Raw genomic sequence first — 117,945 nt, forward strand, 5'->3', positions numbered from 1 at the left:
ATATGTATTACAGGACCCTGAGAAGAAGACATAGGGAAAAAGGCAGAAAGAATATTTGAAGAAATAATGGTTGAAACTTCCCAAATTTGAGAAACTCAATCAACTCCAAGTAGCACACCCAAAGAAATCCACACTTAGACACTTATAATCAAACTGTTAAAAGACAAAGAGAGAATCTTGAAATTAGCAGGAGAGAAGTGATGCATCATATACATCAGATCCGTAATAAGCTTAACAACTGATTTCAGAAAACATGCAGGCCAGAGGACAGTGGGATGACAGATTTAAGGGCTGAAAGAAAAAAACTGTCAACCATGAATTCTATATCCAACAAAACTGTCCTTCAAAAGTGGTGGGGACGGGCTTTCCTGGTGGCGCAGTGGTTGAGAGTCTGCCTACCGATGCAGGGGACACAGGTTCGTGCCCCGGTGCGGGAAGATCCCACATGCTGCGGAGCGGCTGGGCTGGTGAGCCATGGCCGCTGAGCCTGCACATCTGGAGCCTGTGCTCTGCAACGGGAGAGGCCACAGCAGTGAGAGGCCCACGTACTGCAAAATAAATAAATAAATAAATAAAATAAAAATAAATAAATTTTTAAAAAGTGGTGGGGAAATCAAGACGCTACCAGATTAACAACAATGAAGGAGTTCATTACTAGTAGATCTAACCTACAAGAAACACTAAAGAGAATCCTTCAGGTAGAAATGAAAAGACTCTAAACAGTAATTCAAAGCCATATAAAAAAAAATTAAAATCTCTAGTAAAGGTAAATACATGGGTAAATGTAAAAGCAAATATTATTGTAGTTTTATCAAGTTGTATTATATTGAAATTTATAACTACAATTTTTATTTCATACAGGATTAAAGGTAAGTGCTTTAAAATATATAAACTTATGTTACTGGACACACAATGCATAAAGATGTAATTTGTGACAACAACAACATAAGAAGAGGACGGATGGAACTGTATAGAAGCAGTTTGTGTATGCTACTGAAGTTAAGTTCCTATCAATTCAAATTAGATTGTTATAAATTTAGGATGTTAGATGTAATCCCCATGGTAACCTCAAAGAAAATATCTTAAATAAACACACAGAAGGAAATGAGAAGAGAATCAAAACAATCCACTGCAAAAAAGTAAATAAATAAACACAAATGAAGGCAGTAATGGAGGAAATGAAGAACAAAAATGCTATAAGATATACAGAAAACAAAATGACAGAAGTCCTTCCTTATCAGCAATTACTTGAAACATAAATGGATTAAACTCTCTATGCAAAAGGCAGAGTTAGCATAATGAATGAAAAACTGTGATCCATCTATATGCTGACTACAGAAGAATCACTTTAAATCCAATGGTACAAATAGATTAAAAACAAATGCATGGAAAAAAACACTCCATGCAAATAGTGACCAAAAGAGAGCTCAGAGCCTATACTAAGATCAGACAAAATAGACTTTAAGTCTGCTAAAAAGAAACAAGGAAGGATATTATATATTGATTAAAAGGGTTACTTCATCAAGAAGATATAACAGCTATAAACATAAATGCAATATACAGTCCCAAATATATGAAGCAAATATTGACAAAATTGAAGGGGAAAATAGACAATTCTAAAATAACAGTTGGAGACTTTAATATACTTTCAATAATGGGTAGAACATCTAGACAGAAGATCAATAAGGAAATAGAGGATTTGAACAATGCTATAAACCAAGTAGATTTAACAGACATGTATACAACACTCCACCTAACAACAGCAGAATACACATTCTTCTTAAGTGTACATGGAACTTTGCAGAATATCTCTCCAGGCTACAGCATGTGATAAGCCACAAAACAAGTTTCAATAAAGTTTTTAATGGAAATCATATAAAATATCTTTTCTGATTACAATACTGGAATGAAGCTAGAAATCAATACAAAAGGAAAACTGAAAATTTCACAAATATGTGGAAATTAAACAATGCATTCTTAAATAACCAATGGAACAAAGAAAAAAATCACAAAGGCAATTAGAAAATACTTGTAGACAGATGAAAATGAAACAAAACATACCAAAACTTATGGAATGCAGTGAAGGCAGTGCTTAGTGGGGAATTTCTAGCTGTAGAGAATTACATTAGAAAAGAAAAGATATGTCTAGTCAATAACCTAAATTTATACCTTGAGGAACCAGAAAAAGAAGAATAAACTAAACTCAAAGCTAGCAGAGGGAAAGAAATAATAAAAATTAGAGTGGAGAAAAAAGTATAGAAAGATAATAGAGAAAATCAACAAAATCCAAAGTTGGCTCTTTGAAAAGATCAACAAAATTGACAAAACTTTAGCTAGACTGACAAAGAAAAAAGAGATGACATAAATAACTAAGATGGAAATGAATGCACAAGATCAACACACAAAAATCAGTATGTTTCTCAAAATCAACAATCCAAAAAGTAAATCAAGAAAGAATTCCACTTACAATAGCATCCAAAAGAATAAAATACTTAGGAGGCAAAATAAATCTAACCAAGGAGGTGAAAGACTTGTACACTGACAACTACAGAACATTGCTGAAAGAAATTAAAGACCTAAATAAATGAGAAGACATCCCAGGTTCATGGGTAGGAAGACTTAAAATTGTTAAGATGTCAATACTACCTAAATCAAACCATGGATTAATGCAATCCCTATCAAATTCCAATGGCCTTTTTTGCAGAAATGGAAAAGTCAATCCTCAAATTCATATGAAATTTCAGTGGACTCCAAGTAGCCAAAAAAAGTTTTGAAAAAGAAGAACAAAGTTGGAGCACCCACAAGCCCCAATTTCAAAACTTACTACAAAGGTACAGTAATTAAAACAGTGTGGTACTGGCCTAAGGGTAGAATACAGATCAATGGAATAGCATTGGGAGTCCAGAAATAAACCTATACATGTATGGCCAATAGATTCAAAAATCTATGAAGGAGTGTCATATCAACGGGGAAAGAACAAGCTTTTCAACAAATGGTGCTGGATCAACTGGATTTCCACAGGCAAAAAAAATGAAGTTGGACCCGTACCTCACAACATATATAAAAATTAATTTAAAATGGATCAATGATCTAAACATAAGAGCTGAAACTACAAAATTCTTAGAAGAAAACATAGTGGTAAATCTTCATGACCTTGAAATTAGCAACAAAGTTTTAGATATTATACCAAAATTAAAATCATAAGCAGCAAAAGATAAAAACCAATATTAAAAACTTTTGTGTATACCTGAAACTAACACAATTTTGTAAATCAACTATATTTCAAAAAAAAAAACTTTTGTGCATCAAAGGACATTATCACGAAAGTAAAAAGGAAAATTACAGCATGGGATAAAATATTTGCCAGTCACAAAATATTTGCCAGTCACATGTATGTAAGGTTTTAATAACCAGAATATATAAGGAACTCCTAAAAGTCAATAAAAGAAAGACAAACAACCCAATTTTTAAATGGAAAAAGTACTTGAATAGACATTTCTCCAGAGAAGTATACAAATGGCCAAGAAGCACATGAAAATATGTTCAACATCCTCAGTCATTAGGGAAATACAAATTAAAACCACAATGTGATACCACTTCACATCTACTAGGATGTCTATAAACAATGGAAAATATAAAAAATGGAAAATAACTGTTGGTGAGGATGGGAGAAATTAGAACTCTCAAACATTGCTGGTGGGGATATGAAACAGTATAACTGCTGTGGAAAAGATTTTGGTAGTTCCTTTAAAAAGCTAAATATAGAATGACCATATGACCCAGCATTCCTTTCCCAAGTATAATACCCAAAAGAATTTAAAATAAGGACTCGGGCTTCCCTGGTGGCGCAGTGGTTGAGAGTCCGCCTGCCGATGCAGGGGACATGGGTTCGTGCCCCGGTCCGGGAAGATCCCACATGCCACGGAGCGGCTGGGCCCGTGAGCCATGGCCGCTGAGCCTGCGCGTCCGGAGCCTGTGCTCCGCAACGGGAGAGGCCGCAACAGTGAGAGGCCCACGTACCGCCAAAAAAACCAAAAACAAATAAAATAAAATAAGGACTCAAATGGATACTTGTATGGCAACATATACTACAGCACTATTCACAATAGTCAAAAGATGGAAACAATACAAGTGTCCATCCATCAACAGATGAATGAAAAAACAAAATGTAGTATATCCATACAATGGAATGGTACTCATCCATTAAACAGAATGAAGTTCTCACACATGCTACAACATAGATGAACCTTGAAAACACTATGCTAAGTGAAGTAAGACAAACACAAAGGACAAATATTTATTATTTCACATAAGAAATATTAGAATAAGCAAACTCAAAGAGACAGAAAGTAAATTAGAGGTTATGAGGGGCTAGGAGAGGAGGGGAATCAGGAATTACTTTCTAATGATTACAGACTTTCTACTTAGGGTGATGAAAACATTTTGGAAACAGATAGTAATAATGGTTGCACAACAGTATGAATATAATTAATGCCACTGAATTATACATATAAAAATGTTTAGGGACTTCCTGGGTGGTCCAGTGGGTAAGACTGCACTCCCAGTGCAGGGGGCCCGTATTCAATCCCTGGTCGGGGAACTAGATCCCTCACGCATGCCGCAACTTAAGAGTCTGCATGCCACAACTAAGAAGCCCAAATGCTGCAACTAAGAAGTCCACATGCTGGAACTAAAAAAAAAACAAAAACAAAATAAAACAGAAACCTGCATGCCACAACTAAAGATCCTGCATGCCGCAAGGAAGATCCCGCGTGCTGCAACTAAGACCTGCACAGCCTAAATAGATAAATAAATATTTAAAAAAAAAAAAAAGATCAAGATTCAGATGACTAACTGCAATCCAGACTTAAGGTGGATCCTCATTCCAAGAAAATTCAAATAAATAAATATTTTTTAAAAAATAAAAAGTAAATAAATAAAAATGGTTAAAATGGTAAATTCTATGTTTTATGTATTTTAACACAGCTTAAAAATATATATAAATAAACACATGTATACTAACGAATGTGACCAGACATATATCCTGGGAGTATGTGCCTTTTAGTAGAGAACTATATTTATTGAACTAACATTTCCTCCTGGTCCAGACTCTGTGCTAATGCTCTGGTCAACAAACATTAAGACAAGGTCCTTGACCTCAAGGAACTTACAATCCAGTAGAAGAGGCAGATATACCTAATGCCAACCATGATAAATTTAGGGATAGATGTAAACTTGGGAAGCCAAGCCACACACAAATAAGTACCTAATCCAGACCAGGACAGGTAAAGAAATAAGACTAAAAAGGATCAAAGTATTCTGGGCAAGAACAACAGCTTTTACACGGCTGGAGGTGAGACAAACACTGTACATTACGGAGGAACTGCCAGTGGTTGAGCAAGGTTGGAGCAGAGTTGGGGAGGGAGTGGTGGTTATAGAGGGGCAGTGAGGTGGTAATATAATTATGGGCCACTCTATAAAGATGGATTTAAGGGTGGAAAAACTAAAGTTTAAAGGAGAAATCTTCAGCAAACAGAAGACCTATCAATAATGCCCTAAAATCACAAACTTTTGATAAATTCTCTGTTGGTGAGGCTTTGGGTAAACAGGCATTCTCACACGTTACTGACATAGGGCAGTTATCCTATCAGGGTAATTTGACAATATTTATGAAAACTTACGTACATATTCAGCAGTTCTTCTGGGAATTCATCCAACAGATAAGTATGTTCATATATAAAATGACATACATATAATGTTATTTATCACTGCACTGTCTATAATCATAAGAGATTGGAAATAGTCTAAATATTCATTAGTTGCAACCTTGTCAAATAAATAATGGTACAGCCAAACACTGGAATACTATTTGATAATTAAAAAATAAGTGATAAAGGTCTCATGTATACATAGAGAATAATTGCCACGATAAATTTTTAAGTAATAACAATAATGAAAACAGAACTCCTCCCAAAAAGACTGTAAAATATGACACTCTTTATGTAAAAAAAAAAAGAAGAGGGAGGATCTAAATTTAAAGAGAAAATGTTATTATCAAAATAAAATTTTAAACAATAACAACAAAAAATAAACAAAGGAAAAATAAGTTACTATCTGTGTAAAAACAAAAGAAAAAAGTCTTGGATTTAAGAAGAAAAATGCTACAAAGGACATTAGTAAGACAATTGGGGAACTAGCATGATAACAATGTTAAATTTCCTGAATGTCTTTTTTTTTTTTTTTTAGATGTTGGGGGTAGGAGTTTATTAATTAATTTATTTATTTTTGCTGTGTTGGGTTTTTGTTTCTGTGAGAGGGCTTTCTCCAGTTGCTGGGAGCGGGGGCCACTCTTCATCGCGGTGCGCGGGCCTCTCACTATCGCGGCCTCTCTTGTTGCAGAGCACAGGCTCCAGATGCGCAGGCTCAGTAGCTGTGGCTCACGGGCCTAGCTGCTCGCGGCATGTGGGATCTTCCCAGACCAGGGCTCAAACCCGTGTCCCCTGCATTAACAGGCAGACTCCCAACCACTGCGCCACCAGGGAAGCCCCCTGAATGTCTTGATTGTGTTGTGATTATATAGAAGAATGTCCTTCTCTTCTATAAATTCACTATTTGCTTTATAATTCATTCCATAATTTTGGCAATGATTTCTGTAAAGCCCATTTACCTATAGTTTCTGCAATTCAACTCACTATATTCTTCTTTGGAAAATAAGGACATTTGCGGCCATCAAATTTATGCCTATTGGAGAGATAATAATGCCTATTGTGCAACTGACTCCTAGCAATATTAGTCATTCAACATCCAGTTCTAAATTTCCTCCTGACCATCTGTCTGACATATTGATTAGAGTCCTATGGGTTTCTCATCTTCTCTGTGTTTTAGGAACATCCATAAGAATTAATTTTAAAAGTGGGCTCCAGACACAGACCTTATACCCTTCACAAAAATTAACTCAAAATGGATCATAGACCTAAATGTAAAATGCAAAACAATAAAATGCCTAGAAGATAACATAGGAGAAAACCTGGAGGACCTTGGGTATGGTGATGCCTTTTTAGATACAACACCAAAGACACAATCCATGAAAAAAAAAATGATAAGCTGGACTTCAATAAAACTAAAAACTTCTGCTCTGTCAAATACAATGTCAAGAGAATAAGAAGACAATCCACAGACTGGGAGAAATATCAATATTTCCAAGAGACATACATGATAAAAAGAAAAAGATGTTATGCAGAATATACAAAGAACTCTTAAAATTCAACAATAAGAAAACAAACAGGGGCTTCCCTGGTGGCACAGTGGTTAAGAATCCACCTGCTAATGCAGGGGACACAGGTTCGAGCCCTAGTCGGGGAGGATCCCACGTGCCGTGGAGCAACTAAGCCTGTGTGCCACAACTACTGAGTCTGTGAGCCACAACTACTGAAGCCCACGCCTAGAGCCCGTGCTCTGCAACAAGAGAAGACACTGCAACGAGAAGCTGGCACACCACAACAAAGAGTAGCCCCCGCTCGCCACAACAAGAAAAGCCCACGTGCAGCAACAAAGACTCAACACAGCCAAAAATAAATAAATAAATTTATAAAAAAGAAAACAAAACAAACAACTCAATTTAAAAAATGGGCCAGGGCTTCCCTGGTGGCGCAGTGGGTGGGAGTCCGCCTGCCGATTCAGGGGACACGGGTTCGTGCCCCGGTCCGGGAAGATCCCACGTGCCGCGAAGCGGCTGTGCCCGTGAGCCATGGCCGCTGAGCCTGCGCTTCCGGAGCCTGTGCTCCGCAACGGGAGAGGCCACAGCAGTGAGAGGCCCGCGTACCGCAAAAAAGAAAAAAAAAAAAAAAAAAAAAAAATGGGCCAAAGACCATAACAGACACTTCAGCAGCGAAGATGTACAGATAGATGGCAAATAAGCACATGACAAGATGCTCCACATATTCAGAGAAATGCAAATTAAAACGAGATACCATGACTCGCCTATTACAATGGCCAAAATCCAAAACTCTGACAACACCAAACACTAAGAATGTGGAGCAACAGGAACTCACATTCATTGCTGGTGGAAATGCAAACCAGTGCAACCACTTTGGAAGACACTTTGGTAGTTTCTTACAAAACCGAACATACTCTTACCATACAATCCAGTAATCATGCTTCCTGATATTAACACAAAGGAATTAGAAACTATGTCCACACGAAAACCTGCACACAAATATTTACAGCAGCTTTATTTATAATTGCCAAAACTTGAAAGCAATGAAGATATGCTTCAGTAGGTGAATGGATAAATAAACTATGGCACAACCAGACAACAGAATATTCTTCAGTGCTAAAAAGAAATGAGCTACCAAGCCATGAAAAGACATGGAGGAACCTTAAATGCATATTACTAAGTGAAAGAAGCCAATCTGAAAAGGCTAAATACTGTATTATTCTAATTACATGACATTCTGGAAAAGGTAAAATTATGGAAACGGTAGAAAGATCAGTGGTTAACAGTGGTTGTTGGGGAAGGAGTGATGATTAGGTAAAGGACAGAGGATTTTTAAGGCAGTGTTACTGCTGTACAATACTCTGTATGACACCATAACCATGGATACGTGTCATTATACGATTGTAAAAAACTACAGAATGTACCATACCAAGAGTGAACGCTAATGTGGACTTTGGATGATTACAGTGTGTCAATACAGGTTCATCAATTATAACAAATGTATTCTCTGGCAGAAGATGTTGGTAATGGGGAAAATTATGCATGTGTGGGGTCAGGTGATATAGGAAAAAACTATTTTCCTCTTAATGTTGCTGTGAACCTAAAACTGCTCTAAAGAAATAAAGTCTTAAAAAAGGGTAGGGGGGCTTCCCCGGTGGCGCAGTGATTGAGAGTCCGCCTGCCGATGCAGGGCACACGGGTTCGTGCCCCGGTCCGGGAAGATCCCACGTGCCGCGGAGTGGCTGGGCCCGTGAGCCATGGCCGCTGAGCCTGCGCGTCCAGAGCCTGTGCTCCGCAACGGGAGAGGCCACAACAGTGAGAGGCCCGCGTACCGCAAAAAAAAAAAAAAGTGGGAAGGGGCACTTCCCTGGCAGTCCAGTGGTTAAGTCTGCACTTCCACTGCAGGGGCTGTGGGTTCGATCCCTGGTCAGGGAACTAGGCTCCCGCACGTCGCACAGCACGGCCAAGAAAAAATCACTGGCGTTCAGACTAAAAAATAAATTCTAAAGAGCACTTAGGAATCTTTGAGTTCAAGGTTAAACATTTAATGGCATTTTTCCTCATTTATAATGAAATATATTCCTTAATTTGTAAGGCTGGATCACAATGCATAACCTCCCTCATCACACCCTTCAAAGAAATTTCAAATAGAAAAAACTTCCTTATCTTTAAAGTGTAGAACTAAGACCAAATGATTTACTATAAAATTTTTCCAGTTCTGGATTTTTAAATTTTTACTTTTACTTTTTGTGATTGTGTGAACTGTGAACAGATACATCTTTCAGGCACAAAATTTCTAGATCAGCAAGTAAACTATTATGTCTTACATTCTCTTTTATGCTCTAATTTGACCCATGGTAGATAATTGAAAATGAAATTTTAAAGATAATGAAGTTAAATTTCAGAGAAGGAAAGAAGGCAAGAACTTAACATTTATTAAATGAATAATATGACTAGCATTTTCTGTATATTACCTCTTGACATCTGCATAATGATTTTGCTTGGTAGCCAATAGTATCCTCATTTTAGAGATGAGGAAACAGGCTCAGAGAGGTTAAGTGACTTGCCTGAAGTCATTCAGCTAGTTTGTAGCCAATCCAGGACTAAAAATTCAGCTCTCCCTGAAAATTAATGTCTTTTTCTCTATGCCATAATTTGTAAAACATACTGCCTTCTGTTAGTAAAAGGGGAAGTCAGAATGTCTTGTACTATTTTGACTTTTTCTGAGAATGTCTGGCTCTATTTGAAATTTCTGAGGATGTCTAAAGTGACGATGTCTTAAGAAATCTATATTTAAAATGTTCTGTATTTCTGAATCATAGGGAATGATTCTAGCGATGATATAAACTGACATTTTGTACCTCTTGATATAAATGATATAAACAAGCATTTCAAAAATGGTCAGTTGTATATAAATCACAAACAAACAAATCTTTATATAAGTCCTTGTATTTCCTTGATTTGTAGTGTCAAGCCCCTGTTTGGGAAGCAATTATTTGACTTCAGAATCCAAATAATATTGATCATACCTCAGTGACACCCACAACTAGCCAGAAGTAATCCTGTTTTCCTGAAATCTGAAAGATCATTGTATGCCTATTTTAGAACTACTCATTATATATATATATATATACAATGCAACTTGTATATATAATTTAATGTATGTATAACATATACATTAAGTATATATAGAGAGAATACATAATAAGAAATATACATTTGGTCTCCCTCCCCTTTTCCTGGCTCACAGTTCCTAAAACCCTTGTAACCTCAGAAGTGATGTCTTTTTTGTATGCTAATGAGATGACTAACAGCTGGGGGATCCTGGAAAGCCTCAGGATGACAGCTGTTTAACCAGGGAAACAAGCCTCCCCACCTCTGGGAGGAAGGAGGGACTGGAGGTTGAGTTAATCACCTATAACCAATGATTTAATCAATCATGCCTGTGTAATGAAGCCTCTGTAGGAAAACCTAAGGGAAAGGATTTGGGGAACTTCTGGGTTGGTGAATACATGGAAGCACTGGGAGGGCAGCACACTCAGAGAGCTGGGGACTCTTCCAGTCCTTTCCGCCACACCTTGCCCTATGCAGCTCTGTCAAACTAGTAAACATTTTCCTAAGTTCTGTGAGCCACGTTAGCAAATTATCAAGCTCAAGAGGGGTCAGGGGTCATGGGTATATCTGAATCATAACCACCCAGGTGCACAGGTGACAACCTGGGCTTGTAATTGGCATATGAAGAGTGGCCAGAGGCAGTCTTGTAGGACCGAGCCCTTAACCTGTGGTATCTAGCCCTAACCCCAGGTAGAGAGTATCAGAATTTAACTGAATTATAGGACACCCGGTTGCCCTCCGGAGAGTTGGAGAATTGCTTGGTGGGGAAACCCACACATTGGTGTCTGAGCGTGAACAGTAAAGGAAACGAAGGTTTTCCTTCTCAGCCTCCACTGAGGCCTATCCCAAGTTTTGCTAACATAAGGCGGTCCATAAGACCAAGCGGTTGAAATCGACTCACTGAAACGGCACTTGCCTGGTGGCTGGTGCGATGCCCGCGCTGGACGTGGAGGCCTGGGCTCCAGTTCCCCAGGGCGAAGGGCCGGCAGCCTGGGGACTCGCCCTCGGAAATGTGGCAGCAGCAGGGGTGCTCGCTGCCCCGGTGGCAGAGGGCGCAGCGGAGCACGCGACAAAGGTCGCGGGGAGGCTGTGTTAGAAGTGCTAAAGCGACAGAGGCAACGCCCACACGGTACTTCACGTGGTGGTATGAGATCTCCTAGTCCAGATCTCGCGAGATGACCCGGCGCAGGCTTGGGGGCGGAGACCAGCACGGCGAGCGCGGGGCAGCGGGTGCTGCAGAGCCCCGGGCGCTCCGGTCCAAGTAGTTGTGCTTCTGCCTGCGGGTCCCTTCCCCGGCGGGTAGACGGCATTGGCCAGCGCGGACCCCATGCTAGTCCGGAGGGGTGAGCCCTGCGTGGAGACCCTCTGGACCGGCTGCTGAATGCTTGCGGAAAATCGCGGATTTAGAGGTACAGCTTGGTTATCACTCAGGTGGTAGCAGAGATCCGTGCACCTGGGCCTTGGGTGTGTTGCCAAAGAAATGTAGATTTCCAAAGTAAATGGAAAAGTATTCGAAGGACAGGTAAGGAAATCATGGGCGCAAGAAAAGGTCCATGCAGCCGTGGGAGGTTAGAATTCAAGCACCTGTTCCATTTCTGCTGCTTCACCCCCCTGGTGAAGACGGAAATAGGCGGAAATCTGATATGCTTTCCGTTTAAAAAAAAAAAGAAAAGAAGAGAAAAAAAACAAACACTTACTAAACGTGTACATAAATGTTTATGGCTTTTCAAAATTGCCAAAAACTGGAAACAACCCAAATGTTCAGCAACAAACTGTTACATTCATGAAGTGGAATATTGCCTAGCAATTTTTAAAAAAGGAACTGTTGATACATGCAACAAATTTGGATAATCTCAAAGGCATTATGCTGAGTGAAAGAAGTTTGTCTCAAAAGATTATATATACTGTATGACTCCATTTACATGACATCCTGGAAAAGACAAAACAGGGATGGAGACCAGATCAGGAATTGACAGTAGATGGAGTGATTGGGGTGGAGTAGGGGGGAAGGGTGTGACTAAAAAGAGATAGCACATAAAGTTATCTGGGGTGACGGAACTGTTCTGTATCCTGATTATGGTGGTTATACAAATATATACACGTGTTGAAATTCATAGAACTCTACATAGAAAAGGGGAAAAAATCAATTTTACAGTATAACTTTTTTTTTAAAGCACACTTACTCTATGCCAGGCGCTATGTTATCTGAGGCAAAAACAATGAGCTCAATGAGATAAGGAGTGACTATAAACACAAAGTAACTATGGCACAAAAATATTTGATATATGATAACTGAAAAGTAAAAACAGCAAATGTTACAGGAAATTAAAGGAGAAAGAGATAATTTCCAGCTTAACTGAACAGAAAATGCTTCAGAGCAGAGGTTGCCTTGGATTTCAGTTTCAAGAGCAAGAGAGGACAGAGGATCATTCCCTATGGAAAATAGTCAATTAAATAATTATGTCAATAGTGTGCAGGAAGGAACGGAACAGAAAGTGCCTGAGTGCAGAAAGTGAGTCTGGTTAAATGGCAAGGAATTTGGGGAGAGCCTGAGCTGGGAAAGTGCCTGAGTGCAGAAAGTATGCCTGGTTAGATGGTAAGGCATTTGGGGAGGGCCTGAGCTGGGGTGCTGGCCATATAGCACAGCAAGCCTTTCTAGGCAGCTAGACCCACACCTGCAAGGTACCCTGGAGACCATGTATAAGGTTCGCCTGGTCCACATCTTAATTTTATTCCCACCAGTTGAGTTTTTTGCCTCATTTACAAATGTGGGGCACATCTTCATCTTCCTTGCTGCAACTTTGGCTCTTCCTAATTATACTGTCTCTTAACTGCAGTTTGTCCTCAAATCCCCAAGGACATCCCTTTCCAGCTTATTTTATTTACCAGCAACCTCTACTCAGATGCTACCCCCAAAACAGGGTCACAAACTCCTCCTTGAGAATCCAGGCAGTAGTAGTGGAAATGGAAAGGAAAGCACAGATTGAGAGACATCATGTTGGAGTTAGGATTGACAAGGGTTGTAAATTGGATGTAAGGGATAAAGGAACAGGGAAGAAAGAACAAATACAGGTTTTAAAGTTCTAAAAGGAGGAAATGTAGATAGTGATAATTTTATTATTATCCAACAATTGCATTTAAATATTAGTTTGCTTTAATCAATATTTTAAAATGAAACCAATTTTTCTTCATTAAAAAAATACATGCAGGGCAATAAAAACATGTTCGAGAACAGGCCATTCCGACTTCAAATTAAAACCTTAAAAGTATTTTAAGCAACAGCATGATGTAATCCAATTTTTTTAAAAATCAAATAATAGACAATTCCTCAGATCACAATTAAAAACTCCTTACTGGTGTGGAGATGAGAGAATTTTCATGGATTTTATAAAATACAGAACAAGTAAATAGTATATAATCAAAGTATTCTTTAAAAATAAGTATTGGTGACTTTTCTCACAATAAAGAAATTATGTTGAAAGAGAAATAAAAATGACATATAGAGAATAAAGTTTGTTACAAAACTTGCAGTAAAAAGGAAAATTTGATAGTACTGGATGTATATTGTTACGGTTTTAGTACTAAACCACAATTGTATGCAGCAGAAGGGATCCACAAACTAATTTGAACACAATGAGATTTTTCCTATTGGTATGAAGTTATGTGAAATCATTACTAACACAACAATAAAAAATACAGGCAGGCCATTAAAATAAGCAAGGCACATCAGTGAAAACTGAGGAAGTGAAACTGGCCTTTTATTCTTACTCACTTGAAGTCATTACAAAGTTTACTGGGCTCTTGGTTCAAAGGAAACATAATAGACACAAATATTTACCTTTTTACCATGGTTTCATTCTTAGGATTCCTAGGTGGGTCTAATGACTGCTGTTAGACAAGTACTAAGTAAAACCATTCAACATATTTAGTTATTCTTCAGCTTAAAAAGGAATTCCTTAAATGCAGAAGTGTTATCAATATTTGCTGAATATTCAGCAATATTCATTGCTGATAGATGAAACAGAGAGAAAACACAATGAACACTGATATTCTGTGATTGGACATACTCTATGGAATTGAGTCATCTTATTGTAGTAACTCAATAAGTAAAATTAGGACACAAGAGTTTCAACTCCTTTTCATCTAGGATAGGTAATAGGGGCCAGCCACAAAACACAGATGATAAATTCAATCCTTTCAGATTTCACTTTGGCTAGCATTTCCATTTCTTCCCATACTAACCTTTTATCAGGAGATAAAATTAAAAAAAAAAATTGATTCAATTAGGCCCTTCCCATTCCCCCCTGTGTGTGGCTAAAATGTAGTTAGAGAAAAAGAAAAGAGGACGGAGAGTCAGAGCTGAAGATAAAGAACTTGGAAAATCCTCTAGAGGAAAAAAACGCCTGAAGTAGGAAAACAGTCTCTCACACAGCAACATGATTTAGAAAGAAACACCCATGGCAGCTATTTCGAATCCTCTGCATCTGATTCCTCCTTGGTGATCAGCTCTGCCATTCATTTACTGTTTCTAATTAAGACGTCACTTCTGGGCCTCAAGCTCCAGCTATTAAAAAGTGGAGAGGGGCCAGAAATTAGAATGTATAAATAACATCTGAGGAATGTTCAAGGATGCAATTTAAGAACAATTCTCGTACAAAAAGTTTTCTTGCTGAAATTTCCCAGTGGGGAATAAATGCTAAATAATCAGATGTAGTGGTAGTAACTGAATTCACATAACAGTACAGAAGAAACCATCACTAACTAAAAATGAAAAATGGAGAGAGAGAGAAGGCAGAGTTTCCATTTTGAAGAGGGAGAAGAAAGGCATTCACAAATTTGATACAGTATCTGTAAGTAGTGACCAAGTGGTTAAAAACGTGGAAATCGACGCAAGAGGGAGGAGATATGGGAATATATGCATATGTATAGCTGATTCACTTTGTTATACAGCAGAAACTAACACACCATTGTAAAGCAATTATATACTCCAATAAAGATGTTAAAAAAAAAACAGAACGTGGAAACCACATGACTCATAGAAAAGCAGTATCCCCAGCACTGATGAATGCAGACCTAAAGATAAGCAAAAACCTCCCACTACACCACAGCACACTCATACTCAGCTGGGTTGAAGACCTCCAAGTGCCCTTTCATCCTGAGATCCACCATCTGAACCCCAGTTCTGAGATTAAGTGCAGGGGTTCTTCATGTGTCCTGCTGCAGGTCAGGGGGTATCACATGATGGAAAACTGACACAGCAACCACAGTGACTTATGCTGTAATCTGAGATTCTCAAAAATCAGATCCTTGATCGAGGTCCTCTAAAAACTTGCAACAATGACACTGGGCATTCACACAAGGAGCCAATGTCACCTGATCCTCATTACAGGGGCATCAAGGGGCCTGGCTAGTGTCACAGCGCTCAGAAATGACAGGGCAAGGGCGACAGGCCAGGTTTCCCTGAGTCCTGGTGTCATGGTGACAAATCCTCTCTACCTGAGAGCTTTTCGGAGCTGTGGACTTCTCTGCAGCTATTTCTAGTTTCAGTCAATGACTGGCTTTGGCTGATTCTCCACACCACCCAGTACCCAAACAGGGCTCACTTCTACATCTGAAACTTCCTCTTGGAATAAGAAGGCATTTTCCTGGTGGCCCCAACAGTTCCCCTCCTGGAGTGGCAAATGATGAAATACCCAATTTAGTTCTTATACTATCGCCTTCTTGTTCAAAGTTAGTGAGGATTCTATGATACTTTACTTCCAGGTGTCTTAGATTCTCTACTGTATGTCATTGACACTGGGAGACCAAATTCTTGAAGCTTAGACCTTCTGGGGGAAACATACAAAGCTGAAAAGCTTATCCATTTAAATAGACACATTGTTCCCATTTTGAAGGCGTATGTAAGAGCAAGATGCTAACACCAAATTAGAAATCATCCAATTCCAATTAGAAATCACCACATACCAAACATTGGACCTATGGTCTTTCTAAGCCCATCAAACCACTCCAAAGCAACAATATAAAGCTGAAGCGGTGTTAGAGACATTCTCCTCACTTGACGTTTGAATTATTTTAATAATAACAACAGTAATAACCAGGTCTTTTCAAGTTACACATCTCTTCCTGTAACTCACAGAAAGTATATTTATCTTGAAAAATGCTACTATCACAAGTAAACACATCTACATGACTGTAAGGAAATATCATTGTCCTCCACCCATTTTAAAAGCATTTTAGGGAATCCCACTCTTCACAATAATGGTGCCTTTGAAAAACATTGTTAATACATTCTTCATCTGTACACATCTATTTGTTTTTCATGAAAACTTCCTCATTCAAGCTTATGAGTATAGCCAACATTTATTTAGCAGTTACTCTGCCAGGTACTCTCCTAAGTCATTTACATAGATCATTTTATTTAATCCTCTTAACTTTAAGCAGTAGGTACTATTACATCCCCCATTTTACAGTTAAGGAGTCTGAGTGTTCTAGGTAACCTGTCCAGGTCACTCAGCAACAGGCAACAGAACCAGACTTGAATCCAGAGAATTCTACTCCAAAGGCCATACGCTTCGCCACTTCTTGAAGCATTCTTATGATTTCATATCAGAACTATGGGTAATTTAGGAAAGGTCACCATTCCTCCTTTGCTGTTTAGCCTCTTTCCTCCTTGTCTCTTCTTCCATCTTCCTTCCTGCTTCCTCTCAGTCTCTCTAACTCGCACCTTTAGATTCCTCAGTTTTCTTTTCCAGCCACAGCCAGGAACCTGGCCTCACTCCAGCTCCTAGCTGGCAACAGTGCAAGTTCAGGTGGGAGCCTGTTGGGAACGATGAGCAGATGGCCATTGGCAGAAGACACAGCGGAACTGCCTCGGAAGCGTGAGGTTACCTGCATGTCCATGATGACCTCCCATGCTTGGGTAAGAAACATTCTCCGACCCTTCCCAGGGACGCATTTATTTTCATGGTGAGGTGGAAATATGTGAGGAGCCCTCAGACTCTCAGGGAAATGTTGAATTTAGCAATGCAAACTCAGAGCAAGATGAACAGCTGCTATTCTAGACTTTCCTTCTTTCATACTCTGTCTGCTATGCATTGAGTTGGAAATTTTGGAAACTTCGGGGTACGACCTGCTTCATTAAATCATTTCTTCAGGGTTACTGGGAACCAAAAAGTTTTGCCAAAATTTTTCTGGGGGAAAAAAAAGGAGATCCTTTATTAAAAAAAAAAATGTTTTTTTAGAGGGTTGGTTTAAATAACACATTCAATTACATTAGCTCAATTTATTAGATACTACATCCAAAGCTTGAGTTGGAAAAGGAGCTGGTCTCTGTCTACATATTTTTCTGGCAGCATGTGAATGGCGTCACCTGTCAGTTGCAGTAGGCAGCAGATGCATGAGCTCAGGAGTCGGCCAGACCTGCATTTCCACCTTCCAGCAGTGTAACCTTGAGCCACTTACGTAACTTCTTCAAACCTCAGCTTCTCTGTAAAAAGGTAGGGGCGTTAATGTTTGCCGCCCCAGGGTTGCTGTAAGGATCAAGTGACATCAAGTCTATGAAAGTACCTAGCACAGAACTAGCAGAGTAGGCATTTAATAAATGGTTGTTTTATTTAATTTTATGTCATTTTACGGGAGAAGATGTACAGACTTGTTATTAAGAAATAAGGAGACAGAAACCGTAAATTTGTGGTCTGTAATTTTTCCTTCATTTAAGAAAACTGTTCACCAAAGCTATATTTTCAGTTAAAAAGAGAGAGCAAAATCTTTTGCAATACCTCTCCCACCAAAACCTCAACTTTTAGTAATCAGACACTTCGAAGTTTGACTGCACAATGTATGGCTATCTGTGTATTACTGCTACACACATATTTACAACATAAAATTCACGAGAACAAACACAAAAAAGTCAACAGGGAAATGCTGATGGTCAGATGTAAATGTTAGGCTCTTGTGGCCTATCAGAAATCATCATTTACAAAGAAAAGATGAAAAATACGTGATTCACAAAAGAAAAAATATCAGTAAATCAGAAATTCTACACAATAAAGAACAGTTATGAGGAAAGTTTATATGGAAACATTATGTTTTCAACTCTGCCTAAAATTATCTCAGATTTCAGTTTTAGCATTATTTCCAGTTTGATTTTTAAGATTAAAAAAACACGGTCACCACTGCTTTGCTCAACATTTCCCTTTGGGTAACAACATACCCAATCCTATTTTAAAAAGCAGCCAATGGGGGTGCTCACTGAAAAAACAGAAACTGACAACTGTAATGCATGCCAATCTAGCAACAAATAATTTGCAAGACACCAGTCCCAGAAAGAAACTAAAATGGGAAACTATGATTAAAAACTGTTCTTTGCATGAGGTTACTGGGCCTATAGCTGGACAAGTCTCCCACTGCCCAAGGGGCTGAAAGGCATTTTCTATGTAAAGGATGCAGTGTCTGGGAAGGAGTTCAGGCCACAGTGACTGTCAGAAAGCTCGGGTTACAGCAAAACCTTCAAAGTCATTTCTAGAATATAATCAAAGCTCTCCTCTGCACAGAGTCAGAGTGGTGGCAAGTTCCTGGAACTGAATTTTTTTGCTGAGTTCAGCATTAAACAATCTCTGCAAAAGCTCAGATAAGCTAGACTGAATAAACAAGCAGCAAAGTAAATTTTCCTATGGAGTTTCAACCACAGCCAAATGCATTGTGCTGTTTCAACCAAAAAAACTGTGCATATACCTAAGTCTACCCTCCACTGCCAAAAAAACTATACATAGTTGGCCAACTTTCTAGAATTCTCTTAGTTTTGATAATGTTAAAAGCAATGACAGTGAGGCTTCTTTTCCTCAAATACATTATAAGTCTACAACAAGCATGTAGTATTTTCATAAAAATTATCTATATTCCTACAAACTGTGTTCTCTCTACTGATGTTAAAAAAAATTGAGTGGGGCTTCCCTGGTGGCGCAGTGGTTGAGAGTCCGCCTGCCGATGCAGGGGGCACGGGTTCGTGCCCCGGTCCGGGAAGATCCCCCATGCCGCGAAGTGGCTGGGCCCGTGAGCCATGGCCGCTGAGCCTGCGCGTCCGGAGCCTGTGCTCCGCAACGGGAGAGGCCGCAACAGTGAGAGGCCCACGTACCGCAAAAAAAAAAAAAAATTGAGTGCTTAGTTGGCATCTATCCTGATTACCCCCGGTCCAAAGTATACAAGAGTAAAAAGTTAGAGATTTCCAAAAGCTTTTTGTTAAGGCACAAGCCCTATTTTAAAAAACAAATCCTTAAAAGGTTCTGTGGGAACAGAATTTCAATGAGAATTTCATATATTCGAGTTTATGCTTATGAAGCAATAAAAATGTTTAATTAAAATTTACACATTTGTTTTGAAAATAAAATACTAATTTTAGATTTTGTGCTCATCTTTCGCTGTTATTACTTGTACAGATGTCTTTCTACTAAAATGTATTTGGGGTATTTGATAGACCTCTACCAGGCTTCTCAGGGTATCCTTTCTCAAAGCACCCACAGAGAGAAAAGCCAAAGTCACAGACAGAGGAAACTCCTCTAAAGGCAGTTATTCATTTCCTGAGCTAACCCACTTCCTTCTTCAGACATTTTCTTCTCTTCATCAATGTGTGTTTTTGAAATTAGCATCAAAGGCTTCTTGCAAAATATACTTCTGGGTCTGGGGCCTGGAATCCGGGCAAATGCCAATGGCTGTGTCATTTCTAATATCATCACTGCAATGATAAAAGATTAGAATCTCAAATGAAGTGTCACTTCAGTAGTACAGAAGGCTCCCTGCAATGTTAAACTGATGTTTTAGCAAAAGAATCCAGATCATTACAAGGTAGAGCCATGTTTAGAGAAAATAATTGTCACCAAAGTGAAAAACTGAACGCTACTCCATTATGAAAAATTATAGCAGCTTCCATAATAAGGAAATCAAGTTTTTAATCTTTTAAACCTTAAGCAAACTTTAATGAGTTGCTGGGTTTCTTCATATTAAGGCCAACATTGGAGAGAAAATTGAAAGTCTCATAATTATTAAAGTTTATATATTTTATTAGAAATGTATCTCCTCAATGACTGTTGTCTTCACTTTAATTAAAGCAGATATAGAAGGCTGAACAGAAGTTTGGCTACTATGCCAACGGGATCCCCCAAGACACTGAGAATCTCCCGACCTCCACACGATTTCCATCCCAGACCCCCTAAAGAAGGGGAGGGGCTTAGGGAGCCCTACTTTGTCATGTACCATCAATAAAATACACTGTATCCAGAAAAAAAAAAAGAAAGAAAGAAAATTTGGCTACTATGATTCTTCTGTGCTAATAATACAAAATGTTATTTAAAAAATCAAATCAGTCTTTACCTAAACATAAATATAAAAAGCTTTATTTATTTACCAGCAAAGAGTGATACCACAAAACAAAGGAAATAAAGTCTCTTAAAATGTTTATTTTTGTCAGAATAGCTGACGATTTTCTATTAAGTCTTTCAGTTTATTATTATAATAAGCATTCCCCCCTTGAAAACTCCATTCAAACTATCTCAATCCTTGAGGTAAAGAACTTTAAAAAAAAAAAATCCCGATTTTTTTAAAGAAAAAATTTCTTTAAATTCTTTTAAGCTTGATAAATAGAAATAATCTCTTCTTGTTCTACTCTGGTGAACAAAAATGTACTTTATACAGCAAAATATCCAGTCACTTATTGGCAAACTGAAGGTGAGACCTATTCATTTACATGTTTTATTCAAACAGTGCAAAACTGCCACGTTCATATAGACTTTTTGTTTTCTTTTTCTACAGTTACCAACACTCTTCTGGCAAAGACAAGGTTTTGAAATGGCAAAAGCAACACAAGTTTTAGATCTCAAAGCTCTGGAAAGGAATTAATCTGAGTCTTCATCATCAAGATAGTCCTCGGCATTGCTTAATGTTCGGACTGCATCTAAAAGGAATGGGGGAAAAGCAAAACAGAGAAATTACAAATGGCTCAGATTTTGTTTTCACTTTCAAAGCTCCTGACAATTCAAAACACTGTAATCTTCCCTCAGACCTACGGGTTGTATTTTCTCCAAGGATATTTTTCTACTTTTGCTTTTCAGTCTAACTGATTAGTTTCTGTTGCCACAGAGGCTGACAAATACATTTGTCTGCATGTTACCTAGACATGCAGAAAAGTAAAGCACATGGTGCTGCGGTACCATTAGTCTATCTTAAACAAAATACGACAGCCACATGCACCATGACCAATGTGGAACACACCAGAAGCCCGTCCACCCTGACAACTGTGCATCCAACCTCCTTTCCCAATGACAAGTGCACAGGTGGCTTCAGTCAGTCGACAACCTGTGGCCTTACCTGAGGGCAAGGTCACTGGGTAGAAAGATAACTAATGAGGGGGGGAAAAGGAAAAGAAAAAGAAAGAGAATGAAAACACAAAAGCTTCAGTTTCATTTTAGAAAACATTGATAAAGTATACTCAGAAGCAAAAGAAACTGAATTGAAAAATAAAAGTTTTAAAATAGAAAGAGCTGAACCCCATCAAATGTTAAGTCAACCTTAAACAGAGTTCAAAAGGAAGACATCTGATCTTTAACTGTTCACCTGTCCAGTCAAATTCAAACTGTCTAGTCAAATTCCTATAGCAACAGGTTACACGAGGTATAGTTTTAAGGGGAAAACTGAAATGCAAGTATAAGCACATTGTTAGAGCTCAATAAATGTATGTTATATATAGCACCCAGAACATGGTCTCTAAATACTATAAGCCCATGCTCATTGGAGATATGACTGATTCCAAGTCTGGGGAAGAAACTGTAAAAGAGAGACCTGAAACCTCTTGTTATGCCATAAAACAAGGATCCTAGCAAAGACAGCATCATTTTAAAAGGGCTCAGGATCCAACCAGAAGAGACCTCCACTAGCCAAAGATAGGCTACCAGTAAGGAAACTATGCTGGATTAAAACACAGCAAATATTTCAACACACACCAAAGAGAATTCATTGGCCCCCTTCGAAAAATAACAGGGAACCAGCAGGTTATTTTGAAAACTCTTAAAAGGTAAATAAAAATCAAGGCTTTATTCTGCCCCTGATATACAAACTATTGCTCGAGTAACCAAAGAGTTGATAAGGGGAAATTTTTCTTTATAGAATGTTCCAACTAATAACCAAGAAAGGAGTGACAAAATTAGAATATCACCATTTTGCAACCATTAGTGAAATAATGAATCTAGACAATGATCATCTATGGATGCTAACATTGCAGGACAAGTGACAAACAGATACTATGCGCCTCTGATAGAAGAACACAATTTATGAAGTATTCTTCCCTCTATCCCTAAGGTAGATAGATAGATAGATAGGTAGATAGATAGGTAGATAGATGATAGACAGAATCCAAATCTAATCAAACCTCTAGCTGTAACACCAATTGACAAAAATACAGAGGACAGAGGAGCATGACAACACCATGGGAATGCATGCATGCAATGTCTACACTGGGAAATTCAGGGAAATTGGTCCAGTTTCTTTAACAAATAAACTGCAAGGCTAAACAAAGAGGAAAAGGAGAGGGAAAGGAAACATTAATTGAAAAACAAAGAAACAAGAGACATAGCTATCAGTTTGGACCCTACTTAAAAAAACATAAATAAATAAGCAAAGAATAAAAAACATGTAAGAGAAAATGGTAAATTTAGACCATCACAAGACGTTTGATGATACTGTAGTTTTTTTTAAGTCTTCATAGGTTTAGAAAAATGATTATTGAAAAAAAAAGGAAGGGGCAGGGGAGAGGGCAGGGATATAGAAACCGATTTATCTTATACAAGAGAGAAAGAAAGGTAAAAGAACAAGTGGCTTTACGCAGAACAGAGGTGGCCTTCAACGACTTCAGCTTCCAAACTATTAGAAGTCTCCGGGTTGACTGTACTCTTCTCCATTCTCCTTAAGAGGAGTTCTGGAGACCTGGGAGGAAGGTATTTTGTTCTGTTCCATACACACCCACAAACTTCAGGACTGGCCATGAACTTGGTAAAAGTAGCCTTTTAAGCTAAAGACAAAAAGACAAATAGCAAAGCTCTTCCCCTTTCTACTTTGCTACTACAAACCTGTGTTTTTCAATATTGGAGATATTCCTTGTCCTTCAATGGTTACTTTGGCACTTTGCTTTAAGCGAGAGGAAGATGACTGGCCACGGTGCAAATTCTGACCAAATAGAAAGTGAGAGCCAGGCAAATAAACTTCTCCTTCCTTCCTTCTGTGGACTGCTCTGAGGCACAGTTTCTCTGGAAAGTTCTCATATGGCCAAGTGCTGATAATGAGCGGTATCTTCTTAGCCCATCTTGGGGCATGACTATCATGGTAATGTATCCCCTAGTAGTGCTTCTCAGCCTCCCCTACCTCACTTCCATATTTTTTCTCAATCTCACTGCCCTGGATTTACATGTTCCAAAGCACCAGAACTTAGATAGACAAACAAACAAATAAATAAACGGTGGAGGGATAAACACAATAACATGTAAAATCTCATAGACGTGTTACGTGAAAGAAGTTAGACACCAAAAAGCACACACTGTTTGATTCCATTTATATCAAGTTTGAAAACAGGCAAAACTAATCTATGGTGAGAGAAGGAGAGGATTCTGAGGGAGGCTTCTGTTGTGTGGGAAATGTCCTCTATCATCTGGGTTATGGTTAATAAGTTTAAGCACAGTGGGAATCCCCTGGCGGTCTAGTGGTTAGGACCCTGCACTTCCACTGCAGGGGGCCCAGGTTCAATCCCTGGTTGGGGAACTAAGATCCTGCATGCCGTGTGGCACGGCCGGGGAAAAAAAAAAAAAAAAAAAGGTTAATTTCATTGTGGATTAAATCAGGTTAATGAATTTAAAAAAAAGTGTAAGCACAGTAAAAAAAAAATCATCAAGATGTACACTTAAGATTTATGTACTTTACTTAATGTAAATTATACCCTAGTTTTTAAAAATTGGAAAAAGAACTGAAAGGTTCAATCCTCAAGTATGCCTTGACCCCACCCTATATCCTAAAGTTACCCTTCATGGTAACTGTAACATGTAAATTATTTTGTCCCTATAAGAAATTCAAGATGTGGTGGTTTTTTTTGTTTTTTTTGTTGTTGTTGTTTGTTTTTTTTTTTTTTTGCTGTACGCGGGCCTCTCACCGTTGTGGCCTCTCCGGCTGCGGAGCACAGGCTCCGGACGCGCAGGCTCAGCGGCCATGGCTCACGGGCCCAGCCGCTCCGCGGTATGTGGGATCTTCCCGGACCGGGGCACGAACCCACGTCCCCTGCATCGGCAGGCGGACCCTCAACCACTGCGCCACCAGGGAAGCCCTCAAGATGTGCTTTTAAAAGTGGACCACGATGTCAGAATATACCTCCTCTGGCTTAGAGCTCATGCTGGCAATTTGCTATATGGCCAAATATTCAAACTCTCATTCCAACGAGGATCAAAATACAAATTAAAATTTTTTAAACTGGATAACTGGGCAAATGAAGAAAAAGAAAACAGAGAAAAAGGTAACATGACAAATGAAATACGAAGATTCATTTCTTGGCTCTGTGTGCCAGGCCCCAAGATTAATTACCTCATTACTGAAATCAGTAGAGCACAAATTTAGGAAGGTAAACTAAAGAAACTTGGAGTAAACAGAGAAACAGAACACCAACGTCCCTGCCCTTTTCTACAAAGACTACAGAAAAATGAGGAGAAAAAGAGAAAAGTTTGCCACCTGCCTCTTCCAGCTCCAGTTGTTCATGTGGAGGCTTCTGGGTGTAGCTCTCTGGGGTCTGAGCAGGTGTGATAGTTTCATTGTCTGTCACCATCAAACTCATAGTGTGCATGAGACCCTGATAACCGTTAGCTCATAAGAAACCTTACTCCTCAGTCAGGATGTTTTGGAGGTGCCCATATAGCGGCAGGAAGTCAGTGGCAGAGAAAGGAAATTAGGTCATAGTCCTTCTTCCTGACCCAACCAAGGCAGCAGGGCGTGAGAGGTCCACCTCAAGTAAAAGTGTTTCAACCACATGGCTGCAAATACGGCTTCTCAGTCAAAATGTAGCTAGGGAGCACCACTCAGCTGGTAAACACTTTCTCACTCATTTGGTAGACCCTATACACATCTATGCATGAGTAATTACTTTAAAGAAAGACTTGCTCTGCCAGCAAACATTCATGGCTTAAATAATTAAGAAGTCCCTAACTGCTTAATAGTTTACATTATACCTGAACTGAGGTTAAATAAGAATCTGGAACAAACACTTATCTGAAATAAGGGACAAACGGAACAATGGATTTGTGAGAATTATGATGGGAATTTGATGATAGGTAAGGAAGATGATTCTGGGAAGTTCCCTTGGTAAGCCACAAAGAGAGGGGGGCTGTTTGCTTTCTTTAATTGACTAAAGCAGGAAACCAGGGGACTGATATACTTTGCTGCTTATGCTAGAAATGGAATATGGGACAGCATAATATTGACTCTTCTCATAAATCAAGGGATACCTGAGGGAGAAATAAGTTTTCCAAGGGTTCAAACATTAATGGGAATTTGATTCAAATGATAGAAACAGAAATGAGCATCTCATTACCCAAGTTGGAGAACTCTGAAAATGATAATACCCTAAGGATAAAATGAAAACACATGCACTTAGCCTCTATAATGGAAATTTCTAAAAAGGTGTCTTGGTGATTCTCCACCAACATGAACCAGTCTAAACTTCAGACTCTAAAGCGATACTAAAAGAGTCCAGAATGATGAGTAGCAATGCAAAGACTTGCAAAAGGTGAATCCTCCATTATACTAGTTCCTTTCTAGAAAACGGCAGTAAAAATGTATCCATTACAGGCTTATACTTCAAAGTGGAATTAAAGTGCCAAACAGGAGATAATTAAGTAGAATAAGGCTTGAGAAGTGAGAAAAAAGAGATCAAATGTTCCCTCCAACCAAGCATCTTCCACCTTTCTTTTTTTCTACCTCTCTGGGTTTCTCATGGGCCAGGAGACTGATGATAAATGAAAGAGGGACAGAGGAGAGGTGGCAGAGGAGAGGTGGCAGAGTTCACACCCTGCCACTCCCAGTACTCCTTTCTGGAATCACCATGTTAGAATGAATCTAGGGGAGCACATTCAGCAGGCTATATACTGAGAAGTCTAATCAACAGCCAATCTCTGAATAGTAATCACGAACAGTGCAAATGTGTTTAACACCTCTATTTCCTTTAACACCTTTTCAAAACCACCACACAAACTCTTCATTTTTATAGAATTGCATGTGAACTTTTCAAACCTCTTCTCCTACATCAATAGATATTATCTTTAAGAATATACACTCTATCTTCAGACTTCCCTGGTGGCGCAGTGGTTAAGAATCCACCTGCCAATGCAGGGGACACGGGTTCGATCCCCGGTCTGGGAAGATCCCACATGCCGCGGAGCGACGAAGCCCGTGCGCCACAACTACTGAGCCTGCGCTCTACAGCCCGCGAGCCACCAACTACTGAGCCTGTGTACCACAACTACTGAAGCCCACGCATCTAGAGCCCGTGCTCCACAACAAGAGAAGCCACGGCAATGAGAAGCCCGTGCACCGCAACGAAGAGCAGCCCCCACTCGCCGCAACTAGAGAAAGCTTGTGCGCAGCAACAAAGACCCAACACAGCCAAAAATAAATTAATTTTTAAAAAAAGAATATACAGTCTTATCTTTAAAAAACCACGCATAGAACCGTGAAGAGATACCGATACATTTACAAAGTCTAGAATAATTTTGATCACAAAATTTTGATACAAATAATTTTGATACCCTCATTTAAAATAGAAACAAAATATAATCATAAAGCTCTTGAATGCATAATTAAAAAATATTTAGTGATAACCACTCATAAAAACAAATCTGAAATGAGAATATGGAAACAATGGTTCTCTGATAAGGACTGTAATGGAAAGCAAAGTAATTAGAACTTGATTGCAAGGAATAAAAGAAACATACTAATCATAGCAAAAAATCGATGTCTCTTCAAATTTGTTTGCATAAAGGTATTCTTCAGTGTTGAAGTTCTGATTCAGACCAAGGATGTAAAATCTAACTTTAGAATCACCTGAAGAATTTACCAAGAAAAAATCTTCCCTAATATTAAATCGGTAACTCTTAGTCATGATGGCATCAGGAGGAAGAAGGATTAAAATCAAGTACCTGTTCCCTGTTTCTTTTTCAGGAGAGACGCACAGGCAGCATTAGTAGCCATGTCCAGGGCCAGCTTCTTCTCATTGTTTCTTAAGTCTGTTCTAGCACCTTCCCCAACACAAGAAAGTAAATTAGGTGTTTTGAAGACTCTATAGTAGCAGCCAAACCTTTTTTTTTTAGTTTCTTTTTTCTTTTCTTTCTTCCAGTTATATTGAGATATAATTGACACACAACACTGTATAAGTTTAAGGTGTACAGATAATGATTTGACTTACAAACATCATGAAATGATTATCACAGTAAGTTTAGTAAACATCCATCATCCCATATAGATACAAAATTAAAAGAATATAAAATTTTTTTTCCCTTGTAATGAGAACGCTTAGGATTTACTCTCTTAACAACTTTCTTATATAACAAACAGTAGTGTTAATTATATAGCAGCCAATCCTCTTTCCATCAAAACTAATCACTTTTGGCAGAACTAACTAGAGAACCATTCTGGCCCCGAACTAGACTCTTTCCAAACAGTAAAACTTTCTCAAAACAGTAATAACATATTTGGCAGCTTTAATCAGGGAGCTTATTGCTGCACCTGTAATAATTATACACAATTAAAATATAGCCTTCCTTTCGAGTCCCTATAGAATTGCATGTGAACTTTTCAGTGAGGAGTTGACTGTCCCTGTGGACAGTGAATCAGTTAGACTCAACGTGCCTTGGCACGAGTTTTTGGAGACTAAATTCAATACACCCTTTGCCTCTTCTTTTCAAGAAGGTCTTTAGAAAAGACCATGTAAGTTGAGCTTGAGGAGATTAATATTTATCTTAAGTATACTCTCATGCTTATTAGCAGAATTAGTAACACTAAAATCTAGAGGCAATCCATTGTTCCCACAGCCCATCTTCTACTCCCTTTTTTCCTTGTCTTTATTATGTGATAAATTACATCAGAATTCATAAATCTTTCTCATTGTCAAAGATTCAAAAATACAGATGTATGCTGAACAAAAGCTTATGTCTCATTTCAGCCTTCAACTAACCCCTTCCTTCCCCATCTTCTACCTTCCCCAGAGGTGACCATTCCCAACAAGGGGGCATCAGTTCCCATCTCCCTTATGTGCAAGAATGCATTCACAGACATATGTGGACATATACACAAAATCATACTCCATGTATTAGTCTGTAATTTGATTTTTTTTTTGCCAATGATATTTTCCTTTGTTTTTAGTTGATGTACAATATAAGTTTCAGGTGTATAACATAGGGGTTCACAATTTTTAAAGGTTATATTTCATTTATAATTGTCACAAAATATTGGCTATATTCCCTGTGTTGTACCATGTATCCTTGTAGCTTGTTTATTTTATACACAGTAGTTTGTACCTCTTAATCCCCTACCCCTATCTTACCCCTTTCCCTCCCTCTCCTCCCTGGTAACCACTAGTTTTGATTTTTTTAACTTAATAATATATCATCGTATTCATTCCTTAGTAGTACACATACTTATAACCCAATCTATTTAAATATTTATAATTATTCCATTTTGTGGGTATTCCAAAATTTATTTAACCACTCCTCTATTGAGGGGTGTTTAGGCTTTTCCTAATTTTCATTATTACAAACAATGCTGCCGTGAACCTCCTTGAACAACATCTTTGTTTATATGCATTTCTGAAGGACAGTTTCCTAGAAGTCGTGCTGAAATGTAAGGATATGTATGTTTTCATTCAGCTAGCTACTGTTAGACTGCCTGCCAAGAAGGCTTACCAATTTACACTTTCTGCCACAGTGTTTGAGAGTGCCATTTTCTCTACAACCACATCCTCGTCAGTAATCAAAATATAAATGTCCTAAAACTCAAAGGCACAAAAATACTGTCAAGAAAAAAATAGTATGTTTAATTAGGAATACGGTGACCATGTGTGAAAATCTCTCATGAACAGATTTAGATATCCACAGCTGGGGTTATAGGGAAAACCTCATTCTCTCACTGTACTACAGGTCAAAAATCCTGCAGGTTCATAGTTCTGTGACTGATCATACCTCACTTTACACTTGAGAACTCACATACATGATTTCTGTCAGGATGGGAAATGTTCAGAGACAGGATGCTAGAGAAGAAACTCAACCATTTCCTGTGTCCCTCTCAACCAGCGCTGCCCAGAAGAAAATTATGTGAGCCATAGACGTAATTTAAATTTTTCTAGTGGCTACATTTTCAAAATGTGAAATTCATTTTAAGAATATATTTCATTTCACCCAGTATATCCAAAGTGTTATCACTTCATCATGTAACCAATATGAAAATTACTGTGCTACTTCACTCTTTTTGTTTCTACTAAGTATTCAAAATCTGATATTCATCTTACACTTACAGCACATCTCAATTCAGACTAGCCTCCTTTCAAGGGCTCAGTAGCACGTGTTGTTAGTGGCTGCCATTGCAGACAGTGCAGATGTTGGCATACCTCTGGGGGGCACTACAGTGGTCCTCAAGGTGTCTGATCTTTTGCACCTGGAGTTTACATCATCAACATCCTTTAAATCAAAACATTTCCTCTCATATAACCCACAACATTGCTCCAAGGATCCCTAATGATACTGCATCCATGTGACATGTAGGCTGGGGATTCAAGCATCCTATATTACAGCCTTCTAGACCAGGGTGCAGTACGGGGTGATATCCCTGGCCTTCTATAAGGGTTAACTAATATTTGTGGGACAAACAGATGAACGGATGGTGAGTCCATAATTTCACTGCTGCTTCTGACTTGTGTAAAAACAGGGAATCAACGTATCTTCTTGTTTTCTGTACATCTAGCATCTGCTCAGCTCAAAGCAGGACATCGCAGCCACAGCATTCCTTCTTATCTATCAAGCTTTCCTGTGAGAACAGGGGCCTCAGCAACTTTACCCATACAGCTTTCTTAGAGAGATCTCCTCTGTGTGTGTGCATGCACATGTGTGCGCACGCACACACACACACACACACACACACACACACCCCTTCTTTCTGAGGCCCTTTAATCCTGCAGAAATGTACAATAAATTCTTACTGAGGGTAATATATGTGATTTTAAAGCTTACCAAGCTTTTGAGTTAAAATTAAAAACTTACACAAATCACCTCAATTTTATCTTATGGTAACAACTCTGTGATGCAGACAGAGTAGAGACCACAATTCCAGTTTTAAAATAAGAATCCTGTTGTTTTCCCTACTATTTCAAGTGGTAAAAGTGGACGTAGCCTATTTTTCAGGGTAAGCAAAGACCAGAAAAACTAAGCACACTTTACCTTTTGCCAGAAGCAACTGGACAATATCTGCATAACCCTTCCAGGCAGCAGCATGCAAAGCTGTGTCTCCCAGCTTGTTCTATGGTGATATAACAAGAGAAAGCAGCATTTTAAAAAGAGAGTGTGGATTGAAACCATGCATGAATTTAGGTTTACTCTAACCTAAGTAAATCTAAAATGAGAATGAAGTTATAAAATCATATAAAATTCCAAAGAGGGAAAGGAGACTCAAAAGATGAGAGGTGAGTCATTTGGGGAAAGGGAATGGGATGGAAGAGGAGAAACTGACTCGGCAGATCACAAGTGGAAGTGCAGATGCCTGCAGAGGGAGACACCAGGAGGAAACAAGCAGATTTGTCTCCGCAGAAACCAGCATGAATTAGGAACTGGAGATGCCTGGAGACACGGGAGCAGGAATGAGGCATGGGAGTGAAACCAAGAGTACTGGGTGAAAGTGTTTCTCAGGAGTAATTAGAACCCCAGAACCCCAGATCACCTTCCTTTCTCCCTGCTGCCAGATGACCCAGTACACATGGTAGAATTACCCTGTTGAGAAATTAACCAGATAGCTTCCAAGCTCATGGAACTTGCAGGCACAAGAGAAGGTGGCAATTAGGCTAGGAACTAAAAGCAGGGGGCTAGCTGAAAAACCTGCAAACTGAGCAGTAAGACCCCTCTCCCAGCTGCCTTTACCTACCCCAGTGCCCCAGTGTGTACAGTCTAGCATCTACGCCCAGGGAGGAGGCTGGAGAATACTTTTCTGGGAGAGCTGAACAGTCCCAATGCGGGGGAGGAAGGGAATATTTTAACTGGCATCTGGGTATAAGCCAGCAGAACATCCAGGACCTCACCACTTCACCCTACGGAGGAAACCACCAGTCAATAAGCCCCACAAGCACACAGAGCTTTCAGTCACACTCAAACATGAATGGACAGACAAAGGTACTGTATATTTGAGGACAGCCTCCAATATCCAAAGAAAGATCAAAACAAAGCTAATGGATCTCAGAGGAAAAAGACACAGTGTAGTGAATAGCAGAAAATGTTTTAAAATATGTATATAATTAATATATCAGAGATATAATATGACATTATGTTAGGAAATGAGAAAAAGATGCTATGTAAAAGTAAAAATAAGAGTAAAAGGAGGAGCTTGTGGTAGAAAGAATTCTAAGACAGCCCTCAAGCTCCCTGCCCCCTGGGATACACCTGCCTGTATAATTTCCTCCCCTTGAGAGTGGGTGAGACCGGTGAATATAACAGGATATCATGCCCATATTTTCTAATCAGTTGATGTTTACCCTGGGTGGACCTGACCTAGTCAGGTAGACCTTATAAGGAAAGGCATAGCACCAGCAACACAATCTCCTGCTGGCCTTGAGGAAGAAAGCAAACAGCCATGTTGTGAACTGTCCATCAGGAGGGGTGGTCTCTAAAAGTTGAGGGCCTCAGTACCATAGGTGCAAGGAACACAATTCTCCCAGCAACATGAATGAACTTGGAATAGGACTCGAGATCCAGATGAGAACCCCACTCCAGCCAATACCTTGATTCCCACCTGTGAGACCCTGAGCAGGAAACCCAGCTATGCCACCCAGAATTCTCACCTACAGAAAGCATAAGGTAAATGGGTATATTTTAAGTTGCTAAATACGTGGCAATTTGTCACACAGCAACAGAGATCTAATACAGTGCTCTGGGGAATTAAAAAGGCGACCAAAATAAAACACAAAGATGAGAAAACCTCTGAGGAAAACTAAGAAAATTAGAGGCTCAATCTGAGAGGTCCCACATAGCTACTAATGGGCATTCCAGAACCAAAGAGCAAAGGAAACAGATAAAAATATATAAGAAATAATACAAGATATTTTTCCAGGCTGAAAGAGTTCACTACCATTTTCAGGCAAAGACCCATTCTAAAAGCACATCATTGTGAAAGTTTGGAATACCACGGATAGAGTAAAATTCTTATCATGAGAAAACGCAGGGAATTTCCTGGCCGCCCAGTGGTTAGGACTCTGCACTTTCACTGCTGAGGGCCCAGGGGCCTGGGTTCAATCCCTGGTCAGGGAACCAAGATCCTATAAGCCTCGCAGCACGGCCAAATAAAAAAGGGAAAAAGCAGTTAATACACAAAGAATGGGACTCAAAAAGGCATCAAACCTCTCAAAAGCAACCCTGGAAACTAGAATACCATGGAGCCATGCCTGTAAAATTCTGAGGGAAGTCATTTTCAACCCAGAATTCTATCAGCCAAATAGTCAAGCCCAAGCTCCCCTTTCTCAGGAATTCACTTGAAGGTATTCACAACAAATGGAAGACAGAGGATCCAGAAAAGTGAGGACACAACACAGGAGAGAGGTGAAGCGTTTCCCAGGAAGACAGCAAAGGGCAGTAGAGACCAAGTTGCTCTGATCAGAGAATGAAGATGGAAGGCTTCAGTATGATTCCAGGAAGAAAAGAAAGAAAGCAATTACCTTATACAATTTAGAAAAGTATATCAAGAGAGTATAAAACAGTGTAGAGGTCTTCGTGAAATACAAAAAAAAAAAAAGCACTAAATAAAAGTCAATAAATACAGAAACAAAAAAGTTACACAAGCAGTGAATGATATTTAAATAGCCATAATACCATAAGCATTATATAGTAATATAACCAAAAACTATGCTATGTATGATACATTAGGAGGACCGGAGGAGGAAAGATTGGGCGCTGGGTGCTGGAAGATGACAGCTGGGCGGTTGACAAGCGTAAACCTTCACCTACCAGAAAGGATAGCAAAATACTTTATGAAGATGATGAATTATGAGACAGCTCCACAAGCATATTCCTTAGTAACATGAAGGTAAGAGGAAAGCACTAAAAGCTGAAAGTGATATACGAGGAGGAGTATGGCAGGAATTTGGGGCTTTATGCAATTTGGACTTTAATGTAATCATAATTTTTTAACTATGTGCTTGTTGTATTTTGATTAAAAGTTTTATGAAAAATAATAAATGGGAAAAGGTGAGTTCCAAGACACCAAGATAGGATTTTACACACACATAAGCTGTACCAGGAGAGCAAGGTAGGTGGGTTAAATGGCTTCTGCATAAGCAATCTCACCTGTTGGTTCAGTTCAATGTTTGGTTGAGTAAATAGCACTTCCACTATATCTGAAATTCAAATAGAAAAGATTTTTTAAAGAATGAGACTAAAAGTCTGACAAGACGCAGCATAATAATTTTAAAAGAGAGGATTCTTTTTAGAAGAATCATCAAGAAAATCGTTATAACAAAGTTTTCAACATTTATGTAAACAGAAGACCTAAGACTATAAAAGGTAGAATTACTTAGGGAAAATTTTTTTCAAATATTTTGGCTTTTGTATTTTCACATGACATCTATGATAGGAATATTTTTACATTTGCTGGGGCACTTAATATTCATACTGCTAATTTGTGTTTAAATTTTCCTTTGGTCACGCTATTTAATTTGTTGGATTCTTTGTTTCTCATTACTGTTGGGATCATTTTCTGTGTGTTGTAGAGAGAGGGAGAAAGAGAGTGGGTGTGGTAGATTCTCAGCCAGGCTGAAATACATCCAGAAATTCCATTTCTCATTATTATTGATTATAACAGAGGAAGTTATCAACTGAATCACCAACTCAAGCAAATGCTGTCTCTTTCCTAAATCTTAAGCTTAGAATGTAAATCATAAAAGCTTCCTGGGAGGGCTTCCCTGGTGGCGCAGTGGTTGAGAGTCCACCTGCTGATGCAGGGGACACAGGTTCGTGCCCCAGTCTGGGAGGATCCCACATGCCACGGAGTGGCTGCGCCTGTGAGCCATGGCCGCTGAGCCTGCGTGCCATGGCCGCTGAGCCTGCGTGCCATGGCCGCTGAGCCTGCGTGTCTGGAGCCTGTGCTCCGCAATGGGAGAGGCCACAACAGTGAGAGGCCCGCGTACCGAAAAAAAAAAAAAAAAGCTTCCTGGGAAAAACTAAGTCAGAGGAATCAATTCTGGTCCTTTCTTCTGTGAGATTAGACAGTGGGGTTTGTTTTTATATTACTGTTGTTTTCCTGTAACCTTTGCAAGTCTGAGAGAGGAAAGGAAGCTTCCACTCCTTCAAGTGAAAAGGTCTGTGTAGTGAGGCTGGCCAATCACATTCTACCTACTGTTTTACAGAGCTTCCAGGGACTGGGCTTTTGGCTGACATTCTGAAAAATTTAAAAAGAATAACCAATTTTTTTTTCATTTGTGTAACTCTGGCTCCCCTAGATGAAGCACATTTTCAGTAGCACAGATATTTATGATAACAAACAAAATGTAATACCTTTGTGACCCCCGTGACAAGCCCAGTACAAGGCGGTGCTTCCAGCTTTGTCCAAGCCATTAACACCTACTCGGTTGTCCAAACACTCTCTCAACCAACTCAAGTTGCCTGAAAACATTTTACATTTATAAAAACACATGAAAAAGGGTTTTAGTTTTTTTTGTTTTGCTTTCCAATCAATTTCATCCTGCATAAATTCGCATTTGCAAAGGATTAATCAGTAAGTCTGAAATTAAAACCTGCCCCATAACGCAGTCTCTATGGTACATTTTGACTTCCAGTTTATTAATGGAAAGGATTAACATCAATTTTTAATGGTAGGTTAATGGGAAGAGTTGCCTAAATGGGTCCATTTAAGGTATTTTTACTCTGTAAAAAAAGCTTTTTTTTCCTTTGTGAAATCCTGGAACTTCGGGAAAAAATTTCAAACCTAAGAACAAGCAGACACTACTCATATTCATATTTAAAATGTATTTTCAGTTCCTATAAGAAAAGAAAAACTAAATAACCTACTCAAAGCTGCTGCTCTTATATGTTAAAGTATAACTATTCATTTAATATCCTCTGGCTAATGCCCTAAATAGTTTACAAATAATTTTTTAAATGTCAATTTAGTAGTTCTACTTATGCACAATCCTAAACCAATAATTTCCTTTTGCACATTCAGATCTCAGAAATATCTACAATTAAATGAAAGAGAGCTTACTGTGGCCTTATAAAAAATTCCCCACGATCTACAGCAGGGTTTCTCAACAGTGGCCCTACTGACATCTGGCGCTGGAGGGTTCTTTGTTATGGGGGCTGTACTGCACGATGTTTAGCAACATCCCCAGCCTCTACGCAAAAGGTGCCAGCATCCCCCCAGTTATGACAGTCGAAATGCCTCCAGAGGGCTTCCCTGGTGGCGCAGTGGTTGAGAGTCCGCCTGCCGATGCAGGGGACACGGGTTCGTGCCCCGGTCCGGGAGGATCCCACATGCCGCGGAGCGGCTGGGCCCGTGAGCCATGGCCGCTGAGCCTGTGCGTCCGGAGCGTGTGCTCCGCAACCGGAGAGGCCACAACAGTGAGAGGCCCGCGTACCGCAAAAAAACAAACAAACAAAAAAATGCCTCCAGATACTGCCAAATGTCCCAGGGTTTGCAGAGAGGAATTACCCTCTGTGGAGAGCCACTGATCTACGGGACAAAGCCCCACGTACAAGCCCCATCCCTGGTGCTTCCTTCCTCCCCAACTCCATCCTCACCATTCATACTTGCAATATACCAAAACTCTCCCAGGTGCTGGACCCCTGAGAAGCCCCCACCCTCTGCCCTCCTGTTACTCATTCTGGCCTCTATAGCCTGTTTAACTGAAACACACTTCAACCGCTATACTTATCACACCATCTTGTAATGATCTGCTACACACATCTCTCCCCTGCCAGACTTTGAGCTCTGCGAGTCACAGAGCATGACTTTCCACTTGCAACTAAGCACAGGGCAGGTAAGACTCAAAAGTTATTTGTTGACTGACATTTTAAAAATTAAAATCACACATTTCTATAGAGTGAAAGAAGGCCAGAACAGAGATTGCCTCTGGGGGAAGCAAGGATTTAACTGGGAAGGGAACTTTCTGGGATGATAGAAATGTTCTGGATCTTGATCTGGGTGTTGGTTACACAGGTAAATGCATTTGTTAAAAGGCATCAAACTACATAATTAATATGTCTGTGTTTTACTGTACTGTTTATCTCAATCAAAAAGAATCAGACCTACCTCTTTTTGCAGCTTCATGCAATGGATTGTCAATGGATTCTGCCTGCTCAGCCACTAGATGGAAAAAAAAAGGTGCAAATCAATGTTGAGAGGGCCACCCAAAGGATTCCCTGAAGCCAGTTCAGTGTCCCAGCTTCAGAAGTGCCAGGACCTTCCACCATACAGCTTCCCTTACTTAATGTGAGTTTTAAAAAATGGCAGAAAATCAAAAGTGATGTTTTGTGCTTTGAAAGAAGCTGAATTATGTGTCAAAAGAAGCCAAGCTAAGACAATAACACAGCAATTAACTGGGAGTATAAACAGAAACCAACATAGCAATTAACTGGAAGTATAAATAGAAACAAACAGATCCAAGGTCTGCCTACCAGTTTGCTCAAATATTTCACCAACAAATTTAGTCAGGAAACTGCAAAAGAAAGCATTTGAGGTTCATTTTTACATTCTATAAAAACACCCTAGGGCTTCCCTGGTGGCGCAGTGGTTGAGAGCCCGCCTGACGATGCAGGGGACACGGGTTCGTGCCCCGGTCTGGGAGGATCCCACATGCCGCGGAGCGGCTGGGCCCGTGAGCCATGGCTGCTGAGCCTGCACGTCCGGAGCCTGTGCTCCGCAACCGGAGAGGCCACAACAGTGAGAGGCCTGCGTACCACACACAAAAACAAACAAACAAACAAAACACCCTGCTTTGAAGATGGCTAAAAATAATTGTCTCCCTTGTGTGTGTGGATATGAAGGGTGAGGTAAAGGAGAAATATTTTGCTTTCTATATTCAGAACGGGCAATCAGCATACCTACCTGCCCCTAAGGAAGGTGTATTCACTGCTGTCCTAGAATCAGTAGAAGTGACCACATGAAGACTGTTGTTCAAATGAGACTTCACACCCACCCCTCCCACCACAAAGGGCTGTAACTAGATACTCCCTTGGCTACCAGGGATCTAGCAACTGAGAAACATTTTGCACCCTCAGTCTATGACCAGCTGGAGAAATTGTTTATTTGGGATTTCAAAGGTTAGAGGAGTGTAGAAATGCTTAAAGTCTTTTAAAATCCAGAATGATATGGCCCTTAGACCAGGTAAGTGGGGCCCATGTGTTGAGCCCCAGGTCTCACTCATTTCCCTCCCCCCACTTTCTCTCCTCCCCTCCACCTCCTCCCCTCCCCTCCCCTAGGAGCTTTGAATTGCCTTCCTTGAAATTTCTAAGTCCCCTTCCAGTGTTTGGAACTGGTGCCTGATGTCAGCCCTATTGGTCTAAGGAAGTATCTAATGCTAAAGTCCAAAGGAACCTTAGAAGTGATTTAAATCAAACCCTCTTGTTATACAGATGGAGAAACGGTCCCAGGGGCAGCAGTTAAGTACCCTAACTAAGGTCCCTTGCTGTTAGAAGTGGAAGAAGGATTAAAACCCAGGACCCTTGTTTATCAATCCTGTGCGCTTTTTACTTTACTCTGCTGATTTCTACGAAAGTCTGCTTTGTCCCCCTTCCAACTAGAAGTGCGTCTCACTGCTCAAGTGCCTCAAACTGCCCTAATATTCATTTAATGAACATCACTGCCCCAAACATTAATTAACATAATAAGGCAAGGTTACTTCATCACAAAAGAAAGGGGGGCTAGTCTAAAAAAAAACAAAGAAGAAAGAAAAGAAAAAGAAAAATGTTCTAAGCGTTGAATAAAGTAAAACCATAAGTATTTCCCTGGAAACCTTAGGTTCTTTCAAGAATGTTACAGTGCATTTTCTTAAGCCAAGCAGTCAAGTTCAAGTACATCCAGCATCCATGACCACTCTATTAAGAGGAGGCTCAGAGTAGAACATGCCCTAGGCTGGCAATGACTCCATTGATTTCTCAGCCACAGCAGGAAGCAGAAAGGCCTCAGGAACCAGATAACTGAAAATACACAAAGTACAGCCCAAGTAAAGCCACCGCTGCCATACTTACCATAGTTGCTTGGGATTAGTCCCGTCCTGCCTTTGGAGGTGCCTTTCCACCAATTGGTATCACTCTGGTGAAAGAAGAGTTAAATTAAGTGGGACCGCATCCAGTTTACATTCAGTCATTTTTAAAACCATGTGGTGCATATTGGCCTCATTTTGGCCTTTTCAAAGGGTAGAGCAGTTGACACTTTTTGTTTTATTTTAGATAAAATACAACATACTTCCAATTCAAACGCAGAGTTACTGCTTTACCAAATGTCCATCAGCCCTGGTCACACTGATCAAGCTTCCTCACTCCCTAGTTATGGATGTCCATTCCCCTTATCATTAAATTACAAATATACACACATCTGCCTGCAAAAAATCAAAGACACTTCATCATAGAGACTCCACATTCAAACAAATCAAACAGAGATAGTATGAAAGAGAAGGGGAAAAATTATGTTTAGTTTAGACTATCTGTAGGATTTTTTGGTCCAGAGTCTAATTTCTCTTAGTCTCAAGATATGCATATATTTGGTTTTCTAAAGATCTCTTTATTTCACCTTTGCTTTTTTGGTAACTTTTTATCATAGAAAAATTCAAACCTATACCAAAGTAGAAGGAACCGTATAAGGAACCTACACATACCCATTTCCTAACTGCATGAACTATTTACTCATGGCCAATACTGTTTCATGCATATCCTCACCTACAACCTCCCTCCCCTTCAGATTATCCTGAAATAAATTCTAGACATCATATTCTTTTATCTGTAAATATTTTAATACGAATCTCTGAAAGATAAGGACTTTTCCACAATAATAACACCATTATCATGTGTTATTTTGTTTGCTAGCTTAAAATTTTTTCAACAATAATTCCTTAATATCATCAAATATCTACAATACTCAGAATTTCCAGTATGTCTTCTAATAAAGTCCATACAGTACGATTGATTGATTTGCCTCTTAAGTCTCTTTCAGTGTATAGTTTCCCCCTTCATTTTTTTTTCACTCCTTCACAATAGACTTTTCATAGAAACTAGTTTGTTCCGAAGAGTTTGGAAGAGTCTGGATTTTCCTTGTTGTATCCCTTGTTATAAAAAATGTGTTCCTCTGCTCCTTGTATTGCCTATAAATAGGTCATTAGTTCTAGAGGCTTAATTAGATTCAGATTCAATTTTTTAGCAAGACTATTTTATGTGTAGCATTGATTCTTCCATCAGGAGACACACAATGTCTCTCTTTTTGTAACATTAGTAACCACTGATGAGCATTATTTGGATCCATTATTTCATAAGGGTTGCAAATGGTGACAGTCTAATTCTATCATTCCTTCTTCATTTAAATAACTAGAATATTACTTTAAAGACGAACTTTCCCTCATCAACTCTCAGGTTACCCAGAGATAAAGTTCATGGAGAAAGGCAGAATAAATACTGAGTCTTTTCCTTTAGAGTTGTCAGAATAAATACTGATTCTTTTCCTTAAGAGTCATCAGAATAAAAAGTTGGTTCCCTAGCATTCTCTCAGTTTGACCAATGATTTTTGTTTTTAAGTATCATTAGGAGCTCATGAATTTAAACAGAGTAGATTTGTTTCAATCCTTGGGATTGTTGCCCTAACTGATTGCTCAAATTGTCCTATCTTTGACCAGTGGCAGCCTCTTCAATTTAGTTCTGTGTCTTTCCAGTGTGACCCTAGTAGTCTTTGGGAGTTTCCTTGCTTTCTAAGAACGAGATGTCCTGGGATTATCTTGTACCTTTCCTGCCCCCAACCTGGTACCAGACATTTCTCAAAGGAACTTTGTTCCTTTTAATGGGAAATAACATATTATTATTAGGTTGGTCTTTTTTTTTTTTTTGGCCTTTTCAAAGGACAGAGCAGAAATCTTTTTGTTTATTTTATTTTAGATAATATACAACATACTTCCAATTCAAATGCAGAGCTACTTAACTTCATTGATCTTACATCTATCTGTACATCCTTTCTTGCAGGCTGAAACTGCCAGTTTTCTACATCATTGACTTAATGACTCATTTGCTCTAAACTGCAACACACATGCATCAATCTCAGAATAACAATACCAACACTTCTCCAACATCATGATTAAAAACTGTTTATAATTTGGGGGTAGAAGTTCTTTTTGTTCTTCCTATTATTCTACTAGAGATATTCAGTTGAAATGCTGAGTTTTAAAGTCACTTGGAATAGTTCCTCTCTGTGTGTCATGCCAAATACCTGGGGTACAACTAAGTTCATTTGATTCATTCTGCTTTTAATTTTTAGGGATTGCTTTTTATCATTTAATTTAATTTTATAACTATGCAAAAGTTTACATGATTCCAAAGACAGATCTCCAAAACAAGGTGTAATTTTTAAAAAGTCTATATTCCATCTATGTTTCCTCTACCCTTTTCCCTTTCCTTTCAGAGAAGAAACTACTTTTTAAAAATTTATGACTCCTCCTTTGACTTTTTATTTTAAATTGAGGAAAATATGTATATCCTCTCACCCTTTCTTACTTACATAAGTAAAGGCACACTATCCACATTTTTTTCACCTTGCTTTTGTTCACTTAAATTACTCCATAATATCATATAGAGATATTCCTTACTCCTTTTTATAGCTGCATAATACTGTTTGTAGATACAGCAAAGTTTATTGAACTATTTTCCTATTGATGGAGTAAGGGCTACTTCCAATCTTACGTTATTACAAATTATGCTCAGTGAGTGAACTTGGGTATATGTATTTCTATACAGATATACATGTAAATAATGTACAATATTACAGCTATACAAAATAGTCTTATACATCTTTAGTTCATGCGTGGTATGACAAAATATTGGCTGGGCTTACCATGTCAGTAATGTAGATAATATCACCTTCTTCAAAGTACAATTCATCTGGCTAAAAAAAAAAAAAAAAATTAAGTTTTACTCCATGTGATTTTTTCATGAATTAGAATACAATGATGATGATAATTATACAAATTCCACATTCTAAAATCCTTATAGACAGCGTAGTTTTTATATACTTAAATCTGCACATAAACCATATAACATTATTGACAAGCTAACACATGCACAGAAATGTGAATTTTCCCATGATAAACTTTAAAGAATATAAGAAATAAGAATTCCTCCCCACACACCCACACACCTTATTTTCTTCCCCAGTGAAAGCAAGGCATTTTTATACCAAAATAGAATATTAATAAAACTTTTTCATTGTAAAAATTTCAAAAGGTGATATATATTTTTTCATAAAAGGATAAATGTCTAGAACTAAAACCATGAAAAATAGCTAGAAGCTTGGCTCTCTCCTAAACGATTAGCCTTCAGTCCTTAAACACTTTCATATCAACATCGCTCTCTACTTATTTTGAGAAAACCATTATCTTAACTCTTCATGTTCAGAGAGAATGAATATCTTATATATGAGAACAGTTAATACATAATTCAATCATTAATAAGACTAAAGAGGGCTTCCCTGGTGGCACAGTGGTTGAGAATCCGCCTGCCGATGCAGGGGACACGGGTTTGTGCCCCGGTCCGGGAAGATCCCAAATGCCGCAGAGCGGCTGGGCCCGTGAGCCATGGCCGCTGAGCCTGTGCGTCTGGAGCCTGCACTCCGCAATGGGAGAGGCCACAGCAGTGAGAGGCCCGAGTGCCACAAACAAACAAAAAAAAAAGACTAAAGAGCCGAAAGATATGAAGCAGTAACTCGTTCTAGATCTTAAGCAAGCTCTAAGGGGTTAATTAATTACACAGACAATACATGCTCTTATACCAGCCAAATGTCCTACAAACTCCCTGAATAAAGCCAGGCACTTTAATTAAATATCTTTTTCCCATCAGTAGATAACACTTATCAGCATGACTGTATGAGTAAATAAAATGTCTAGGGAGTTCCCTGGTGGTCCACTGGTTAGGACTCAGCACTTACAGTGCTGTGGCCCAGGTTCAATCCCTGGTCAGAGAACTAAGATCCTGTAAGACGCCCGGCGTGGCCGGAATATATATATATGTATATTTATGTCTACTGATGAGCAAGTTTCAGATATTGGGAAATGTTTCCATTGTCATGCTAAGTGAAGAATGTAGGGCACAAAATTTTACATAGGATAAGATCATGAGCACATATTAGTTTCATAATGCTGGTTGGAAAAAAAATTTTTTTAAAGGCTTTGATATTTGATTCCAGTTACCGCTCCACACAAATAAAAATTATGCTAGTGAAACAAATTATTTCATTCTTTCATTTTCCTTTTGTTTATCTCTCTCAGCTGCAAACTACGGCAGTAAATGTGACTCTGCAACAGTCATTTACTGAGTTTCAAAGATGATCTCTATTATTTTTATAACTATTTCCCCGTGAATATAGATGAAGACTCTATCAGCTATATCATTCTTTAAGCAACCACAATTCATAAATATTTAGATGCAATATGCATTCAAATATAAAAATTAGCAAATGATGATTAATGAAACTAAAAAATGTGAGTTCCTCTAAAAAGCACTTTCTGAAGCACTTCTTAATTTACACTTCGATCTACAGAGACTAGACTTACACATAGCATATCTATACAAAATTAGTTGAGCCTGTGTAGATCAATGACATACATTTTAATATTATTGGAAATAGGCATTTGGAAGAAAAAAAGTAAAGCCTTCTAAGACTTTTCTCAATTTTTCCCTAAAATGTCCTGATGATCTATGATCAATATTACTACCAATATGTGATGGATATAGAAAGTGATTAGGGAAACAAATTGTTTACTTTAGCACTTCCCTGCCGTTAACTGGCTCACTTCTCAGAGGCCAGAAAGGTGACTCACTGCCACCATAGCATCCCAGCTGGTGGGATAGAGTAGCCATCCTTACAACAGTAAGGAATGGGTGGGGAGAATGAAGCAGGATGCAAGAAAGTAAAGAAAATAGAATATATGTGAAATCTTAGCATTTTTTTGGAGTGACTGAGTTTCTTGGAGTTTTGAAAGAGTTCAATGTCTTGAAGAGAAGCTAACCTTGCCCACTTACGTCTAACAATCAATCCTCCTCAATCAGTGCTTACGTTGAAGTGAAGGAGTCATGTCTAAAACCACAAAAGTCAAGTTTGCCTGAATTTCCACACTTAATAAGATCATTCACCCTTGAAACAAAAGGCACATTTCGAGAAAGTGCCAAACACATAACTTAAAAAACAAAGAACATACACAAGTCTCTGTAATTAGTCTTCCTCATAAAAAGGAATAAAGCCTGAAAGAATGGGAAGTCAGTGTTTAATGGGTACAGAGTTTTCTTTGGGGACAGTGAAAATATTTTGGAACTAGACAGAGGTAATAGCTGTACAACATTGTGATTGTACTAAATGCTTCACTGTTCACTTTAAATACAAAAAATTGTTAATGTTGTGTTATGTGAATTTTACCTCAATTTTTAAAATCATATGGTATTTGTAAATAATTCTTTTCTTTTGTGGTTTGGTAAAATGCATGATTTGGAAACTGTCACCAAGTACAGTCATTTCAAAACTTCTTGCGCTGTTTCGGATTTTAAATTAATGGCTGCTCTTCCACAGCGGTGCCTGCCTCAGCTACCCATTAGATCAGACTTGTTTTTCAACTAAGGGAGCAACAAAAGGAAGTCGATTTCAGTCAGGTAAAAAAAGGTCTCGCTAAGTTTTCATCCTGAGAAAAGAGAGTGGAACGTTTATTTTCTTTTTAATCAATAGCTCCCAGACACACAATGCTACCCCCGCTAAAATATCTTCTTCCAAAGAAGCTAGGGGCGGTTTTTCCTAATGTAGTTGAGGAGGTCGTTTACCAAATTCTTCAGACTGCTGGTGGCAATATAAACGACAAGGTAATTTCATGATTTTAAAACTCAGATAGATTTGTACCTCCGATATTCACACTTTCCATTAAGAAACCACTTGCAGGACACAATGTAAATGTTCAGTGAGGATCGACTTTTAAATTCCTGGCATCGTATTCATGGACTATGATGGGAAAAGAGTGACACAATCAAGTAAGCACTTGTCTATTTCTAGTCTGTTCTTTGGTTTTTAACCACATTCTTCTTTTCCTCTCTCCTTGAACAACCACAAGGTATCAGAACAAGTAAATTGTTGGCCACTGGGATGTTATAGGGATGAGTACCCACTTGGTAATGTATATCCTGTTCCATATATTCTTGGTAACATATAATTCTCAAGGCATTAATTTTGGTTGCTTTATGCAAATATGTATTTTATGAAAAATTTTGGAAAGACCGTGACGTCCTTTTGAAATTTTCCACATTTGTCAACCTGGAGCCCTGAGAATTAATAAAAAGAAAAAAAAAATCAAATTCTCCACAGATGTTTTCATTTAGCACTTTACAGTATTATCATGTGCCTGGCACTGGTCTGGACCCTTAGAATCTCACAGCAACACTGTGAGGTGGGTGCTATTCTTACCATCACATTACAGATGAGAAACTTGTCCAAGGCCATACAGCAGGTCCATGGTAGACCCTAAACTTGAACCGTGACATTCAGATTCTGGAGTCCCTGCCCTTCATCACCACCTCTGCTTTCTCTCATACAGAAGGGTCACGCATAGCCATTACTGGCTGCCATGGTGTCATGATCAGGATAAAAGGCAATGGCTGTGGAAAATATCTGCTGTTTCTCTCTTCCCCACCCCAACATAATGCAATACAACAAAATCAACAGCAGTGCCTTATACTCGCAAAGCATACTTAACGTCATTTGATCCTACAACAGTCCATTAAGGCAGGGCTGGGTCATGGGTATAATCTCCATCTCACAGCCAGCCTCAGAGAGGTTGAAGAACTTGCCACAAATCACACAGTTAGTGAGTGGTAGGGCTGGGCTCCTACTTCAGCTTTTGGAATCCCATCCTAGGGCTCCTTCCCCTACATATAGTGCTATAAACCTAGAGGAGTCCAGCAAATGTTACATGATAGAGAGGAGGATCCTGCTGGTTTCCTTGCAGAAATCAATATACCTCCAGCACACAGGAAATGCTCTTCTCTCTCCATCAGTGCAACACTGGTCTATCCAGTCTTACCAGGCCTCTATATGACACTTTATTGGATTGGGGGTTGGGTAAGAAATAAGAACCAAACAGGGCTGGGTGATGTCAGGACTACCTTGCCTTCATGCACGACAGAGGAGAGAAATGCATTGACAGGAAGAACCAAGAGTGACAAGCTTCCCAGTGGATCACCGAGATGAGTTGGGTATTGCTGTCCCTATCTCCTGAGAGTAGTACAGTAGCTCAGAACTGGACCCAGGTATTTCTGGGGTGCTGTACATGTCAGCGATGGTCTCACAGAGTCCAGCTCAGCCCTTCCAACTTCTTTGTCTCAATGACTTTTAGGTGAGTTTAGGATATCCTGGGGTACACCCATCCCACTAGAGAAGATGGCCACTGGGCCCAGGGGAGAAAGACCAAACCGAGCTTGTCCAAAATAAATTCTCATTCAGAAAAGAATGTTAAGATGAACCAAGTTCTAGGGTGACATTCAAAATACTGAACAACTGGTACAGCATGGGCACTTAAGCAGTCAGGAAGACCCCTGGGACCTGATCAGCCAGGCACCTCCCCTTCAACGTCTGTATTGAGGGGAGATGGAGAGGAGCAGAGTGTGGGAGCAGCAGGGCATGAGGTAGCCATTACTGACCGTCCAGCACACACAGGATGAATTAGCGGCACTGCTCTACAGCCTAGGATGCTTGGGACCATGGATATTAAAAATAGCATTTTAAATGTGGAATATTCAAAAAACCTAGTGAATTAAATGTCTGTTTTCTCCTGTGCATTCAATAATAACCAAGACTTTTAAAAAGCTGTAGAGGGACCTCCCTGGTGGTGCAGTGGTTAAGAATCTGCCTGCCAATGCAGGGGACATGGGTTTGATCCCTGGTCCAGGAAGATCCCACATGCCACGGAGCAACTAAGCCCGTGTGCCACAACTACTGGGCCTGTGCTCTAGAGCCCACGAGCCACAACTACTGAGCCCATGTGCCACAACTACTGAAGCCTGCGTGCCTAGAGCCCGTGCTCCCAAACAAGAGAAGCCATCGTGATGAAAAGCCCGCGCACCACAACGAAGAGTAGCCCCAGCTCGCCGCAACTAGAGAAAGCCCTCACGCAGCAACGAAGACCTGATGCAGCCAAAAATAAATAAATAACAGTAGAGAGACTCCATCCTGGAAAAGAACTGGAGGTGAATTAAAGTAATCAATACATCAACCACTCAAAAGTATGTGTTAAGAGTCTATGAATATAGCAACCACTACTCCTTCTAATAGTAACAATGACTCCTTAACAGTAACAGCAGCTTTACACAATCTCACTTAATTCTCACTGAAACCCTATGAGATTATTATTATTTTCACTTTACAGATGAGTACACTGAGGCACAGAGGTTAGGTAATTTCTGAATTTACCAGGTCACACAGCTGCTACAAGAGGCAGAGCGGGTCCTAAAAGCTACTGTAAGTTCTAAACCCCTGTGTTCTGCACCCTAGACACTGTGCTGGTGAGCAAGACTGCAATGCCAAGTGCAGAAATTCAGAGGCGGGAGAGACATCCCACTCCTCCATGGGGTGATCAGAAAGTCTTTATGGAAGAGGAAGTGTGTGATCAAAGCTTAGACAGGTGCAGAGCCATGAGTCTACAAAGAGTTCAGACATGAGTTGTACTGTGCACCAGATCCAGACTGGAACGGTCCACGAAGGGGAAGGAGTGGAGGATGGCAGGACTAGAAAGGGGGCTGGACCACAGAGGACTCTGTCCTTAGTCAAATGAAGGGTTGAAGCAGCTGATGACCATTTAGGACAGAGGAAGTATCTAAATGAAACCACTTTTGGTTTTTATGTCAATTTGAAAGTGAAAAACTGAATACTTACAGTTCTGGGTTCAAACGTATAAAGAGCTCTGAACACTTTAACTTGCCCTGAAAGAAAGGAAAGAAAAAACACATGATCAATTCTTTCATTTCTAAATTTGCTGTAAACAGTATTTTCCTTTATATTCTTCAGAATTCCTTAACTAAAAGCCCCTATGAGAAATTTATTTTGGAATTAAGTGTTTTTTCTGCATAGGAGGTATTTTTAAAATATCTGTTAAATGAAAGTATGAATAAACACATACCTTCCCCCTCTCAAACAACAGGAGCTACCTAATTATTTGTACTTAGCTTCTGTCCTATGTAGAACCTCTCCAACCCTAAGATCTAAGTTTAAAAACAGAAAGGTGAGAGTTTAACATAAAGAGATACTTAATGGGACAATCAACAGTAGTTGAATATTCTTAAATTAATGGCTTAGGATTTTATATTTTCCAAGAGAAAAGAAAATATCAGGGAGAAAAATTGTACCTGTTGGAGAAATCTGTGATTCCATTAAGTCCCACAACAGAGTTCAATAACTATCCAAAAATGAGTCATGTTCATGAGAGCTGTCCATTCTGCCAAACCATCTCTCTCTTTCTATGTCCCTTTGCTGCATTTCCATAACACCTGGTATCAGAATAACTGATTTGCTGGCCTGTCTCATTTGAGGGCAGGAACCCTGACTTGTTCAATCTCCTGGCATCTACCTGACATATAGTACGAACTTAATAAATGCTTGCTAAATAAATATATAAGTATAAGAACAAATTAAAACAGTGTCGGAAAAAGCCTACACATATCAAAATATGTGATAACAGTTAAAATGTGATAACAGTTCAGTTTCAGTACTGGAAGAACCTTTAGAGATGACCACCTAGTCCAAGGGCATTATTCAGAACAGTGGTCCCCAAGGTGGGACACAGGAAGACTACTTCAGAAATTATGTACATTTTTATCTTATTCATTTTCATTCCTATTTTAACATGTTTTAAAATATAACAGCATGATTGGGACTTCCCTGGTTGTCCAGTGGTTAAGAATCCACCTTCTAATTCAGGGGATGCAGGTTCTATCTCTGGTCGGGGAACTAAGATCCCACATATTGCGCGGCAACTATGCCCGCATGCCACAACTACTGAGCCCATGAGCTCTGGGGCCCGTGCGCCACAACTACTGAGCCCATGAGCTCTGGGGCCCGTGCGCCACAACTAGAGAGAAGCCCACGCACCGCAACGAAGAGCCTGAGTGCTGCAATGAAAAAAACCTTAGTTGCGTGCCGCAACTAAGACCTGATGCAACCATAAATAAATAAATATTTAATACATAAGTAAATAAAATATAACAGCATGATAGAATACATATACAACTTATAAATACATTTACTGGGAGTAGTCAAAACCTTTTGCTGATAGAATGTTAAGCATTATGAGGGTAGGTGTTTTGTTTTATGAATGATATATCCAAGTACCTAGCACAGTGCCTGACACACAGGAAGCACTTAATTATTTATCGAATGAATGAAGAATGGATGAATTAAGGAATGGAAACATGTACTCAAAGAAAAAGTCTGAAAACCAGCAGTTTAGAACAGCACTGTCCAATACAACTTTATGCAATGATGGAAAAGCTCTACATCTGTGCTACTCACATATAGCTACTGAGCACTTGAAATATGGCTACTGACGAACTGATTTTTACACATTATTTAATTTGAACAAGGTTAAATTGCCACAAGTGGCTGGTGGCTAGCATACTGAATGACACAAATTTAGAACATCAGAAAATGAGAAATGACATGATGTCCATTAAGAAGGGACTATGTAAATCAACTCTGATTCAACCTTATGATAAAGTCATTTAAAAAGAATGCTGCAGACAGATCCACAGACACTGATGTAGCAAAAAGCCTGCAAAATATTCAGTGGAAAAAAAAAAAACACGTTATAGAACAGTATGCCAAGTACCATCTATTTATGTTGACAGCACACAAACATCTTGAGTGGAAACACCAATTATGGGAATCTTCACATTCTACTTTACACGCATTGTTTAAATTTATTACATTGAGCGTGTATTACTTTTATTATCAATGAAAACAATAAAGATACTTTCACTGCGGGTATAGCGGGGTGGGAATCATTCTTTCTTCTAAATGCCTTAATATAGAAGAGCCGTTCAAATCCCCTGTTACTTAGTGTGGCTGCAAGAAAACATTATTTTTGCGATCTGAATTCTAGTGCCACTTCTAGAAGCAAAAGTGAAAACTCTTTTTTGTTTGGAGTTTGTTTTTTACCCCACACCCTTAGGCCTAAGAAAGGAAACATTAAATGGAAGGAGGAGCTGCCAGGAGAAATATTTTCTGCTGACCTGTCTCTCCGAGAGGAGAGATTAACTATCTTGATTACTTCAAACTTTCCAAAGAGAAGTTACACAAGGAAGCATCCACTCGTGACCAAACTCAATAATGACAGAATTTTCTTGCTCCTTTGAGGGAAGGGCAGGGATGAGACAGGCTAGGTATGATTTTGGAAACAAGATCCAATGTCAACTTAACGAGCTTAGAGAAAATTCAGTATAAATTTTAAAACCTGGAAAAAGAAAACTTGGAGTGTGACTAAGCTGCTGAATTTTGTAACTGTATCTTTTGCGATTGTCTTACTTAAAATGTTCACAACTTAAGAGGAAGTTGGAGATTTATTTGCATCTTGATTTATACTAAACAGAGGATATCAGGCAACCCTCTAGGCCATTATACGAGGGAACGCTCTCTCTATATAATGCTGTAGAAAACACTTTCACATACACGATCCTTTTTCTCAATTAATATTGAGACATTAGCCCCTTGTGGGTCCCTTTTAACTCATATATTATAAAAGTTTTAGGCCTTAATTTATTCCATTCCCAAAGCTGAGTCAAGTAGAAATGAAAGAATACAAAGAAGCAGGCAGAGGTTATGAAAGAATAGCATAAAGAAGCAAAACAGATGACTTTCAACCCTGGATATAGCCTCTCAAGAGAACAGCAATTAATAATACTTAACTCACTGATCATTTTTACATCATATTTAATTCAACTGTGTGCAAGATTCTATAGCACAGGTTTACACAGAGTACTAAAGGGAAAAAAATCAGGGTACTCTGTGTTTCTATAGTATTGTCCTTGCAGACATCCAAAACACAAACAAACAAAAAAACAATCTTAATAAGTCATCAAGAGCAGGCGCTGATCAATTCCAAACATATTTAATGAAGGCAGATTCACAACGTAAAATAGTTGTGTTCTTGTATGTGCAGAGAGGCTAAATTAGATGCCTTCTTCAGATACCCGCCATCTCGACCATTTTCTCACAGAAGTCTGGTTACATACAACGAAGGGAGAAAGTGGAACTGAGAAGATGGCACGAATTACCTGAAGTCACCCTGGAATTCACCCTGAATTAAGACTGGAAACAGGCCCAATCTTTTGCCTGATGCTTTACGTGACTCTCATAAACATGAACTAGCATGTGAATGGTGTTAAGGATTTCAGCAGGGCTGGCCTCCTAACATAAGCAAGATAAGCAAATTCCTATGACACCAGCAGCAGCTGGCTCCTCACCTTGCCAGGCACACCCTTCTCTTTTCTTTGCAACCCCACCTAGACCCTGTAGTGAAAGGCTGAGTCCACTAGTCATCAGCCAAACACTATTTTCCTCTGGAGTCAGGCTGACGGCTTCCCCTACTACCACCTCCCAACCTCCCCTCACCCCCGACTTCAATAAACTAATCCTTGTCCATAGCAGTTGAGGCTGATAGAGGGAAGGGGATCTGGGATGGGGTCTCGAACAGGCAACGAGTAAGAGAATTTGCTGTTTCTGAGGTCTGCAAAAAGAATATGTATTGTTGCAGCACTAAGGCCCTGAAGTAGCACATAGAAGGACTTGGGGCTTCCAAACTCAAACATACAACTTCTAATCTACTTTATTCTCTGTTGGTGGAAGAGTGGAGGAAAAGCTTCTAGAGTGAGCCACTAGGACAGCATTAAAAGCAGACTGCTCACCACAATGGATAGACATACCATAAATGGCAAGAAGAATGACTATTCAAAACATCAGAACTTAGTCATCTGTAACAGACCGACTATTTCATTTACAATCTGCTGAAAAATATTGGGAGGCATGAGACATTTTAGATGGACTTCATTTAAAATGGCTATGATAACTACTACACACCCACTATGATAGTTAAACCCCGAAACACTGACAACGCTAAGTGTTAAGAAGGATATGGAACAACTGGAATTCTCAGACATTACCAGTAGGTGTGTAAACTGGTACAACCACTATAGAAAATTACTTGGCAGTAGCATTAATTCATTTTTTATGTCTTAACATGTCTTTGAGATCTTAAATGCATTTCTGAGGAAGAAAACCATCCTTATTTTGCATACAAAAATGACCCCTCCCAGACAATGTCACTATCCGCAGAGTACAGTGAGTCTCAACATTTTTAAACTCTAGATCATGACATATTAGTAGATGGTAAAACTAATTTAGTGGCTTTTAAAAATATTAAATAAAACAGAAAAGACCAGAGTACTGTAAATAATAGAAATAATTATGGCTTTGTGAAACTTTTGTTTCACTAGGAGGACTGGACAGATGGATGCAGAAATGAATGCTTATTTTAGAAATTTACCAAATACACACTTTGGCATAATGCCAAATGGCCAAATATTAAAATCAACATTTGCCAAAGCTAAATGTTGCCTTTACAGAATGAACTACTGGGAAAGAAGAATAAATCTGAAATTTTATTCAAAAATTAATTATGATTACAATTTTATTATTAAAAATCCTGGCAGACCCATATTTAAAGTTTGATATAAAAGGGCAGGAACCATAATTCCTCAGCACTGTCAACTGCAGCCTGATAAAACTTCTGCAAAACTAAATAAATGTTCTCTTTAAAATGAGGTCTGTGTAAAAGCAAGATATTATGGTGCTACTTCTGCCAGTGTAGCTGTTTCTGATGATGATTTTGCCACCAAGTTAGTAAGCTGTCCTTCCTCCCTAATAGAAACTGACTGAAGTCAAGACTTACCTCCTCTTCATCTCCCGGGCTTGAAGATTTGCTCAATGCTGGTGATGCAATTTCATTGAAAGCAATCCCACAAAGGAGACAACTGTTTCCCCCAAATTATTAGGGACTGTATTCTCTCAACACTGTCAATCCACACCTATGATTTTTACTATTTATATAATAACATTTGGACATATAAAATTCATAGCCTCACAATCATCATTAATTATCACAATATTTTATTCTCCAATAAAAAATGTACATTTATACTTTCAGTTGACTGAGATAATTTTCATATATAAAGTACCAAGAGGCCATTTGAATTAAGTTACATTTAGAGTATGTACCTATCTTTCAAAGTGAATATTAAGAGAACAGTAAATCCAAATGGCATGCCGTTTGCATCACTGGCATGGCATAAGGGATACCTATGCAATCTACAATCCTTGATCAAGTACAAGTCTTGGTGTGCCAAAACTGACACTGAAGTAGGCATTCCATCATTTGGTCAGTCATCCAAAGCTGAATGGCAGACTTTGGAAGAAATATGAGGGGAAGGTAAACTTCTGTGTACCCCTATGCTCGTGTGTGTGTGTGTGTGTGTGTGTGTGTGTGTGTGTGTGTGTGTGTGTATTTTTGAATGTACCAGGTCATGAAGTAAAACATATATATTTCTTATTGGAGGTCAAGGTCAAAAAAAGTTTGAAAGCCACTGCTCTAGACGATCTGATCAAGTTAGAAATTTGCTACAGGACTCTAAAGAATGGGTAATATTCTTCTACTTTATGAATCTCAAAATTCAGCCAGCATATAAAATATAATATTCTCCTATCACCCCCAAAAGAAGATATTATAACCAATTTTAGATAATTATAACCAATCAAAAAGAAAGATGAGGAAGGGAATTATTTGAACAAGGAAAAATTATAGAAAAATAAGAATTTACTATGTACATATATTTCTCACATTTATCTAAGCAAATGCAGGGAGTATTAATCTTAATTTATATCCTGTGGGTATAAAAAAATGTGTCTCAGGGTAAGTAAAAGTATTAATGTTATTTCTACGAGGCATATTTAAATTATTCTATTAAACAAGCATGATGAAACAGGATGTTTTCTGCTCAAAAACAAAAAAGAAGGAGTCTATGTGATAGTATCCAAGAGTCAAGGTCATCATTTCTATTGCTGGGGTGAAAGGAAACAGCTGTGCTGTTAGGCCAACACGGGGCTCCCCTGGGCTTTGTGGATTCCAACGCCCATAAATGAGGTGGTCAGTTCAGAACAGGCTTCAGGGTGACGACTTCTATTTGTCAGTCCACAAAAGCCCAGTGCTCTTGAAAAATAAATGTTTTTCTTGCAAAGAAAATCATTATGTAAGTAGAGCAATGTCCAAGAGTTTCCAATGTAAAGAATAAGTTTCTTCCCTCATACTTATATTCTTGGATGAATTAAATCAAATCCAACGAACTCTATTTGCATATACCTTTAAAGGCTATAACTAACAAAAAAGACTATGAACTTCATGTTTTCATCTCTCCTTACTCCACTACCACCTCTCCCCTGCTTCCACCCTATGCAATCCAAAGGGGGAAAAAAAAAACACTAAAGAATTTGAAACGTGTCTTGACTGCAGCTGCAGGAATGGCAGACTCATTAAAAACAGTAGGCAGTGTGTTTTCTGACAAGAGGGTTCTGTTTATTAACAGTGTGCCTTTCTTATCCATTTTTTCCTTTGCTTTATACTTTGCAGTGCCTTTCGGCAAAGCTGGTTACTTTCACATCTTGAGGGGCCATATCTGCTGGTTATTTTTATTTCTTCTCTGCGGTATAACACAGAAGTCCGTAAGAGCAGGGTTCAAAATTTCAAAAGACAAGCTCACTGCCAACCATGTCTTGACTGGTTAAAAATTAGACAAAAGAGCAATGGCCTGTAAAACCCTTCATCTCTAGACACCGTGCTTCCAGCGTCAGTTTGACAAGGAGACCGGGGAGGAAGAATGGAAGAAAACTATTTATTTCAGTCCTTGGAATTTAAAGAAAAAAGGCCACAGCACCTTCTGCAAAAGGGCAAGATGAGTCTGAGGGCTGACTCATGACAGCAACGCCTGTTTCTGTACAACCTGTGAGCTAAGAATTAAGAATGGGGACATGTGTATGCATATGGCTGATTCACTTTGTTGTACAACAGAAACTAACACAGTATTTTGAAGCCATTATACTCCAATAAAGATTAAAAAAAAAAAGAATGGCTTTACATTTTTAAATGGTTGGGAGGGAGCGGGGGAGGGAGGATCGAAAAAATATTTCATGACATATGAAAATTATCTGAAATTCAAACTGCTGTGTCCATAAATAAAGGTTTTCTGGAATGGAGCCAATATTTGTGTATCCTCTACGGCTGCTTCCCCATCCCAATGGCAGGGTTGAGTGGTTATAACAGAGACCATCTGTGGCCCACAAAGCCTAAAATATTTACTATCAGTACCTTTACAGAAAAAGTCTGCTGCCCTCTATCCCATGGTCCCCCTTTTCCTGTGAAGGACAAGTCAGACCAAAGCAGCATATGTCACAGGCTGAGGAGCTGTTGGGCCTGCCTCTCACTGGCCCTGCAAGCAGTCTGGGGCTCGGCCTCGTCCTATGGGAAATGAGTGCATACATCCAAGATTGAACTAGAAAATTCCCTAACACTGGAACCTCTAATCTAAAAGGGAATGACCCATTTAAGCTCACATTTATGGGACACTTACCACGAACCAGACACCATGCAAAGTGCTGACTTGCAGCAACTCTTTTAATCCTCAAAACAATCCTGGGACATAAATACTTTATTAAGACTATGTTACAGCTGAGGAAACGGAGGTTAGAAGGGGTAACTAGTCCAGGTCTACACAGCTAGGAAGCGGCAGAGATGAGGTTTAAACCCATGCCGTCTGGCTCCAGGGCTCATGCTCTAAACACTCTGGATGTGGCCCAAAAGGTCTGAGCTGTTAATGTTGGCACACTGGGATTAAAGGGGTTTAAACAAATGTATACATGTAAAGTACTGAGAGCAGTTCCTGAGGTATTGCATGTGCCCATAAGTGTTAGCTTTTATTAATTACTATACGTTTTTACCTTATTCCTTATTCCTTGAGTTTTTATCTTCACTGGCAAGATGGCCTTATCAAAACTCTATATATTACATATATCCTGTATATTAGATATATATATCCTATATTATATATATACCCTAGGTATCCTGTATATTAGATAATTTATCATTCACAAGACCCCCACAGAGAAACTGAAATGCTTCTGTTAAGCAAACAAAGCATAATATCTAATGTTATATCCCTTAGTGGCTATTAAAAAATTCAATGGGGGGCCTCCCTGGTGGCGCAGTGGTTGAGAGTCCGCCTGCCGATGCAGGGCACACGGGTTCATGCCCGGGTCCGGGAGGATCCCACATGCCGCGGAGCGGCTGGGCCCATGAGCCATGGCCGCTGAGCCTGCGCGTCCGGAGCCTGTGCTCCGCAACGGGAGAGGCCACAACAGTGAGAGGCCCGCGTACAGCAAAAAAAAAAAAAAAAACAATTCAATGAGAGTTTTAAGTTGTCATTTTTGAAACCTATAGTCATTGTCCTCAGTCAGCTCAGGCTTCCTCAACAAAATACTATAGACTGGGTGCTTACGCAGCAAACATTTACTTCTCACAGTTCTAGAGGCTAGGAAGTCCAGGATCAAGGTGCTGGTCAATTTGGGTACTGGTGAGAGCACTCTTCCTGGCTGGCAGATGGCTGTCTTCTCACTGTGTGCTCACATGGCCTTTCCTCTGTACAGGCACAGATAAAGAGATCTCTCTTCCTCATCTTACAAAAACACTAATCCCATCATGTGGGCCCCACCCTCATGACCCAATCTAACCTTAATTACTTCCCCAAGGCCCCATCCCCATCACACTGGGGGTTAGGACTTCAATACATGAATTTTGGGGGAACATAAACGTTCAGTCCATAACAGCAATGAATACAGAATTACAGATATGAATGAACATGTAAATGTATACATATGTTGTTATACAGGTTACCACAATAATAATAAAAAAAGGATTTATGGGGGCTTCCCTGGTGGCGCATTGGTTGAGAGTCCACCTGCCGATGCAGGGGACGCGGGTTCGTGCCCCGGTCCGGGAAGATCCCACATGCCGCGGAGCGGCTGGGCCCGTGAACCATGGCCGCTGAGCCTGCGCGTCCGGAGCCTGTGCTCCGCAGCGGGAGTGGCCGCAGCAGTGAGAGGCCCGCGTACCGCAAAAAAAAAAAAAAAAGGATTTATCATGATCTTTAAAAAAATTAGCTTTGGGGGATATGCTTATGTTATGTAAATATAATATCACTGGTGGTAATTTATACATACAATCAGCTATGTAATATAAAGATATTCACAGAAGAAAAACTGGGAGGAAACAACACAATGTAATCTCTGGGTGGTAGAACTATGAGTCATGTTTATTCTCTATTTTCTTAATTGTCTACAAAGAATACAAATCCCATACATAACCAGGAAAACATGGTCTTTTTTAATGCCCTATTGAAGGACAACCTAAAAATTACGTGTACTTTATTTATCGGCAGAATATTTATTAACATGAGTCCTTTTCTTTTTTTTGGCCACACCGCACGGCTTGTGGGATTTTAGTTCCCCAACCAGGGATCGAACCTGGGCCCTCAGCAAGCAGAGCATGGAGTCCTAACCACCGGACCACCAGGGAATTCCCCTCCTTTGTCCTCTTTCACTCTCTGATCTCACTACTAAGAAAAAGAATTGGTGGAAAGACAAGCAACTGTAATGCCAAGTATGCTCACAAAAATGAGAATACAGGGATCATGTAAGCAACACAGACAGTGGGTAAACTCTTAGGTCAGTGCTGGCTGTATGGGAGAGGGCACACACTTTGTTTTTGGAAAAATGACAGGAGTGGCAAAGAGAGGCAGGCGACAGGGTAGGGCAGACCTGGGAAACAGAGCAGTATACAGACAGAGGGGCTGGAGGCCAGAAAGGGTGGCCCAGGAATGTCACGTAGATCAATGTGCCTGAAGCCTGGCAGGAGAAATGGTGAGAGATTAGGCTGGGGACCAGAACACAGATGCGCTAGAGATTTCTCAAATTTTTCTGATACCCACATTAAGAAATATTTTGCACATCAGGATCAAGGAAACACACACACACACACACACACACACAAAACGAAAAATTTTTCACCAAAAATACTTATTCTTACATTTACTGTATGAATGTGTGTAACCAGTGTTTAGAGACCAAATGGAAAATTTTCAGGTTTAGATATCTGGTACTCCTTGCAATAATAAAATATTCTCAGAATATATTAAAAAATGGCCTTGGAAATTATTTTATTTCAAGAGATTTTTTTTTTAATTTGAGCAAATAATAAATGGACAAGCTTAAACTTCAGACATCATGAATGACTAATTCCTTGGGAATTAGTACATGGGAAATAAAAATTTGCAAAGACAGCAACAAAAATGGTTTTAGCCCTCTATAAAGATACACGCTAGCAAGAGAACATGATGATAAAAATGTTTCCTTTATTTCAAGCAGAACCCCTTTAAAACCTGATATAGGGACAAAGATATACACTGTATCTAAAAGAAGAATAAGAGAATCTCTAGAGATATAGAACAGAGCTTAAGTAAAGTACTCACTTCATGCTTACCGGATGGACACACAGGGGTCAAATCTGTAGCGAGAGCATTTTACTATTTCTAGTTAATCCTAGAACTCTTGTATAATAATACAAACTCTGGATGTGTGAAAAATATTATCAAACACAACAGGAAAAAGTAATTAGATGGCAAAGAATAAGCAATAACCTTGAAACTGAGCCCCTCTCAGTTCAGAAAAAGAATTAAAATTTTCTTCTGCAGCACATATGAGAGACTCTGAAAAAGTCCCTATCCACCACAAACAATAAATGCTGGAGTGGGTGTGGAGGGAAGGGAACCGTCTTGCACTGTTGGTGGGAATGTAAATTGATACAGCCACTATGGAGAACAGTATGGAGGTTCCTTAAAAAACTAAAAATAGAACTACCATACAACCCAGCAATCCCACTACTGGGCATATACCCTGAGAAAACCATAATTCAAAAAGAGTCATGTACCACAATGTCCATTGCAGCACTATTTATAATAGCGAGGACGTGGAAGCAACCAAAGTGTCCATCGACAGATGAATGGATAAAGAAGATGTGACACATATATACAGTGGAATATTACTCAGCCATAAAAAGAAACTAAATTGAGTTATTTGCAGTGAGGTGGATGGTTACCTAGAGTCTGTCAGACAGAGTGAAGTAAGTCAGAAAGAGAAAAACAAATACCATATGTTAACACATATATATGGAATCTAAAAAAAAATGGTTCTTAAGAACCTAGGGGCAGGACAGGAATAAAGACAGACGCAGATGTAGAGAATGGACTTGAGGATAAGGGGAGGGGAAAGGGTAAGCTGGGATGAAGTGAGAGAGTGGCATGGACTTATATACACTAGCAAATGTAAAATAGATAGCTAGTGGGAAGCAGCCGCATAGCACAGGGAGATCAGCTCGGTGCTTTGTGACCACCTAGAGGGGTGGGATAGGAAGGATGGGAGGGAGACCCAAGAAGGAGGAGATATGAGGATATATGTATAGCTGATTCACTTTGTTTTAAAGCAGAAACTAACACACCATTGTAAAGCAGTTATATTCCAATAAAGATGTTAAAAAAAAAAAGTCCCTATCCAAAATTATAACAGAACCAAAACCAGGAAAGTGAATTCAGAGAGGCCATCTATAGGAAACCAACAAGATGTCTAAGACATTCATTCCTTCTAAGATCATCTACTCACTAAGACAACAGCTTTTAAACTGGAAATTGTTTCCCTAATTGCATCCTTTCTCAAGTCACACAACAGTGCTCCTTCAAAAGGTTTATGAAGTATTCCAAAGGGTCACGTTCCTGGCATGAAAGTGGTGAGCCTTGCCCGGTGGCCCCAGAAACGTTGGACATGACACCTCTAGTGGAAGCTACGCCCATCGGCCATTCCAGGGCCAGACCTGGCATTGTTGAAGACTCAGCCCTGGCAAGGGGATGCCCTAGGTGATGAGTTCCTCTGCCCAACTCACCTGGTCCTGAAAGTCAAGATTGTCTATGGAAAGGAGGGGCTACAGCTGGAAGGTCTGGGAAGACCCAAAGAGACCAAGTGACTCCTGGAAAAGGTCAGGGGAGAATCTTAACCCCAAGAAATGTTCAGGTATTTTCCCAAACCAGATCAGCCGTTGGGAGGAGGAACAGAGGAAGAGAGAAGGGAGTCCTTAGGATTTCCCCTAGAGAAGGACAAGGCTACAGAGAGACAAACAAAAAGCTCTAGTTTTCTGGGGTTATAATTAACATAGGGTAATAATTGCAGGACCATTCTTATGAAAATCTCCTTTCTACTCAAGGCCTTGGGCAGGAGCTGGGATAACATCCCTGAGGGTTCTACACTTACTTTCAGTGACTAACCTTAGCCACTAGAAGGCCCAAGGCACCTTTCACACCTACTCCTGAGACTGCAAATTGCTCTGGACTTTTTCTTAACTCTTTTTCATTAATGGATGCCCAGAAGATCACGTCTCTTTTTTATTAACACACGGTCATGGGGGAAGGCAAAGTATTGAAACATTGGAATTTGTTCTTAAACTTCTAGGAGTACTGCTGGTCCCTTCCCTTGAGCTTGCAGAACTATTCGTTGTTTACAATGTGGATTGGTAGACAGTGAAAATAACCTCTCTGCCCACAGGGACAGAAGAGGGAAAACTCCACGCTCTCTAGGGCAGTGGCTTTCCACCAATATGCAACGGTCATCCAAATTGCAGGCTTTCATAATAATTACTAGGAATTTGCCCTCCTTCAGTACCCACCGTCCAGATGCAGAAGTACCCCGCCTTCTCTTGTCATCTGTCCTGACAAATTGAAGTTCTTTACCTATAGTCTTAAAGATGTTTAGTGGAAAATTAACACTCAAGAGCACTATAATAATTTTTAACTATGAAACAAATTTTTTGTGTGTGAGTTCTAAAGTTATAGCAATAAAACTTATTCCCGTCAGTACAATTCTATGTTCTTAACACTGTCATTATATCAGAAGCCCTGTAAGCATGTAAATGTTATTTTCTTTAAAAAGTTGGTTTCTTGTGTCAGATCTACATAACTGACAGAGCGATGGGTGGGCTGAGAACCACTCTCTTAGAGGAAGACTGTCAATCCTCTTTTAGAGAGAAGCACTGAAAACCCTCCTTCCTGGAATGAAATGTGAGAATTTCTATACGGCGAGGTCTGAACTTGAATTCATGGCTTAAAACTATCACCTCCAATAAAGACAGGAAAAAAAAAACAAGGAGAAAAGGGGATTCTGAACAGTATTTTACACAGAGAATTAATTTCTAAAAACTAGCCAAAGGGCTTCCCTGGTGGCGCAGCGGTTAAGAATCGGCCTGCCAATGCAGGAGACATGGGTTCAAGCCCTGGTCCAGGAAGATCTCACATGCCGCAGAGCAACTAAGTCTATGTGCCACAACTACTGAGCCTGCATGCCACAACTACTGAAGCCCGTGCACCTAGAGCCCGTGCTCTGCAACAAGAGAAGCCACCACAAGAAGCCCATGCACCACAGCGAAGAGTAGGCTCCCCTCACCACAACTAGACAAAGCCTGTGCGCAGCAATGAAGACCCAACGCAGCCCAAAAAAACAAAAAACAAAACTAGCCGAAGATATATTCTTAGATCTCAAATCTATGGAGCTGATATTATTGAGTTATAATTAATGTTATACATTTTCCAAACACAAACGTCCACATGATGGCTACATTTTGCGAGGGTCTTACTGGAATCCGTGCATGCAGACCCCAGACACATTTCTGCAGAGCCATCCCAATGTTGCCTTCTAGGCAGCTGCAAAAAAAAAACAAACCCAAAACTCCACTGCCCTGTGTAGCCAGAGACCTGAATGAAATCAGATCAGACCTAATTAAGAATACATTATGTCCCCACCCTAACCCACTTCCCATCCTTCTCTCTCTTTTCTCTCTCTCTCATAGAAATCTGGATTTATGAACTGCCTTTAAAAAGTATTTAATTCCTCCATGTTTGCATTCACGTGGCACTGAACACTGATAGTAGCAGGAAGATGGGTAGGGCTTATCGAAACTGTCCAGGGCCTCTATAAAAAGCACAGGATGAAATCATGTAGAAACTTGGGGAATTATCTGAAAAGTCAGCCTAAGGCAATAAAAATTCAGAATCAGATTTAGAATCAAATGAAAAACTGAGGCCCAGAGTAGTCTAGGGACTGCTTATCAAAGTGACCTAGCAAGTTAATAAAAAAAAAAAAACTGGGACCAGAACTTCACCCCAAAACTAATGTCCATTTCCCATTACTATATACTGCATCCCTCTCCTCCAGATCACAGCTTGGTTCTAGAATATCTGCCCTAATTAGCCCATCTTTATGCTTAAATTCCTATTACTAAAGACTACTTCATTTGAAAAGCGTATTTCTGTCTCAGGAATCTTACTTATAGCTTATTTTTTAATATAAGCACATTGGGGAAGGGGATTTTGATAAATCAATGATTGATTTAATACTGCAGGTGAATTTACTCATCAGATGTGAAGCAGTGAGTTTATTCTCAGAGGCCCGTGGAACTAAGACAAGAGGAAACCAAGTTCCAGGTGATGTCAGCAACGAAAACCAGAATGGTCCTGAGCGGGATATTATAAGGCTCTCTGGGCATGTGGCCCTGGTCCCAGAGGTACCAAAATCAGAGCTCCAACAACAACTGGCTACGGCACTCAGGTGTGCCAAAGGTTAGGTCTGAAGGATGGGTGCCCCAGGGGAAATCCATCTAAGAGCAGACACAGACCGAAGCCAATCTTAAGGTCACAGCATATTGGAAAGGCACGGGTGCGTTAGCCAAAGGGCCGTACAACATGGAGCACGTGTCCAAGCAAGCTAATGACAAGGGTTCAGGGCAGCAGATATCCCAGGGCCAGTTAATAAGAGAGTGCCTGGCTAGAAGTCAAAACATCAGAGAGACCCAGTACCAACCACGAATCAGGAAATGGGCAGGAACCCATTATGGAGAACAGAGCTCCTACTAAACCAGTGTCAAGTCCTAGGGACCATTTAGAGACCCAATATTTAGGTATAGAATTGGCCCTCAAGAGTGGCAAGGTGTTAGGCAAGAACTAGAAGCAGCCCTATGGATGGGACAGACTCCCTGAAAGGGGAAGTGGGCAGTCGCCCTAAGCAGTTGACTCCCACTTCACGGCTCTGCTTAACGTAGGCCCAGGCTGTGGTTAGCAGCTGCTTGGGTGTCTTAGATTTAGTACCTGAGTACAGACGAATAACAGAGAATGATTTACTCCTCAACAGAAAAACAACGTTGAAAACTATCTCCGGTTCAGAAACGAACTTTGGAGGGAATGGTGTCTGTTGCTATGTTTCCCAGCCAGTTTCTTCGCCTGAAAAACCAGTTTAGGTCCTCCCAGGGCTACTGTCAACAAACTTGCACTGACTCATCAAAACAACGGGCCCCAAAAGCAGCCCCCAAACCCTGTAAACATGGATAGGCAACATTTTAGAGATAGTCCTAAGAGTCTGGTTTCCAAGAAAGGAAATATGAGACTCTGGAATCTTCCAAATCGGGAGCCTTGAGATACCTGCCAACGGTGCCAAAAGCCTGGAGGCGCTCCTCTCAGCCTCTAGCTGCCCTCATCTAGGCTCAGAGAGCTGGAATTGGAGGGGTCCTCCCCCTAAGCATGGATTGGGTCAAGCAGTTCCAAGAAGGTAACAGCCACTCCAGAACACCCTCCAGGTGGAAGTAATTTCCTTGTCTCATACAAGTGAGTTGAATCAAGCCTTTCCTCACAGATGAGAGAATCCTGAAATAGAACCCATGAGTTTCTCAGAACCTACCAAAATCCCTGGAGTGAGGGGATGCCAGAAAGACTCTCTAGGGCTGCTTTCAGATCATTGTAAGAGGCTGGAGGCAGACCCTCCAGCAAGAGAATCAACTTGGTCTAGAGACCCTAGATCCATCTCTAGGGTCTTCCTGAATTTGAATTTACATTGCTTTTAGGTTCCCTGGGAAACAGGAGCACCAGACTGGGAAGGAACCCTCAGATCCCTCCCCCCAACCCCGGGACCCCCGGCCTCTCGCCATCCCACTGTCCCCTCTGTGGCTTGCCCTCTTGCTACAGCCACCATCTCCACCTTTTGCCCGTCTTACCCAAGTGCCCTTCCCAAAACCCTGAGTGGCACCGCCCTCCCTCCCAAGCTTGTCTCTCAGTGGCTGAAGACCCCTGGGGTGGGGCGCTTCCTCACTGTCCTGCCCACCTAGCTGCAACTGGAGCCAGGCACCTACATTCTCCACACCCTCTCGAAGCTGCTGCTCTGCCGTCGGCCCTGACACTTGGAGGGTGAAGAACAGCCTGTCTGCTCGCCTGCTGACTCAGTGCTCTACTGGCTGTGCCCCCTCCGGCCTCCTGTCTTCTTGGCTTCAGGCTGGCAGGGCTGCCCATGCCCCCTGCCCCTTCCTCTCAACCTGCAACTTGTACCCACTCTGACCTGGCTCCTCTAATAAATTCATGTCCACAAGGGGGTACAAAAAAAAGAAAAGAATGAGTACATTCTTTCGTTCCAAGAATATAAAACCAAGGTAATTTATCAAATTCTAAGGAATGCTAACAAGTCGAACATGCTAATCAAAATGCACAAATACAAAACTCTCCCCTAACTCTTACCCTGAGAGTAAGTTGAGGGATTTGCTTGTAACTTTCTAAAAATTCTACAGATACTCAAACAGTGAGTGGGAAACAACTGGCAAGAACTAATAAAAAGGAGGTGGCCTCAGCAGTCCCACCAGTAACTTGTGTAAGTGAGCTGAAGCTGTGGCCCTCTTTAACTCATTTCTGCAAACTACCACCCACAGCTCTTGTTAACACTCTAACAAACAGAGAAGCACATGAGTAGATGGCTCACGTGTGGACGTTCCAATGCTTGCTTTCTGTGTGCAGCGATACTGTTTTCCACAACCTGCTACACTAGGCAAACAGCTTTCTCTTTAATTCAGAACAAATTTCTCTGGTTCACAGTTCCACACCAAATCCCCCTGGCTTCTGTGAGAGAAGCTCAGCTCCTACGCAGTCAATCAAACGTGGGCAGGACGTCATGCCAAGTTATTTCATTTCTGTCCACGTCAAACGACTTTTCCCTCTTTTCTGCCTACCAAATTCTTACTCAGCATTCAAGACCCTGCTTAATTTTCCCCTCTTCTGTGACACCTTTTCGGCTTCCTCAAGCTCCTTGCCTTGTACTTCCTAGACCTCTGACCACACTTTGATAATATCTCCTATCACATGCGTTGTAATTTTTCCATGTAAGGCATGCTCACACATTTTTGGTAGGAAAGTATATTAGTACAACCTCTTTGGAGAGCATTTTGGAAATGTCTGTGAATATGGCAACGCACATACCCTCTGACACAACAATGCCACTGCCAGGACTTTGTCCTGTGGATATACTCACACAGGTAAGCAACAAGGTTGTTGTAACACTATTTGTTATAACAAAAGAGTGGAAACAATCGAAGCACATTTTAATACGGGTCTGGTTTAAATAAATACAATAGAGTACCATGCAGTAAGAATCAGAAATCTCTTTCCATACTGGTGTCTGAAACTCTTTTCCCAAAGTCCCTTAATTTATCTGATAGAGAATCTTTTTTCCCCAGCTTTATTGAAATATGAATGACAAGTCAATAGAGAATTTTGACTTAATAGTTCACATCAGCCCACTAAAAGGGTGTGTCTGCCCCCTCTCTCTCTTCCTCTCCTCACTCCCATGTATTTTGCTTCCCCCGGCCATTAAGCAAGTGAGGACAAATTTGGCGATGGTCTTCATTGGACGTGAAGTATGAGGTGAAGGGGATCAGAAAATATCAACCCAAAATATGCCACTTTGGCATAAGGATTATTTTGAGTTGAAGGCAATTGAGAAAAAGCAGACACAGGAAGAACTCTGAGCCCTCCCCCATCTGCCTGAAAGCAAGGCATAAATTCCCCATGAAGGTATCCTCCTCCTGTAGGTCCCCCATTAAAGACAGAGGAGAAGAACTCTTATCACCAGGGATAGATAGAGATGGCACAGAGATGAGTGTGCATAAGCAAACCTTACTAAAATAACTCTTATTTTCCATTAGTTTCCCCATATCTCTACCTTCCCACAATTTACTCCCCCAGAAGTTCAACGCCTCTTTCCTTTTAGTCACTTCTCTACAATGTGTTGCCCTTTGTTAAACTGGTATATAAACGTCCAAGTCTAACCACTTCTTTGGATTTTCACTTCTTTTCTTTATAGCCCTTATACACATAAAATTAAAAACATCAATTCAACTTGTATGCCTTTTCCTCCTGTTAATCTGGTTTTTTGTTACTTTAATTCAGTTAATTCACAGTAACTAGATATCAAACCTAAGAGGGGTAGAGGAAAAGTTTTTTTCTCCCTTACAGAGGCATGTCAGAAAAGCTCATCACTTAGTCTCATTGAAGTCAAACCATGGGAATGCTGAAAACACAAGAGGGAGGGGACCCCACTACTTCCAGAAGTCGTGTTGATGGACACTGCCTCCAGCCTTTGCTATTTAATGTGAAGCTACAAGATATGCCCAATCACAGTCTCCCCTGCTTTCTTCTAGACAAAGACTTTATTATGTATCAAGACTTTTTATGTAACTGCCACACATACAAAGTTTAGTTGCTGTGCAGTTACAAAGAAACAAGAGACTATTCTACTCTCAAAAAGTGTCAAATATTGTTAATCAACTATGCTCCAATATAAAATTAAAAAACAATTTTAAGTGTCAAATAGTCTAATACAGATCCAATTAAAGAGGGGAGCTATACAAAGCAAATGCAAATAATACAACTGCGTAAGTTAATAAAGGTGGCTGCCCAAGTAAACCCACTCCAACCTAATAGAACCCTCACAGGTTTCTCTGCCCAAAATGCATAGACTCCAGTTAAGGCTTTTGTTCCATTCCCAGGCCAAACCAACCACTTCCTAGCTTTGAGACCTTACAGAGTTTATTTAACCTCACTAAGTCCTACTTCATCCATAAAATGGGGATATTAGGATCCACCTCATAGGGAAGTTAGAACAATTAAATGAGACAGAGCATACAAAGTACTTGGCACAGTGCCTGACACTCAGGGCCAAATAAATGTTAACTATTACTATTATAATCATCATCATCATTCTGGAGTTTTCAAGATGTTTCTCAGACTTTATTCTGCCATCAGGTATTAACAGAGCATCAAGTTTATGAAGGAGAATTATTCATGTGCACACCTCGAGCCAACTCCGTATCTCACCTTTAACTAATTCATTTATTCAGAGAAGAAAAAATTATACAAAACTTCAGATCATTTTAGGTGAAAACCTTTTCCCTCTCAAAGGTGTTATATAAGCAACATATGTGTGACATCTTTGAAGTTTTATGGTGTTTTTACTGTAAATATGAAAGAACCCAAAACACTGACATATGCTTCTTCAAAGTCCCACTAATTTATTTTCCCAAGACAAGCGAAATATTTATGCCACTTTACTTCCACCACCAAAATCAATAAGCCATTTAAAAGAATTGGTCAAGGTCAGACATCAGGCTTCCAACTACAGAGGAAGGTTATCAAACGTGCTTAAAATGAGAGGATTCTAGTCCAAATCTCATTCAACATCTTTTGGCCCATCTTTACCTCAAGACTCAGAATAAAGTCTCTTTTTAAAAAGTCTTTGTGAGGGAGTTCCTCGGTGGCCTTATTGGTTAGTATTCCGGGCTTTCACGGCCATGGCCGTGTGATCCCTAAGCCACACCTCAGCAAACACACACAGACACATCACGTTGATGTCCCTCCTGCTACAGCACAGACATCACTTAACGTCTAGAGATGAAAAACCTCATGAACGGCTTTTCAGGACCATCTTTGAAATAAAGTACTCTGTTTAGCTATCAAAGAACAACTCTTCTTTGTTGGTTACTTGAGGTCCTGATTTACATCTGAGTTTAGAAGGCTGCTGCGTCCTACAAACAGACTTAAAATGCAAATTCCTCATCAGACTCCATATCTAAAGAAGCACAGAGCCCACTTCCAGCCTTTCTCCACCATCGCTCACAGCGGAGCCAAAGTCCCAACAAAGTCACACCCAGCCCAGCAAAATTTAAGTCCTCAGTGAATGACTATGTCATATATGTGAGTATGTACATAATTTTCAAATAAAATGATTTGAAACTACCACTGTATGATGGTAAAGGAAGAAAACTGGATAATCATGAAAGTTGAAGTGCTTGACTAAAGTTTAGAAAAATCAAGAAAAAAATTAATCACTGAAATTACTCCTTCCTAATCAAGGTTACTTCGAAATTTGATGTAAATGGATAAATTTCAGCCTGTGCTATACTGAATGAAGTTGCATGAGATTGGAAGAAAAAAGTTCAGAGTATGTAAGAGCCACTTCTCTTCCATTTCCCACGTTTTCAGTAACTACCTACTCAATGAATGCACGAAAGAGTTTATTACAGTGTTGAACTGAAATACCTCAGTCGCTTTTAAATTCTCCTTTCTCCATGTCCCAGAAAATATTCCAAGGATCGAATAAAAAATGAACAAGGACTATCGGCCAAGAAAGCTGCTTGAGGAACTTAGTAAGCTCACCCTCTCCAGTTTAACTCGCCTAATTCACTGAGGGAGCGGAGGCAAACGGCTTGTACTGCATGATAAAGTGACACTTCCGAATAGTAATAGCTGAGATTACTCTGCCGCAGCCTAGATTCTTCTAGTCAGGAGCTCGAGTACAGCTTTCTAAAAGCTTTTCCCAAGATCTCGAGGTCAATTTGCGGACACTCATTCACCCACCCCACCCTACCAGCAGCGCACTTCCCGTTCGCTTTGGCCGGTCAAGAGCTCAAACTTGACAACGACACACACTGAAAAAAAAAAAAAAAAAGAGGAAGTGGCTAAAAAACCATTTCAAGACATTTATTTAATTTTTTTTTTCCTAAGGGAGATCAATGGCCCTGTCTTCCAGGAAATCTCAATGGGACGTAGCCATCACGTCGACTGGAAAGTTGCAGCGAATGACAATGCTGCAAAGCCGAGGGTGACTCCTCTTTAAAAATCAAATTTAAAAAATTCCTCGAAAATCTTCTTGCTATCCAAAACGATCCGTCCCCTGCAGCGAACACAGCAACGCTAACAACTCTCACCCTGATGGGTGGCATCGAAAGCGAGGCTCGGGGCCGGGTACGTGCCTGATCTGCCCTGCCAAGTGGCAGAGGGAGCGCAGGGCACGGCAGCGGCCAGGGGACCCAGCGAGCACCTTCCTTACCTGGTTTGACCGGTTTGGGTGGCGGCTTCGACATCTCTCTTCCTGGAGCGGCTGATTCTAAAGACCACGCACGAAAAGCCAACCGAATGCCCCTCCAGCCGGCACTCCGGGCGCCTCAGAGTTTCTTTATGTCTGGTTTGCAGTGGTGCGCCTTCAAGGACCTGCGTCCACCCCGGGAAGCCGGATGAGCAGAGGCAGGCAGAGCAGCTCGGCGAAGTGCCCCGCCCCGCCCCGCGGCCGACAGAGCTGTCCAGAGCGCGCAGCCGGGCAGACGAGGAAGTAGCCGCTGCCTCGCGGAGCGCTAATTGGCTCCCCGGCTGCCAGCTTCGCCGCTGCAGGAGCGCGGGCGGCGCGCACGGCGGCGCGCACGGCGGCGCGCGCGGCGGCCGAACCAGCGGGAGCCGAACGGGGGCGCCGCAGGCTCGCGCCGGGGCCGGCCTGGCTGCGCGCGCGCCCCGGACGGGAAAGGGCTGGACTGGGCAGGAGCGCGCGCGCGCAACCACGCTCGCCGGAATCCCGCCCCATCCAACGCCGGCCGGAGCCGGGCGCCGCGTCCGCTCAGGGTTGGGCAGAGCCCTAAGTGGCCACCTCTACCCTGCGTCGCCTCTCACCCGGGAGGGGCACGGGAGAAGGGGCCGTGGGCCTCTCGGTTAACGAGCTTCGGGGGTTGCGGCGGGTTAGTGACAGGCGCGCTTGGCAATAGCCTGTGCCGCTTTGCTTGGGACCACTCGAACTGGCGCCCGGTGAGTACCTGCCTGACGCCCCGCCGCGCAGACTCCCTGGGGCCTGGAGGTGTTTCCAGAGTGTTACTGCGCTGGAGCCCGAGCCCCGTTGTGTCTTGCAAGCCCTTTTGGGACTCCTACCACCCTAAATGGGCTGATAAGTGGCCTGCCAAGGAGGACGTGCACTCGTGATGGTGTAGTGCCCTCACGCCCCCTTATAATCCTGAAAACGGGAGTCTGCCTTCTAGAGACCGGACAGGTGGTTGGGAGAAGTCACTGAGGTCAGGGTCAGGTCCCTGCCAGAGGAGACAGCTTGACTCCTCTAGCGTTGAGGTTGACTAACTGCGGCCCTCTTGCTGCCTGTTATTGTACAGCCTAAGAATGGTTTTCAAGTTTATTTTAATGGCTTAAAAGAAATCAAAAGAAGCAGATTTTGTGGCACGTGAAAATTATATGAAATTCAAATTTCAGTGTCCATAAAGTTTTATTAGAACAGAGCCACTGTCATTTGCTTATGTATTGTCTGCGGCCGCTTTCACTTCCTAACAGCAGAGTTGAGCAGCTGCCCGCAACGCCAAAAACATTTACCATCTAGCACTTTGCAGAGCAAGTTTGCCGACCCCAGACCTAGCCAACTGAATTTCCACTGAGAGGTAAGGGCTGGAGCAGACAATAAATGCACCGTGTGTAAATTCAAAATAGCACAGGCAATATGATAAATCGCTTGTATGTTTGGGGGAAGAAAAATTGAAAAGAAAAACTTTACGTGAGAGTCTATGTAAAATGAAGCTTTGAAGTTTCTACTAGGGGTTAGTGACAGAGTGATTCCAAGAGAACTGGGCAAGGGTTGTGTATTCAAACACGCCAGCCTTGGCATTTACCAAAAAGGAGCAAAGTTTAGAAAATAGTAGAAAAAGACTACCCTGTCACATAGAAGATAATCAAAATATTGAATTAAATAAATGAGTGAGAAGTCCTGAAACATTTCACTCTTTTAGAATCCAAAATGTACCGTATTTAGTAGTGAAATAATTTAAATATAGTAAACACATACCAGTTATGAAAAAAGGACTCAACAACATATTTTACTTAGGGTTAAAAAAAGTATAAAAAAATTAAAAGTACTCATTTTGGATTTGCTGTTTGCCATCTTCATCTGTTCTCCTCCTCCTAAGCAAATTCACTCTGCTGTTGAGGAAAGCCTTGCACTTACTGGGAGAATAGAGTACAGTTGACCCTTAAACAACACAAGTTTTAACTGCATATGTTTATTTATACTCGGATTTCTTTCACTAAATTCATACTGCAGTACTACACAATCCAAGGTTGTTTTAATCTGAGAACGCAGAATGGTGGATACAGAGGGCTGAGTAAAGTTATATGTGGATTTTTGATTGTGAGGAGGTTGACATATCCAACCCCTGAGTTGTTCACGGGTCAACTGTACATAAATATCCCACAAGAGTGGCAGTGGTATGTACTCCTAGTAATTGACTGCCCTGGATTGAGGAGGTTAGAAAGTCCAAATGGTTGTCTCTCCGGAGACATCTAGTGATTTACAGTTTGTAGGGGATGGAGATTGTGTTTCATTCATTGAAGTCTACTTCTATGTATTTTTGGAGCCTGGCACCTCTGGAGTGCAAGCTTTTTAAATGTGATTTTAAAATAGTTCTTAAACGGGACAGCAGGCAGTGAAATAATAGAACATGGTGTGGAGATGGACAGTGCCAGGGCTGAGCTTGGAGTTCACCTGAAGCTGCCCTGTGCATCCAACACTGGTTTTGAAATACATGGCTTCTGGGATTGCTATACCCATCCCACACCCCAGCCACTCAGCCCAGCCATAGGTCTTGCTTCTGCTTCTCTCAATTCCCTAACCTCCCACCACAGTGTCACCTGTTCATTGCTAATGGACTGTGCCCAATATTTACCCAAACACTGCCTTGGAAAGGCTAAAACTGCTAACTAATATAGAAGTGAGGGTTCCTATTTTGGTAAAAACTGGCATTTGACTGGGAGTTCTCTCCCGAGCCCAGGAGATTTCATAAGAAGATTCTTGACTCCCTTACTGTTAGTTTCAGAATTGTTAGATTTTCCACCCAAATAACTGCCTCAAGCCTATTTCAAGTGCTTCAGCCACACTTCCTTGTTATTTACACGCTAGGTAATCAGTACAACATCCTCATGTGTACGCATAGATGTGGCAAGAAGCACAGGAGACTAGTAGTCCTTGCCATTCAGTGGATACAGAAAATGCCCCATCAATAATACATCAATCAAAATAACATCTATTATACATGAGAGCCTCACAATTAAGCCAGCACCTGTGCAACATCCTTCCTTTGCTCTTGGTAATAAAGTGCTTTTTAGCAGCTTAGAAAGATGGAAAGAAGTTAACTCACTTGGTTTAGTTTTGTTTCTAGTTTTGTTTTTTGGCCACACCTCACAGCTTGTAGGATCTTAGTTCGCTGGCCAGAGATCGAACCCTGGCCCCAGCAGTGAAAGCGCTGGGTCCTAACCACTGGACCACCAGGGAACTCTCTCTAGTTTTCCATTTACTATCTGTGTGATCTTGAACAAGTCACTCCATTGTCTGGGCCAGTTTCAACTTCCGTAAAATGAAGGGGTGGACTGTGTGATACCTAAGGCTCTATTTCTCCAGGCTTGAGAATTTATGCTCTGATGAATTATCCAAAAACAGGTGACGTGGAAGCAAGGAATAACAAACTTTCATGAATTTTTTTTCTTATTTTGCCAACTGAGGACATCAATCTACTACTACCTAGCCAGCATGATTTCATAGGAGAAAGGACATTTAGCACCAAAAAATGTAAGCAAACTACCATCTTGCTTGTAAAAGGGTAACCTTTCCTTTCCCAAAAAAGGATAGTTGGCAGCCTTACACTGACATATTAAAGGTAATAATAAGGTAAAACATAATTCAAAAGCAGAAAAATTACAATGTAAAAATTTATTTTACAATACTCATTATATGTAATTGTTCCCTTGATATACTGTGGCAATGTGGATGGAGATAAATATTCAACAATGCAGCTCCTGGTGAAACTCAGATGTCCAACTTGATATGTTATTTTATTTCTATCACAATCACATTCTTGTCTCATGTAGTCTAGTAAATGAAAGTGGAACCAAACCTTACTAAATTGCACTCAATTTGGAATACAGCTGTTCCTTAGTAGGGGTGGTGGTGGTGATTGGACAACACCCCCCAACCCAGGAATACCAGAATCTGCAGATACCCAAGTTCTTTATATAAAATGGCAAAGTATTTGCATATAAGCTATGCATGTCCTCCCACATACTTTGAATCATTTCTAGATTACAGGTAATCCCTAATACAATGTAAATGCTATGGAAATAGTTGTAAATACAATGAAAATACTATGTAAATAGTTGCTGGTGCAGCAAATTCAAGTTTGGCTTCTTGGAACTTTCTGAAAATTTTTTCCCCTAAACACTTTCAAACCACTGTTGGTTGGATCTGTGAATGTGGAACCGTCAGACATGGAGGGCCAACTGTGTTCTGAAAAAACTGAGGACAGGCCAAGGAACAACAGCCCTCTCTCCACCACGCTCTTCTCTACTACCTCCCCACAGGGGACACAGGATAGGAACTGGGAGGGTAGCTGAGAGCCTCCAGCGCAGCCACCACACACCCCGGGTGGCACAGCTTAGGTTCCTGGTCACCCCACCAGAGGAGTCAGGAATAAAGAGCAGCATCGGTCAGAGGCAACCTTCTAGAACCACTATGCTAAGGTTCCCTGCAGCTGAGCTTCATCTTTTCACTTAAAGAGATGACAGTGGTCCTTGGAATATCCACAGGACTGCTTTGGTGAGCCTTAGGGGGCCATGCATGAAGCTGTCCTCCACCCCTCATACCAGGGGTCAATAAGCAATGGGCTGCAGCTAAAACCTGGCCCCCTAGGGACTTCCCTGGTGGCACAGTGATTAAGACTCCGCACCCGGAGACCTTCAAGATGGTGGAGGAGTAAGACGTGGAGACCACCTTCCTCCCCACAGTTACATCAAAAATACATCTACATGTGGAACAGCTCCTATAGATCACCTACTGAATGCTGGCAGAAGACCTCAGACTTCCCAAAAGGCAAGAAACTTCCCACATACCTGGGTAGGGCAAAAGAAAAAAAGAAAAAACAGAGACAAAAGAATAGGGACGGGACCTGCACGAGTGCGAGGGAGCTGTGAAGGAGGAAAGGTTTCCACACACTAGGAAGCCCCTTCACTGGTAGAGATGGGGGGGGTGGGGTGGGGGGAAGCTTTGGAGCCATGGAGGAGAGCGCAGCAGCAGGGGTGCAGAGGGCAAAGCGGAGAGATTCCCGCACAGAGGATCGGTGCCGACTGGCACTCACCAGCCCGAGAGGCTTGTCTCCTCCCCCGCCAGGGCAGGTTGGGGCTGGGAGCTGAGGCTCAGGCTTTGGAGGTCAGACCCCAGGGAGAGGACTGGGATTGGCTGCGTGAACACAGCCTGAAGGGAGCTAGTGCACCACAGCTAGCCGGGAGGGAGTCCGGGAAAACGTCTGGAGCTGATGAAGAGGCAAGAGACGACTGTTTCGGGGTGTGCAAGGAGAGGGAATTCAGAGCACCGCCTAAACAAGCTCCAGAGATGGGTGTGAGCCACGGCTATGAGCATCAGCGCGGACCCCAGAGATGGGTATGAGACGCTAAGGCTGCTGCTGCCGCCACCAAGAAGCCTGTGTGCGAGCACAGGTCACTATCCACAGCTCCCCTCCCGGGAGCCTGTGCAGCCCACCACCGCCAGGGTCCCGGGATCCAGGGACAACTTCCCTGGGAGAACACGTGGCGCGCCTCAGGCTGTTGCAACGTCACACTGGCCTCTGCCGCGGCAGGCTCACCCTGCATCTGTACTCCTCCCACCCCCCGGCCTGAGTGAGCCAGAGCCCCCTAATCAGCTGCTACTTTAACCCCATCCTGTCTGAGCCAAGAACAGACACTCTCAGGTGACCTACATGCAGAGGCAGGGCCAAATCCAAAGCTGGACCCCAGGAGCTGTGCAAACGAAGAGAAAGGGAAATTTCTCCCAGCAGCCTCAGGAGCAGTGGATTAAATCTCCACATTAACTTGATATACCCTGCGTCACTGGAATACCTGAATAGACAACGAATCATCCCAAAATTGAGGCGGTGGACTTTGGGAGCAACGGTAGACTTGGGGTTTCCTTTCTGCATCTAATTTGTTTCTGGTTTTATGTTTATCTTAGTTTAGTATTTAGAGTTTATTATCATTGGTAGATTTGTTTATTGATTTGGTTGCTCTCTTCCTCCTTTTTTTTTAATATATATAGATATATATATTTTTTTCCTTTTTCCCTTTTTGTGAGTGTGTGTATGTATGCTTCTTTGTGTGATTTTGTCTGTATTGCTTTGTCCTAGGGTTTCTCCTAGGGTTCTGTCTGTCCGTTTTTTGTTTGTTTGCTTGAGTATACTTTTTAGCACTTGTTATCATTGGTCGATTTGTTTTTTGGTTTGGTTGCTCTCTTCTTTCTTTATTTAATTACTTTTTAATTTTTTTATTTTTAATAATTTTTTTTAATTTTAATAACTTTATTTTATTTATTTTTTTCTTTCTATCTTTTTTTCTCCCTTTTCTTCTGAGCGTGTGGCTGACAGGGTCATGGTGCTCCAACTGGGTGTCAGGCCTCTGCCTCTGAGGTGGGAGAGCCAAGTTTAGGACACTGGTCCACCACACACCTCTCAGCTCCACATAATATCAAACACCGAAAGCTCTCCTAGACATCTCCATCTCAATGCTAAGACCCAGCCCCACTCAATGACCAGCAAGCTAGAGTGCTGGACACCCTAAGCCAAACAATGAGCAAGACAGGAACACAACCCCACCCATTAGCAGAGAGGCTGCCTAAAATCATAATAAAGTCACAGACACCCTAAAACACACCACCAGATGCAGTACTGCCCACCAGAAAGATAAGATCCAGCCTCATCCACCAGAACACAGGCACTAGTCCCCTCCACCAGGAAGCCTACACAACCCACTGAACCAACTTTAGCCACTGGGGGCAGACACCAAAAACAACAGGAACTATGAACCTGCAGCCTGAGAAAAAGAGACCCCAAACACAGTAAGTTACGCAAAATGAGAAGACAGAGAAACACACAGCAGATGAAGGAGCAAGGTAAAAACCCACAGGACGAAACAAATGAACAGGAAATAGGCAGTCTACCTGAAAAAGAATTCAGAGTAATGATAGTTAAGATGATCTAAAATCCTGGAAATAGAATGGAGAAAATACAAGAAACGTTTAACAGGGACCTAGAAGAACTACAGGGCAAACAATGATGAACAAAACAATAAATGAAATTTAAAATTCTCTAGAAGGAATCAATAGCAGAATAACTGAGGCAGAAGAACAGATAAGTGACCTGGAAGATAAAACAGTGGAAATAACTACCACAGAGCAGAATAAAGAAAAAAGAATGAAAAGAATTGAGGACAGTATCAGAGACCTCTGGGACAATATTAAACGCACCAACATTCAAATGATAGGGGTCCCAGAAGAAGAAGAGGAAAAGAAAGGGACTGAGAAAATATTTGAAGAGATTATAGTTGAAAACTTCCCTAATATGTGAAAGGAAGCAGTCAATCAAGTCCAGGAAGCACAGAGAGTCCCATACAGGATAAATCCAAGGAGAAACATGCCAAGACACATATTAATCAAATTATCAAAAATTAAATACAAAGCAAAAATATTAAAAGCAGCAGGGGAAAAACAAATAACATACAAGGGAATCCCCTTAAGATTAACAGCTGATCTTTCAGCAGAAACTCTGTAGGCCAGAAGGGAGTGGCAGACATATTTAAAGTGATGAAAGGGAAGAAACTACCACCAAAATTACTCTACCCAGCAATGATCTCATTCAGATTTGACGGAGAAATTAAAACCTTTACAGACAAGCATAACCTAAGAGAATTCAGCACCACCAAGCCAGCTTTACAACAAATGCTAAAGGAACTTCTTAAGGTACGAAACACAAGAGAAGGAAAAGACCTACAATAACAAACACAAAACAATTAAGAAAATGTTAATAGGAACATACATATCAATAACTACCTTAAATGTAAATGGATTAAATGGTCCAACCAAAAGACATAGACTGGCTGAATGGATACAAAAACAAGACCTGCATATATGCTGTCTACAAGAGACCCACTTCAGACCTAGGGACACATACAGACTGAAACTGAGGGGATGGAAAAAGATATTCCATGCAAATGGAAATCAAAAGAAAGCTGGAGTAGCAATTCTCATATCAGACAAAACAGACTTTAAAATAAAGACTATTGCAAGTGACAAAGAAGGAGACTACGTAATGATCAAGGGATCAACCCAGGAAGAAGGTATAACAATTGTAAATATTTATACACCCAACATAGGAGCACCTCAATACATAAGGCAAATGCTAACAGCCATAAAAGGGGAAATCGACAATAACACAATCACAGTAGGGGAATTTAACACCCCACTTTCACCAATGGACAGATCATCCAAACTGAAAATCAATAAGGAAACACAAGCTTTAAATGATACATTAAACAACATGCAGTTAATTGATATTTATAGGACATTCAATCCAAAAACAACAGAATACACATTTTTCTCAAGTGCTGATGGACCATTCTCCAGGATAGATCATATCTTGGGTCACAAATCAAGCCTTGGTAAATTTAAGAAAATTGAAATCTTATCAACCACAATGCTATGAGACTAGATATCAATTACAGGAAAAAATCTGTAAAAAATACAAGCACATGGAGGCTAAACAATACACTAGTAAATAACCAAGAGATCACTGAAGAAATCAAAGAGGAAATCAAAAAATACCTAGAAACAAATGACAATGAAAACATGATGACCCAAAACCTATGGGATACAGCAAAAGCACTTCTAAGAGGGAAGTTTAGAGCAATACAATCCTACCTCAACAAGCAAGGAACATCTCAAATAAACAACATAACCTTACACCTAAAGCAGTTAGAGAAAGAAGAACAAAAAACCCCAAAGTTAGCAGAAGGAAAGGAATCATAAAGATCAGATCAGAAATAAAAAGAAATGAAGGAAACAATAGCAAAGATCAATAAAACTAAAAGATGATTCTTTGAGATGATAAGCAAAACAGATAAACCATTAGCCAGACTCATCAAGAAGAAAAGGGAGAAGACTCAAATCAATAAATTAGAAATGAAAAAGGAGAAGTAGCAACTGACACTGCAGAAATACAAAGGATCATGAGAGATTACGATAAGCAACTCTATGCCAATAAAATGGACAACCTGTAAGAAATGGACAAATTCTTAGAAAAGCACAACCTTCCAACAGTGAACCAGGAAGAAATAGAAAATATAAACAGACCAATCACAAGCACTGAAATTGAGACTGTGATTAAAAATCTTCCAGCAAACAAAAGCCCAGGAGCAGATGGCTTCACAGACAGATTCTATCAAACATTTAGAGAAGAGCCAACACCTATCCTTCTCAAACTCTTCCAAAATATCCCAGAAGGAGGATCACTGCCAAACTCATTCCACAAGGCCACCATCACCCTGATACCAACACCAGACAAAGATGTCACAAAGAAAGAAAACTACAGGCCAATATCACTGATGAACATAGATCCCAAAATCCTCAACAAAATACTAGCAAACAGAATCCAACAGCACATTAAAAGGATCATACACCATGATCAAGTGGGGTCTATCCCAGGAATGCAAGGAGTCTTCAGTATATGCAAATCAATCAGTGTGATAAACCATATTAACAAACTGAAGAATAAAAACCATATGATCATCTCAATAGGTGCAGCAAAAGTTTTTGACAAAATTCAACACCCATTTATGATAAAAACCCTCTAAAAAGTAGGCATAGAGGGAACTTACTTCAACATAATAAAAGCCATATATGACAAACCCACAGCCAACATCGTCCTCAGTGGTGAAAAACTGAAACCATTTCCACTAAGATCAAGAGCAAGACAAGGTTGCCCACTCTCACCACTATTATTCAACATAATTTTGGAAGTTTTAGCCACAACAATCAGAGAAGAAAAAGAAATAAAACGAATCCGAATCAGTAAAGAAGTAAAGCTGTCACTGTTTGCAGATGACATGATACTATACATAGAGAATCCTAAAGATGCTACCGGAAAACTACTAGAGCTAATCAACGAATCTGGTAAAGTAGCAGGATACAAAATTATTGCACAGAAATCTCTCTTTTTTTTTTTTTTTTTTTGGTGGTATGCAGGCCTCTCACTGATGTGGCCTCTACCGTTGCGGAGCACAAGCTCCGGACACGCAGGCCTAGCGGCCATGGCTCACGGGCCTATCCAGTCCGCGGCATGTGGGATCTTCCCGTACCGGGGCACGAACCTGTGTCCCCTGCATCAGCAGGTGGACTTCAACCACTGTGCCACCAGGGAAGCCCTGTGCAGAAATCTCTTGTATTCCTATATACTAATGATGAAAAATCTGAAAGAGAAATTAAGGGAACACTCCCATTTACCATTGCAACAAAAAGAATAAAATACCTAGGAATAAACCTACCTAAGGAGACAAAAGACCTGTATACAGAAAACAATAAGACACTGATGAAAGTAATTAAAGATGATACAAGCAGATGGGGAGATATACCATATTCTTGGATTGGAAGAATCAATATTGTGAAAATGACTATACTACCCACAGCAATCTGCTGGTTCAGTGGAATCCCTATCAAACTACCGCTGGCATTTTTCGCAGAACTTGAACAAAAAATTTCACAATTTGTATGGAAACACAAAAGACCCCAAATAGCCAAAGCAATCTTGAGAAAGAAAAGTGGAGCTGGAGGAATCAGACTCCCAGACCTCGGACTATACTACAGAGCTACAGTAATCAAGACAGTATGGTACTGGCAGAAAAACAGAAATATAGATCAATGGAACAGGATAGAAAGCTCAGAGCTAAACCCACGCACATATAGTCACCTTATCTTTGATAAAGGAGGCAAGAATATACAATGGAGAAAAGATACCCTCTTCAGTAAGTGGTGCTGGGAAAACTGGACAGCTACATGTAAAAAAATGAAGCTAGAATGCTCCCTAACACCATACACATAAGTAAACTCAAAATGGATTAAAGACCTAAATGTAAGGCCAGACACTATAAAACTCTTAGAGGAAAACATAGGCAGAGCCCTCTATGATATAAATGACAGCAAGATCCTTTTTGATCCACCTCCTAGAGAAATGGAAATAAAAACTAAAATAAACAAATGGGACCTAATGAAACTTAAAAGCTTTTGCACAGCAAAGGAAACTGTAAACAAGATGAAAAGACAGCTCTCAGAATGGGAGAAAATATTTGCAAATGAAGCAACTGACAAAGGATTAATCTCCAAAATTTACAAGCAGCTCATGCAGCTCATTATCAAATAAACATACAACCCAATCCAAAAGTGGGCAGAAGACCTAAACAGACATTTCTCCAAAGAAGATACACAAATTGCCAACAAACACATGAAAGGATGCTCAACATCACTAATCATTATAGAAATGCAAATCAAAACTACAACGAGATATCACCTCACACCAGTCAGAATGGCCATCATCAAAAAATCTACAAACAGGGGCTTCCCTGGTGGCGCAGTGGTTAAGAATTCAACTGCTAGAATCCACCTGCCGACGCAGGGGACTTGGGTTCTAGCCCTCCTCCGGGAAGATCCCACATGCTGCAACTAAGGCCGTGTGCCAGAACTACTGAGCCCGCGCGCCTAGAGCCCGTACTCTGCAACAGGAGAAGCCTGCACACCACAACAAAGAGCAGCCCCCCTAGTCGCAACTAGAGAACGCCCACGCACAGCAACAAAGACCCAACGCAGCCGGAAAATAAATAAATAAAATCTACAAAGAATAAATGCTGGAGAGGGTGTGGAGAAAAGGGAACCCTCCTGCACTGTTGGTGGGAATGTAAATTGACACAGCCACAGTATGGAGGTTCCTTAAAAACTAAAAATAGAACTATACCATACGACCCAGCAATCCCACTACTGGGCATATACCCTGAGAAAACCATAATTCAAAACGAGTCATGTACCACAATGTTCACTGCAGCTCTCTTTACAATAGCCAGGACTTGGAAGCAACCTAAGTGTCCATCGACAGATGAATGGATAAAGAAGATGTGACACATATATACAATGGAATATTACTCAGCCATAAGAAGAAACGAAATTAAGTTATTTGTAGTGAAGTAGATGGACCTAGATTCTGTCATACAGAGTGAAGTAAGTCAGAAAGAGAAAAACAAATACCGTATGCTAACACATATAAATGGAATCTTAAAAAAAAAAATGGTTCTGAAGAAGCTGTGGGCAGGACAGGAATAAAGACGCAGACGTAGAGAATGAACTTGAAGACACAGGGAGGGGGAAGGGTAAGCTGGGATGAAGTGAGAGAGTGGCATGGACATATATACACTACCAAATGTAAAATAGCTAGCTAGTGGGAAGCAGCTGCATAGCACAGGGAGGTCAGCTTGGTGCTTTGTGACCACCTAGAGGGGTGGGATAGGGAGGGTGGGAGGGAGATGGAAGAGGGAGGAGATATGGAGATATATGTATATGTAAAGCTGATTCACTTTATTATAAAGCAGAAACTAACACACCATCATAAAGCAATTATATTCCAATAAAGATGTTAAAAAAAAAAAAAAGACTCTGCACTGCCAATGCAGTGGGCCTGAGTTCATTCCCTGGTCAGGGAACTAGATCTCATGTGCATGCCACAACTAAGAAGCCCACATTCCACAACTAAGACCTGGTGCAACCACATAATAAATAAATAAATATTAAAAGAAATTTTTTTCAATAAAAAAATTTAAAAAATAAAACCTGGCCTTCTGCCTGAACACCTGCAGTCCCTTTTTGTAATAGGAGACACTCACTCTGATATCCAATAAGGGAAATGTTATCCCAATAGAAAAGGAATTCTATTTTCATTTGTAGACATGAATTACGAGGAAAAAAAAAATTGTACTCAATTATTATGTTTTGACCTCCATCAGAAAGTTTGTGGAAGTGTTTTCTCTCTTATTGTATAAGTACCTACATAATAATCTTGATTTTGTCTCTTGGCCTGTAAAGCCTCAAAGATTTACTAACTGGCTCATTTCTGAAAGTTTGTCTACCCCGGCCCTAGGGTGAGGAAATAGCATACTTAAAGGGAATTCACTTCCTCTTGCCTCTGGCCAGCAGTGACTGTCTCCTCATTTCAGAAGGAGAGAGAGGCCATCTCTGCCACTTCTCTGCCTTGGGGGTAATGGGTCATCCCTGGGTGACTGAGTCATGCAGGTGACAGGCCACCTGCCTGAGGGGAGCATGAAACTCTGTAGTGTGCCTTGTGGCTCAGCAACTCTTCCATGCCCTTGAAAACAGACCCTCAAGTATGTATGCTTGGCCGTGGGGGCCCCTTTAGTTCACCTGACTTGCTTACAGGCCCTGAGCACTTCCAGCTGTCGGCACGTAGCAGGAGACTGTGGCAGAGAGAAGCCAGTACAGTGTGAAACTTTCCCACAGAATGTGGGTAATCCTAGGGGGGTAACCCAAAGATCACTGACATCTTTCCCCCTCAGCTGGCCCTTGTAAGTTAGGACTCTTATCTCTTTAGACACCTAAGTGATGTGCTTTCGATTTTTTTTTTTTTTAATTTTAGGAAGACGTGATTTTCAAAGCTAATTATGAAAACATTTGTCATTGGAATCGGTGGGTGAGTAATTTTGCTACAAACAGCTGATTGAGATACTCAGGATGTCCAAAGGGTGTTTCCATGTGGATGTGGTGGGGGAAGGAGAAGCAGTGAGAAGGATTCCTGAGTCCCAGAAAAGAGAACAGGACACTTGAATTTAAAACAGTGGAGCACTGGCTATGTAAATGCCAACAGGAGATGGGAGAGTTTCCTATAAACAGAAACAGGGGAGTCGGTACACAAAGTTTACCTGCTTTACTGTTTGTTTTCTAAAGCTGACACCAGAGGCAAGGCCTGATCTAATGCTACGTTGGTTCAGGGTGATTTATCGTTCTCCATACGGCTGCTCCTCCAGTGTGACATAGGAGAAAATCTATCATTTCTTGCCAGTTATGCCCAGCTTTGGACATGTGGAATAAGGAATCACCTCACCTCTACCCCTTTTCCCCATACTTTTCATCTTGAGGTAGTCCTTATTTCCCTGGCATGATTATTAATCATTCACCCCTCCCCGTCTCAGAAGTGTCCTAAATTTTATGGTCACCCTACCCATGGTACCAAGAAGTGGGCAATCAAATAAGACAACAGCAACTTAAAAGGACATTATTTGTTTTTTTGTTTTGCTAGTGTATTATGTTCGTCTTTCTTCTGAGTCCTTTCACATTATGTGTAGTCTAGTTAATAAAATATTTAAGACTATTGAAATTAAAGGTTTCTAATTTGGGGGAGATCAATGTATTATTGCATTACATAACTACAATTAATTAATCTAATTAATTAGACAAATTAGATTAATTACTTCTAATTAATCAATTAGAAGTAACATTGAATGAATTAAATGCCAGAAGTCTGCCTTGACTTGCTCCCATCTAATCGGAACCAAGTTCAGTTTTTCTCTGCGTTGCTTCTCATCCCTCCTTTCCTTTCCACACTCACTGCCACCATCCTAATTCAAGCCCTCATTCCCTAATTCCAATCTCCTCCTCTCAATCTTCCCTGCATACCTGTGCCAGTTGAATCTTCATACAGAATTTTTAAATTTTCTCTCACCTGATGAACAATAGTCAGTGGTTCCCAGTTATTTAAAATGCAGTCTAAATTTCCTGATATATGAAGACCATCCAAAAATAATAAAATGTATTAGCTTCGGGGTGGGCAGATAGGCAGGGTACAGGAAAGATTTGATACAGGAGCTTAGTGGTGTCACCAAAGACTCCGTTTCTCTCTGCCTCTTCTCTGTGTCTTCCTCCTTTTGGATTCATCCTAAAGTTGGCTGCAGTTTTTGGTCTCAAGGGACTACTAGCAGCTCCTGGGACCTCATGCTTCTCCTTAGCCTGTCACTAGGGGGAAAAAAGTGCTTTGCTTCCCCTAGGTCAAGGGTCTTTGACAGGACCACCTGGGTCACATAGCCACAGTTACTGTGGCAAAAGCGAGGGGATTGCCTTGATTGGTTTAGGCCATTGGGGCCCTTGCTGTGGAGTTGAGAGCAGGGTCAATCCCAACCAGACCTTGGAAACAGGGGTGGAACCTGGGGAGGCCACTACCAGGTCCACTACAGAATCCAGTCCGACTTCTATTCTGCACGTGTGTGAATAAACTCCCCTCATCTCAATATTCCAGTATAATGCCCTCTGTCTAGAAACCTGTGTCATGCTTTCGTGCCACGTGCATTTGGTTCTATGCATAACTTCCTAAGAAAGCCTCTCTTCATTGTCTCTTCCTCAGCAAGTGTCAGGATTTCATTTTAGTGCTGCTGCTTCTGCAAAGCCCCTGCCACACTCCGCTGCAGTTCCTGCCTTCCTTCCTCCAAACTCACTGTGCTGTATCTCTCCCATGTACTTACCACTTATTGCCCTATGAACTAAATATTCAGTTGAGACTGCAAGGAATAGTAAAGGTTCTAGAGGATTCAAGTGGCATCCATGAACCTTCTGAAAACTTAATGCATGTGTGAAGATGTTCATTTTTCTGGGGAAAGATTTTATAACTTTCATCAGATTCTCGCAAAGTTCCTTAATGTTAAAAAACGTAAACTCCATGGGTGTTAGAGTTGGACTTTGTATCTCACCTCCATTACTTGCTAGTTGTTACCTTGAGCAAGTTTTATGAGAATACAGCTTTTCAACCCTTAGTTTCCTCAACTGGACAATGGGAAAATTATTATCTACCTTGGGCAAATGGATTGCAGAATGGGTTCTCCACTTGTTGGAGTAATTACAGACAGCCTTTTTAACTTCTCCCTTCCCAAATGCCATGTTCCAAATACAGTGACCTCTCTTCACCTGTCACATAAAAAACAAATGGACTAGGAGTTGTGCATTTATTTGGGTGTTATGAACAAAGGAGCAAGTGGGCCCAAGGAGTCCCCCATTTCCTTCCCTAGACTCTAGGATAGAACATGCTCCTGTCTGGACACTCTGGCCCCAGGGTTGGAGAGCACATGCATGAAGCTGTGAGCCTGCTGGTGCATGGTGGGTATGAGCATGCTGAAGGAGAAGGGTTGAGTCTTAAGGTGTCACCTGACCTGGATGGTGACAGTCTAATTACAGATCCTAGGCTCAGACTTGTTACATGCTTTTCCCCCTCCCTCGTCTTTCTGACCTGGACTGCCTTCTAGCTGGTCCATCTCTATCAAGTCTACAAAAATGGGGTGCTTATTTCTCATTGGCTCTAGCTAAGTCAGTGAGAAGGGATCTAATTACTGTTGGTTCAATTGCATGATCTTAACTAAAGAGGTAAGTCTAGAAAATGATACATTTTCTAGCCAGGTTGCTCATACTGTAATAAAGTTTTCCCTGTTTACTATGTATTTTAAACCAAAATTCAATAATCGAACTATGGGCATTCAACATGGATTATAGACATTTTCTGTAAAGGGGGAAAATAATTCTCATAACAGTATTTTCTCAATGCATAGGGTAATACCCACCCACTTTTCCATTTTTAAGGAGATTGCCCATATCCTACCCAATTGTGTGATCTAAGGTTAAACAGAAAAAAAAACAAAAAGAACAAAAAAAGTGTGAATCAAGTTTCTTCTGTTAATACTTTGTAGGTGTAAGATATTTGGCTAATAATTGAATTATATCCAATAAACAATTTTGATGAATAAGTATTAGTTCCTTTCCCCTTTCTAGATTATAAACATACTGCAATTCATCTTACCTCGGAATAAGCACAATTCATGTGCAGTCAGAAGTTTTTTGTGCTGTAGACATTTGGTGGTATGATGAAGTCTTGCTTTCTCTGAGTAGTGGTTTTAAATGCACAAAATAAAATACAGAAATACAAAGGAAACCAGTTATGATAATACAGTTATAAAAATATTTTTAAAAGAAAATTTGTAGCATTATGATACACATGCTTCTTTGTTAACTCACTAAATAACTGTGTCCTGTGGTGAGTCTAAAAGCTGCTGTAAATTTCAAGTAATAGAGTGTCAATGATACTTCAAGATGTCTGCCCCAAGTGCAACATGATATGAAAATACCTGTCTGTGATTTCTATTGGTGAAAAAGCCACAGGTACTATTAATAATACTGTTGCTTGTGACATATTTTAATTAAAGGAAATGCCAAAATTCTGTTAGAATTTATTGAAAATAAAGATATAATATCTTTCAAGTTCACAAAGATCCTGAATCTGTCCATAGACTCTTTGGAAGTACATAAGCCCCAGGTTTTAAAAAGTGACTGAGTGGAGAAGTGCTTCCCCCCCAACTATGCATGGTTCTGGGTACTGGAAAACTGGATACATACACAGAGGAGTTGGTCAGGGTCGCCATTCTCCTTGATGTCACAGTCCAGCCAGAGGGGACAAGTAACTGACAGGATGTGATAAGCTACAATGGACCTCCCAACCAGCGCCAAAGTGGAGAGAGATTGGGGAAAAGGAGGCATTCCAAAGGAGGTGAAAAGTCATGATAGGTGGGCTTGTAATAAGCCACTCCTCCATTTTTCTTCACTGTGCATTGAAACAAAATCACAGTGACCACGTGCAGTTTTATATACTTGCACTAAAATGTGCTACTCATATTCTCTGTATGGCATGTGAACCTTGTGAATGTTTCAGCATAGACAAAAAATTCTTTTTCTTCCAATGCAATAGCTGTAATTAAGTCTTAGTATTACGCAGTTCACTTGCCCAATATTAGTTACCTTTCTGCTCCATCCTTTCCAGCTTATTTCTTATCATTTGTTGCATCAGACCTGCTTGAGCCTATGATTTTTGCCAACGAAGTCCTATCTATGAAAGAAATATTTTTTTCTTAGATATTACATATTGTTTTAAATATCCTTTTTCTAAGATCAATTTAAAATGTTTTATGTTCTTTTAATGCATCTTCCTTCTTGGTATTTTCTTACTTTGTTTTCTTTCTTTGTTGTTGTTCAGTGTGACAAATGGTGGGAAGACAACACTGGCTAAGAATTTGCAGAAACGCCTTCCAAACTGCAGTATCATATCTCAGGATAATTTCTTTAAGGTATCTATAAAACTTCTCAGATAATTTATTTAACCAAAAGAAGTCATAGTAGCAAAGTTAATTGAATTACATCCAAAAGCATTTGCTGAGTGATTGTGCTTTTGTAGTGAAGGGAGGCTCAATGCAGTAGTGTTAGTTCTCCACTAGATGGCACACTTTTGGGAGCTAATCTTTGATTTTATTTATCCTCACCATCCAAAGCATTTGTTAAAATAAAGGTTTATCAACTCTTCATTCTATGATTGCATTATTTCTGCACTGCACAGTTTTTATGGGTACTTTATTATTTTTCCAGCCAGAGTCTGAGATAGAGACAGATGAAAATGGATTTCTTCAGTATGATGGTAAGTAGATGAGCTTACAAAACATTATGCAATAATGTTTGTTTCCTTTTTCAAACCCAAATAACTTTGCTATCTCTGAAGAGAGTCTTAAAATAAGTTTAAATTATGTTGCTGTACTTTAAGCATGCTTTTGTACGGGTTTCTGATTTATGTTCAGCTATTTAAATAAATGAAACCTTTTCCCCACTTTTATAGTTAAAACTGAAAACATTGGAAAATAAATTTTTCTTTTGAAGGTGGGGTAAGGTGGGTCTCTGTTAGTCTACTCCTCTTGCTTGTAGCGAACTTTAGGGCTCTCTATCTTCTGAGCTTACTTTCTCAGTGACCAAGGTACTGAGTCTTTTCACTGCTCAAAAAGAATAGTGAATATTTTTTAGATGGATTCACTTTACCCTCTTGCCCAGTCTAACACTGCTTTGAAGCCAGCGGAGTAAAGTCCATCAGAAAAACATCTATATAGACCTGCAAAGGAATGTCATACTAGTAAACTATATTTAATGGTCTTATCAACATTTATAATTAACAAGTTGATCATTGAGTGCTTATGCAAACTAGCAATAGAGAGAGCTCTCTTAAAGAGCCATAAAATTTGTTCTTTATTTTTAACTTTGATAACCTTGGAGGAAAAATGTTGTGTAATCAGTTCTTACAGAAACATGATAGTTTTAAAAGAGGCAAAATCCTTGACTGGCTATCTATTCTTGTGTCTTGAGCTGCAGCTAGGATATTTTTTTCTTCTCTCCTCCTTTTCTAAACGTTATTAAGGAAGATTATTACAAAGTAAGAGTTAAACAAGGAAAAACGGTTTTCAACAATTGACGAAGAATTATTCCTAATCTAAATAAGTTCTTACAAACTGATAAGAAAAACACTAATATCCCAATTGAAAAATGTCCAATGATGTGAATAGTTATTCACAGAAGCAAAAGGTTATATGATTAATGAATGTACAATAAAAAGTCAACCTCAAAAGTAGTCAAGGGGGGCTTCCCTGGTGGCGCAGTGGTTGAGAGTCCGCCTGCCGATTCAGGGGACACAGGTTCGTGCCCCGGTCCGGGAGGATCCCACGTGCTGCGCAGCAGCTGGGCCCGTGAGCCATGGCCGCTGAGCCTGCGCGTCCGGAGCCTGTGCTCCGCGGCGGGAGAGGCCACAACGGTGAGAGGCCTGCGTAACAGCAAAAAAAAAAGTAGTCAAGGAAATTCTCTGGCGGTCCGGTGATTAGGACTTGGTGCTTTCACTGCCAGCGCCCGGGTTCGATCCCTGGTTGGGGAACTAAGATCTTGCATACTGCACAGTGTGGCCAAATTTTTTTTAAAATTTGAAAAAGAAAACTAGTCAAAGAATTATAACTTATTTTTTCCTCACTTACCTAATAGACAGATTTTTAGAAGATTAATAATTAGTAATGGCATAGGCCAAATAAAACAAAAACCTTTTCTGGAAAGGAGGTTGAGCACATGTCCTAAAGACAGTAAAATATTCATGCCATGTGTTCAGGTGTCCCACTTCCACAAATCTGTCTTAAGGAGAAATCTGAACTTTTAGGTAAATGTACAAATTTAAGGTAAGTCAAGGTAATGTTGAAATCTTTGTGATAACTACCAAAACAGTAGTTTTAAAGTATATAGCTATCAGTACTTCCCTGGTGGCACAGTGGTTAAGACCCCACACTTCCAACACAGGGGGCCCGGGTTCGTTCCCTGCTCAGGGAAATAGATCCCACATGCATGCCTCAACTAAGAGTTTGCACACCACAACTAAGGAGCTCACCTGCCGCAACTAAGGAGCCTGCCGCAAATAAATGAAATAAATATTTTTTAAAATAATAACAATAGTAATAAAATAGATAGCTATCACATTTATAAGTAGGTATAATTATTAAAATATACCTGATAAATGCAAAAGAAGTAAAAAACAGAACTAAAATATCAAAGGATGGTGGAAAAATAGAAGATGATAGTAAAATGATAGCTTAAATCAAACATATCAGTAGCTATATTAAGTTAAATTAACTAAAATGAAATACTCAAAAGTTGTCAGACTGGATTTTTTTAAAAAGTCAACTATAAGCTCCTTATAAGAGATATATTTAAACATTAGGATATAGAAAAGTAAATAGTAAAAGGCTAGAAAAAGATATACCATGCAAATACCTACTGAAAGAAAATTAGTATAACTGTACTAATATCAGACAAAGTAAAATTTAAGGCAAAGAGTATTACTAGAGATAAAGAGAGCTCAATGAATCAATTCAACTGGAATATAAAAAATCTAAAATTTGTATGCACTTAATAATAATGACCTCAAAATACATTAAGCAAAAACTGACAAAACTAAGAGGACAAATAGACAAATCTATAAGTATTGTGGGAGACTTTAATACAATTTTCTCAGTAACTTATGGAACAAAGTCACAAAAATTATGAGTCTAACAGATTTGAACAACACAACAAACTTGACCAAACTAACATATATAGAACATGTACCCAACAACAGCAGAATACACATTTTTTTCTGCAAGAATGCATGGAACATTAACCAAAATGGAAGGCATACACAAGGACATGGAACAAGTCCTAATACATTTCAAGGTATTGAAGTAATATAGAGATATCTTCTAATCACAGAGAACTGAATTAGAAATCAATAGCAAAAGAGTAAATAGTAAATTCCCAAGCGTTTGAAAATTAATCAGTACCTTTTGTCTGATTCTTAAAAACTTTTTCTTATGCAAAATTTTAAACATATACAAAGAAAGGCGGAAAAGTATAATGAACTCTCATGAATTCACCATCCTGTTTTTAAAATGATGAACTCTTGGCCAATTATATTTCATCCATACCCTCACCCTCCTGCTCCTTCTATATTATTTTGAGGCAAATTCCAGACATCATCACATTTGATCTGAAGCAAAACACTTCTGTATATCCCATGGGTCACAGAATAAATCACAATGAAAATTAGAAAATATTTTTAACTGAATGATAGTGGAAATACATTAAAACTGATGGTACGTCTGGTTCCAGCCAAGATGGCTTGGCCCCATTCCTTGCTATTCCTCCCTCTTATAACTAAAAACCACGGATGGAATACAACAAAAAGGAAAAACTCTGAAAGATGAAGAGAGAAAACTGACTGGGGGCTTTGGATCTTGAGGAATGACATAGCTGTGAGTTTCCTGTTTGATTTTTGTTTTTTGTCTGTCTCTCATATATCTGGAAGGGGGTGACTGGTGATGGAGAAGTGTACAACATGGAACCATCAATAGGTACAACCCAAAATTCCTAAGAAACCTGTTCCCTGTAGTCAAAGGACTAGGAAAAGGGTGGCCTAACAGAATAGAAAATTAATTTGTTAATATCCACCTTACTGTAGGCAAACAAAAGGAAAAGCCAACTTCCCCTCATGGTGTTAGCAGGGCCTAGTGGAGGGCTAGACTTTTGGACCCATCAGCACCAGCAAGGTATGGTGAGTTGGCTTTCCACATTGTCATAGGGATCATATCAGTGGTGCCAAACGGAGCTGAACTTCCACACCTACCTGGCAGCAAAGAGACCGAATAAGGCAGTGTGAGGTGGTGCTAGTTGGCACTCCACTTTCCTTAACCAGGCAGTGTCAACTACTGTCAGGAGGACCCACTTGAGAGCTGAACTTCTATCCTCACTGAGCTGTAATGAAGCCACACCCGCATGCTTTCCTCTTTTCCCCCCACAGTCACCCCCCACCTCAGTATTGGTGAGGCCCAGCAGGCAGCTGAACATCCACCCCACCTGGACTTGCACACTACACCTAAATAGGGACACTGCCTGCAAAAAAAAAGATTAAATAGGATCCAGAGCCTCATAGCATGATACCCAAAATTTCCAGGATGAGACTAAAAATCATTTGTCATATTAAGAACCAGGCAACTTTCAACTTGAATGAGAAAAGACAATTAGACATTAGCACTGTGATGACACAGACGCTGGAATTCTGACAAGGACTTTAAAGCAGTATTCATAAAAAGGCTTCAGTGAGCATTTGTGACCATTCTTCTTTTTTTTTTCTGGTACGCGGGCCTCTCACTGTTGTGGCCTCTCCCATTGCGGAGCACAGGCTCTGGACGCGCAGGCTCAGCGGCCACGGCTCACGGGCCCAGCCGCTCCACGGCATGTGGGATCTTCCCAGACCAGGTCACGAAGCCATGTCCCATGCATCGGCAGGTGGACTCTCAACCACTGCGCCACCAGGGAAGCCCTGTGACCATTCTTGAATCAAGTGAAAAATTAGAAAGCCTTAACAAAGAAAGAGAAGATGTGAAAAAGAACCAAATAGAAATTTTAGAACTGAAAACTGATACAATAATTGAAATTTTAAAACTCACTGGTTGGGTGTAACAGCAGTATAAATATGACAGAGGAAAGAATCAGTGAACTTCAAGACAGAACGATAGAAATTATTCAATCTGAACAAGCAAGAGAAAGTAGACTGAAAAGAAATGAACAGAGGGACTTCCCTGGTGGTGCAGTGGTTAAGAATCCACCTGCCAGTGCAGGTTACAAGGGTTCAATCCTTGGTTCGGGAAGGTCCCACATGCCGTGGAGCAGCTAAGTCCGTGCACTACAACTACTGAGCCTGCTCTCTAGAGCCTGCGAGCCACAACTGTTGAGCCCACACGTCACAACTACTGAAGCCCACATGCCCTAGAACCCTCACACTGCAACTACTGAGCCCGTGTGCCACAACTACTGAAGCTCACGTGCTCTAGGGCCTGCATGCTGCAACTACTGAGCCTGCATGCTGCAACTACTGAAGCCCATGCACCTAGAGCCTGTGCTCTGCAACAAGAGAAGCTACCACAATAAGAATCCTGTGTACCACAATGAATAGTAGCCCCCACTTGCCGCAACCAGAGAAAGCCCGCGTGCAGCAATGAAGACACAAAGCAGGCAAAAAAAAAAAATGAACAGAAATGTGGGACAATAATGAAAGATTTAACATTTATATCATTGGAAGCTCAGAAGGAGAGGAGGAGTGGTGCTGAAAAAGTATTCAAATAAGTAATGATGTAAAACATCTCAAATTTGGCATAAGACATAAACCTACAGATTGAAGAATCTGAGTGATCCTCAAAAAAATTAAATAAGACTGATCAATAAAAAAAATAGAGAAGGCACAAATTACATATATCAAAACCAAAAAGGTTAATATCACTACAAATCCTGCAAACATTAAAAAGATGAGGATATTATGAAGAATTTTATGCAAATAAATTTGAAAACTTAAATGAAATTGACAGTCTTACCAAATGCAAATTAACCAAAACAAACACCAGAAAAAAAGAGAAAATCTTAATAGCTCTATATCTTTTAAATGAATTAATTCATAATTTTAAAACCTTCCACTAAAAAACCTTTAAGAACAGATGGCTCAGTTCAGTCATTCTGGAGTGGGGCTGAGAATTTGCATTTCTAATAAGTTCTCAGATAATGCTGATGCTGCTAGTGTAGATAACATGCTTTGAGAATCACTGTTATAGGGTACTTTTCTAGCATTAACAACTGTAAACTCTAAAAGTATGCACGTTTTAGAATTTGAATGTGACATACTTGTATCCTTTGTAAATTCTTTTAATGATTTTCCTCCTCTTACTTATCTGTAAGAGCTCTTTATATATTAAAGATATCCATTCTTTACCAAATACATTGCAGGTATTTTCACCAGTGTGTCATATCTTTCAAACTAATTTATAAATATTTTGTTATCCAAAAATGTTAAACTTTTATATAGTCAAGGGGGAATAGAAGTTATAAATGAAGCAATGAGTTTATAATTGTCAAAGCTGGTAATGGGGACATGGGAGTTCATTGTACTCTATGCTCTACTTTTGTATATGTTTAAAATTTTCCAGGAGTTTCCTGGTGGTGCAGTGGTTAAGAATCTGCCTGCCAATGCAGGGGACGCAGGTTTGAGCCCTGGTCCGGGAAGATCCCACATGCCACGGAGCAACTAAGCCTGTGCGCCACAACTACTGAGCCTGCGCTCTAGAGCCCAAGAGCCACAACTACTGAAGCCTGCACGCCTAGAGCCCGTGCTCCGCAACAACAGAAGCCACTGCGATGAGACGCCCACGCACCACAACAGAGTAGTCCCTGCTTGCAGCAGCTAGTGAAAGCCCACGTGCAGCAACAAAGACCCAATGCAGCCAAAAATAAACAAATAGATAAATAAAATTTTCCAGAATGAAAATATATCAAGCATACCACTTTATCAATATTAGAGTTTATATTTTTTGTCTAAAACATTTGTTAATTTGGTGTTTTTTTAGTCTTAGCTGCGGTGCACAGGCTCTTAGTTGTGGTGCACAGGCTCTGCATTGTGGTGCGTGGGCTTCTCTCTAGTTGTGGCATGTGGGCTCCTCTCTAGTTAGAGCACGTGGACTCAGTAGTTGTGGCACGTGAGCTCTCTGGTTGTGGCACGCAGGCTCTAGAGCGCTCAGCCTCAGTTGCCCCGCAGCATGTGGGATCTTAGTTCCCAGACTAGGGATCGAACCCGTGTCCCCTGCATTGGAAGGCAGATTCTTAACCACTGGACCACCAGGAAAGTCCCTAATTAGGTGTTTTGGAGGGTAAATAAAATAGTGTTATTTTATATATTTATAGACCACTGGCTGTACTCATCATAAAAAGCCACAGTGTAAAACTTTTGTTGTATTGATTTCATATTTTTGTGTTTGTTTGAAGTGCTTGAAGCACTTAACATGGAGGAAATGATGTCCGCCATTTCCCGCTGGATGGAAAGCGCAGCACACCCTCTGGCATCAAGAGACAGGGGAAACACTGAGGAAATTCCCATCTTAATTATCGAAGGTTTCCTTCTCTATAATTACAAGTAAGCATTCCCCACTCTAATATTGACTCTGAATGAATGGGAAAAAAAAACTGTGCACTAAATATGCTGTTAATTTAGGCCCCTTGACACTATATGGAATAGAAGCTATTTTCTGACCATTCCGTATGAAGAATGTAAGAGGAGGAGGAGGTAAGTTTTGAAATTGCCTTTGTGAATTGTAATTCAAAAGACAAACTTTAGGAAAAACGAGGAAACAGCATTATTGAGCAATGTGTATATGTCATTTTTCAAGCAAGAGAAGCCTCAATTCTTCATACAAAGAGCAAGACCTTTTTCCATAAATGGTCACCCACATGGAGTAATGCAAATTACTTTTCTAAGAAAAGGCTCTTGTACAAGCTCTTTGGCTTATCTTTCCTAAATCCTCATATGAAGCAATCCCATGTTGATTATGGTTTTAAATTAGGGGGCCTGTATTCTGCTACAGCCACAGAGAACACCGATTAGTTTAAAGCTTACGACAACATCTCAGTATCTCTATCATTATTTACATTAACATTTGTCTCTCAATTCTTTTATAAATCACTAGAGGGGGGAAATAATTATGAATGGTAGTGAATTAGAGTTCATTTTTTAGATCAGGGGACTAAATCCATTGGGTGTTGTCTTTGTAACTGGCACTGAGTCTAAAAAGTGTAGTCGTAATCCTGTTTAGACAGTCTCTGAGTGATTTCCCCGTTGTCCTGACCATTATTTTACTTTATCAATTGTGTTTATGTCAACGTAAAGTTTCCTACGTATTTTGACAGTACAAGGATCTACGAGCCTCCAGACACCCCAGGGTACTTTGAGGGCCACGTGTGGCCCATGTATCTAAAGCACAGGAAAGAAATGGAGAACATCTCACGGGAAATCGGTAAGTGCCTTTTCTTCCCTCCGCAGAAGGCTTTTTACTTGTCATTGCCTCAAAGTACACAAAAGAAAGGACTTTAGAAGGCATTTTTCTCATGTATTAGATTATAAAAGGACACTTTAAGCTAGAACGCTCTGGGCTCCCCCTTTTCCACACTGGCTCTCCTGCCTTCTGTTTCTCTGTGGCTCTTATGAAAGTTTGTCAACTTCTAGATGGTCATTCATTCAGCAAATATTGATTGAATGCCTTCCATGGTCAAGGCACTACCCTGGTGATATCAAGGGAAATAAGGCAGACTCAGTGTCTACTCTTATGAACCAGCATTCTATCAGGAAAATGGATGTTAAATGGATGACACACAAGATTATCCTTTTTAGCTGTGCTGAGTACTGTGACACTGAGCTTCAGGGGGACCGCCCAAGTCTCAGCAATCCGGGAAGGCTTCCTTGAGGAAGCCATATTTAAGCGAGATGATAGATATAACTGGACAAAGGGAGGTAACTTGGGAAGATAGAAGGTCACCCCAGATGGTGGGTATGGTGCATGAAAAGACCAAGGGGCACCAGAAGGAAGGTTGTGGTAGAGAAAGCCAAGGCAAGACGTGATGTTGCTGATAGAGGAAGGGTCCAAACCCTGCAAGGCCATAGACCAGTTAAGGACTTAGGTCATTATCCTAAGGAAAGTGGGAAGCCCTGTACAGAGAGGCTTTATACAAGGATATGGTAGATATAAAATTTTTGTTTTAGTAAGCTCCCTCTGGCTATGTGAAGGGTAGATGTAGAGGGTGCAATATTGGACATATGTACTCAGAAGAACTGCGTGATAGGATAGACATGGGGGGTGCAGGCAACTGAGGTGGCAAGGACAACAGCTCAGGAATTGGCAGGCATTATTTCAGAAAATAGGAAAAAGTGAAGGAGTCGCAGATTTGCAAGGAGGAATGCGAGTCTGTTTCACACATAATGAAGTTGAGATGCCTGAGGGACTTAAAGCAGTGATTTAGAAATAAATATCTGGATCTATGGGCCTGGGCCAAGAACAGATCCTTGGGATATAGAGTACCACATGGAGAAGATGCAGGAGGCTGGAGAGAGAAGGGTTTTGGATGGGGTAGAGCAATCAAAACTGACGTATCTTTTCAGAATAAAGGGAGTTGCGCATATTGTGAGAAGCCTCGTGGCCTCTTTGGTAGCTACAGAAAGCACACTGGGCCTCCCCATGATCTGGCGGCTACTATGATCCCTTCTTCAGTCCAGTTCAACCCCTCTTCCCCATCCACAGAGCCTCTCATGACATTCTGGCCACACCACTCCCAACATGGACCATTGGTTGCAGGGATGTCTTCTTACTACCCCTCTCTCTCTCCATCTAAAATGCAAATCCAACCATGCTCCTACCTTGCTTAAATACCTTCAAAGAGTCTCCAGCCCTTCAGTATAAAATCCAAACAGCCAGACCTCAAGGCCACTAAGGACTAAGGCACAGCTCTAAAATCTCATCTCTATACTGTTCCTGCCTCCCCACATTCTAGCCTTTCCAAACTGAGCATCTTTTCCTTAACGGGCAAAGTTCCTCCTACCTCCCTAACCTCTGCAGTTTTCTGACTAGAAGGCCCTTTCTTTCCTTTAACCTACATAACTTCTGCTTTTTATCCCAAACTGACTATGCCAGTTTTGTTAAAAATAGATATCTCATGGGCCTGGAGAATTCAGATTCAGTACACATGTGAACTCAGACCCCCTGCATGGTTTAAGAAGCCTCACAGGTGATCCTGATGTATAAGTAAGCTCAAGAACTACTCCCTTAAGTGGTTTCTTTTTCTTTCTTTCTTTTTTTTTTTTTTTTGCCATGCTGTGCAGCTTGTGGGAGCTTAGTTCCCGGACCAGGATTGAACCTGGAGTCCTAACCAGTGGACTGCCGGGGAATTCCATAAATGATTGTTTTGAGAAGGGACCTCTTCAGTGCTCCTAAAGTACCATATGCACAGTGCCACTTAACTCTGTTTCTTTCTTTTTAAATTTTCACATCAGCTAGTTTGAATTTTCTCTGCAATAAATCAAAATTTCTTGCCTGTTGTACCTGGCTGTGATATACTTCTCTCTTTAATGGCTGTTAATTTCTTTTTAAGTTATGTTCCTGGGTTCTTTGGTTAAACCTATTGGTGTTCTCAAGAGATGCCAAGTGCCAGAGTAAGCATCCTGTATTAATAAGCCTGTTTGCATTTAAACTGCTCTCTTTTCCCCCTTCTCAGTTTACCTAGATGGAACAAAATCTGAAGAGGACCTCTTTTCACAAGTGTATGAAGACCTAATACAAGAACTAGCAAAGCAAAAGTGTAAGTATTGTCCAATCAAAGTGGATTGTGAAGGAGCCGCCAGGAGAAATAGTTCATTACATACCCAAGAATGGTATACCAGACAGCTAATGTAGGAGTGATTGTATCTATTCATGCATTGCTTTGAAGATAGTACAGAATCAGACACTCTGAATGGGTCTAGGGACTTGATTACTTCGTGAGTTTTTTTTTAAGGGTGAAAATATTCACCCTTTGTTGTATCTCTTAATGATATTTATGTTATTTAGTTTAAAATTTTTAGTAGATGGCTGTTATTTCAATGGGACTGAAATTATCCTTTGAGTCTAGTGAAGTTAAAATGCTGGTGATCTTCTTTTAATATGTATAAAGTTCCCTTTCTCATTTATTCCTCCTAAAGATTTTTCATAAATTCTATTTCCCAAAATAAACAAAAAATTTTTTAATTACTTACTGAGTGTTTCTTCAAGGTTTTCATATCAGACAATACATTTTGCAAGTGACAGAAATCCTCCTAAATCTGGCTTAAGCAGAAATAAAGTACAGGAGTGGCAGTGGCTTCAGGCTCAGCTGTATTAAGGAGCTCATATGGGGTCCTCATGGTTTTGCCTCAATTTCATTTTCTGTTTGGGTATATTTTGAAGTCAGTCTGTCTCCACTGACAGATATGATGTCTTTTGGCCACACCATCCTCCTAGGTCCAACAGCCCCAGTAAAAAGACAGTTTATTCTTTTTCAAGATTGTCTATGAGTTGATAAATGTTGAAGCTGGGTGTTGAGTACAGGGGGTCTATATATTATTCTCACTCGTTTTGCATATGTTTAAAATTCTTTATTTTGAACATTTTTTAAAGCAGTTTTCCATTTTAGCCCAGTGGAAAAGTCCCAGGAAAGATTTTGATTGGTCCTGCTTGAGTCACATGACTTTTGCTAAACCAGTCACTATGCCTGAGGAGATGGTTTATTCTGATTGGCTAGGACTGGATCATGTACTCATCTTGTAATTGAGTACCTCTCCTAAGACCTCCTGACTTAAGGGGAGAAATTCCCCAAGGGAAAGCAGGGCAGGAGGTAGAAACCAGAAGAAGAAAGATGACAAAGTGTGCTGGGAAAACAAAACTATAGATCTAGCTGTTTCATTGGAACTGTTTGAACTAAAAGGGTTTTCATGGCTAACATACAAAATGCAGTCATCAGCTGGCTCAAGAGATGACGTATGAGCCAGTTTGGCAGTGAAGAATATTACATGCTCTTTTGGTGAGAAACAAATCCCCCAGTCCAAATCTCAAAATCTCTCAATAAGAATTAGATTTCCTATGCCCTCAGTAAATTCCTATCTGACTAGCAGTCTAAGCCCAGCCAGGCAGCTCATTGATCCTGACACATTCCCAATTTCAGGATCAGCCCTTCATGTAGACATGAACCTATTTAAAGAAATTTCAGGACCATATTAAAATTTCTTCCTTTAAGTGGAACTTAAAATCCTTGCCAGGAGCTGATTCACTTTGTTATAAAGCAGAAACTAACACACGATTGTAAAGCAATTATACTCCAATAAAGATGTTTAAAAAAAAAAAATCCTTGCCTGCTCAGGTATGCCTGCTCACCCCTGCCATCTGTTACTCTGATAGGCCTCCCATAATGAAGCTCAGGCACCAGCATAAGTGGATACCGAGTGTGGGGTGAAGACAGGGGCTCAGCCTTTGTAAACGATAGCACCTGAGCCAGAGCCACTTCTCTGAGAGTTATTGGCTTCCTTGCTGACCTTGATAAGATACTTATTGGGTGTTTCAGCATTTGGACATCTGTACCTTTCCATCCTCTCAATAATGGCTAATGCTTGGGTCCAATTTTCCTTTAATGACCAAGTCACACGCTGAAGTTTGCCCTTATGATCCACCTGCTGATAAAAGTAAAGGAGCCTCGGGACTTCCCTGGTAGCACAGTGGTTAAGAATCCGCCTGCCAGTGCAGGGGTCATGGGTTCGATCCCCGGTCTGGGAAGATCCCACATGCCGCGGAGCAACTAAGCCCCTGAGCTGCAAGTGAGCCTGCACTCTAGAGCCCTCGTGCCACAACTGCTGAAGACCGCGCGCCTAGGGCCCGTGCTGCGCGACAAGAGAAGCCACCGCAATGAGAAGCCCGCGCGCCGCAACGAAGGGTAGCCCCCACTCGCCGCAACTAAATAAATTTATTTATTTATTTATTTATTTATTTATAAAAAAATGAAGGAGCCGGAGGGTGGGAGGGAGGGAGATGCAAGAGGGAAGACATATGGGAACATATGTTTATGTATGACTGATTCACTTTGTTATAAAGCAGAAACTAACACATCATTGTAAAGCAATTATACCCCAATAAAGATGTTAAAAAAAAAAATGAAGGAGTCTTGATCGTGTAGCTCAGGCAAATTGCACCTAATTCCATACCAAGTACCAGCTTGTGCTATCTGGTCCAAGGCCCAAGAATAGCTGGCATGTTTTGATGAGGGCTGAAAGCCCACAGCAAAGTACATTTCTGTGTGTGTGACACCCTCCTCTTTCCTTGCCTACATCCTAGAGGTTTGTAAGGAAGTATTCCTTTGTAAGGCTATCTTCCTTGTGTTCAAGATATTGCATAAAGCTTAAAAAGAAAAAAAAATAATAGCAAAATGTTAGAAAAGACGTAAAATCCAAAGAAGATCAGCTTTTCCTACCTCCAAGATCTATGTTCATTTTTTCCAGTTGCATAAATAAGTTACTGCATTATTTATGACACATCACATTTCCCAGTTCTTTCAACCACAGTACCTGCCAAAGCCAGCCTGGAGGGATCCTCAGCATAGCCTGGTTTAACCCTCAGTATGGGTCTGAGCTAGCCAGGAGACCTTTCCAATGTTTCAGTCGACTACACCTCAAGCTTCTGATAGCATCTCATAAACTGTTTAACTAATTTTCTATTCTAAGCATATAGAATCATAATTGTGATTAAGTAATAATAATGACAGGCAAACAACAAAGATTGAATTTAATTATTAATGAAACAAATAACCCAGGAGAGTAAGTTTATAAAGTTATATGTTTAATCCTTATTTAAATCCAGACTTTGAGGCAAAATCTAATCATTACCTATTCTCGCCCTAGCTACCAGGAACATTCAAACTCCCTTTAAATAAAATGTTTATTTTCATCTCATTATAAAAACATAATAATTTAAAAAAATTTTTAATCTTTTAGGGAGAAAATAATCACCTATATTCCCACCAATCATCACTGTTAACATTTTGATAAGCACATATCCAATGTTTTTGCTATTCCCATCAGTCTTTTATATGGTTACATGGTTTACATAGTTAATTGCCATGCTTACTTTTTTTTTTTTTTTTTTTTTTTTTTTTTTTTTTATTTTGCTGTACGCGGGCCTCTCACTGTTGCGGCCTCTCCCGTTGCGGAGCACAGGCTCCGGACGCGCAGGCTCAGCAGCCATGGCTCACGGGCCTAGCGGTTCCGCGGCATGTGGGATCTTCCCGGACCGGGGCATGAACCCGTATCCCCTGCATCGGCAGGCGGACTCTCAACCACTGCGCCACCAGGGAAGCCCTGCCATGCTTACTTTTGTTTTTAAATTAGTATTTAATATTTAATAAGCTTTATAGAGTCCATTATGTAATGAAACTGAATAAGACTAAATAGTTCTCCCAGTTGAAGGATTCAAGGCTGAGTTCTGTTTTGCTCGTTAAAAGTAAATTATAAGACCTGACAGTGACATCTTACTACAGAAGAAAGATGTCAAATCAAAGGAACAAACATTGTAAAATAAAAATTTAATAAAATGAATTTGGGATATTTTTCTATATTGAATTTAAAATAGTTTCCAGTTACAAAGTAATAGTAGTATAATTATATAGTATAATATCCAAATTAACAAAATTATTGAACCATTTCCCAATTGTTGGATATTTTGTGTTGTTACAAAGCTTTTTACATTGACAAATAACATGCGGTAAAAATATCTGCACAAATTACTGGTTTTCTTCTTCTTGAATTAAAATTTTTCAGAAGTAGCACTTGCTTGGTCAAAGAGTATCATCATTTTTATATTTTACATGCTTCAAAGATTAAATAGTATCCTAAAATAGGTGTGCTTTTCCAGCATGAGATATGTAATAAGAATGCGGTAGGCTTATCACTGAGTTTCTAAGCCAAAGTCACTAAGTATTCAGCAAGACTTTCTTACTTTAAATAAATAAAAAATATTAAAAAAATAAAGATTGAAGGTAAGAATACTTCTTTCCTCAAACCAAGGATAACATTCCAAAACAAGAATTCTACTGTACCAGCCACCTTTTGTGTTTTTCTTCTAGTTCTCAAATTATTTCATTCTTTGAAGTCAAGGATTATTATATCAATTGCAGATGATATTGGATATCTGATAGCTGAAAATAGGCTTAAATTTAACACAAGGATTAAATGAATGAGACTTGGACTCTATTTAGTTCTTTACAGAAAACCAGCATTTCTTGCCCCACAATCCCTGTAATCTTAACATCCTTAGATGTTAGTGTGAAGATTTAATAAAATGACTATTGGAATTCTCCATTAATTTCTTTTCTATTTATCATTATTCCCCAGGTCTGCAAGTGACAGCATAGAGTTGGAATGCACTGAATCCTTCCTGGAGTGAATTAGGACATTCAAAGGAAGCTATGCAAGAACCTTAACCAAGATACAATGTGTACTTTGGTATGATGACAGCCTGTTGTTTTGTTTATTTGTTTCTCTGTTTGTTCTATCACACATGATTTCCTTAACACATGGAAAAGTGAGTAGTTATCCATGACAATGGACAGGAATTTACTTTAACTTTGTTCTCACTCCAGGAAGTACAAGACACAGCATAGCTCACAAAGAGTGAGTCAGTTTCTCTAGACCAGTGATTGTCAAACTCTTCTGAATGGGACCCGGAGTAAGGAATAAGATATAGATCACAATCCAGTATATATGTAATCTATTGATGTGTGTGTTTGTGTGTATGTATCTATATGTGTTGCGTGTATCATATCAAGAATTATAAAATATTTACCTCACATACAATGTACTCTTGATATTTCTCTATTTTTAATTTTTTAAAAATATTGGTTACCATCCCATACCAATGCCCACCTCCTGCAAATAAAGGGATTACCAGGAGTAGTCATATTGGTAATCATATTGAATAAATCAACAATTTGCCAACAGTATCTTTTTTGTGTTTTGTCCTTGTTGCCGCTGTTACTGTTTTTTTTATATGCGTCTGAAACCACTGAATCATTTGTGTCACTTATGTTGAGACTTTGTTACAAATAAGGTTTTTATGTGCATGTTTTATTTTGTTTTTGTCAAACCGTTGGTCTAAAATAGCAGAAATAAGTTACAGTTACTTCAGTGATATGTAATACAGGGGAGCTTTCATTGAAAAACACAATGGGAGATCTGTATAATCGTATCATTTTTTGAGGCCTCATTCAATGCTGGAAGTTAAATTAGTGATCAACTTGTTATTTATTAATAATAGATAGATTGCTCACACCCTCTCAGTCCTTACAAATATAAAATATATTCTTACATTAACTTTAAACATTCTCTACAGACTCATCTGATCAGCACTCAGAACTTAGAAATTTGTAACTAGCTTACACTCACCCATGACGAGGGGGTTTTTTGGTCACACACACTGAAAAAAAAAAAAATCTGGGCTCAAATTAAGTTCATCCTTTTAATAGCTATATGTCTTTGATCAAACCATTTAAAGTCTATACTTCCTCTTTATAAGAAGGGGATATCAACAGTGCTTAGTGTGGGTTTAGTGGAGAGTAAGGATAAAGTTCACAATCCTTCATATGGCCCCCAAGACATTCCCTGATCTAGCTTATGAGTGCCTCTCTACCCTCATTTCCAGTCACTCAACCCACTGCTGTTCAGCCATTGGGACCTCCTCTCCTCAAACTTACCAGGACCCTTCCTGCTTCACAGCAGGCTCATGTGCTGCTCCCGTTACTTAGAGCAAACTTCTGCAACCCTTCCCTCCAATTAGTCTGCTAACTCCTCCTCCTTCAGAAGATGCTGCTTCTCAGAGGATTCCCTCCCCCTTGCCCTGCCCTCATAGGTGCTCTCAAAGTTCTTCTTTTCCTTCAAAGCGTTAATCACAATTGTAGTTATACTGCTGCTTACAGAATCACTTATTTAGTGGCTGTCTCTCCAGCTAGACTGCAAGCTGCTTGAAGGCAGGACCTACCTCTGTGACTTAATTACAAACACACCCCTGCTAACTAGCACAGTGTCTGGCACATAATGAACACAATAAATGTTGGATACTTGTTATAAATTACTACTATGTCAGGAATGAGTTCACATGCAAGCAACGTGTTACTTGACTAATACTAGCTTATTGGGGTTTATTATTTTTACATAACCAAGAATTATGGGTTAGAGTTAGGGTTAGGGTTAGCATGTCAGATTTAGGGGGAAAAAAACAAAAAGAAAATTAGAGGGCATACAGTTAAATTTGAATTTCAGATAAACTATAAATAACTTTTTAGGGTAAGTCCCACATATTACATATTGAAGACCTGTTTTTCTGAAATTTAGCAACTTGAAAGTGTTATGGAAAAGCCAGGGTCTTTCATCCTTGCCTTCGGAGCTACCCCAGGAGGTCACAGGAAGGCAGCAGAAGCTCCCCGCACAGTGTCAATTATAAAGGCAGGAAGCTGGGTAGAGGACGCACAGCCAGCCGCAGGCCTTCCAGAGTCACCCAGCAGTGACCCCAACAGCCAGAACTGCCTCCATGGCCACTTCTCACTGAAAGAGAGGCTGGGAAGAGGCGTTCTGAGAGGTTTGAGCTCATTGTGTTTCATTGTCTGGGGATGTTGCCACGGGAAAGAAAAAGCTTTTACTAAGGAAGGAGGGGAAAATAGGTAAGCAACACCAAGTATTAGCACAACCTTTTCTCTGCTTATTCTCCCTGGCTCTGATTTTAGCAAGCTTAGATAGATGTAATTTGTGTTATCAAAACAAGAGGTTTTTTTTTTTTTTTAGTGTAGAAGTCTAGATATGACTTTTCAAACTTTATTTTTTCCAAGAATTTCTGAAATACCATCCCCCACAGAGGGCGATTGTTGATTGAGAAGCATCATACTTGACGGTCATTTCCCCCCATTTCAGCATGTGAAAACAGGTCAGAGAAAGACTCTTTATCTTGAGAAAAAAAAAAAAAAACACTTTAACAAACACTAAAAATGTAAACGATCAGGGCTTCCCTGTTGGTACAGTGGTTGAGAGTCCGCCTGCCGCTTCAGGGGACACTGGTTCGTGCCCCGGTCTGGGAAGATCCCACATGCCGTGGAGCGGCTGGGCCCGTGAGCCATGGCCGCTGAGCCTGCGCGTCTGGAGCCTGTGCTCCGCAATGGGAGAGGCCACAACAGTGAGAGGCCCGCGTACCGCAAAAAAAAAAAAAAAAATGTAAACGTTCAAACGGGGAAGAAGTAAACATTTTTGCTTACTACTATGAGTGAGAAATAAATCAGGAATTTGAAATAAAGAATACTAGTGCTTCATTTCCAGTGTATGCTTTCACATTTAGTTACTCTTATCAAAGCAGTTAATGGGATAGATACCTGTTTAGAAAGACACATGCTCTTTATTTATTGAAAAGGAGCAAATCTGCTGAAGACTTCACCTTCTGTGTATAAATAACCTCAATCCCTTTAGGATGAATTTGCTGTAGGAAGGTTTCATTGTGCTTAATGTTAAACCCAGAGGAGGGAATTTAGAAGAGGGCCTCATGCACAGACTGTTACAATAAAGGGTGAGATTCAAGCCCACCAAGTTACCTTTTAAGGATACGCTTGTCGTAGTGCATAGAATCATAAAATGTTGGAGGAGTATCAGCTTGTCTAATGCTCTATATTTATGTGTAGAAATTAGAGCCAGAGTTGGTGAACTGCCCAACCCCATGCAGCTAGTTATTGGCAGGACCAGGGACAGGACATAATCCCTACACCACACGAACACGCACACACATATTTTTCATTTTAAAGCGAAAAACGGCAGAAAAATATCTTGCTAGCGTACATCTCACCATCTTTCCTTCAAAGGGAGCAAATTGGAAAGGCAAAGGCTATGTCAGGAAAATGAAGCTTTCTGTTCTGGGCTGTTGGAGCTTTGTCAAGGAGGCGAGCCAACTCATGAGGTTATCTGAGGGGCAAGGAGCAGTGGTGAGCTAATGTGAGCTCCATGCCACTGTCTGCTATGCTGACCTTAGGTTTGTGGCTCTAGCTCTTCTTCTAGTAACTGCAGTCATGGTGGAGACCTAGGGAAAAGCAAGGGTATGGAAAATTTAGAATGGGCATTACTCTCCACTTCTGTGTACTCACAGAAACAGATGAAAATTGCAATAGCAGCTTTGGGGCCTGCATCAAGGTAGCCTGACCTGCAGATAAGAGAACATCAAAAACAGAATTTCTTACCAAAGTGAACATAGCTGATGCATTCATGCCCACGAGTCCAGAAACACATCATCAATATAAAAGTAGAGATTAAAATTTTATTTTCCGTGCTAGCTTCCAGATCCCAGAGAAGTTAGGTTGTGTTCTTCAAGATTAAAAATTGAGACTAAGGACGTCCCTGGTGGCGCAGTGGTTAAGAATCTGCCTGCCAGTGCAGGGGACACGGGTTCAAGCCGTGGTCCAGGAAGATCCCACATGCCGCGGAGCAACTAAGCTCATGTGCCACAACTACTGAAGCCTGCGTGCCTAGAGCCCATGCTCCACAGCAAAGAGAAGCCACTGCAATGAGAAGCCCGTGCACCGCAACAAGTAGCCCCCCCTCGCTGCAACTAGAGAAAGCCCGCACAGCAACGAAGACCCAAAGCAGCCAAATAAATAAATAAATTGAGACTAAAACTCATACAGATAAATCCTTATTGACTCTCCTCTTTGTGCCTGCATAGCAAGTTCCTAGAACTTACTGTTATAACAGTGGTTCTCAAACCTTAGCATGCACCAGAATCCTTTGCAGGGCTTATTAAAAGAGATTGCTGGTCCCCAATCCCAGAGTTTCTGGTTCAGTTAATTTGGGGTAGGGTGCTAGAATCTGCATTTCTAACAAGGTCCCAGGTGATGTCGATATTGCCTACTCAGGGCCCAGGAGGAATTACTGCTCTATAGCGGGCAAATAAGCACCTTGCGGGCCCAGGAGGGCCCAAACTGGCTGTTATTCAGACACTACCAGACTGAAATTATCAGTATTGTTGGCTCCTAAAAATATTACAGAATAACTCTTGCATCAGTTATTGATTTTATTCACTCTTAGCTCCAAATCCTGCCTTTTTGCTTTTTCTGTGAAAATGAATCTGGGCCTTCTAGATAGTTTTCCTTTGCCGAGTGGAACAATGTTAAGCATTGTCAATAGAGGGCACTGGAGAGCCGTTGCAGGAAATGGATTTTGCTTTTAGGTTCCTGTGGGTTGGCAATGCAGCAGAGTGTCTCTGGTGAGACATCTGCTGGGGAACAGCTTTTCCATGGCACCCTAGAGGGTGGATTTCCCCAAAATTCCAGGGGATATATTTCCAGCAAGTTTTGCCAGCATTTCACCACAGCTGCTTCCTTGACACTCAGTGAGCCATGGCAGTGCCTTCTCCAACAAGATCTGGCTGTCATTAATAAGGGGGGAAGGGGTGGGGGGGGAATAAAACCTCTTCCTTTGGACTCAGACTGATAGATACAACCACTGGATATACTTTTCAACTGATTTATACAAGACAAACTTGGGCAATTGCGTGGCTGCTTTTTTTTCTTTTTTTACCTTTGTAATGTATGGCATAAGGAATACAGTCAATAATATTGTAATAAATTTGTATGGTGACAGACGGTAACTAGGTTTATTGTGGTTGCCATTTTGTAATGTGTATAAATATTGAATCACTATGTTGTACACCTGAATCTAATATACTATTGTACGTCAATTATGCTTCAATTTTTAAAATGTCAAAAAAAACCCCAAAACCACACATACACATTTTGGCCAATAAAAAGGGCCACAATCTGCAATTCTATGATCTTTACCTTACTATCCTTTCTATAGCAGACTTTAAATGGACTTCCTAAGGATATCTTGGATATTCTCAATTTGACAATAAGTTTTTCATGCAGGAGGAGGGGCTTAGTTTTTTGAATGAGGCTTTCAGGAAAGTTTTTAAACATGACTTGTCTTTTTTAATAGATCTATCATCTGTAAGTCTGAAGGTTATATTGGAGGACTTTCTTAAAACTTCAAAGTGACCATGATGAAAAAATCCAACAGGGAAAAGATTTCCAACAATGACGATGCTTCTGTAAAAGTATGGTATTTATTTTACTGTATGGGCATTTGGACTTCTATCTAGTGGCCTATAAATTTATAGAAATAACTAACCTTTACTGAACACCTACCATGTTTCAGGTATGGTGTCAAGTATTGTCAAGAAAACTTTCCAAAACTGGGAAATAGGCAAAAGGGCTACTGCATGTCCTTTCAGAGTTATCTAAGCATTTTCTAGCCAACCCACCTTAGCCAGTTCTCTGGGAGTGTGTATCTTTGTTTGACTCGCTATTTTCTCTTGATTAGGATATTTTAAATTTCGTAAGAGTAGATGTTAACTTGTAGAACTTGATACACAGGGTTTCTCAACCTCAGCACTATTGGGATTGGGGGCTGGAAAATTATTTTTTTGCCGGGGGGGAGGGCTGTCCTGTACGTTGAAGGATGTTTAGGACCATGCCTGTTCTCTACCCGCTAGATGCCAGTAGCACTCACACACACCCTTACCCCCGAGCTATAACAACCAAAAATGTCTTCAGCCATTGCCAAATGTCCCCTGGAAAGAGAAATTACCCCCACTTGAGAACAACTGCTGATTGTGATGAAAATGAAATTTGTTCACTAGAGATGCAAATTATTTATCTGGTAAAGAAGACAACCCCAAAAGTTACAGTTTTATTGCCCTGTACATTAACCAGTTTTGTATCTAAATTAGCCAGCTTTTTCAAGCCTTTTTCTTTAGCCACTGTAAATACTTTGCTCTCTCCAGTTTTCTTTAAACCATCTTGTCAGTTCTCTCATTAACATGTGAAATGAATCTTTGACGCCTGCTCACTTTATATTTGTATGAGAGTCATGTTTTTAACTTTTGGGGAAGTATGTTTTGACAGTACCTTACATGCATTACTTTATTTAATTCTCATAACAACTGTATAAATCTGAGGCTTTGAAAGATAAAGTAACTACCCAGAGTCACACTGCTAATATTTGTTGGAACCAGGTTTGGAACCCAAGACTTTATGACCCCAAATAGTGAATCACCGTGCTACTCTGTATTATGAGGCTAGTCCTGAAACTCTGGGACTTGGCTTGCTGTTGTCATTGTGCTTAGCTTGCAACTATACCTCTGCAGCTCTTGGCCACCCCATTTATACACTATGAAAGGCCTTCATAGTTAAAAATCCAAGAACCAATCAGAGTAGCCTTCTAACTTTGGACCATTCCGTGCTCACTTTATTATAATATCACAGATGTCAACAAAATAGGAGGCTGACAGAGGAGACCTGGAATCTGTAGCAACTCAACTCAAGACTCCATGTTCAACACACTTCTTGAACTTATCTTTGTGAGTGAGTTGCTATGCACCTTCTCCCTCTCTCTCCCTGCACCCCCCCTCTTTCTCCCCCAACCCTGTAAAAGACCCAGCAGGAGACTCTGTTGGAACTTGCTTCCCCGGGTAATCACTTTTTGTCCCTTTCACTGTTTTAAAAATGGGGGATGTGGTAGAATAAGGCAGAAAGGCATCAGGGATTCATGACATCAACACTTAAAGCTACTTTGTTTAGGTCTATGCTGATCTTCATGTCTTCTCTGTCTAGTCCAATAATACTAATTACAGTAGGCAGCATATAAATGTTTATTTGACCCACTGGTTAAACAATCAGTTTCCTGAGTCTTCAAATTTTTAGGAGGTAACTTAGCTTTATGAAAAATACATGCAATAATAAAAATAGGTCTCACCTGTAGAGTGCTTACCATATACCTGGCATCATTCTAAACTCCCTACATATATGATCTCATTTAATACGCATTAAATCCTACTAGAAGATAGTATTGTTTTTCAGATGAAGAAACTGAGACACAAAGAGGTAAAATAACTTACTCAAGGCCGTACAAGTAGTGGCAGAGCCAAATCCAAATTTGATTTCCAATTTCATGCTCTTAACTCCTGTACTCTACCATAATAACAGGAATGCTTGAGTACCCGACTGGTAGGACTAGAATGAGGGGGTTAAGGGATAAGACTTCATTGAAGATATGACTGGCTGAGTACCCTGTAAGCCAGGATATATAGGGTATGTAAGAGGAGAGAACCTCCAGACCTCTGTTTTGATGTGGTCCTTACTGAAGCAAAGGTTGTACAGAGCTCAGAAAAGGTGCTATGATTAGCCTGACAATATTGGATGGAGGCCATATTGCCTAGCTAGCCTACAGCTGCTAAAAATAGCAGATTTATTTGGTGGGAGACTTGACATCTATTTTGGATTATCTCAGGTCATACTATTGCACATTGCTTTTACTAAGCCACAAACAACATGGAGGTGTAATTGCATATTTATAAGTTAGAAGAACAGTTAGAAGTTTGAGGCCGTTAGTAATAGAGATGATGTTTACCTCTTGAAAATCATTTATTTCACTCAAACACGTGTAGGAACACAAAGTACATCTTATCTTTCATGCCACCTATCCTTCCACACCCATGAAAGTTAGGCCAACCTTAAGAAATATTACCCAACTTGACAACAAGGGAAAATGAGATGCCAAGATGTTATTTGTGGCCACTCAAGTTGTCTGCTTTGGAGACAGATTTTTAATAAAAATCAAACAAGGGTAGACATTCCTAGAGAATTGGATTTTTTCAGTATAAACGGCAAACTAGGTATCTTTTCTTGTTCAATATATTTTTTCTCTGCCTTTCTTTTTTCATTCCAATAGGCTTGTAATGAAGTGGTCACCAAAATAACAAGGCAGAACAAAACCCAAAAAACACCATTCTTAGGGTACTATAAGTCTGGGCCTGCAATTTTTGTTTTTGAATTTAATTTAATTTATTTTTTTATACAGCAGGTTCTTATTAGTTATCCATTTTATACATATTAGTGTATATATGTCAATCCCAATCTCCCAATTCATCCCACCACCACCACCCCTGCACCAGCCTGCAATTATTGAGTCCTCTGTCTTTTGGGGAGTCCCATGCTACCATAAGATGAAGGTTAAGTCAAAGGTGTAGCATGTGGAGAAAGTAGCAGCAGCGGTTGTTATGCTGGAAAGGGAAGAAGCCAAGTGGAAAGCATGTAGGACTGTGAGAAGGAAAATCTGGGTTCCCCTTCTGGCTCCAATGCTCGGCTATGGGCATGTAATTTTTTTTTTTTTTTTTGCGGTACGCGGGCCTCTCACTGTTGTGGCCTCTCCCGTTGCGGAGCACAGACTCCAGACGCGCAGGCTCAGCGGCCATGGCTCACGGGCCCAACCGCTCCGCGGCATGTGGGATCTTCCCGGACTGGGGCACGAACCTGCGTCCCCTGCATCAGCAGGCGGACTCCCAACCACTGCGCCACCAGGGAAGCCCTGTGGGCATGTCATTTAACTTCTCTAAGCCCAAGGAAGCTAAGCCTCCTTCAAAATTGAAATTACTAATATTGACCTCATGGCATTTGGTTTCAAAGTTTATGAATATGAAGTATCTAGTCAAATGCCTGGCATCTGGTGGGTGTTCACTATTATTAGCTCTGTCTTTCAGTCCCAATCCTCCTGATGCCAGCCTACAAACCTAACATTGTTCTTAAGATCAAATAAGATGTTATGAAATCATCCGAGAAACTCTAAAGGGATCTGCAAATGTTAAAGGCTTATTGAGACAGATCTAAGTCTATTACCACAGTTAGAGGTGAGTCATAACCCTTGAGGTTTTTAAAATTATTATATTTTCCCCTTCAAGCCTTCCCTTGATACTCATTTTAATCACTTTCACCCTATAAACAATGAATGGGTGTGTTGGAACATATGGTATGTTTGCTCTAGGATGGTCCTCAGTCTTTGCGACAATAGACATCCCACCTGTGATGATGCCCCTCCTCCTACTCAAAGACACCTTCATCCGAGCCATAAAATCGTATCAAGCTGCTTCAGCCTTGTTCTCTCGGATTGCTTGATCTGGGGAAAACCAAGCAATAAATTGTGAGAAGACTCAAGCAGCCCTGTGCAAAAATCCTGCGTGGCAAAATGGTTTGCCAGCCATGTAACGGAGCCACCTTGGAAGTGGGTCCTCCAACCCCAGTCAAGCCTTTGGATGACTGAAGCCCAGTTGACACCTTGATTTCAACTTCGTGGAAGACCCTGTGGCAGAACCCCCAGCTAGGCCAGCCCCCAAATCTTGATCAACAGAAACTGTACAAGGTGTGTTTTAAGCTGCTAAGGTTTGAGTTGGTTAATTTGTTATGCAGCATTAGATAATAATTCACAACTCACTCCAAATTGTGGCTGAGGCTGATTTGAGTTGCTCTTTTGCTGCTTTCAGTCAAAGAAATTCTGAATAATATGCCTTCCGTACCAGAATCCCTTGGGATGGGTCTTAGGCGTCTGTAGTTTTTTAAAGCTCTGCAGATAAACCTTATGTGCAGCTCAGTTAAAAACCTTATGTGCAGCCCAGTTAAAAACCTCTGTCTTATTGGGAAGTATGAATGTTTAACATGCAATTATAATCCATTGGCTTCAAATCAGCTAAACTCCCTTCTTCCCGCCATGATGCACTGTGAGGTCAGCTTTTAGGTCAGTGGAAGCTCAGGTAGGTTTCTCCAACATCAGGAAAATCCGAGGTTTCTTCCTCTCTTCTATCTCTAACATAGAAATGAGCAAGAAAGGTTAAACTTCACTGCTTTCATCTTGAATTTCCATCTTGGCTTCACTGTTCCAGGTTAAGACCAGAGCCAGTTTATTTGAAATACTTCTGGCCATGAGACAATTTTCAGTGGCTTTCATCACATTCTGTTGTCTCCCTTGCCCCTGACTCAGACATACTAACTCTTTCATGCACTATTCCACAAATATTGTCAAGTATGTATGAAAAGTCCCTTTTACCCAGTGAAAATGAGGGCTGTGATGAGATGCTGACTTCTCTCTCACTCATAGATACAGAACAAAGACGCTGAATTTCCAAACCTGAAACTTGAAAACAGGAGTAAATAAATGGCCGAAGATCTCTTTCTTCCCCTCTTTCTGTATCTTTTTGTCAGAAACATGCAAACAACATCTTATTGCAGCCACACACCAGCATATTATTTTTTTAAAAATCTTATTAGGGAATGTGAATTACAAAGATCTTGGCCACCAATTGATAATGGAGTCAACCATCTATCTGATATCCTAATATCCTAGTAATTATCCTCAGTTCCTCTGTCGCCTCATTTCACTCATGGAAACAACTCCCCAGATCCTATTCATTTTACTTTGGGAATCTCATATTCAGACTTTCACCCCCATCCCTACAGCCACAGCCTTTGTTCAGACTACCTTCATACCCTGCCTATTCTATGACAACCGCCCCTTAATTGGTATCTTGACAACAACCTTCCTTCACTCCTGTTTACTCTGCACCTCACTGTCAGAGTTATCTTTCAAAATTGTAGATTTTATCAGGCCACTCCCTTGATTAAAAACATGCCATTTACATCATGTACTCCCCAACATGGTGCACTGGGAAGGGCTCATCACATCTGTGGTATTCTTGCCAAAAGTGCAGAGCCTCAATCTAAACATGAGATAAGCCCAATTGAGGGCCATTTTACAAAACAAATGATCAGTACTCTTCCAAAGTGTCAAGATGATGAAAGGAAAAGAAAGACTGAGGAGCTGTGACAAACTGGAGAAGACAAAGGAGGCATGATGAGTAAATGCAATGCTACATCCTGGATTGGATTCTGGACCAGTGGAAGGACGTAAGTGGAAAAACTGATTAAATTCATATAAATTCTGTAGTTAATGCTACTGTACCAACTTCTTAGTTTTGATCATTGTACTATGATTGAGCAAGATGTTAACATGAGAGGAAGCTGGGTGGAGAGAATACGAAAACTCTCTGTGCCACTCTTGTAACTTTTACAAAGTGAAAAATTATTTCAAAAGGTAGATAAAAAAGAGACCAGAGGGACTTCTCTGGTGGTGCAGTGGTTAAGACTGCGCTCTCCTATTGCAGGGGACCGGGGTTCGATCCCTGGTCAGGGAACTAGATCCCACATGAATGCTGCAACTAAGAGTTCGCATGCCACAACTAAGGAGCCGGTGAGCCACAACTAAGGAGCCTGCCTGCTGCAACTAAGGAGCCCATGTGCCACAACTAAGACCCGGTGCAACCAAATAAATATTAAAAAAAAGAAAAAGAGACCAGAAGAAAAATCATATGCTATTACAACAAATTCCAAGTAACTATAGAAGCTTAGTAGAGAGGAAGAGAGGGATAGCTGGAAGGAGGAAAGGGAGAAAGAGAGGCAGAAAGACAGGAAATGAATGTACGTTGGCAGGTACCACGGGATAAGACATGAATTTATACGATCTCCCACTAGTGCCTCACATACACATATAGTATGAGCATCCCACAATGCTAAATGTGGTTCACTCTTTAGAAAATACACCCCCTAAATGCAAGCTAGTTACTTCATCTGGTGCTCAGCTGAAGAAACAGTGATCTGTTCCAACAGCAGAGGAAAAACTGTGCTGATTTATTGAATGTGGCAGAGAAAGCCTCCCAATTTCCCACTGCCCCTCCTTTAGCAATAAAAATCCTGGTTTTTCAGGCCAGAGCATTGTCACCGAGCTATAAGAAATTTAAGAGATTATTTATTTGGAAAAGAGTATAATGTGGCAGTGAAAACCAGGGCTTGGTGTCCATCACATAGAGCAGAATCAAATCTAGCTCTGTGACCTCAAGCAAGTTATTATCTATGTTGAGGCTTAGTTACCTTGTTCATAAAATAGAGGTAATGATAATGATCAATTTACTTTATAAATTTGCTGTGAAGATTACATTTTTAACCCATGCAAATGCTTTACATTTAACATAGTAATCTGGCACAGAATGTGTGTTCATTAAATATTTGTTATTATTTAAATTTATTTTTATTCATTATTTAAATATTAGTTACTTACAGAAAATGTCTAAAATTTGTAGCAGTGGAAGGTTAGTGACAAGACATTCAAGTATGACTCCAATTCATGCTCCATCAATCCAGTAATCAATAGTTTTTAAATTAGGAGCTGTTACTCAGCTTTCTTTTTCCATTCTAGACTTTACTCCTTCGGTAATTCTCACAGTCTCTGTATTCTATCCACCAAATCATTGAATCTCTCTAGCTTCCTAAAATGAGGAATCCATCCTCTGATCTAGTGACCAGAGAAGGGAAGCTAGAAGGGAAGATGAATGTCTTTGCCTGAATGCTAATGTGAGTCCCATCCCCCATCAAGAGATAGCTTTACCTCATGTACTTTTCATCTTTCCTCTTCGCTCTTTTCTCTTCCCTCTGCCTATGTATAATTAGTACCCCCAATTGAATAGTCCTAATTACTAAGATTATATAAATAAGCTTTTATTTTTTAAACAGATGACAGTTATAAATAAGAATTTCAGAATTCTTATTTATATGTATATGTGTACCACATCTTCTTTATCCATTCATCCATTGAAGGACATTTAGGTAGTTTGCATGTCTTGGCAATTGTGAATAATGATGGTATGAACATGGGAATGCAGATATCTCTTCGATACCCTGTTTTCATTTCCTTTGGTGGGGGGGAAGTATTTCAGCTGTATTAGGGCACTGTTAAAAGTTGCTTAAACAAAAAAATAGTCTAAACATTTGTGTTTTCAACCTGAGGGTGAAAATAAGTACATAATTACTAACAAGTAGTGCTGGATTATATAAACTAAATGTGAATTAGGGTATCAATAAGTAAATTTCTTTTATTTTTAATTTAATTTTTAAAAATTTTTATTGGAGTATAGTTGCTTTACAATGTTGTGTTAGTTTCTACTGTACAGCAAAGTGAATCAGCTATATGTATTCATATATCATGTTTTTTGGATTTCATTCCCATTTAGGTCACCAGTAAATTTCTAATGAGAAAATTTTGTGATTGTAAAAAAAACATCATTTGACAAATCATGACCGTTGGACTTCTTACGCTTATTTTACCATTTAATATTTTTATATGGAATCACATATGATGGTGGAGTTAGGTACCATAATCTTTCAGTACTTAGACCCTTCAGCAGTCTATATCCAGGCTACTGAAAGAAATCATAGGCTAAGAGAGTAGGTGGGAGCATTGGGAGAAAGGGAAACCCACTCTCCTTATCAATTTCTATTAGCAATAGTTTTGTAACTGTAGCTACAACCTTTGTCATCCCTTCTGATTCTTCTCTTCATCCGTGTATTCAATTTAGTCTTTTCTTCCTTGGAAAGTAATATCTAGATTTACCTTAATCTCTTCCCTTCACTATTACTGTCTAGCATAAATCTTTATCATGTCATTTCAGGATTATTTGAACAATCTCCTCATCTGGTCTTCCTGACAACAGCTTAGCTACTGGCTCTTGTCTGATTAATTGTTCTGTAATACTGCTTTTACCATATCACTCTATTGCTTCAGAATCTAAAATGAATCTCCACTGCTTAGTGAGTCATTCAGTCTCTTCAGTCTGACTTTTAAAGGTTCTAATAATTTTATACCACCTGAATTATCAAAATTTTCCTCTGTTTCTTAATATGGATTATACTCAGACAGGTCTTTGCTTTCCTTTCCACCTTGCTCATGCTGTTATTCCCACACCATGCCAAAGATTGTTATACTTTCCTGTCCAGAATTGATCTTACCTTTTGGTAACATCGTTCAGAATTTCCTTTGGGAATCATCAAACTCTTACCTTTGGTCCATAGGTTTGCATGGGGCTGACTCCACAGCCACCTCTAGGGTGGACATGTGACCCAAGCCCAGCTAATCAGAGGACCATGACCCCTTGGTCACAGCAATCAGTTCAATAAAGAACATATGACCTGGGGCTTCCCTGGTGGCACAGTGGTTAAGAATCCGCCTGCTAATGTAGGGGACGTGGGTTCGAGCCCTGGTCCGGGAAGATCCCACATGTCACGGAGCAGCTAAGCCTGTGCACCACAACTACTGAGCCTGAGCTCTAGAGCCCTCAAGCCACAACTACTGAGCCTGCGTGCCACAACTACTGAGCCTGTGCTCTAGAGCCCGTGAGCCACAACTACTGAAGTCCACATGCCTAGAGCCCATGCTCCGCAACAAGAGAAGCCACTGCAATGAGAAGCCTGCGCACTGCAACAAAGAGTAGCTCCAGCTCGCTGCAACTAGAGAAAGCCCGCGCGCAGCAACAAAGACCCAACTCAGCCAAAAATAAATAACTTTATTAAAAAAACAAACAAAAAAAACATATGACCCAAGCTGGCCCAATGTGAGCCTTGCCTGAACCTTCAGCAGGAACTTTTAGAAAAAGTAGTGCTTGACAAAGCCAAGAAACAGCAACTGACAGATTCCTGATGATATAATTGAGCTTCTCGATCTACATATGACTGATCTCTTTGGTAATAAGAAACAATAAATATTTTTTTTTCCGTTTTGACTTAAACCAATTTGAATTGGTTTGCAAAGAATACTCCCACCTCTTTGCCTCTTCAAGTTAAGTTTACCCTTTAAGATGTAGCTCTCATGCTACTTTCAAACCGTTCTTCCCTTTCCTTAACTCCCATTATACCTTACTTAATCTACTGCTTTAACACTAAATCATCTCAGTTGTTTAATATTTCCTAGTTTTACTTCCCCACTGTACCATAACCTTCTTGAATGTTTGGACCATGAATTACAGTTCTCTTGTGTTCACAACACTTAAGAATTTTTTACACTTAAGATGCAGATTGACTGATAAACTATTGGATATGTTATTTTTCTTTAGAAATCAGTGGTTAGAATCTCAAGAATAAATGAAAACTGGGCAAATTGTTGCTAACCAGGGCCTAGCTCTTTGGGTAATTCTGTTCCCACTTTACTGATTTAAAAACAAATATGGCAAGAAAGAAGGGGAAATGATATCAATGAGTGTGTTTTAAAGACACATTTTGTACCACCTCCTGAAGATATCTTTTGGGGCCTTTGGAGAAGCCTGATAGCAGCTCCCCATTTTAAAAAGTAGGTT

At 40.2% G+C, this 117,945-nt stretch overlaps 2 protein-coding genes and 1 non-coding gene across 7 annotated transcripts; 2 read left to right on the forward strand and 1 right to left on the reverse strand.

The window, feature by feature from the left end:
• Positions 1-20,702: 20,702 nt before the first annotated feature.
• OSTF1 (osteoclast stimulating factor 1) lies at positions 20,703-69,537 on the reverse strand. 3 transcript variants are annotated; one of them, XM_060154960.1, is made up of 11 exons: positions 69,242-69,537; positions 47,735-47,781; positions 41,669-41,719; positions 38,830-38,893; positions 36,893-36,946; positions 35,140-35,247; positions 33,934-33,983; positions 30,829-30,907; positions 27,541-27,639; positions 21,689-21,719; positions 20,703-21,275 (listed from the first exon to the last, which is right to left on the reverse strand). In XM_060154960.1, exons 1-11 carry the CDS (start codon positions 69,273-69,275, stop codon positions 21,236-21,238), a joined length of 657 nt encoding a protein of 218 aa, XP_060010943.1. In that variant the 5' UTR covers positions 69,276-69,537; the 3' UTR covers positions 20,703-21,235. The 3 variants fall into 3 exon arrangements, with proteins under 3 accessions (XP_060010943.1, XP_060010944.1, XP_060010945.1); XM_060154961.1 differs by lacking the exon at positions 21,689-21,719 and having other exon boundaries at positions 69,242-69,525; XM_060154962.1 differs by lacking the exons at positions 47,735-47,781; positions 69,242-69,537 and adding an exon at positions 44,714-44,789.
• On the forward strand, positions 42,722-42,793 carry TRNAV-UAC (transfer RNA valine (anticodon UAC)). The gene has a single exon. It is a non-coding gene; the product is annotated as a tRNA-Val (tRNA).
• On the forward strand, positions 69,102-102,862 carry NMRK1 (nicotinamide riboside kinase 1). 3 transcript variants are annotated; one of them, XM_060154964.1, is made up of 10 exons: positions 69,102-69,984; positions 70,513-70,616; positions 82,728-82,781; positions 87,153-87,243; positions 87,539-87,587; positions 94,310-94,457; positions 94,536-94,607; positions 95,228-95,334; positions 97,583-97,666; positions 102,255-102,862. In XM_060154964.1, exons 3-10 carry the CDS (start codon positions 82,753-82,755, stop codon positions 102,272-102,274), a joined length of 600 nt encoding a protein of 199 aa, XP_060010947.1. In that variant the 5' UTR covers positions 69,102-69,984; positions 70,513-70,616; positions 82,728-82,752; the 3' UTR covers positions 102,275-102,862. The 3 variants fall into 3 exon arrangements, with proteins under 3 accessions (XP_060010947.1, XP_060010948.1, XP_060010946.1); XM_060154965.1 differs by having other exon boundaries at positions 70,516-70,616; XM_060154963.1 differs by lacking the exon at positions 70,513-70,616 and having other exon boundaries at positions 69,105-69,984.
• Positions 102,863-117,945: the final 15,083 nt, after the last annotated feature.

The sequence above is a fragment of the Lagenorhynchus albirostris genome, chromosome 7 (genome assembly GCF_949774975.1).
Source record: "Lagenorhynchus albirostris chromosome 7, mLagAlb1.1, whole genome shotgun sequence".
Taxonomy (NCBI): domain Eukaryota; kingdom Metazoa; phylum Chordata; class Mammalia; order Artiodactyla; family Delphinidae; genus Lagenorhynchus; species Lagenorhynchus albirostris.

Bases quoted from the DNA above. Each gene is read 5' to 3' on its own strand.
- OSTF1 (XM_060154960.1), bottom strand. From the start codon at position 69,275: ATGTCGAAGCCGCCACCCAAACCGGTCAAACCAG. The intron at 33,984-35,139 runs GTATTACATTTT...TTTGAATTTCAG, and splicing joins TTGTCACGGGGGTCACAAAG to ATATAGTGGAAGTGCTATTT. The intron at 30,908-33,933 runs GTGAGATTGCTT...ATATCACCATAG, and splicing joins ACATTGAACTGAACCAACAG to AACAAGCTGGGAGACACAGC.
- NMRK1 (XM_060154964.1), top strand. From the start codon at position 82,753: ATGAAAACATTTGTCATTGGAATCGGTGG. The intron at 82,782-87,152 runs GTGAGTAATTTT...GTTGTTGTTCAG, and splicing joins TTTGTCATTGGAATCGGTGG to TGTGACAAATGGTGGGAAGA. The intron at 94,458-94,535 runs GTAAGCATTCCC...CTGTTAATTTAG, and splicing joins TTCCTTCTCTATAATTACAA to GCCCCTTGACACTATATGGA.